Raw genomic sequence first — 133,127 nt, forward strand, 5'->3', positions numbered from 1 at the left:
AATGCTTCAAATCTTCCTGGAAAAAAAAATCTGGAGTCTAAACCCTAAACAAATAAAGCATGTGAATTAGAATTGGCACAGTTCACCTTGAAACCGTTTGAAAGGTTATGGACAGATGCCCACCTGACTCCTCAGTTGCCGGCCACTGCCCTCTGGGACTCCTTGTCCTCTGCTGCCATCGCCTGGAAGGAAGAGGGACTGCAGGGACACAGAGGGACAGAGACACATGGAGAGGGCCCTAACAGGGACCCTTCCTGCTGGGGAGGAGACTGGGCATACCCCACAGAGGCCAGCAGTGCATCTCACATGAAGAGGCTGGTGGTATAGCTGGTTCCTAGACCAATTTCAGCACCCAGAGAGGGCTCAGTGTCAAGGAATGGAGTCCTAACAATGACAGATGTAGTCCACCTGCTTCCTCAAAAGAGGAAACAAAGACCAGGTCAATTGTGTGTTTGTCCCAAGGCTGAACTGCACCTTAGTGCAGAGCCGGGATTCGAACCCAGAACGCTGAGCTCTAAATCGAGGGTTGTTTAGATCCTGGCTCCTCAGATTAAAGTCCTTGGACCAGCTGCCTCTATCACCTGGAGCTTGTTACAAAAATGCAGCATCTCAGGCACCACCAGAAACCTACTGAATCAGGCTCAGCATTTTAACAGATCCCACAGGCAATGGGTATGTGTGTCAGAGCATGTGAAACACTGACTTTGAACACACTGCCTTCCTACTCTCCCAGGATGGTACGTTAAGATGCTTTTATTTCCCCAAATGGAAATCACATTGTTTTTCCCTGCTTATAAAGGTTTTACATGCTCCTGTAATGAAATTCACACAATATAGGAAAATTTATTTAAAGTGGAAAGGAATAAACATTGTGATGTATAAATATCCTTCTAAACATCTACCACTTGCACATACACACACACTTTTACAAAAATCAGATCGTATTCTAAATACTAGCTTGTAGCCTTTGCTTTTTACTTGAGATTCTTAAGTATGGTTTCTCTTTTGAAAGAGTGCTTGTTCAATGAATATTTGCTAAATGAAAAAATTGAGTAAAGCAATAGTCGTGGTGTATTCGTTATCTATTCCTGCATTAAAAATTACCCCCAAGCTTAGCAGTTGAAAGCAACAAATATCGATTACGTCAGGGTGTTTCTGAGGGCCAGGATCTGGGAGTGGCTTGGAGGGGTGATGCTGGCTCTTGGGCTCATGTCATCACGTCCAGCTGTAGATGGGCACGGTCACCTGAAGGCTGTGTCACCTCCCATTCTAAGCCCTCACTGTCTCTCACCTGACCTCATATAATAGCCACATGTCTTGTCAGTTCTCCCCACATCTATCCTTACCCCCCTCTCAACGTTCCTTTCATTTACCAGCCAGAGTGAACTTGGAAAAGGCAAATTCAACATTGTGGCCCCTACTTAAAATCCATCCGTGGTTTCCCGTGGCTCTTAGAATAAAGTATTAAAAATTAAACAAGGGAAGGTCTATAAGGCCCAAGTGGTCTGGCCCTGCCGACATCCCCACCCTTGCCTCCTGGCCTTGTGCCCTTGCTGTCTGTGGTCCGGCCACACCATCCCTCTCGCAGCCCCTCCTGGGTGCCAAGCTCTGTCCTACCTGGCATTCTCCCCGGATGTGGTTCCCTCTGACCCGCCCTCCATCCAGGCCCATTCACCACCACACTCACAGGAGTGCGGTGCACACACAGGCCACTTATTAAGCTGCTACTCCAGCCTTCATTTCCACTCCTCAGTGCCCAGAAAATGGTCGGCCCTCAATAAATATTTGTGGAACATTTGTATCTCTGTTATCTTTTATGCCTTATACTAGTGGCAAATATTTTCTCCAGATTGTGATTGCATTTAACTTCGCTTATTGTTTCTTTAACCTTCAGAAGTTTTACATTTTGATGTAGTCAAATTAGTCAGTCTTTCTTTGGGGATTTCTCTGTTGTTTAACGCACAAAAGTTCCAGAGTTTTATAAGAAGAGCAGGTGCCTGAGCAAGGGCCCAAGTCTGAGGAATTCAGATTAGAAGTAACAGGAACTGATGACGTTGTTGGAAACTGACCAAGGGAGCTAAGCAGGTGGGCAGGGCCGGGTACAAGGCGGCTGGGATGGGGGTGTTCAGGCATGTCCTGGGTGTGGCATTTGTGCCCTACCATTTTCCTCCATGCTCACAGCCCCCCTAACAGGTCGGGACAGTATTAACACCCAGCCCAGGTCAAGGGAAATCATGTCCAGGCCTGCAGTTAGCCAGGTGCTGTGTTAAGTCCTGGGAAACTGACTTTTTAGGTAAGACTTGAGGGAGGGGGTAGTAGTTTATTAGGTGCAGGCTCAGTGTGTGTGTGTGTGTACATGTGTGTGCACATGCATAAATGTGCCTGGAAGAGGGTTCAGACTGAGGGAACAGTATCTGTGAAGACCCCAAGGTGGGATATGTTGAGGTGGCCTTCATTATATCCCCAAAGAGGCTGCAATCACTGCTCCCTCATCCACAACCCGCCGATGGAGCAGGGAGAGGGTGTTACTGCCCAGATGTGTGGCCACGCTCTTGAGGTCTCAGCCCAACTTCAGCTTCCACAGAAGACAAGACCAGGCAACTCTAGTCCTGCAGTGCTTCTCCACATCTGCCACGAGAATGAAGGGCAAAACCGTGCGCACGACACAGCAGCCGTCCCAGGTGAAACCCTTGTCCTCTGGGGTCCTTGGCTCCCCAGCTGGCTGTCCCATCCTTGGCTGTGAGAAAGGGCAGCCTTTAGAAAAACACCTGTAAACTACAGTGGTTCAGGGGCAGGTACAGCTCAGCCTTGCCCAGCCCTGAGCCCAGCAAGGTGACATGGGGAGGGGAGTCTCTCACTGTCTTCAGGGGACAAGTCAGAATATAACAATGATACTCTGACTCCCAGTTGTGGGCAGGAGCCAGGCCTTGCGCTCGTGCTTTCCTAAGTACAATCTTAGGTGGTAGGTGTGACTCATCCTCACCTTACAGATAAGAACTGGAGGCTCAGAGGGGTTCTGTGATTTGTCCAAGGTCATTCAGCTACACCTGAGGAGATCCAGGGTCAGAAGCCCACGAGGGGACCCGGGATGCCCTGTGGTCTCCCAGACCATGGTGGTGGAAGAGTGTCCGTGGGCCAGGGGTGGGCACGCATGAGGCAGCCCTGGGACCTCAGTGGCTGGTACCTGGGGGAGGAGCCTGATGTCAGGGACTTTGATTCCAAAAAGGAAGAGTTTCGTGGGGATGCAGGGATGCAGCTGCAAAGACCTTTCTCAGAAAAGTACATCCTCTTCCCTGTTGCAGTGCTGGAAGAGGGCTATTTTAGTAGCAGCAGAACCGTGCGGGCCCAAATGGCTTGCAGGGAGCCGGCAAGCCATAGATGGACAAGGCTGGAGAAACACTGAAACGGGGCTCTTAGAACAAAATGTTACACACGAGGAAGGTTGATGGGGTTTGAGCTGTGTGACAGCTGGCAGGAGACCATCTCCTAGGAGGACACAGGACAAGGTGCCAAGGCAGGCTGTGAGAGGCACAGGCATGCTGACAAAGACGGGAGAGGGGCTGCTTCCCCCTGCAGCAGGAGCCCGGCCGCCGGCCTGGAGGAGGGGACCCTGGAATGAGGACTGGAGACAAACAGGGAAAAGAGTGAGGTGAAGCAACTTTGGTAGAGACCTGGGAACTGCGACAAGAATCCTGGATTCGGGCTTCCCTGGTGGCGCAGTGGTTGGGAGTCCGCCTGCCGATGAAGGGGACGCGGGTTCGTGCCCCGGTCCGGGAAGATCCCACATGCTGCGGAGCGGCTGGGCCTGTGAGCCATGGCCGCTGAGCCTGCGCGTCCGGAGCCTGTGCTCCACAATGGGAGAGGTCACAACAGTGAGAGGCCTGCATACGACAAAAAAAAAAAAAAAAAAAGGTATTCTCAATAAAAAAAAATAAATAAAATAAAAAAAGAATCCTGGATTCATGAGTTGGTGAACTGAACGATTCCCGGAAGCGTTTGTGTGTGTTTACAAACGTCCCCCTTTCCAAGTTGGAATCAAGACTTTGGCAAAGAATGTTGCAAAGAATTTGGCAAAGAATGTTGTCTGCGGGAAGGAGACTGCCCAGAGACGGGAACATGTAGGTGAATTCGTTTCCCAGAGCTCTAGATATGGCTTATTTGTCCACGGCTCTGGTATTTTTCTAAGATAAGTAATTGAATTGTTGCAACTGTGAAAATGAGCACTTGCGTAAACTTTGGAAGAATCCTAGTGTGTAAGTCTGGGGGCTTATGTCAGTTAAAGCTTGTGTATATATAACTAATTTTAAACGTGATAAAATTGGGGCTCACATCATTTTTTCCTGTGTGTTGAATGGTTTTCTTTGCCGAAAACACAGATGTCGTCATGCAGTATGATTTTTAATTGGCGGAGAATAGAAATATGAATTCATATTAATAGATTTGTTTTCTTTTAATTAATGAATAGACTATTTTTTAAAGCAGTTTTAGATTTACAGTAACATTCAAGGAAAAGTACTGGAAGTTCTCACATGCTCTGGTTCAGCCCCTGCACCCACAGTTTCCCTGTTGTTAGTATCTCGCATTGTCCTGGTGTACTTGTTACAATCGATCCAACTTTGACGCGTTATTATTCACTGAAGGGTTCACATTACTTACATTAGGGTTCACTCTTCTTGTCGTACGTTCTATGGGTTTCGACAAAGGGATCCGACACTATGGTATTATACAGAATAATTTCACTGCCCTAAAAATCCCCTGTGTTCCACCTATTGTATACAGATTTTTAAAGGAAGATTTTAGATTTAAGTGATTTTCTCGTCCACGTTCTTCTAGAAAGTAGAAGTTATATTGTGTCCCTTCCCACGCCACGTCCATCCCCTCCCCATTCTAAGAAGCAGGTCAAATTGGTTTCTCACTGACAGCCTCAGAAGAGGTGGCCGGGATATGCTCAGCCCCTTAAGTCTGTATGGCCACGGGGTGGCCCCTGAGGAACTGAGAGGATATTCGCATGATCGTCCTCTGATGTTGTAATGGGAGATAGTCACCCACAGTCCCAGCCCAGGGGCTCCCGGTCGGACTCCACTCAGCTCATCTACATGCTGGTGTCGCTTTTGGTGGAAAGCAACAGAAACCCAACCCAAACTAACTTAAGCAGCAGAAGAAATTTAAGTACCACGTCATGGACAGGACTTAGAGCTGGTCCTGCACCGGGTAAACTCTCAGTGGTGTCGGGCACTTAGGCGTCCATCTCCCAGTGGCCCCTTGATCTTGCTGAGGTGATGCTGCCTTTTATCTTTCATGATTTGGGGGGTTTGTCTTAATCTAGGAGAGCTGCATGTCTCTCTAGCCGGGTTTGCCTTGAGGTAGCAAAGTCAGGTTCTCACGTCCCTCCTTCCTTCTGTACCTTTTCTAGTTGAAGGTGCAGTTCCTTTACCTAATCTCTGTTAAATGGCGGGTGCGTTGTCTCGCAGGGAAGGGCTGGCTCAGTATGCTATCTCCAAGAGCCCTGGTGGCTTTTGACCCAAGGGCCTCATACTTGCCACAGAGATATATTTAACTGTCCCTGTTAAGCTGAATAAGCAGGTCTCCCAAGGAACAGTCCTTCTAAAGCAGCTTTACTGTGGTTTCCCACCGCCTCTCAATCCTCCCAGGCTAGCTCTGCCCGCCTTGGCTGAAAACCAACTCCGACAACTCTGTCATCCTTTCTCCAGTCCCTTCAAGTCACAAAACTGGCACTTCAGTCACTAAAAGTCACAAAATAGTGGACACATCAGTCTTTCTTTTAATGAGACTTCTCTCCAAGCTGGGGTGAAATCTGTGTCAGGAGGGAAGCAGGGCCACTGGCTTCTGCTGCTTCAAGCAAGGACTCGCTGCCCCAGCTGCTTGGCGACCTGTCATCTCCCTCAGTGTTTACCTCGCTGCCCAGCGCTACCTCACCAGGAGCAGCCCCCGCGCCTGATGTCTGTAGACTTGGGGCTGGAAGGACTGGCCATGGGCCAGCTGAGAGGCACCGCGCCCACCCAGCCCCTCTGCCCACTCTGGCTCCCTCCCCTTCCCTTATTCAGGTGTAGGCCAAACTCCACCTCAGTAATAAATGCTGGAGAGGGTGTGGAGAAAAGGGAGCCCTCCTGCACTGTTGGTGGGAATGTAAATTGGTGCAGCCACGATGGAGAACAGTATGGAGGTTCCTTAAAAAACTAAAATTAGGGGACTTCCCTGGTGGTCCAGTGGTGAAGACTCCGTGCTCCCAACGCAGGGGGCCCGGGTTTGATCCCTGGTTGGGGAACTAAAATCCCACATACCACAACTGAGCCCACGCACTGCAACTAGAGAGCCTGCGCACTGGAACTAGAGAAGCCCGTGCACCACAACAAAGACCCAGCACAGCCAAAATAAATAGATTAATTAATTAATTAAAACAAAAACAAAAACTAGAAATAAAGTTACCATATGATCCAGTAATCCCACTCCTGGATATATACCTGGAAAAGACAAAAACTCTAATTCGAAGATACATGCACCCCAGTGTTCATAGTGGCACTATTTGCAATAACCAGGACATGGAAACGACCCAAGTGCCCATCAACAGATGATTCGTTTAAGATATATATATGTGATAGAATATTACTCAGCCATAAAAAAGAATGAAATATGACCATTTACAGCAACAGGGATGAACCTAGAGAATATCATACTAAGTGACGACAGAGGAAGACAAATATTATATGATATCACTTATACGTGGATTCTAAAAGAGAATACAAATGAACCTGTATACAAAATAGGAACAGACTCACAGATACAGAAAACAAACTTATGGTTACAAAAGGGGAAAGAGAGTGGGGAGGGATAAATTAGGAGTATGGGATTAACAGATACAAACTACTATAAACTAGATAAGCAACAAGGATTTGCTGTATAGCACAAAGAACTATATTCAATATCTTTTTTAAAATTAATTAATTTATTTTATTTTAGGCTGTGTTAGGTCTTAGTCGCGGCACGCAGGATCCTCTGCTGTGGCATGCAGGTTCCTCATTGCAGTGTGTGTGCTTCTCTCTAGTTGCGGCTCGCATGCTCAGTAGTTGTGGCGTGTGGGCTTAGTTGCCCCGTGGCATGTGGGATCTCAGTTCCCCGACCAGGGATTGAATCTGCGTCCCCTGAATTGGAAGGCAGATTCTTTTTTTTTTTTTTAATTTAATTTATTTATTTTTGGCTGTGTCGGGTCTTCGTTGCTGCGTGCGGGCTTTCCCTAGTTGCGGTGAGCAGGGGGTACTCTTTCGTTGAGGTGTGCAGGCTTCTCATTGCGGTGGCTTCTCTTGTTGCGGAGCACGGGCTCTAGGCGCGCGGGCTTCAGTAGTTGTGGCATGTGGGTTTAGTAGTTGTGGCTCGTGGACTCTAGGGCGCAGGCTCAGTAGTTGTTGCGCACGGGCTTAGTTGCTCCGTGGCATGTGGGATCTTTCCGGACCAGGGCTCAAACCCGTGTCCCCTGCGTTGGCAGGTGGATTCTTAACCACTGCGCCACCAGGGAAGTCCCTCGATATCTTGTAATAACCTATAATGGAAAATAATTTTAAATATATATATATATCTGAATCACTTTGCTGTATACTTGAAATTAACACAATATTGTCAATCAGCTATACCTCAAAAAAAAAAAATTCACTTACGAGACTATTTGCCTATGGCGGGAATGGGGTAGGGCAGGGTGGGCGGTAGCAAATTGCAAAGGGGGATGTGGATAAAAGGGAATAAACAGATGCTTAAAAACAGAAAAGGGGCCTGGCATTGACTAATGATGATAGAGTGCCATGAACGATAGCATATGATTAGCTCAAATTTCTGCGCCTGAAGTTTAAAACCGGGGGAAAACAAAAGCAAAGGAGGGAGGAAGGAGGCAAGGAAGGAAGGAAGTTGGTCCAGGAAGGGAACAAGGCGGTGTGTGAGCAGGAGCTGCCCAAGAGTGCGCAGTCTCTGGTCCAGAGGGGCCCAGCCCAGATCGGGAAGGAGTCGTCTCAGGGGGCTCCTCAGAACCCTCTTCACATTTTTATGAAAATGAGAGATATGTCAAAAGAATGTACAAGGTCCTCATTTCCCAAAAGGATTCCAGAATTTTAAGGCCACTAAACTTGACACCTTTGATTTTGGAATGAATTCAAGTCCAAGGACCCAAACCAAGCCCAGACTTTGCATCCAGCTGGGCGTGAATCATCCAACAGATGGCGAGTGCACATTTAGAAATGAGTCCGGTGAGCCCTCGGAGCTACAGAGGCTCTAAGATGCACCTTGCCCAGCGAAGCTGCCATATCCTCTTTGGGGAGTGGCTGAGGGACTGGGCAATGTGCAGGGTTTCTGGCTGCAGGGAGAAGATGTGACTCTGCAAATTCAAGTAGTATTGGGGAAAGGTGGGTTAATGGCAACTGTCAGAATATTAAAGCAGACACTGGGGTCTAACTCGGCTTTTCTTCCCCTTCCCGGGTCCCTCATCGTCTTCCCAAGCACCCTCTTTTTGTCTCTCTGCTTCTCACCTTCGACCTTCTCGAAGAGAGAGGCTGTCACAGGATGGCTCAGTTAACATCCACAGTATGGCAGCTCCTGATGGAATTCGCTTTTGGCTCAGCCATTGTTGGCCCATCCAGGCAAATCGCTGAAGCACATGGCTATTTTCTTTTCTTTTTTTAAAATTAATTTATTTATTTATTTATTTTTGGCTGCATTGGGTCTTTGTTGCTGCGCGTGGGCTTTCTCTAGTTGTGGTGAGCGGGGGCCGCTCTTCGTTGCAGTACGCGGGCTTCTCATTGTGGTGGCTTCTCTTGTTGCGGAGCACGGGCTCTAGGCGCATGGGCTTCAGTAGTTATGGCACACGGGCTCAATAGCTGTGGCTCGTGGGCTCTAGAGCGCAGGCTCAGTAATTGTGGCGCACGGGCTTAGTTGCTCCATGGCATGTGGGATCTTCCTGGACCTGGGCTCGAACCTGTGTCCCCTGCATTGGCAGGGGGATTCTTAACCACTGCGCCACCAGGGAAGCCCACACATGGCTACTTTCTTATGCATGGATGCCTGGCACTGGGGCTTTGTGGTCTGCTCAGGAGATACATGATAGATACGACGGGTCTTAATTTACTAAGCATCTCTCTGTACTAGTCTTGTGCCAGATGCTGGGACACCACATAACCGATGTCGCCCAAGCCAAATGCCTCTGGAGCTCCAGTTAGTACGAGATGAACATAAACACTTGCCCCATGGCTCTGCCCCAAGTGGCCATGTGTCATCGCCTCCTGCCTCTGGCCCGTCTCAGAGGGGAAGGCTCTCGAGTGCATCTCCCTCCGGGTCCCCACTTGCAGGCAGAACTTTAGTGGCCAGGCCCTTCTGCTTTAACCCCCTCTGGACTGAACCAGACTGTTCCATCTGATGTCTCATATTAGTAAGTGTTCAGGCTTTATTGATCTCCAATACCCTCCTCTGAGCCCCTAAGGGAAGGAGAAAAGGAGAATAATACACAGATGATGGAACCAGTGCTGGTGATAATTTTGCCCAACAAAGTCCAGAATAACTTGGCAACCAGTGACCTTCTGACCAGTCTCCCTCGTGGGTACAAGCATGGGGGGAAAAGGCAGACCTTCCCTAGAGGGGCATGGGGCTCGATGAGGTTTTCTAACCCTGCCAACTGTGTCCCCCTCCTAAGGACAAAGGATAGGACGTCCAGGACATGTTAAATCACAACAGGGAAAATGTCCCCTTTGAATAGGTTTTCAAAGGGATGAGATTTAGAACGTTGAGGAGGGGGCCTTCTGCTCTTTTTTTTTTTTTTTTTGGCCACACCACTTATGGGATTTTAGTTCCCCAGCCAGGGATTGAACCCGGGCCCTCGGCAGGGAGAGATGGAGTCCTAACCACTGGATAGGCCAGGGAATTCCCTTTATTTTGTGACTGTTAGAGGTTACTGCATCCACATCAGCTGTCCTATGCAATCTCTGTTGTTGCCCCCATGCCAATCTTGCATTCTCTTGCATTAGTGAGCAACGTGGATTTCCCTGAATACTTCACAGAGAAAACCAAGCAGGAGGTTTTCACATCACTCGCTCCATAGCAAAGTCTTCAGATTCTTCCTCTGCCATGTCTTCTTCCCAGGCTCTTGTCAGTGGGTCCCCAGGATTCTCTTCTGAGCCTCCTCAGGCAGCCCACAGCAGTGCTCAGCCCCCCGACCCTGATGCCTTGGTCCTGACTCTTGCTGCTTCTCTCTCCGTTGCTCGTCTTCCTTCTGTGGGATGGTCTGGCTTCTCTCTGGGCTTCTGACCACAATCCTCTGCTTTCCATGGCAATGCTCAGGAAACCCCACCTACCGAGACTGGCCCTTGGACCCACCCCTTAGGCCTTCAGAAAGAAGGCCTCTGATTGGCCAGTCTTTTTCACTTATCCACCTCTTGGAACAATCACTGGGTCCAGGAGGATATAACGCTAAGTTGGGCCCAGCCTGAGTTACGTGCCCACCCCGTTGCAGGAGCGGGATGGGCTCTGTGACTGACAGTACTCCTACCAGGACTACAGGGAACAGGGTACATTTGCTCCAAAAGAAAGGGGTACCGATTGGCACACAAAATCAATAGTTACCCCAGCCCTCAAGGGTCCCCTTGGAAGTGGGAATAGGCTATGGGGGAGGGGGGAAGAATTCCCTTTCTTACTTTGTACAAAAACAAACATTTTTTGTTATTTTAATCCTGCAGTGCCCTCTATGCTGGATTTCTATCGCATGCAATCAAAAGAATCCCGACTGTTATGGAAGCATTGCAGAAAAAGGCATTTATTTTTAATATCCATGTGCTTTGCTAAAACTGTTTTTAAACTATTTTAAGGTTGTTCAAGTTGACCCTTGAACAACACGGGTTTGAACTGCGTGGGTCCACTTATACACAGATTTTTTTTCAATAAGTATGCGCTACAGTACCACACGGTGTGGAACCACGGCTACAGGGCCCACTATGGGACCCGAGCATCCCTGGATTTTGGCATTTGGGGACAGGTCCTGGAACCAACCCGCCACAGATGCTGAGGGTTGATGGTACTTGTTCTGAAATTTTGCGGGTTAACTCTTAATTTGACATGCATTTAAAGAGATGCTTTCGGACTTCCCTGGTGGTCCAGTGGTTAAGACTCCACGCTCCCAATGCAGGGGGCACGGGTTCGATCCCTGGTTGGGGAAATAAGATCCTGCACGCCACCAAGTGCGGCCAAAAAAATAAATAGATGCTTTCAGTGGTTTATATTTTGCCTCTTCCACATAAATCTTTTGAATTACTTATTGGTAAATGTGACTTGTTTAATGAGCTAAGTTAGTGGTTTTTCAGGATGTAGATGGGGCATGACAGCCTGCCAACAGAGAGCCGGAGAATTTAGGTCCTTGTCACTCTGACAAACACGTCCTGGCCTGGTTCCCACAAGGAAACTTCTCATTTCATCTGATGACCTTGCTGCTATAGTTACTTTTTAGCTTCAAGTACTTGTCTGAGCAAGCCTGTTTTTTCACAGATGACTAAAAACACTCTATGAAGAGGTACCGTTCACAAGAGTTAATAACAGAAAGCACTGTGTCAAAATCCAAGACACGAATATAATTAAAATCACATTGTATTTCCTGTTGGTCGCTGAAGCAGACATTTAGAAAGTCTTATCTTCAGTAGGACATTTAGAATGCCTGTCATAGAAAATTATCTGTAAATGATAGCTCAGAAAAGAAATACAAAAAGCTCTCGTGCCATTTATTATTAATGTGATTTATGTTCAGCGTCTCAGTGGAAAGCGGAAAATGTGCCAATAAATTAGTTCAAGAAATGATGCAAAATTAAATATTAATGAAGTGCTCAAACAAGCACCAATTAAACTGCAGTATAAGCTTGTAAATATTTCCATAAGTAATTCCCAGTCCATATTCAGGTAGCGTTGAAGTTCAAAAAAAAGAATCATCATTAATTTATACAGAAACCTTTTTTTATTAATAAATGTTCCAATTCACAAATTGAAACCTAGCTTCTGGTTTTTTTTTTTTTTTTTTTTAGCTTCTGGTTTTTAAAAAGGCAATAAACCGTTAATATTTGTGCTTGGATTCACAGATCATGGATAGTCTTTATGTGGCAAGGGATAGAAAGCCCAACCCACCTGGCTTAAACAAAGAGGAGAATCTGCCTACATGCTTAACTGAAAAGTACAAAGGAATGTCGCTGCAGGCAAGGTTCCATCCAGCAGCTCAAAACATAGCACGAAAAACCTGGTATCTTTCTGCCTCTCCTCTCTGCCTTCTACTGCATCGACCTCTTCCTCGGGGTGATGGATACTGGAGGGCACTACCCTTCTCTGCCCTTCAGGACCAAAGCACTTCGTTCCCCCAGCTGTCGGGAGGATTGGTTGTTGATGGCTCGCAGCTGAGTCCTCCAGCTATCAGCTCATATTAGTAAATGCTCAGCCTCTATTTATTCCCCTCCAAATACTATCCTCTGTCTCTCCCAAGGGTACATGGCCTCCCAGTGACTGCTTAGTACAGGGGTACAAAGGCCAAGTCCTCTTGCCTAAGTTAGAGACAACTATGAAGGGTCACCTCAGCTTGGGCTCCCTGTGGGACAAGCTGCGGCCTCTGGTACAACTGCATCACAGTTCACCTGCCTCTGCTCCATCCTGCTTCATTTACCCGCTTACCGTTTTTCTGAGGCCACCATCTTTCTGAGACCACGCCCCACTAAATTTCTCATGTGTAAGTCCCCACCACAGAATCTATTTCCAGGGACCCAGACCTAAGACGGTTGGGGCTAGGAGTGATTTTAGGGAGCGGATTCTAAAAACAGGAGTCTGAAGCTTGAAGTGGAGCACGAGGAGACCCTGGCATGCTGAAGTGGTGCAACTGGTCAAACTTTCACTGGGGATGTGCTGGGATGGGAGACTGATGGAAGGGAAGGCGCTGGTGGAAGCAAATTCACTCGTATTTGAGAGGTTCAAGGGAAGTAGTAATAAAAGGACTGTGGGGCTTCCCTGGTGGCGCAGTGGTTGAGAGTCCGCCTGCCGATGCAGGGGACATGGGTTCGTGCCCCGGTCCGGGAAGATCCCACATGCCGCGGAGCGGCTGGGTCTGGAGCCTGTGCTCCGCAGCAGGAGAGGCCACAACAGGGAGAGGTCCGCGTACCGCAAAAAAAAAAAAAGGACTGTGGAATCACATGGCTGGGGCTATCAACGCTTGAAGAAAGACAATGAAGGTTTGAGGATGCTTAATCACCAATTTAAGGCAAAGCGTGAAAGTCTCCTTGGCAGCATGTAAAGAGAGACTCTCATCTTCTGCAGCTGGAGGGCAGAAAAAGCTGGGATGAGGACCATTCCTCTTATAGTTGATTTGCATATATTGAAGAATCCTTGCATCCCTGGGATTAATCCCACTTGATCATGGTGTATGATCCTTTGAATGTGTTGTTGGATTCTGTTTGCTAGTATTTTGTTGAGGATTTTTGTATCTATATTCGTCAGTGATATTAGTCTGTAATTTTCTTTTTTTGTAGTATCTTTGTCTGGTTTTGGTATCAGGGTGATGGTGGCCTCATAGAATGAGTTTGGGAGTGTTCCCTCCTCTGCAATTTTTTGGAAGAGTTTGAGAAGGATGGGTGTTAGCTCTTCTCTAAATGTGTGATAGAATTCACCTGTGAAGCCATCTGGTCCTGGACTTTTGTTTGTTGGAAGCTTTTTAATCACAGTTTCAATTGTATTACTTGTGATTGGTCTGTTCATATTTTCTATTTCTTCCTGGTTCAGTCTTGGAAGGTTATACCTTTCTAAGAATTTGTCCATTTCTTCTAAGTTGTACATTTTATGGGCACAGAGCTGCTTGTAGCAGCCTCTTAGGATGCTTTGTAGTTCTGTGGTGTCTGTTATAACTTCTCCTTTTTCATATCTAATTTTATTGATCTGAATCCTCTCCCTCTTTTTCTTGATGAGTCTGGTTAATGGTTTATCAATTTGGTTTATCTTCTCAAAGAACCAGCTTTTAGTTTTATTGATTTTTGATTTGATTTGATTGATTTGATTATTGATTTTAGATTTATTGATTTTTGCTATTGCTTTCTTTGTTTCTATTTCATTTATTTCTGCTCTGATCTTTATGATTTCTTTCCTTCTACTAACTTTGGGTTCTGTTTGTTCTTCTTCCTCTAGTTCCTTTAGGTGTAAGGTTAGATTGTTTGAGATTTTCCTTGTTTCTTGAGGTAGGCTTGTATTGCTATAAACTTCCCTCTTAGAACTGCTTTTGCTGCATCCAATAAGTTTTGGATCATTGTGTTTTCATTGTCATTTGTCTCTAGGTATTTTTTTTTTTAACATCCTTATTGGGGTATAACTGCTTTACAATGGTGTGTTAGTTTCTGCTTTATAACAAAGTGAATCAGTCATACATAAACATGTGTTCCCATATGTCTTCCCTCTTGCGTCTCCCTCCCTCCCACCCTCCCTATCCCACCCCTCCAGGCTGTCACAAAGCCCTGAGCCAATATCCCTGTGCCATGCAGCTGCTTCCCACTAGCTATCTACCTTACTACGTTTGTTAGTGTGTATATGCCCATGACTCTCTCTCGCCCCGTCACAGCTCACCCCTCCCCCTCCCCATCTAGGTATTGTTTGATTTCCCCTTTGATTTCTTCAGTGATCGCTTGGTTATTTAGTAATGTATTATTTAGCCTCCATGTGTTTGTGTTTTTTACATTTCTTTCCCTGTAATTGATTTCTAATCTCATAGTGTTGTGGTGAGAAAAGATGCTTGATATGATTTCAATTTTCTTAAATTTACTGAGGCTTGATTTGTGACCCAAGATGTGATCTATCCTGGAGAATGTTCCGTGTGTGCTTATGAAGAAAGTGTAATCTGCTGCTTTTGGATGGAATGTCCTATAAATATCAATTAAATCTATATGGTCTATTGTGTCATTGAAAGCTTGTTTTTCCTTATTAATTTTCTGTTTGGATGATCTGTCCATTGGTGTAAGTGAGGTGTTAAAGTCCCCCGCTATTATTGTGCTCCTGTCGATTTCCTCTTTTATAGCTGTTAGCAGTTGCCTTATGTATTGAGGTGCTCCTATGTTGGGTGCATATGTATTTATAATCGTTATATCTTCTTCTTGGATTGATCCCTTGATCATTACGTAGTGTCCTTCCTTGTCTCTTGTAGCATTCTTTATTTTCAGGTCTATTTTATCTGATATAAGTATTGCTACTCCAGCTTTCTTTTGATTTCCATTTACATAGAATATCTTTTTCCATCCCCTCACTTTCAGTCTGTATGTGTCCCTAGGTCTGAAGTGGGTCTCTTGTAGACAGCATATATATGGGTCTTGTTTTTGTATCCATTCAGTGAGCCTGTGTCTTTTGGTTGGAGCATTTAATCCGTTCATGTTTAAGGTAATTATCATATGTATGTTCCTATTACCATTTTCTTAATTGTTATGGGTTTGTTTTTGTAGGTCCTTTTCTTCTCTTGTGTTTCCCACTTAGAGAAGTTCCTTTAGCATTTGTTGTAGAGCTGGTTTGGTGGTGCTGAATTCTCTTAGCTTTTGCTTGTCTGTAAAGCTTTTGATTTCTCCATTGAATCTGTATGAGATCCTTGCTGGGTAGAGTAATCTTGGTTGTAGGTTCTTCCCTTTCATCACTTTAACTATATCATGCCACTCCCTTCTGGCTTATAGAGTTTCTGCTGAGAAACCAGCTGTTAACCTTATGGGTTCCCTTGTATGTTATTTGTTGTTTTTCCCTTGTTGCATTCAATAATTTTTCTTTGTCTTTAATTTTTGTCGGTTTGACTACTATGTGTCTCGGTGTGTTTCTCCTGGGTTTATCCTGCCTGGGACTCTCTGCACTTCCTGGACTTGGGTGGCTGTTTCCTTTCCCATGTTAGGGAAGTTTTCGACTATAATCTCTTCAAATATTTTCTTGGGTCCTTTCTCCCTCTCTTCTCCTTCTGGGACCCCTATAATGCGAATGTTGTTGCATTTAATGTTGTCCCAGAGGTCTCTTAGGCTGTCTTCATTTCTTTTCATTCTTTTTTCTTTTCTGTTCTGCGACAGTGAATTCCACCATTCTGTCTTCCAGATCACTTATCCATTCTTCTGCCTCAGTTATTCTGCTATTGATTCCTTCTAGTGTATTTTTCATTTCACTTATTGTATTGTTCATCTCTGTTTGTTTGTTCTTTAATTCTTCTAGGTCTTTGTTAAACATTTCTTGCATCTTCTGGATCTTTGCCTCCTTTCTTTTTCTGAGGTCCTGGATCATCTTCACTATCATTATTCTGAATTCTTTTTCTGAAAGTTTGCCTATCTCCACTTCATTTAGTTGTTTTTCTGGGGTTTTATCTTGTTCCTTCATCTGGTAAAAAGTCCTCTGCTTTTTCATTTTGTCTATCTTTCTGTGACTCTAAACAGTTTCTATGGAGTATTTCTGCAAACATGTAAATCACAAGATGCAGCCACAGGCATGACATCAACTCAAAACCAGCTGGCAACTCTGATATGCTTCCCTGAAGTCAGCAGCTGCAGTCAGCTGAAATTGTGAAGCCAAATCACAGCAGGGAAAGACTGCTTACCCAGAAGGAGAGATTTATTTTATTGTCTAATATTTAAACAGTTTAATATGCTTCCCAATAAATTGCTTGAATGCTTCAGAAAAGAGCATGTAACAAATACATGCAATAAATCCCTCATTTTAACATAAAGGAATATGTATAACAGAGCATCTGTTTCTCTCCATCTATAATTAGCAGGTGTTTAGAGGATCCTGGTTTGAAGGGGCATCCACATCTCTCAGTCCCCAGGCTCCTGGCCTCAATAGCCTGTGGGTACAAATGAGGCCACATTACCATTAATGCCCAAACCACAAAAGCTCTTTGCTCTGGCCAGCAGCACCTCAGAGGCTTGGCCACCCCTTCCCCAGGGTCTCTGAATGAGGGGCCTCTCTGTGCCCAAGGACAAGCCTCCCTCTCGGCCTCCTCCACAGCCAGCCACTGCCCACATGCCTCCTCATTGGGGGCCCAGAACTGTGCTGCTTCTGGGCTCTGTGGTAACTGAGGCCTTTCCTGATGCCCTCAGCCAGGTGGTCTTTGCTGGGGACCCCAGAGCCCTCAGGCAATGACCAGCTGGAAACCAGGGAATGGAGGAGTAGAGGGAGAATACCCTCCTCCAGCTCCACACCATGTCCTGTCACCTGGACTTCAGAGGGGCAGAGAGGTATCCAGAGTCTCCCCACATCCTTGAGCTTCTGGCCCTGCACCTGTCTCCACCAAGGTCCCAGACCAGTTCCTCCTGCTGGGCTGGGACACATGGCCACTCCATTCCTTCTCCTCTCCTCCTCTCTCACTTCCTCCCTCTCCTGAATTTTCATGTGTGTGTGTGTGTGTGTGTGTGTGTGTGTGTGTGTGTGTTCCACGAGGGCAGGGATTTTTTGCCTGTTTCATCCACCATTGTATCTTTATTGCCCAGAAGAGTACCCAGCAAATAATAGACGCTTAAGAAACTTTGTAGACTGAATGGGAAAAAAGTGAATCCAAGAAACCCTCCTGCCTCCTCCTTCAGCACCAAAGCCCATGCCCCCATGTGTATCCTTTCAGACAGAGCCCACAGGGATACCAGTCCACCAGTTTTACAGCTCAGCTAGGCTCAGCCAGGACATGCACTGCATGAGGATGTGGGATCATAGCTGTGTTATGAGCACGCACTGGCCTCAGCAGCCTGGGCCTACAAAATGGGCACAAGTCACAGGGGCTCCAGTTCCCGTCCCACTCAACAATAGGAGGTCCATCCTTCCCAAATACCCTGGGGATCCACAGGGGATGTTGAGTGTTTCCTTATGCCATCCTGTGCCCCTTGCCACCTCAGCTGGCCTTCTGCCCCTATTTCTGCTCTGCTCTCTCTATCCACCTACTGCCTGCTCTGTGACAGCCTGTCCCTAGCCTCCCTCAAGCTAACCCTCCTCATGCCTAGCACTGGCAGGGCAGCTGCGCTCAGGTGCATGGCCTGACCTTGGCCACCACTCCTGCCTCATTTCCTCTCTTTGCTCATCAACCTGTAGCCCCTTGAGCCTTCATTCTGTTCCAACCATGAAGCAGGCTCATTCCGCCGCAGAATTTTGCTCATCCTGGGACACTCACCTTCAGGATCTTTGCTGCCTGGCTGGCTTCTTCTGATCTTTACTGCCTTTCCTAATGTTGCTCCAGGAGACCTTCTCTAAGCACACCATCTACAGGAGGCCCCAGCTCCTCACTGGCACCTCAGCCTGTTTTATGGTGCTTATAAGACCTATCACTATCTGAATTGCTCTTGCTCATTTATTTTTGCTTGTGTATCATGTATCTCCTTCAGTAGACTGTAAGCCCCATGAGAACAAGGGCTTTGTTCCATTCACCACTGTATCCCAACTTTTAGAAATCTGGTGCTCAATTAAAATCCACTGGATGTTAAATGTTGAATATCCTCCCTACTTGGAGTCCAGGTACGACAACCACCAACCCCAGACAGGAGAGGTTTCCCTCCTCCCAGCTTTAGGCCTAACTCTGAGGCTCTGGTATTCTATGATGGGGTCTGGCTCTTCCCAGCCTGCCTGATGGTAGAACTGTTGACCTCCTCAGGGGAGACCCCCACAGGGGTATGGTCTGGCCCTTAACCCCAGCCAACCCAGACAGAATTCTCCAACTTTAGGACATTCCCTAGTGATGGTCATTAGGGTTGAAGACTGCTCTGTGAGGGCATTAGCAGTCTGGTTAAAGTCAAGCCCTTCCAAATCCAGGCCAGTTTCTTTTCAGTCAGTCAGAGTGAAGACAGGGCCAGGCCTGTGAGCTTCCTCAGAGTGCCGGTGCCCTGATCTGTGGGCGTATGAACCACACGCACGCGCACACACACACACACACACACACACACACACAAGACACAGACCATCAAAATCCATTCTGAGAAACTGAGGTTCAGCTCTACGCAAACGTGCACCTCATTAACATTTGGAAGCAGACCACCTACTTCACTCTGGGCATGGATTGGTCAGTGACTCACAGGGCCTCCCCTGGAAGGACAAGTGGAAATTTGCTGGTCATCCATGTAACTCAGATCTCCTCTTGGTGTTTTGCCCAGCATATCAATCAGCCTTGGCACAAAGGTGAATTCAAGTGTCCAACTCAACTGCTTCTACTTTTCAAAAGGCGATGTTTTCAGGTCTGGCCATCAAGGTTTCACAAGGCCTCCAGGCCTCCACGACACCCCGTTACAGCCCTGCCCTGGGCCTTCCTGTTGTGAAGTGCTGCACCATCTCCTCTGGTGCACACACCCCGGGGACACTTGATGACCTGGGAATAATGCCTTTAGCTCTTTTAGCCTCTCTATGATAATTATTAAAATGTTATCAATAAAAGCACAGAAGATGACTCTTTAAGTGTTTTCACAGTCAGAAATCAAAGGGGAGAAGGAAACCTTTTAAAATCAGAGCAGACCAAGAGTGGATCATGTGTCGACAAATGAGTGAGGAATGCAGGCTGGGTGCGGGGGGCCGGCAGGTGGAGGGAGGACATACAATCACTTCTGCCTGCAGAGGGGAGGGCCTGGATAGTGTTCACCAGTTACCCAGGCCTGTGTCTCTTCCATCTGACGCTATTTTCAGTGTCTTTAATCAACAGGAAATTGTATCACAGTCATTGGGGAAAAAGGGATCCAAAAAGCCTGGAATGTAGAATGAGTAGGAAAGAAATGAGTTTCCTTGTTTTCAAGTATTAAGGTAGACACAAGAACTTTGAATAAATGAGCAGAACTTAGCTGGAAATTCCTGCAGGAGGGTAGCATACACAGTGTTATCTGGATAACATTCTTGGCCTCCCCTCCCTCCTGTGAACAGAACACCCCTGAAATGGCCATCAGCAAAGGCAAAAACTCGCATCAGCCCCAGACGTTAGCCATCCACACCAAGGGAACCTGAGGACTTTCTGCCAGACCGCACTCTGAGGGGCCAAACAGAGGGCATCATTGAGAAAAGGCAGCCTGCTACCCCATCCATTAGGGACCATGGGTTTGGGACAAAGTAAGAGATGCGGGCTGCCCCGGGATTCCCCCCGCCCACCCCCGTTCAGCAGGCAAGGGCTGGAGGCCAGGGTGACCCAAGGGGATGATGGAGTGAGAGTGCTTCCCTGCAGCTTTCACACCACCCCAAGTTCACGCTGGGTACCTGGCTGGTCACACCTGGGCTCAGCCACCCAGAAGCCCTGAGAAGCAGCTGGTGGTTCCATGAAGCAGAAAAGTATGCCAGCACCCTGCCAGGAATTCCCTAAAGCCTTTTATTAACTTATTTGCAGTGGTTATGTCTTCTTGAGAATTTAAAAGCAGTAAGACTCCATTTTTCCCCTTTTCTAAAAATCCATCAATGGAGGAGGCACTGAGTCTCCAGGAGTGGTAGCTCAGCTCCCGCTTTCTCCCACTCCTCCAGAGCTTCTGACATCTGAAATGATCATTCCCACTGTGTGCCCTGTCAATTTTCCTTCATTCCTTTGATCTGAGCCTGAATGACCCTCTGGGAAAGATTCAGGCAGGAACTCTTCCACATAACATGATTCATTGTTGGATAGGCAAAAAACATGGTATCCATTTCTTCCCGTCCTGAGTACAAGGTCATTTGAGGAAAAGGTCACAGGAATTAAACCAGTGGATATGAAACGGTCATGTTTCTCAGTGACAAAGAAGACCGGAGAATGTGGCATTAGCTCCTTAGGCAAACGGGCTCCCCAGTCATTCACATCCAAGCTAGACTTTGCCATCAGGCCCTGACACACTGCTCCCTGCAGGGCCAAACCAATTATTGCCAAGCAAAGAGCAGCCCAGAAAACACGCTGAGAAGGAGCCGAGCCACATTCACCCATCAGATTCCTCTGAGAATGAGTGGCAGACACTGCCCCCGCCACCTCCTAATATCATCCCACATGGAAAAATGAAACAAAGGAAATCAAGATTCTACCTTCACAGCCACACTGGGCAGACAGACTTTCCTCTGTAAGGATGAGGCAAAGAAACCTCGTAGGATCTGGGAAGATTCTGCAGCTCAAAAGCTAAATATTCCCTGAAGGTTCTGAGGAAGCTGCCTCCCCTGGGGGAAAAAAAATAAGATTTACTGCAGAGCAAGCTTTTTTTTTTTTTTGCGGTACGTGGGTCTCACTGCTGTGGCCTCTCCCGTTGCGGAGCACAGGCTCCGGACCGGACTGGGGCATGAACCCGTGTCCCCTGCATCGGCAGGCGGACTCTCAACCACTGCACCACCAGGGAAGTCCCAGAGCAAGTTTTTTAAAAAAACATCTGAATATCTGTTTCAACTTCTCAATAAGATTCCAGAGAACTCTGGAAAAGATCTAGAAAGTAGAAAATAACAGAATAAGGAGGCAGAAATCTGAGAACAGGAAGTACAGCAGGGAGACAGAAACCACAATAGCTGTGTTAAAACCCACGATGAAGGCTGTAAGTAGCAGACAAGACACTGGAGAAAATAAAATTAACATGGCCAAGGGTAAAATGGTAAAGAGATGAAAAGGAAAGAGGCAGGCAGTCAGACACAGGAGATATAACCTGGGGGTAATAGGAATTCTGGAGAGAAAAGAATAGATATAGCAAAAGCAGTAATCAAAGACATGGGAAGAGGAAACTTTTCTGGTACACAGAAAGAACTCAGTTGAAAATGAGAGTATGTTCTGAGTCCTGAGGAAAGTTTATGAAAAGAGGACCACATTTAGACACACCATGGTGGAATTCTCAAAGTAAAAACAGTTAAGAAAATTTCTGGAACACACACACACACACACACACACACACACACACACACACACACACACACACATACAAACACACCCTTGGAACAGGAAATTTCTGAAGGGGGAGAGAGAGATTTTCCTTTTCTTTTCATATCCTTAGCTCTGTTGTTTGTTTGTTTGTTTTTTAAAACACTATGTCTATTTAAAAATATTTTTTAAAAGAAGTTTAAATTGGGGCGAGGGGTGGTAAATAAGGATCTTATAGACAAATGGGAAATAAAAACAAAGAGCCTAAATTAAAATGATCTCCGATTTCTCACAACATCCAGAGAAGTATTGATAAATGTCAATTTTTTAACCTCAACTTGTTAGAAAAACATTTTATTTTGTTAATATATATAAATATTATATATAATATTTTAACAGGATAAAGGATATAAAATATTTAAATTTTCTTAGATCTTCGGACATTCACGATGCATGATAATTACCTTTACTACATTCAATGCACTTTAATGTTTTCTATCCTTGTCTGTATCATTTTATATATTTTTTAAAATGCACTCACAATCTATTAAATGGAGTGGGTTGTGACCTATAGTTTGAAATACACTGATCTAGAAAAACCTAAAGGAAAAGCCATGTTGTCATTCATGACGAAGGCAACAAAAAGACCTTCTCAGGTGTGGAAGTTGTTAACAAAATAATCCCTCCGAGTACTCTTCTTGAATAAATCACATACTCTTCTTGAAAATGTATGCTAGGACACAGGAAAAAAAATCAGATGCAAAAACTTATAGATGAGAAAAAAAAAAATCCAACTTGAAGCACCTGCTTAGAGGTTCGGGGAAAAAACTTTCGTATATTCTCCAAAACAATGTGAAAATGTGATTCTACCATCTTTTTTGGCAATATCTTTAAAAAATTAAAATGTGCATACTCACCTCAATCTTGGAAATCCAAAAACAAAGACACCAGTATATAAAGATATATGAACCATGATGCTTCTTGCAGCAATATGTATAGTGGCAAAATAACTAACAATGACTGACATGTCCAACAACAAGTTAATGGTTTAATAAGTTATGGTAACAACTAACAAAAGTAGTTGTTAGTAACATGCTAAAGCAACAACCATCATGTTGCTATTTCTAATAAATTAGCTATCATCCCATTTCTGCAAAGCATAGAGGGGGAACTTATTAAAGGGTTTACATCTGCATGTATTTATGTGAGCAGAGAGAAAGATGTGGAAGGAAAAAAGCAAATTGTGAAGGCTGGTTAATTCTGAAGGGTGGGAGCAGTAAGGAAAGAAAGGGAGATCACTGGCTGCTCTGAAACACTTTTCAACTGACTTGTTGCAGTAAATATGCCTTACTTTGAAATTTTTAATCCAATTAAAAAAATTATCCTCTTGTTCAAGGGCATTAAACTTAAGACTTAACGTTATAAGTTTAGTTATATAACTTAAAGTTAATACATACGCGTTACTCTAAATAATGATATTTTTAATAGTTTCAAATTGAAGATTCAAAAAAGGTATTTTTCCTTCAAAGATATTAGCTATTATAAATTAAAATGATGAAGTTTACAATCTCAGAAAAAATTAAGAAAAAGTGGGACTGGGTGGGGGCAAATTTATTTTCCACAACAGGGAGCAAAAAATATAGTTCTATAAGGACTGTGATCGATGACTATCATATCAAAAACCTCTGAAAACCTTTATGGTAAATAAGAGTAGAATTAATAAAGAATTCTAATTCTTGCTTTCTAAATTATTAAGGATTACAGGCTAAAAAGAAAATTAAGAGCAAAATGTGTTAGGCCTAAAACTAAGGCCCAATATATTTTTTTAATTAATTAATTAATTAATTTTTTGGCTGTGTTGGGTCTTCGTTGCTGTGCGCGGGCTTCCTCTAGTTGCAGCAAGCAGGGGCTACTCTTTGCTGCAGTGTGCGAGCTTCTCATTGTGGTGGCTTCTCTTTATTGCAGAGCACAGGCTCTAGGCTCGTGGGCTCTAGAGCTCAGGCTCAGTAGTTGTGGTGCATGGGCTTTGCTGCTCCGCGGCATGTGGGATCTTCCCAGACCAGGGCTTGAACCTGTGTCCCCTGCATTGGCAGGCAGATTCTTAATGACTGCACCACCAGAGAAGTTGTAAGACCCAATATTAAGTGTTGCTTTGATACGTGGTGAAACTGGGAGGGCCTTGAATGGCCTAACTGTAAGTTCTCTTCCCTACTCTCCTCCCTCCAGTAAGGTCCCCTAGCCGAATAACCCTCCTTATCAAGGGGACCAGGAGAAGGTCCTTGGGTTTCAGTTCCCTCTAATCTGCACAATTATTCAAATAAGCCAATAACATCCTCCCATGAAAACCAGGGTTTATCTCACCCTTTTTGATACTATAACGCTTGCCTCCCACAGCCCCTGGTTGTTCACTCTGTTTCTAAGTGTAACCCCCATATGGCCCTGCATAGTGTGCTGTGCCCTCCTCCCCTGGACAGTAAGCATATGTGACTAATAAAACTGCCCAGAATTGGGTGTCATGTGTTCAGCCGTGAATGGTAATCCTTCCCTCACCAATGGGGTGAACAGGAGGTGATTAAAACACAAGAAGATATAAAAAAGCAGAAGGCATCAAGTAAGTTGACAAAAGCTGTGCCAACCCTGGTACTGCAGAAACAGAAAATGGAAGATTTTATCAATTCAACAGAAGGTAGAAAAGGAGAAAAAAAGTGGAGAAAAAGGATGATGAGCAGAAAATATAGCATAATAGTAAAAGAAAGTCCAAATAAATAATTAATAGCAATAAATGTTAACTCCTTAAACACACTTAGGAAGACACACATTATCATATTGGGTAAAAAATAAAAATTCTATTGTATGTAATTATTTTTTTCTATAATTCTGGAATAATCTCAGCTATCATACCTTCCATGTTACTTCCCTGACATTTTCTTTATTCTTTTCTTCTGCAAGTCCTATTGGACACATTTCGGGGTCTCTCAAGCTATTCTCCTGCCCTTTGAACTGCTTTCTCTTATTTTTAATCTCTTTATTTCTCCTTGCTGCATTCTGCATAGATTCTTTAGAACTATCTTCCAATTCACTACTTTTATCTTCAACTATATCCAGTATAAAATTCATCCCATCTTTTGAGATATTTTTTATTTCATGACTATACTTTTATTTCTGAGATTTATAATTGCTTATATTTTGTATCTATATGTTCATTTCATCTGCATGGACTCATATTTTCTTGTCAAATGTTGTCTTCATTTATCTCTTTGAGCATCCTTATTTTCAAATCTTTGCTAGGTTAGTCCAAAAAGTCAATTTCATCTGTGAGCTCATATTTCACTTGTTGAGTTGGTTGTCTTTTATGGTATTTGATTTCTTCATTTGCTCATATGCTTTGGGATTTTGGGTTACAGGCTCATTATGGCTGGGAGCTTTTGATTTTGCTTTGTGCTCTGTTTTTCTTTCTTCTTTCTTGTCTGGTGGATTTAATTTTATGGTCATATCCACAAGATTAGTCCAGAACTGGTCTTTTGATGGCCACTGTGAACTTGTGCTCTTCATTGATTTGGGGGTCTTGCAGACTCAGTCACAGGGTTGACTCACTTCTTGGTTGTGAGGCTGTCATTCCTCTGCTGCCTCCTTAGACTTACAGTTTTGTCCATAGGTCAGTTGTCCTTTTTTTCAGCCTCCTTTCACAAGTAAGGTGGCCTCACTCCAGTCCCTGGTTTCAGCCGAGAGTCTGGCTCTATCCTCTCTTCCATGTGCAACATTTTAGCTCCCACTACCCCACAGGCTTTTGGCTTTGGCCTTACTCAACACCAGTTAGTTTTCCTTCTTGTCTGCTGAGATGTTTATCCTGTTTTTTGGCCTGTTTATGTCTTATTAATGTCTTTTGAAACTTTTTCTCTCATTGTTATATGTTTGGAGCATACAGAGCATATGTCAAAACATGAACTTTCCAGCCTTCTTCTTGGAGATGGAGTTCTACTTACAATGGAAACATACCCGCAGATACATTTCGGGGGTGAAAGAGCAGAACACTGAGACTGCAACCCTGGGAGTCCAAGTAATGGGCATTTTGTCTGGGCTTAGGGGGCTGGGCAGGGATGTGGACCAGACCAGTAGAACCCCATCTGGACAACTTCTATTTACAGACCAGCTTCCTACAGAGACCCCATGTGGCAGTAAGATGATTTGCAGGAGCAGAATATTCTACCCAAAGTGCTTTCCTACTCCCTTGCTTGGAGCTGGGAGCCTAACTGACACCTCCTTTGTGAACTGCATGTGTCCACCACAGGCTTTTTAGACAACTCAGAGGACCAAAGAGAAAGATAGTACTGCATATGGGCTCTCAGCTGGCTAAATAGAAAAATGAAAGAGCTATGGCTTTTTCATTTTGGAATAATCCATACTGTTGACACGCAATATATACAAAATAATGGAGAAAGAAAAATAACAAAGATATAGTGGAGCATTTAAATTCTTCTCCAGAAAAAGATTCATAAATTTCAATATTGACCCAAAAAAGAAGCACAAAATTCTGAATAGATCAATAACCAAAAAGAAAAGAAAAAAAAAAAAAAAGAAGTTACTGAGGAAAGCTCCCGAAAAGACTCTTGGGTTCTGTGCTTTTGTTGACAAGACTTTTCTAATGGTTAAGGAACAGGAGTGTCTATTGTTGTTATGTACAACAATTCCTATTGTTGTATAAATTATTTCAAAACACAGAATAAAGAAATAATGCTCCGGGCTTCCCTGGTGGCGCAGTGGTTGAGAGTCCGCCTGCCGATGCAGGGGACACGGGTTCGTGCCCCGGTCCGGGAAGATCCCACATGCTGCGGAGTGGCTGGGCCCGTGAGCCATGGCCGCTGAGCCTGCGCGTCCGGAGCCTGTGCTCTGCAACGGGAGAGGCCACGACAGTGAGAGGCCTGCGTACCCCTCCCCCCCCCAAATAAATAATGCTCCTCAATTTGTGATGTAAACTCTGATTCTTAAGTCTACAAAAAAAAAAATTAAAGAAAGCCATAGACCAGGGATTGCAAACTCAAGTGTCTGTAAGCTCCAGAAACTATAAATGGGTGAAGTTGACTGGTGTGTGAAATGACTGGGGAAAATGGGAGCTACAGGAACTGAAGAGTGTGCACCTCTTATTCAAGAAATCAAAACCAAATGCTTCAAAATCCTGTGCTGGTCACATAAACAAGTCCCATGAGTCATCAGTTTGCAGCCTCTGGTACAGGTTGATCTCTGTTATAAAATAGATGTAAAAATCCTAAATAAAATGCTAGCAAGTTAAATTCAACCTACACTACAACTTTTTAAAAACCTACTAAGACCAAGTTATATTTACTCTAAGGGATGCAAAAACGTTTTAATATGTGGAAATTATTTAAAAAATAATCCAGGGCTTCCCTGGTGGTGCAGTGGTTGAGAGTCCACCTGCCGATGCAGGGGACGCGGGTTCGTGCCCTGGTCTGGGAGGATCCTGCATGCTGCGGAGCAGCTGGGTCCGTGAGCCATGGCTGCTGAGCCTGCGCGTCCGGAGCCTGTGCTCCGCAACGGAAGAGGCCACAACAGTGAGAGGCCCGCGTACAGAAAAAAAAAAATTATAAAAAATAATAATCCATTATCTCACATTGGAAAAACCTATATGATCATTTCAATAGATGTTGGAACTTAATACCTGACAAGGGGAGGCCCAGGAATCCAGAGCTGGGTTGGGTGTGAGCTGGCAAAGGATGTCCCAAATGTTGCATGTAGGGGTAAAGCCAGGACCAGGCCCAGCAGACAGATGGCCCAGTGAAGTGTCGATCCAAAGAACTGGACACAGAAGCAGAAATTAGATAAAGGCAAGAAGACAGGACCTGCGGAGATGCTTGGGAAGCACAGCCTGGAGACTTTACTGCAGGAGCCTCCCTGTCATCTGGTCCTGAGCCAAGTTTGGACTCTAGCTGCTGAAAACACTGGAAACATTTGAAAACATTCAGCACTCACATATCATAATATTTCTCCTAAAACTAAGGTTAGGATAATGTCGTCACATGAGAAAGGACACATCACAGAAGCAGCCCACTGAAAACTAAAAAATTCTTTCCCGCTCTGATTTTCTGAGGAGCCATTTTGTATTTTCAAGACTTCCTACAATAAAAGAAAAAGAAGCACAGTGGAAGTTATAGGGGAACCTGAGGGAAGAGGGACAGTGGGGAGCAATGAGCCTTGCATTTTATATGGTCAAATCTAAATCAGTCAAGGCATGTTATACCTCAATAACCAATTTATTCCATTTTTTAAATTTTTTTTTTAATTTTTTAAATTTTGGCTGCGTTGGGTCTTCATTGCTGCGCGTGGGCTTTCTCTAGTTGCGGCGAGCGGGATCTACTCTTCACTGCAGTGCATGGGCTTCTCATTGCAGTGGCCTCTCTTGTTGTGGAGCACAGGCTCTAGGCATGCGGGTTTTGGTAGTTGTAGCACATGGGCTTTAGTAGTTGTGGCTTGCGGGCTCTAGAGCACAGGCTCGGTAGTTGTGGCACACGGGCTTATTTGCTCCGCGGCACATGGGATCTTCCCAGACCGGGTCTCGAACCCGTGTCTCCTGCATTGACAGGCGGACTCTTAATCACTGTGCCACCAGGGAAGTCCTAATTTTTATGGCTGCACCGCATGGCTTGTGGAATCTTAGTTCCCTGGGCCGCCCACAGCGAAAGCATGGAGTCCTAACCAGTGGACCACCAGGGAATTCCCAAAAACCAATTCCTTTTAAAAAATAGTAAAATCTAAGTGGGTACTGATAGAGTGACAGGGAATAAGTACTAAGTCAGGACTCCACACCTCTACCTCGTACCATACACACAGAAAATTTCAGATGGATTACAGACTTAAATGTAAGATGTAAAATAAATATTGTAGGAGAAAATATATGAGACCATATACCTCATCAAGGATCAGGGAGATCTACCTAACCAGAAGAGAAAATGAGAAGACATAAAACAAGAGGAACATAATTGATTCCAAAAAAAGTTTAAAATTTTTAAAAGACCTTAAAAAGTCAAAATGCAGTGATAAATTGAAGAAAACTTTCAATTTCAAAAGGATGAAAAAAAGTCTTAAAATTGACAAGAAAAAGACAAATAATGCAATAGCAATAGATAAGCTTATGAAGAGGCAATTCTGGGAAAAGAAAACCCAGTCAGGAAACCAACGGAGACACTCTCCAGCAGAAAATCACAAATTAAAAACCAAGGCATTCACTTCTCACCTATCAGATAAGCAGAAATTCAACGGTGATAACAACTGCTGTTGGAAGGGATGCAGGAAAACCATACTCTCATACATTGCTGTCAGAAAATTTGAGTTGTCTGAAAACACAATCTGGCAATAGCTATTACCATGTAAAATTCCCCTTTCCCCAGTAATCCCATTCCTGGGAAACTCTACCACAGAAATGAACACATTGGTGCATAGGGATAAGTGTAGAACCATGTTATGATAGCCTTGTGGTAGTCACAAAAACTGGAAGCCAAGTGAATGCCCATTCAAGAAAGGAGTGGCATACTATGCAGCCATTAAAAAAGAATGGGTTAGACCTGTCCCATCCGTTCTGGGGGAATTTCTACTATGTATTTATGGTCAAGGGAGAAAAGCAAGATACAAAGTGTATGTAAATAAAATACCCGTGTGTGTGTGTGTGTGTGTGTGTGTGTGTGTGTGTGTGTGTGTGTGTGTGAATTGTTACAAAGGTGGAAGGAAGAAAGGAAAGAAGGAAGGTAGGAATGAAGCCAGACTGTTAACATGGAAGGGAAGGGGAGAGAAATACTTAAAAGTAAGTTTCTATATTTAAAAACCATGTGTGTAATGTGATGCCGTCCATGCAAAATCTATACACATAAAGAGATGGGGAAAGGATCATCACCAAAATATTAATGATGATTATCTCAGGGAGTGGGATTGCAGGTGACTTTTACTTTTTTCCTTATTTTTTCCCTATGTTTTAAATGTTATATAATGAGTATATATTATTTATACAATCAGTGGAAAATCAAGTTATTTTCGTTGTTGGGTGCAGGGGAGTATGGGCAGGTAGACAGCCCCTGGGGGACCTGATTTAATGAGCACACAAGATCAATATTTAATTAACATATCAATCGCTGGCATGCCAACTGATGTTTCCCAAAATCTTGAAGTGTAGTTTCTCTTAAGTAGCCAAACTGTCATCTGAAACATTGTTTACAATTCTCCCACTTAACTAACGCTGAAGAATAGAATGATTACAAATACCAAAGGGGCAGGAGATGATTAAAGGAGGTTTTATTTAAGTACCATCAAATAACTGCCTCTCCTGTACTCATCACAGCTTAGAATTTCCTCATCAAGCTTATCTCCAGGCACCTTCCAAACCCTTTTACCATCACTTTCAAGCTTTTTCTTTTCTTTTTTTTTTTAAACATTTTTTTCCAGACGTCTGTGTAGTGATTCTTAAAATCTTCATTATAAATTCTCAACCTTCGCTTTGCTCTTTTTATTGCTTCCTTCTCACGGAGCTCGGCTTCACTGCTGGGGATGCACCTGGCTATGCTGGGCACTGCTCTCCCTCTTCTCCCCTTCCCTCTCTCAGTAGACCTGCCAGGTTCAGGGGAGGGCTGCAGAGGTTCAGGCCTTGTCTATGGCGGTGCCTGAACACAGCAGCCTCTCCAAAAATGCTAGGATCAGCTCATGGAACAGGAAGTTGGGCTTCATTGGATCTTTCTTTCGCAACATTTACTGAGCATTGCTGGGTGTCCATTACCGGGCCAAGGATTCGAAGGCGAAGAAGGCATGATTCCAGAGAAATCACAACCAGATATGCAGACAGCGCTGGGTAAGCACTTAGGAGGATGCCACCGATGGGAAGGGGGAGAGGAGCAGGGGAGCAACTGCTAGGGCTGGGCACAGCCAACAGCACGCGCAAAAGTCTGGTGGTTCTCCAAGTGTGTTCCCAGACTAGTAGCATCAGCATTACCTGGGCACTTGCTGAAATTCTAATTCTCGGGCCCCACTCTTGACCTACCAAGCAGAAACTCTGGGAGTAGGGACCAGCAATCTGTTTTATTAAGTCCTGCGGGTGATTCTGACATACCGTAGAGTTCGGTAACCACGGCTCTAGTTGAGGTCTGAGGATGCCTAGGATACGAGGGAGAAGAGAGAGGAACCAAGGCTTTGTGAAGGGCCTCAGATGCCAGTCAAAGGAGTTAGACTTTGCCCCGTAGGTGCGGCCTCCATGGTTTTTAAGCTGTGCTTGTGGCACTTAGACAATCTCTCCCAACTCGGCGTTTCTGGGAGCTCTAGCATTCTCTGCTTGCACGAGGGCGGAGAGCCAGCTGATTTCTGCGGGGCTGAGTCCCCCACCCCCACCCCAGGCTGCGAGCCAGAGAGAGGTCGGCTGCAGACCTCTCTGCCCCCTGGTTCCATGGGCTTGCCGTCCAGGAGGAGGTGAGCACACGCAGAAGCTGGGGCACTGACCAAGACGGGGAAGGGACAACCCGGGAAGCGGACCCGGCACGAAAGGCCAGCAAACCGCCCGACGCGCTGCGCAGCGGGTGCCAACAGCTCTGTAGGCCCAGGCTCCGCCCCTGGCCCACCGGGCGCGGCGTTTCGGGCCTTTGGGCCCCGCCCCCCGCCCCGCCCCGGCGCGCGCCAGGCGCTCCTCCCTTGAGGGAAGCCGTCTCTGCCCGCGCCCGTGCGCGCGCCCGCGGCCGGGTTGCAGGGCTGGGCGCGCGCCCCTCGTCCCGGGCAGGAAGATGGTGGCGAGCGTGCGGGTGCAGAAGCTTGTGCGGCGCTACAAGCTGGCGATTGCCACGGCGCTGGCCATTCTGCTGCTGCAGGGCCTGGTGGTGTGGAGCTTCAGCGTCCTGGAGGACGACGAGCCGGGCGAGGTGCTCCGACGGCCGGGCGGGCAGGCGGGCAGGCCGGGCGCGGGGGCGCGCGGGGTCCTGGCGGTGATGCGGGCGGCCCCGGCCGGGGAAGTGGGGCAGTGGCCGTTTGCGTGTCGCGCGCGGGCGGCTGCCTGGCTCGGGGCCTCGGACCCCTGTGGCTCGGTTCACAGGCGGGCCCGGGGGCCTACGCGCGGGGGCTGTGCGTGACCCGGAGGACCGGGCCGCGGGCCGGCAGGGGCGCGGGGCGGGAGGAGGGGGTCGTGGTGGGGTGGTCTGCACCCCGGGGAGCAGTGAAGGTCAGGCGCGGGTGCGGGGGAAGCGGGGCCGGGAGGCGGGGCTGGGCCCGAGCCTGCTCGGAGGTGGGGAACCCCAGGCCAAACTTTCTGAAGTTGGGAGGGGGCGGGAGTGTGCGCGCCGTGGGCGGAGGACTGGGGCCAGGGGACCCCGAGCAACCGCGCCCAGCCGCCCCTCAGGGGCAGTAGCCAGTGAAGAAGTGGAGCCTGGGGGTGGAACTCAGTGTGGCAACTGAGGAGAGGGAGAGTGACCCCGAGGGAGAGAACTGGAGTGTCCCTGAGACGTGGCTTCCTCAGCCGAGGGTCTGAAGAACCTGCATGGGTCTTCAGGAGAGGATGGCGGGGGAATTGAGCTGCTGAGGGGGCCCCAGGACATTAGGGAATCGGGGACTCGCCCCCTCTGACTCTAAGGGAATGGGGACAGCAGCAGCTGGTTTAGCAGAACCCCAGGCCCTGGAGCAGGGGCACACCCTGCTTAATCCCCAGGTCCTTGCTCTGAGGGTCTCACTCACTCATGGCTGATGTGGTTTCAGCTGGAGGCCCAGACATGCCTTCCCCAGTGTGGTCAGGAGGGTCCAGTGGTGTCTGAGACCATCGTGGAAGGTTGGCGAGGATAGGCCAAACCCTGGCCCTAAGCTGTGGGCCAGATGACAGGGCTTCCCTGCCCCCACCCCTTGGTTCTCGAGCCTCTAGGGCTCTGAGTCAGACACTCTACTTGCCCCGTCCTCTTGGGCCTCTCCACCTGGCAGGGTGAAGGCCAAGGGAGCCCTGATGTCCTCTTCCCCTTCCTGCATGTGGGCATCTGGAAGGCCTGGTGTGGAGACTGGGAGAATTGCTGCTTTCGCCTGTTTTGGGGAGAACCAAGAGACTAGGTTGGTGAAGGGAGCTGGGACAGAGTCACATGAGACCATAACTCCAAAAGGAGCTGAGGTTGGGGTTGGGGGAGGCTGGCTCTGTGACATCCGAAGGGCGTGAGCTTGTTCTTTGTGGTCCAGTAAGTAGCAGGAAGGGGAAGAGAGTGTATGAAGATTTTTTGGGCAGATGAGACATTCTAAGATGGAAAGGGCTGCCAGGGAGTTAGGGACCCTCTGACCCTGGAATATGTGAGCAGAGGCCAGTGAGCACTCTGGCGAGGGGCATGGCAGAGCATCAGAGGCTTCCCAGAGACGAACCTCTGGATGGGATGAGAGATTGTCCAGGCCTCAAGGCCCTTGCTGCCCTACCTCCAGCCTGGGGTGGAGAACTGGTGAAGTAGAGTGCTTGCGATCCTGCCTCCCCACCCCTCCTCCAGCTTCCTAGCAGAACCTGATAGGGGAATCCCTGGACTAGAATGGGGGAAAGATCCTTGATGACCTAAAGGCTGTGTAGTCCAAGCAGCCCTTGGGGCTTGGGCCCCTTCAGCAGCCACCTCAGTTGGACCATGCCACTTCACCATCCTGTGTCCTATTCCAGCACTGCTACTGGTAAGTGGTGTGACCCCTGGCAAATCGCCTAACCTCTTTTGCATCCTCATCAGTATCCGCGCCCCAAGGTTGGGGGCAATAATAGCATCTCTCTCGGTGGGTGATACCTGTGAAGTATTTGCAGGAGTTGCTGGCCCATGCTAAATCATCAGTAAATAACTCTTATTATTATTTCAGTACTGCACAGTGGTAACAGGGATTCATTCATTCAGTCAGTCATTCAACAAATATTTATTAAGTCCTCCTTCATACCAGGCACTGTGCTAATACTGGGGATACAGAAATAAATACAACAGACGAGGTCTCAGCCCTCCGTGGGCAGACAGGGAGAGACTGACAGTGAAAAGGAAACAATAACAAGAGGGCTGGTTTAGATAGGTGGTTGGGGAAGGCTTCTGCAGGAATTGGCCTGTGAGTTGAAAGACCCAGTCAGCCTGGGGAAGAGGTAGGCAGAGTTCAGGAAGAAGGCCCTGAGGAGAATGGGCTTAGCTGGATGGCTTCAAGGAATGGAAAGGAGGGTGTGGTGCGATCCCGGGAAGAAGGTTCAAGAGTTAGTCCAGGGCACATCCTAGAGACCGCAGTGAGGGGCTGGGGTTTTATTCTAAGTGGCTCTAAACTAAAGGGGTCTAAGCAGCGATGGGTGAGATGTGCATTTAAGAGGCACACTCTGCCCATCTGTGAGGGCTAGACTGGAGACCAGAGATGGCCATTAACATCCTAAGAGCCATTTTATGGTTTTCAAAGCTTTTACAAACATTGTCTCACCGCTTACTTTATGTACACATTTAGTTTTATTGTAACAAAGCAACTTGTACACTTTTTTTTTTTTTAATTTATTTTTGGCTGTGTTGGGTCTTCGTTTCTGTGCGAGGGCTTTCTCTAGTTGCGGCAAGTGGGGGCCACTCTTCATGGTGGTGTGCGGGCCTCTCACTATCGCGGCCTCTCTTGTTGCGGAGCACAGGCTCCAGACGCGCAGGCTCAGTAGTTGTGGCTCACGGGCCCGGTTGTTCCGTGGCATGTGGGATCTTCCCAGACCAGGGCTCAAACCCGTGTCCCCTGCATTGGCAGGCGGATTCTCAACCACTGCGCCACCAGGGAAGCCCACAACCTGTACACTTTTAACGTTTAAAACCGAGCATCATCTTTCCTTTCCAGTGAAACAAAAAGAAAAATTTAAAAATAAACAGGAACAGGGCTTCCCTGGTGGCGCAGTGGTTGGGGGTCCGCCTGCCGATGCGGGGGACGCGGGTTGGTGCCCCGGTCCGGGAGGATCCCGCATGCCGCGGAGCGGCTGGGCCCATGAGCCATGGCCGCTGAGCCTGCGCGTCCGGAGCCTGTGCTCCGCGACGGGAGAGGCCGCGGCGGTGGAGAGGCCCGCGTACCAAAAATAAATAAATAAATAAACAGGAACAAAATTACAATAGAGAATGTCAATTGCAAATAAGATCCTACAGGTTCTGCTGATTCTCCCATCCAGTGGCAGGGCTCAAGTCATCATTAGGAGAGAATTTTATTTTAAAAGTGTCATCTTAAACTGCGAGGATGTCCGTTAAACATCACAATTAAACATGCCAAAGGAGAAGCCATGTTGTCAAAATGCCCACTTAACCCACCCAAACATCTCAAACCCACCCTTTGCTGACCTTCTATAACCCCATTTTTTAAAGTTTTTGTTTCCTTTTTCTAAACAAGAGAAAGTAGACAGATACACGTTGGTAAATGCTATCTGTCCATATTCACATAGAGACACAGTGTAATCTCTGAGCCCAGTATACAGAGAAAGGAGGAAAAAAGCTAGAATTCTATGCACTACGACACAGGGGCCTAGCCCCCTCCAGCTTCCAGCAGAGCTAAGGGAGCAGAAGGTTTTTCTTTTTTCCCACAGAGCATGGTGGTGTTGATTCCATAAAGTTTTTGTTGAGACAGGAAGGGATAAAAATGAATTTGGAACAGAAAGGGGTAGAGATTCTTTTCCCACTGAATTCTGCTCAAGGTATTTCCCCCCAAAATAAGTTGTGAGCCATGGTATAAAAGAGAAAAGAGACCTCAAAAACAGGGCAACTGAACACAAGAGGAGAAGGAGGGAAAAAAAAAAAAAAGACTGCAACTTGCTCCCAGGGACTGGAGAAAATTAAAAAAGGAAGGTTGGAATCCACCAGTGTTCCATTAGTCATCTTCTCCTTCATCTTCCTCTCCTTCCTCCCCCTCATCATCATCTGCATCTTCTTCTCCTTCATCCTCATCCCCTTCTTCATCAATATCTTCCAATCCTTCTTCCTCTTCATCATCATCATCTTCTCCTTCCCCTTCCTCGTCATCCGTGTCCGGAACCAAGTAGTACTGTAATGGATTTGGCCAAGTATCATCTTTGACGACCTCTCCTAACTCATCTGCACCTTTCCGGATTTCCATTTGATTTCAGTGGACTTTGAAGATGGATCACCACTCTCATTCAGATGAAATTCTTTGGAGAGAACTTTATTTTCAAAGTAAGGGTTTTCATCAAAATAAAAATCTATTCTGTAACCTGATTTAATATCTTCAAATTCTGTCACTTCGACTCTTGTCAAATAATGCAGCGCCTCTTCATCCTCCTCCCCGAGCAGTGCAGACACTTGTGGGTGGTTGACAAATGTTGTTACCCCCAAATTTGGGATTTTGGCGATCAATTCCGACCTCTTCTGAAAAAATGGTTGGCGGAGTTTGTTATATTTCTGTTCTACGTTCAAAATCTCCTCACTGGCTTGTTCGTTAAGTCTGTCTATTTCATTTTGTACTTCATCAATATGTTCAGTTGCTTCTTGCTGTTCTTTTTGGAGGGGAGGCGGCGGCGGGCGGGCAGGCCGCTCTGCTCCCTCACTCATGCTCCGCGCTCCAGCTCGCTGCTCCGTCCCTCACCGCTTACTTTAAGCGCTCTGAGAAGTCCAAGGTGGTGGGGTGTGGGATAAGCATTGCTGTATTCTCTGTCTCCATGGCCCAGAGAAGGATTCCAAGGAGAAGCTGCAGAGTCAGGAAATGTCAGAGGACTTTGAATTCCTCCTCAGTGGGGAGAGGGGGCCTCGGAGGCCAGACTGCCTCCAGGCAGGTGTCTCAGGGCCAGTCCCCATCCTCAGTAATTAGAGGGGACTCTGACCTCAGTGGCGACCGGGGGCAGCTCCTCTAGGGGCACAAATATGGGCCCTGCTGCTGCACATATAGACATTCTTGGGGTGTTTATATGTGGTGGGGGCTGGCTGCCCACCAGGAGCCCCCCTCCCAGTTCTCACTGCGGCCTTCTGGTCTCCCAGCCCCCTCTGGGATTGTTCTTCTCAGGGTCAGCCAGCTCCCTGCTGCAGTGCAGGGCGCCAACATGCCCGTCTCCTCCCACATCCTATCCCCCACCACAGCGAGCCTGGCCCTGTGCCCTGCCGCCCTGACCAGCGTCCTCACTCGCTGATACTGACTTCCGTCTTGAGAGCCCATAGCTCCTCTGCCATGTCCACCCACCTAAGCTTGAGAATGTCTTCCTCTGACCACTGTGTGGCCAGGTCCGACATCACCAGGTTGATGTACGCTCAGTTCAGTGGGGCTGCAGCCACCTTTCCTGAGGGCTTTCCAGCCCAGGGTGCCCTCCCCAATGTGGGTAACAGATTGGGATCTGCTGCCTCCCCCCCACCTGCCCTCCCCTTTGCAGATATCTCTTCTCAGATGGAGATAGACACGCCTGGCTCTCACTGGGCACCTCCCAAGAGGGCTGGTTGCGGTGCCAGGGTAGGGGTGGGGCCCTAGCCCTAAGGCAGTTGCCGTGCTCTGACAGAGGAGGAGAGGGAGGTCCTAGGGAGGGGAGGGACAGGGAAAACTCAAACCGATGGTCCAAAGTATCTGAAGGCCTTTGCTTCTCTCCTAACTACACTTTTGTCTCCTATTCTCTTTCCATTAATAATAATAGTAAGGATGACAGCATTTACTGAATGCTGAGCCAGTGCCCAGAGCTTTTCATTCATTCACTCATTCGTAAATTCATTCATTCAACAAATATTTATTGAGGGAATTCCCTGGTGGTCCAGTGGTTAGGACTCTGCACTTCCACTGCTGAGGGCACGGGTTTGATCCCTGGTAGGGGAGCTAGGATCCCACAAGCTGCACGGCACGGCCAAAAACTTTTTAAAAAGAAAATATACATATATATATATATCGTGTCTCCCATTGCCAGACATTCTTCTGGGCTCTAGGAATACATCACTGAACAAAGCAACAAACAGCTTTGTCCTCATGGACATTACATTCTTGTAAGGGGAGAGACACAGAATAACACGATATACATTTATACATGTAAATACATTATAGGATGAGAGAAGGTAATAAGTGCTATGGGAGAAGCAAAGTGGAGGCTGAGGGAGAGCTGGAGTTTTAAATACAGTGGACAGGGTGGCCTTCCTGAGAAGATGCCACCTGAGCAAGGAATTGGAGGCAGGGGCTGTGGGGACATCTAGGGGAGAGCATTCCAGGCACAGGGGACAGTGAATCCAGGTGGGCTGGAGGGACGCTGAGAAGGCCATCAAGGCCGGAGAGTGAGCATGAGAGGGTGGTGGGTGAGGTCAGGAAGGGTGGAGCAGAGGTGAGGGAGCCAGACACAGCTCGCGTAGCCTTTGTCGGTTCACGGGCTTTGTCCTCAGAGGGGGAACCATGGGTGGTTTCAGGCAGAGGAGTGGGGACCTGGGACCTGTTTTAAAGGAAACACTGGCTGCTGTGATGAGAGTGGACTATAGGAGGCCAGAGTAAGAGCAGGGGGCTTCTGGGCAGGGGTGGTAACGATGGAGGCCGTGAGAAGCGGTCCAATTCTGGATGTACTTTGAAGGGAGCCCCAACAGGAGGTACTGATGATGGAGTGTGAGGGAAACAAGAGTCGAAGTGACGCCCCTAAGTTTTGGGCCTGAGAGACTTGAAGGATGGAGAGGTCATTAACTGATATGGGGAAGACTGAAGAAGGAGCCTACTGGGGGAAGATCAGAAGTTCGCTTTGGGGTTTGTGGGTTGACAGGTCTATCGAGCTCCCAAGGGAGGCATCAAGGAGGCCGACAGTTAGACATTTGAAGGTTCAAGGGAGCGCTCCGGACCAGAGAGAGAAATGTGGGAGTGGATGGAGTTAGGAGACTGAATGAGGTCACCTGGGGACCTAGGACAAGGCAAGGCCCCAGGGTGGCCTTGGGAGATAAGGAAGGGTCGGCCAAGAAGACTGATAAGGAGTGCCCACGGAGGCCACACCAGGGAAACACCAGGAGGGCATCCTGGCAGCGGAGGGAGGGGGGTGCTTCAGAGGCTGTGGTCCAGTGAGTCATGCTGCTGGAAGGCCAGGCCAGAAGAGGACTTGCACAGAGAGTGTTGAGGGAGGAAGGGGACAGCTGGTGGCGCCACCTCTCCAGCTGCACTATTTCATGCTCTGGCTCATTGGACACTCACACTTCCCTCCTGTATGTTAAAGCTGAGGGAACCTGCTCAGAGAAGGTAGGTAACTGTGGGGGAGTGGCAGAGCCGGCCAGGGAGCTCTGGTGACTTCAGAGTAGTCACACAGTGCCCTTCACTCCTCCATCCTTTCCGAGTTTCATCCACCTGACACCCGCCAGACATCCTATGTGCCAGCTACTCCGCCGGGCACTGGGGTAATGGGGCTGAAATGACAGCCTCTCCCCAAGGGGTTGGTTGGGTAGAAGAACGTCCCACCCTGGGGCAAACGGGATGGCTTCACACAAGGAGACTCAGGGCTGGATCTTGAAGGATGGATGGGGTTTGGTCAGGCAGGGAAGTGGGGGGGGGGTGCGTCACAAAAGGGAGAGCTGGGAAGAGGGTGGGTATACACAATTTCGAGTGTGCCTGGGTTTGAGAAGAGGCTGTAGGAGCCGGGAAGCAGGGCTGGAGATATTGAGGCGCAGCATTCCGCTTTCTCTTCGAGAGCCCCTGCCACAAGGAGCAGTGAGCTGCCAGCCTGCAGCTGCAGGTGCCTCAGGCTCTGCCCCAGCCATCCAGCCGTGGCCAGGCACCTCCTGGGCCACCCCCAGCAGTGGCACCGTGGCTCCCATCTCTAGGCTGCCTTTGCCCTGGAGCTTCCCACTAGGTGGTCGAGGCCCTCTCCAAGCCGAGCTGTCGTCTGAAGCTCTTCCTTCCCCCTCTTTGCACAGGTGTCAGGCCGGCTTGGCTATCTGAAGGCTTTCCCTGCTGCTTCCTGCTCCTGCTTCCTCATCTTCCAGAGTGTGACCCCCCCCACCCCCCAGTGAATCCCTTGCACTCTGACTCTCTCTTGGTCTCTGCTTTCCAGAGAACCTGACCAGTAACGGGGTCTCAGATTTCACCTCTGTCCTCCCCACCAGGCAAGACCCCTTTGCTCTGTTGTGGCCTCAGCACTCCCACGCGGAGATACTGTCGTCAGTAGAATGCTTTCCTTCTGAAGAGCACCGTCTCTTCCCAGCCTGGCCCGGGTGGGAGTGCTAGGTGGACACTCTTGTCTGCACGGTCTTTGCATGTTTCTCTTATGATATATGTGGATATTCGTTTTCATAGTTGCTGAAAAAGAAAGTGGTATCTGAATCCAAAGCACAAAAGAGATTCAGTGCCCTGTGATCTGTGTGATCGTGGGGATGTGGGTGCGACGGTGCCTTCGGGAGGATGACATTTCCTCCGCTGGCTGGTCAGGGAGGCCTCCCAGCAGAAGTGCTCTTTGTGCAGAGCCCTCAGGCAAGCAGTACTTTCCTAGATCAAGGGTGGCAGGGGCTTCCAGGCCTGAGGCCCAGCAGGAAGCTGAAGGAGCTGGAGGAGAGTGACTGTCCCAGTGACTTGTGTCCGCCTATCTTTTACAGAAAGGAAGGCAGAAGAAGCCACGGCCGCTAGACCCCGGTGAGGGCTCCAAGGACACAGACAGTTCAGCTGGGCGGCGGGGCGGCGTGGGCAGAAAGCATGGACGCTGGCGGGGCCGTGCTGAGAGCCCCGGCGTGCCCGTGGCCAAGGTGGTACGGGCAGTAACCAGCCGGCACAGAACCAGCCGGCGGATCCCCCCCACCCCGCCCCCAGAGGCCCCAGGCCGCCAGAACCTGAGTGGGGCAGCGGCCGGGGAGGCGCTGGCTGGGGCGGCTGGCTTCCCACATGGAGACACAGGGAGTGTGGAGGGCGCCCCCCAGCCCACAGACAACAGCTTCACGCCCAAGTGCGAGATCGTGGGCAAGGATGCTCTGTCTGCACTGGCCCGGGCCAGCTCCAAGCAGTGCCAGCAGGAGATCGCCAACGTGGTGTGCCTGCACCAGGCCGGGAACCTCATGCCCAAGGCTGTGCCCCGGCACTGCCAGCGGGCTGGTAAGAGACAGGCATGGGCAGAGAGGTGGCAGCCCGGGAGGGGGCATGGCAGGGATCCTCACCTCCATTTCTCAGGGAGGAAAGCTCAGAGGGGCTCACCTTGCTGCCCAGGTTGGGTGACGAGTGTACTAAGTGGCAAAGGTGGAGCTGGGGCCTAGGAGCAGTGGGCTCTAAGTGCAGGGCTCCTCCTTTGGAAGGCAGGCAGCCCCCTCTTCCCATCTTGTCTCCACCCTGTGACCTGTGCCCTGGGGCCAGACCTTACCGATGCCCCTGTTCTCTACTCTCAGGGAAGATGAGCCCCGGCATCCAGTGGGACGATGTTCGGGCCCAGCAGCCTGTGGATGGCCCCCCAGTACGAATCGCCTACATGCTGGTGGTCCACGGCCGCGCCATCCGCCAGCTGAAGCGTCTCCTCAAGGCTGTCTACCACGAGCAGCACTTCTTCTACATCCACGTGGACAAGGTATGTACTGTGGCCGGGGAGACCAAGGGCATCTGCGTAAGTAGAGCAGAGACTCAGCAGGTCATAGACAGACAGTGTCTCTGACCTGCTCGGGTGGCCCAGAGATAGGGGAACAGGGAATGGGGGAGCAGCCAGCACCAGGTGACATGGCGGCTTCAGAGCTGGAGCCCTGGCCTGTGCTCTCTCCATTCTGTGACTCTGGGGTGGGGCGGAGTGGGAAGGTTGTAATGCTGGGGATCCATCTTCCACTGCTGAGTTTCCACCGCCACCTCCCCACTTCCCACAGCGCTCCAACTACCTGCACCGAGAGGTGGTAGAGCTGGCCCGGCAGTATGATAACGTGCGGGTGACGCCCTGGCGCATGGTCACCATCTGGGGCGGAGCCAGCCTGCTGAGGATGTATCTGCGGAGCATGCAGGACCTGCTGGAGGTGCCCGACTGGGCCTGGGACTTCTTCATCAACCTCAGTGCCACTGACTACCCGACCAGGTGTGGGGTGGTGCTATGAGCCCTGCAGATGGGAGGGGGGCACGTCGAGGCATTCGGGGTTCAAGGGTCCTGATGGACTCCTTCCCGCCCCCAAGCCTCATTCTGGGATCTGCATAGCTCAGACGTGGCCCCTTGGCCCTAGCAATGTTTTAGAGGAGGAGCTGGTGAAAGATGATGTGAGGATTGAGAGTGACAAGAGGTGGGGAGGAGGAGGACCCAGAGGTCTGTACTGGGGGTCATGGGTCAGACAGCAAGGGGTAGAAGAAGGATGGGGTGGTCTTCCTCAGGGGCCTCAGATGCCTACCACCCCAGAGCACCAACCTGGAGTAGGTCACTTGGTCAGGACGACTCTCAGTGAGAAAGGAAGGGGCCAAGGAGTAAAGTCACTCTCACACACGCTCCCCACATCCCATTTCCTCTCCAGGACCAACGAGGAGCTGGTAGCTTTCCTGTCCAAGAACCGGGACAAGAATTTCCTCAAGTCGCATGGCCGGGACAACTCCAGGTGAGGGGCCGGGGGAGGAGGCCCTGGTCCTGGGGTCTTGCCACAAGCCCTCCCACACAGGGGGGCTCTGTGGCCCCAGCCTTGGGTTGCAAAACCTCCAAACCAATCACAGATTAAGGAGGATGAGAGCCTGGATCCCACCCTGCAAAACCCTCAGCCACGGGCCCATCTGCCTCCCACAGGTTCATCAAGAAACAGGGCCTGGACCGGCTCTTCCATGAGTGCGATTCGCACATGTGGCGTCTGGGCGAGCGGCAGATCCCAGCGGGCATCGTGGTGGATGGCGGCTCTGACTGGTTCGTGCTAACGCGCAGCTTCGTGGAGTATGTGGTGTACACAGACGACCCGCTTGTGGCCCAGCTACGTCAGTTCTACACGTACACGCTGCTCCCAGCCGAGGTGGGTGACCGGGCCCGCACCCAGGCCAAGAGGGTGCGCGGTGCGTGCCCCAGCTCACCCTCCACCCTGCCTTGTCGCCCGCAGTCCTTCTTCCACACGGTGCTGGAGAACAGCCCAGCCTGCGAGAGCCTCGTGGACAACAACCTGCGGGTCACCAACTGGAACCGCAAGCTGGGCTGCAAGTGTCAGTACAAGCACATCGTGGACTGGTGCGGCTGCTCCCCTAACGACTTCCAGCCGCAGGACTTCCTACGGCTGCAGGTGCTGCCCTGTGACCCCCAAGCCCTGCCCCTTGATAGGGCCTCACCCCAGCTTTCGCCAGGTGCTTTCCAGTCAGAAATGATCCACGGTGGTCCAACCAGAGAATCTGGGGGCCCCTCGCTGGGAGCAGCCCTCAGGGGTCGGGGGCTACACTGGCAGCAGGAAAGGCCCTGGGAGGCTGATCTCCAGGCAGTGCCGGGAAGGGCGGCTCCCCTGCTGTGCTCTCTGGGACCTCCAGACCCCTTCACCCTCCTTGCCTCTCTCGCTCCAGCAAGTCTCCAGACCCACCTTCTTCGCCCGGAAGTTTGAGTCGACTGTGAACCAGGAGGTATTGGAAATCCTGGACTTCCACCTATATGGCAGCTACCCCCCTGGCACTCCAGCCCTCAAGGCCTACTGGGAGAGCACCTATGACGTGGCCGATGGCCCCAGTGGGCTCAGTGATGTCATGCTCACTGCTTACACCGCTTTCGCCCGCCTCAGCCTGCGCCACGCCGCCACCGCTGCATCCCCGCTGGCCAACCCACTCTGCAGGTGAGACCTCCTTCTGACATTTTGCAGACCCCCAGTGTGTAGTGCCCTACGAGGAGGCCAATCAGAAAGAGACAGCCCCTGCCGCCAGGGAGCCCCCAGTCTGAGGCAGGGAAAAACGCAAACAAAACAAAGGGGGCAAAAGCCAGGCATATAGGATCTGTGGGTATGAGATCTGGGGCAAAGAAAGCACCTGGGGATGGGACACCCCAGAGCCCCCTCCCTGGGACTCCAGGCCAAGCCAGGTGTGCTGATGGCATCTCCCTTTCTCCCTGCTGGAACCTTCTTAGGTTTGAGCCCAGGGGCTTGCCGTCCAGCGTGCACCTGTATTTCTATGACGACCATTTCCAGGGCTACTTGGTGACGCAGGCGGTGCAGCCCTCAGCCCAGGGGCCGGCAGAGACGCTTGAGATGTGGCTGATGCCCCAGGGGTCGCTGAAGCTGTTGGGGCGCAGTGACCAGGCCAGCCGGCTCCAGAGTTTGGAGGTGGGACAGGTCCTCCCCTTGCCTTCTCCTGTCCCCCAGCAAGACTCGGGGTAGTGGGGAGAGAGGGACAGACACTAAGGGAGGGCTAAGGACTGGGTTAGGCCTTTCAGAAATGGATTCACGGGTCTTCTTTCCCAGTGATGGCAGCCTTGGGATGCACAGAGGACATGCAGTCAGCAGGGAGGGGCTTTGGTTCCACTACAATGCAAGCCCAGTCTTCTAAACTCCAGGGATTTTCTGCTAAAGGGACTTGGACATTCCAGTCGGGCCAGAAGATTAGGCTTTTGAGGGTCTCCTTAGCGTGGGGGTGGTCTCTGGGCAGGGCTTCGAACCTCATCTCTGTCTTACTGCCCCCAAAACTTCAGAGCAGGTCAGAACAGGAGCCTAGAATGAATCTCAGAGCTTAGTAAAGAAATCCTAGTCTGAGCCCATCGTTTTGCAGATAGGGAAACAGGACCAGAAAGAGACAGTGACTGGCCTGAGGTCACACAGGAATTAGAGGTAGCAGCAGGTAGAGAGGACTTTACCCCGGCTCCTGCCCAGCTGCCTCCTTTCCTACAGGTTGGCACCGAGTGGGACCCCAAAGAGCGTCTTTTCCGGAATTTTGGGGGGTTGCTGGGGCCGCTGGACGAGCCTGTGGCCATGCAGCGCTGGGCCCGAGGCCCCAACCTCACAGCCACTGTGGTGTGGATCGATCCCACCTACGTGGTGGCTACATCTTACGACATCGTGGTAGACGCGGAAACCGAGGTCACGCAGTACAAGCCCCCACTGAGCCGGCCCCTGCGGCCAGGGGCCTGGACTGTTCGACTGCTTCAGTTCTGGGAACCCCTGGGTGAGACCCGCTTCCTCGTGCTGCCCTTGACCTTCAACCGCAAACTACCTCTCAGGAAAGGTAAGGATCTAGTTCCCAAATGATGCCCAGGAGCCAGGCTGAATAGGATTTGCCAGAAGGCGACCCCAAGAAGCTGACCATCGAGTAGGGGAAGGGGACATGTCGTGGCCTTGATCATTCATCCGTAAGCATCCCAGGGCCTTGCACTATGGTATGGTGCTTCGGAGGCCGACTTGGCTCTAGAACACAGCTCTGACACTTTAATTGGGCTTTTATCCTTGGCAAATTACTTGGCCTTCCTGAGCCTCAGTCTTATTACATGTAAAGTGAGAGTAATACAACTGTTAGACACCTCCTGGGTGCATGGAACACAGATCCACTCAAACTAGCTCCAGTGAAAAAGGGGAAATTATTGGAAAAATGCAGAGCTCTCCCCCACGGAACCCAGGAAATGACTCAGGTCCCACTGGGACCTAGAGGTGCTTTCTGTCTCTCTGGGGCCACCTTGTCCCTCATCCTGTGCTCTGTGTATCAGCCTCAGGCTCTGGTTTCTCAGTATATTGATACATGGCCTCTCAGTGCAACAGAGACTGACCAGGGCCTCTTGGTCTACAAGTTCCACATTCGTAGGACAGCAAATCTGATTGGCCATCCTCCCAGTCCATTGGTAGCCAGGTGGGCAGGGTCACATGGCCCTCCACCCACTTGGCTAAGGATAAGAGAGCAGACTCTGAACACAGGCATAGGCTGCAGCTTCCTGCAAGGGGGCCCTAATACAAGTAACTACCCCCTGGGAGATATTAGGAATGAGTATGTGGGTAAAAGTGGCTGGTATATAGTAGGCGCTCAATAAGTAGGTAGATGTTTCCTTCTTCCAGCCACATCCTATCACAGAGAAGGTGGGTCAGAGCAGAGGTAACCCAGAGGAGGATGGGGTGCTGGGGTGGGGCAGCGGCTGAGGCGGGTCAGAACAGGCAAGCTGCGGCCTGCTCTCCTAGGACTCATAGCCTGATGGAGGAGACGGGGCGGGGGAGGCAAGCTTGACAGCAGGAGGGCACTGGAGCTGAGCCTTGAAGGAGCTGGATTTTTATAGACGGAGAAGGGTATTCTAAACTGAGGGGACAAAGTTAGCAGGTGTCTGGTGCGTGAGGGGAACAGAGGGTGGAGGGGAGTAGGATGCCAGGGGGTGGTGGGAAGGAAGGCTGGCAAAGTAAGCAGGGCGCCACAGCTGGAGGGCCTGAGTACTAGGCTTCTGAGGGCTCTGGGAACCACTAGAGGTGGTTGAGAAGGGGCATGGGTGACACAAACCAGACGATTACCAGAAAGTAACCTTACTTTCTAAGGTGCCTTGAACCCACTGTTTTATTTAACCCTCAAGTCAGGAATTCAGGGATCACTGTCTTGATTTTATAAAACTAAGTTTTACAGGCACAGAAAATTATGTGGATTAGCCCAAAGTCACTCAGCAAGATGCAACTCTACCACTGAGTTGCAGCAGGAACTGGGGTGCCCAGACCTGACTCCCAGGGTCTGGCCTTCATGGAATCATTTGGGCGGGGCATGCTTACTCCTGCTCTGTACCCCCAGATGATGCCAGCTGGCTGCACGCTGGGCCACCCCACAACGAGTATATGGAGCAGAGTTTCCAGGGACTCAGTGGCATCCTGAACCTGCCTCAGCCAGAGCCCGCAGAGGAGGCCGCCCGGCTGCACGCGGAGCTCACGGGCCCTGCGCTGGAGGCCTGGACAGATGGGGAACTAGGTGGCTTCTGGTCTGTGGCCGGACTGTGTGCCATGGGCCCCTCTACCTGTTCCTCCCTGGAGCTCTGCAGACTGACCAGCTGGAGCTCTCTGTTCCCCGACCCCAAATCAGAGCTGGGGCCTGTCAAACCAGATGGACGACTCAGGTAGCAGGGTCCCAGCCAGCGCCTCCGGAGGACCCGGGGAATTGCACCTTACAGACGATGGAGGGATGTCCCCTTCATATGCAAGAACCAGAGGCCCAGGCAGTAGACCCGTGTCAGCCATCAAGAACTGTAGACGGCAGGGAAGGTGGGCTTAGTATTTACCACCACAAATGGCTCTGCTGGGGACCAGGATGTTGGCAGGAACATGGGGTGAAGGGCTTCAGCTTCCACAGCCCACTCTTCCTCACCTTCCCCTCTAATTTTTTTTTTTTTTTTTTTTTAAAGAAAAATGGGTAGTGGGGGGATGAACTGGAAACAAAAGATGTGCAATAGGGCTCAGAGCAGCCCCAGGAAGTGGGCCATGGCTCTGGGGAGCAGGGGCCTGACGAGCCCATCTGCTGCTGCTCTGGAGGGGGCTGGGCCTGCCTCGCTCTCCAGGGCTTCATCCCCCAGCCTTGGCCTGTGCTGCTAACTGCTGAGGCTCTGCAGGGGTCCAAGTGCTATGCCAGGCTCTGAGGCCTGGAGAACAGGTGATTTAGGGGAGCACTGCAGAGCTGGAATCTAATGGGTCAGCCTCTCCTCTTATAGCCAGGGGACCATAGAAGAGGGGGTGGGGTTGGCTCTAGGGCTTTCCAGCATCCCCTGCCCCTTGATGGGAAAGCAGGGCACCAGGGCCTACTGAGACCATTGCGGAGTCTCCCAGGTACCCAGAACTGCAAGCAGGGCCTGGGGCGAGCCCTCATGAGCAGCATGGGAAGAAGACTCTGCCAGGGCTCTCAGAAGAACCTGGAGTAGCATTGTGCCTGAAGCTCAGTGTGAAGTCTGAAATATGCAACAGAAGAAATATATCTCTATCTCTCTCAACTGAGCCTCTGTGTTTTTCCTGCTGGGTGTCAGACAGCCATCACTGTTGGGCCCTCTTCTCCTAAAAGTCTTGGCTGGTACTTTGGCAGAAGGCGGAGGTCTCATTCCCCCAGAGTGGGAACAGTTTAGAATCCATCAAAGAGCTAGAAGGGACACAAGAACCCATCTAATCCAGATCCCTCTTTTTCTGAGGGGTAAACAGGCCCAGAGAGGCTCAGAGACTTCCTCATTGTCACCCAGTGAGCCAGCAGGAGACAGTTCTTCAGAGTCCTGACACGGCGCTTCCTCCCTTGCTGCCAGGCCAAGGCAGAGGCTTGCGTCTCCGTCTTTGGAGTCACCAGGGCCCATCCCAGAAGCCCTCGCTGTTTCCTGCCCAGTTCTGAGTTACGGGGCAGCCCCAAGAACGGAGGCAGTCCCAGCCAGGGCCTGGTAGTTACCATTGCCCCATTTACGAACAGGAGCAGTGGCGGCATGGGTTCCTAGCCGCTGCCTTAGGACCTGGGAGGGCCATGTTGGAAAGGTTTGTCCAGCCTCCCTCCATTTCTCAAGCCCTTTCTCCGCTCCCACTTTTCCGCCATTGTCAGCCATGGCTCAGTATCAGTCCTTCACACCTTACTTAGTGTGGGAGCAAAGGTGAAGGCTTCTTAGACCTTTAAAATCACCCTATCAGCCAGTCACGCTGACCCGGTCAGCTCAGCTTGGGAAACAAAGGGCTCAGATCCAGCCCAGGCTGCCACGTGTCAAGTTTTTCAAGTTGCCAGGAGAGGGCACCCCTGACCACCAGTGGCAGCGTTGGCGTTTCGGTTTGTCCAGCCCCTGTGCTGACCTTGCGTGGAGTATCTCATTTCATCCTCACAGCCCTTTGAGGCAGGCAATTTTATTATTTTCCTTTAGCACACCAGGAAACTGAAATGATGAACCCAAAGTCAAAGCTGTTGGTTGGTGGCTGCCGGCTTCAGGTGGAGGCAGGAGGACCCCAACGCCACTCTGTCACTGCATTCTCCTGCTGTCCTAAGGCAGGTAACGAGGAAGGCGCTAACGGCAAGCACTCCAAGGAAATACTGTTTGGGTTCAAGGGCTGAGATGATTGCTTTTTTCTGGCTCCTATTTTATAGAACACCTGAAGTTCTAATCTGGTTCTCTAAAAGTTTTTTGTTTTGTTTTACATCAGCCTTTAGATCGATTAAAAAAAATTAATAACTGTGTTTAGCGTATCAGGCACAGGCAGTAAATATCAGAGCATTTAGACTCTGCTGACTAAGGATTCACAGACCAGCCAGCAGGTTTAACCCAGGCTGTGGCTAAGCAGTTGCTGGGCTAGCACAACTGTTTCCAAAGTCTTATTTTTGGAACTTAGGTGGGACATGCCCTCTGTTTCAGCCCCTGCCACTCCCATCCTACTATACCAGGTCCCAGTCACCTGCTGTGACCATTTTGAGCTTAGCCCAGTGGATGGGGATCCAGACTGAGGGCTATGAGTTAATTGCTCTGAGGTGGCAACCCAACACTGGTGTGGGTTCAGAGGTCCCTCAGGCAATTCTAGTTTGCAGGCTGGCAGGAAAACTAAAGTCCAGCCCCAGCCCCACTGCTCTGGCCGGTTTGTCTTGGCCCCGTGAGTCAGAAGCAATGTGGGACAAGGAGTAGGCTTCATGACTCCATCCTCTCCCCCGTCCAGGTCACTGAGGCAAGTGTGAGTGCAGCTCCTTGGACTGAATTCCTGGCCGGCAGTGTCCCCCACCCTCATCTTTCTGTAGGGTTAGCTCAACCCAGAGGCTTGAGCGTTTTGAGGCTTTGAAATCGTCCCCTGGCTGGGCCCCTGGGGTCAAAATCAGAATAACAGCCAGGCGGAAGTGGGGTGGGGGCGTGCGGCCTGGGCCCCCAGAGCTGCCCAAGAATTCCTTTGAAGGGAGGGGAAGAGCCTGGGGAGAGAGGCTTTTGTATTTTGTGCCTGGTTTCCAGGACAACCAGGGACCCCTCAGTTCCCTTAGAGATGGGAGCAAAGACCAGAGGACAGCTGGCATTTGGAGCCCTGTCACCTGAGCTGATGGGAAGTGGCGGGGGAGGTGGGGTGCAGAGCAGGGCTGGGAGGGGATCGGGACTGAGAGGTGCAGAGATCTGGGCGAGGTGGAGCTCTCCTGGCTGTCTTCTGGGTTTAGCAGAAGCCTAGCCTGTTCCCGCCAACCCCTTCTCCTGCAGGTTGTTGAGGGACCCTCGTGGCTGCCAGGCCTGCAGAGTGGAGCGCCATCTGTGGGACACCAGGTCCTGGCATGGTACTGACCAGGACAAGCAGGGGCAGAAGCTGAGAATCTGGAGAGCTGCTCACAGATACCATGGCTCTGAATGAAGCTGCTCCTCTGGGCCAGGGATCCTGGGTTGAGGGTTGGCCCTGTGGGGATGGTGGGTGGGGCCGGCAGAGGGGCGGAGCCCATCCTGTGGCTGTCTTCAAGGTCATTTAAGGCCAGTGCCCTTTCTTGGCACCGCTCTGCCACTGCTGTTCCCTGTGCAGAGCTCACCGCGGAGAACAGCCTCCTAGGCATAGCTGTGGCCACTGGTGCGTACCCATTGCTGTCCCAAGTTCAGAGTTGGGGCAGATGCACACCTGGCCTCTCAGCAGAGGCCAGAAGTCCAGCTTCTTCATCTATAGGGTCACCTAAAGCAAGCCCCTGGGGAGAATGCTGTGTTTGGCTAGTATATGAACCCTGAGGTCCCTTCCCTGCTGTGTTCTATGATGCTACAGTCTACGACAGCGGAAGAGTCGGCACCAGGAGTTTGACTTCCGACTCAAGCCCTCCCTCTCCTGCCTCCTCAGATCCAGTTTCGAAGGGTGTCTGCCCCGCCACAAGCTCCTTCTCCTCCCCGAGTGTGTCCCTCTGTAAACTCCCTTACACACATCATTCATTCCCTGGGCTGAAGGAAGATAGGATATAGCTGCTCTGTCCTCCCTCACAAATCTCTGCCACAGGGAATTGATGCAGCAGCAAAAAGGGAGCTGCCTGCCCCTGTTCCCCCTGCATGTCAGGCTGATACTAGTCCCAGCCAGGTCACTCCTGCTCAACTTCCGGAGTGGAATTTCAATCTGGGGAGGTGAGACGGGTCCGTGCCTGCCAGGCCCAGGCTGAACCTCTGATGCCTGGTGCCTCTGGTGGGGAGGAGAGTTTCATGCCGGTTTTTATCACGGCCATCCTGTTGTGCTGCTGTACCAGCGAAGCCCCAGGGCTGCCATGTCCTCTGCTCTCTGCTCAGTATGGAAGGGGCCTTTGGATCTACTCTATGGACCCGCATCTTCCAGTGTGGGTTCCCTCTGGACCAAGGAAGTAGTGTGGAAAGGGTTAGCAACATCCTGGCCAGCCTCCTCTCTGGCCATTGTGAAACAGGACCCAGTACTGGGAGCTGCTGGTGATGACAGTGGTCTTTCCAGCTCTCCAAGCAAGGCCCACAGGCTCCTAGCTCCCAGGGGAAAGCCCAGAGCCAACTTCTGTGGGTGGTGACTACCGTACTGTCAGTCCTCTTCCCAGGGATGGGGCACCACATGGGATGCTGGGTACAAAAATCAAAAGAAATCTTCAGACCTGCAGCCTCCCTAGGCTCCAACCCCAACTCTGTGCACTAGACAGGATGGAGAGGTGGGGACAGAAGGTGTTCTTTGACTCTCCCACAAGGGTCATCAGAGCTGGCTGCCAGATTGTGAAAGAATGAGCTAGTGGCCAGAAAGGGGTGGAATTTCTTTATACCCGAGTGCATTTCAGAACTGCTAAGGGTCTGGGCTTTGTGCCTTGGACTGGCGGCGGGAGAGAACAAGATGGGGAGAGGACATGGGGACAAGAAAGGGTTTGGGCTCTGCTCTCTTGCTCGCTGACCCTAAACCCTGAGCTTCACTCTGAGTCATCCTTCATGATCCCCAGGACTGCCCCTCTCCCTGCTTCAGCACCATGGGATGCCCCACCGAGGTCCAGGCAGTGGAAAGGTGCTGAGAGTCGCAGGGGATGCAGGTGAGGGAGGACAGTGGGGGGAGAGGTGTGTACCAGGGCCTAGTGTGGCTAGGGGAAGAAGGCGAGGAAGCCTAGAGAGACTCCTTGGAGAGAAGCGTGTGTTACCCTGATCTTAGGCTCATCCTGGTGGAAAGGGTCCAGATGGCAGCTGGAGAACGGCTGCGCAAGCCTGCCAGGCTCCCTTAGTCACAGGGCCATCCGCAGGGGGGTGAGGTATTGTGTGGGGCTATGCAGCAGCTACCAGCTATCCCTATGGGAGCCAGCTTGCCTGCCCAGCTATGAAAGTGTTCAAAAGGACGGGCGGCCGCAGATGCACCAGCTGATTGCAAAGTGCTTCTGGCTCTGGGCCTGCAGAGAGGTAGGTGAATGTTCAGCCCTCCGAGCCTTGAGTGGGAGAACTGAGTTTTTTTCCTTATTACTTTTTTTACTGTATGTAAATGCCTAATCAGAGCCTCTGGGACAAGGAAAGGACCACAGATGGCGAGCCCCAGGATTCGGCTAGAGGCCTCACTTCACCTCTTTGGGTAGAAGAAAGGATGGCAGACCCCAGTCCAGGGAAGCGATTTAGGCTGGGCAGAAGAGCTTCCATGGGGGTGAATGGGTAATGTCTTTGCTCTACCTCCCCCAGCTGCCATCCAGCTATGAGGAGGCCCTAAGGTCACTGCCTGCACTACCACCCAACCATGGCTCTGCTCACCCACCCCAGGAAGCAGCCACCTGCCTTCAGGGAAACACTATAGGAGGGAACACTCTCTTCCATCTTGCCCCTTCCCACTTCTCCAGGGGACTGGCGGGGACTGGCAGGGACAGCGCTGAGCCTATGGAGACGCTTCCAGCAATCTCCCCGAGCTGGGCCTTGGTACAAGACCCTACGGGAAGGAAGCTAAAGTGAACCTCAACAAACCCTGGGCCACTTTGCAGGAGGTGGGAAATCAGGGGTCACGCCCTGAGAATCAAGGTGACAAATTCAAGGCAGACCTCCAGAATTAGACTTCTCTGCCCTCAACCCCTGGAGCTCCTGCCTTCAGGACAAAGAAGAGTGCTTGGGAGGAAGGCACTAACTCTGCAAGCCCTCTCTGGGGCTGCAGCCAGCATCGCCTGCCTCCAACAGCCAGGACGTCTGTCCACCCCTGCTGAGACTTCCTTCCTCGCCCTTGCACTCGAAGCCAAGCTTCTAAAGGTCTTGGGTTGACAACGAAGGCCTGCCCCCAGCCCACTCTAGGCCCAGACTGAGTACTCCTAAAGCCAGATTCTTTGCTGCAGTTTACAGTTTGAGATAAACTAAGAATCAGGAAAGAATGAGAGCTAGGTGTCTCGCTGGCTAACAGGAAGAAGCCCATCTGTCACCCATTCTGCCTCATCACTGGAAGGACCCTGGTATTCCAGGCCAGACGGGGCCTCTCCGCTCTGGACCCACAGAGGCAGGAAGGGGTCTGCCATGTGGCCATTTCTGGGGCTACCGCCCCAGCTCCCTCTGAATGTGGCTCCAGGAGAGGAACATGACCACACTGGCTTCCTCTGTTGGCCCCCTGGTCGCCCCCCGCCCACTCTTCCCCAGCGACCTCTGTGGGATCCAGGAGGGGAAGGCGCAGGAACACCCTCAAGCACAAGCACTCCTCTTCCTTACCCTTCGGGGGACGGTGCTAAAGGGATCCCCTCCTCAAAATGAAGCCCCCTCTTCTCATTTCCGCACCGACAGGCATCTTTCCTGCTCTGAGGCCCCCCCTTGTGTGCACTTGAGAACACGGATAACAGATCAGGAAGCCACTCCATCCAGGTTTGTCCCCAAACAGCAGAGACTCACGACTCCGGCTAACTTTATTTTTGGCCCCAGGTCAGGTCTCCCAAAGGGCTTCCCAGCCAGTCACTTCACAGTCTCCTGCAGTCACCACCAAGCAGACTTCTTCCTTGAGAGACCTGTCGTCACTCCAACCCTTGATGACGTCTGGTACCACCCTCTCCTGTCACCTGGGCTCCAGTCTCTATCCAAAGGCCTCAACCAGGAGGTCAAAGCATAGCTACCAGTTTGAAGGTGCCCTCAGGCTTGGCAGGAACCACGTGGACAAAAGTCTTGTAGAGCACAGCCCCCTCGGGCAGCCTGGTGACCAGATCCACAGCCTCCGAGTTGCTGGGACTGGGCACGTAGACCTCCTTAGTGTAGCGGACTATCCCCTCCTCCAGAGCATACAGGTACTTCTTCTTCCCCAGCCCCACCTGCAACACACAGACCTGGTCAGCTGGACAGTCAGGGGGTCCATCCCAGGATTCTAGGATAGACTCTTCACAAAGATTCAGGCCCTGGGGCCAAAGGGGAGGATTCAGAAAGCTCCACCTCAGGTTCCCTTTCCCACTGCTTGGTAATTACTCCATCACAAAGGCGGGAAAAGAAAACTCCAACAGCCAATCGTGGTGGTTACTCAGGGCTGATACCTGGACCCATATCTGTGCAGCTGGCCAGAAGCCACGCTGGATAGATGCCCAAACCAGGCCCGGGAAAATGTCTCTAATCACTGCTCCTGGGAGTTTGCTTCACTGAGGCTTAACACAACACTAGTCTGATATACATTTTCATCTATATGGTGATCTATAAAGTTTAGGCTCAACGCTATATGGATAATGCATACACTAATTAAACAAAATGATATCAGCTGATACTTATGTCACACTTACTGTGTGTAAGCACTGTTCCAAGCCCTATTATATACATTAACTCACTTGATTCTCACCTTGTGAAGTAGGTACTATCGCTAACCCTGATGTTCAGGAGAGAAATATGAGCAAAGAGATGAAATAAACTGTGTATTACATATTTCTTTTCTTTTTTTTTTAACTCTACATGTCATAGCTTTTTTCTTTTAGAACTTGAGATTGCATGTGTGGCAATTTTTACCCAGTGTTATTCAATATCTCTCTGACTAAACGAACAGACTGGTCCAAATCCCAGCACTACTACTTACTATTGTGTGATCTGGGCAAGTTAATTTACTTCACTGTATCTCACTTTTTTCATCTGCAAAATGGAGATAAATATTAACTATTTCATAGGGTCATCTTGAGGATTGCATGAGTTAATAATCAGAAAGAGCTCAGAATACTGCCCAGGTCACAACATATTAGTTTTTATTATCGTTGTCATTATTTTATTAAGTCTGAAGAATTACCACAGCCACATACTGCATGTCTCAAGTTCTAAAAAAAATAAAGCTACTACACATACAATCAATTCACATACAAATTAGCATTTTTGAAATAATTATAGGTTACTATCAGTCTTTCTGTGCCTACTAAAATTGCCAAAAAAGAGGTAAGAAGGCAGAAGGAAATTGATTACAGAGGAAACTAAACTAATATTTTAAATAATGTAAAGAATATAGTACAGATCTGTGTTAAAGAACTTTCCTACCTCAGCAAGTAATACCAACTTGCTGAAACTGAAATCCCTGCCTGGTATGGACCTAATTTCTGGCCCACAAACTGAATTCTATTTTATTAAATTCAAGTTATCTTTCAGCCATCTAATAATAACTTTAATCAAAGGAGGAATTCTTAAAAATAAAAAATGAATAAATTGAAATTAGTTTCCCAAGATTAAAAAAATATCTTAAATCACTAGAAATATCCTCTTCCAAGAACTGGGGGTTAGAAAGGAGACCCCAGAGAACCAAGCTAATGCTATTACCAAAGCGAAAAAGTGATTTGGGAGTCAAGCAGACCTGGTTCAAATCCTAGCTCTGTCACTACACACCCCCCTCTTCTAAGTTCCTGGCATCCTACCTGTAAAACAGAGATGACACCTACCTACCCTAGCGATGGGGTAAGGATGAAACGATAATGCAGGCCCAGGAATCAGCATGACACTTGGCATTTGGTAAGCACCCAATAACTGCAACTGTTACAATTACTATGCTCAGGAGCATGGAGAGGTGAAGAAGAAACGGGGGTGGGGGGGGGACAGAGCAACTCACATGGGCACCTGGGTGCCAGCGGAAGTGGCGCTGAGTCGCAAGGATGTTGCCAGCATGAACATAGTGACCTAGAAGAGAAGTCCACATGTGTGCTACCTTTGGGCCCCCACGATGAGGTAACACAGCGAACTGCTAAGAAACCATGGCAGCCCTCGCCTTCCTGGCCCAAATGCTACATACCAACTTCTAAGTCTGCCCCTAGATAAGACCAACTCCCAGTCTGACACAAGAAGCCCCTGTCTCCCACCCGGCAGCCTCCTCTGCAGTCGCATGGCCAAGGTTCCCACCTAACTGCTCTTCCTCAGCCCCTCCACCCCGCCTCAGGTCTTATCTGTTTCTTCAATTTGGAACTAAATGTTCTGGTGAGCAAAATGGAGAGTACAGGACAGGGCACTTGTGTGCTTTGCCCGCTCTTCAAAGGAACGCCAGGACAGCAGGGTAGGGTGCTAAGTGGAAAGTGGAAGCCAGGTCACACCCTTACCCTCCATTTTCTTGATGCCAAAGCGTTTGCCTGGTGACTTTCCACCGAGGTTCTTAGAGCTGCCGCCTGTCTTTTTGGATGCATATCTGACGGCAAGAGCTGTAGCCTGAGGGGGGCTCAGCAGGGCGGTAACTGCAGAGAGAACAGAAATGTTGTTCAAACAGAGCGGCTCCCTATCAGACTCTTTCTCTGCCTCAATGGGTCATTTGCTAAGCTGAGAGGTGGCAGGGGGCAGTGTCAGGGGAGGTGAGGAAGATGTGTGAGCAGAACTTGACTTTGTGGGTTTCGGGGAGTGTCTGAGGTCCTTGGCCTTCCCCCACGACAGGGGATAAGTCATTCTTGTATTGTCCATGGTGTAAGCAAGCACTAAATAAGCTGTCTGTGTGTGGCCTAGGGTTGAGGGGAGGGAGTAAAATATTATTGGAAAAAAAATAAACACCATGTGCCCTTGGTCCTGACACATCCAGTCCTATTGAAGAGAAACAAAACCACAGAAACAGAAGCCAGCAAGAGGACACCACAGAGCTGCCTGTTTCAGCCTCACTCACCATTATGCCCTCAAGGCTCAACGCACTGTGGAGGGGCCAGACCACAGAGCCCAGCAACAGGACTCCCAGAGACAGGCTCCTGCTTTGACCTCACCCACCACTTTCTTAGCCATCACCCATCCACTGCACATCAGATACTTGTAAACAAAAAGGGCAGCCTCTGTGAGGGTGACTCCCGCAGGCTCCTGTCCATTTCAGAAGGCTGGGCCCTTTCTCTGTTCGGCAAGTCCATCAAGCACAGGTCCAACCAAGAAGACTGACACCCTGCCCTTGTTAATCTGACCTCTCCAGACTCATTCCAAAGTGCTCAATGGTATTTATTTTAAAAGGGAAAGTGAACTAAAATTCATAATGACCAGGATGGAAGCCCTGTGCTATATGACAAGACCAGGAATGGCAGTCCCAGCATTCAGGTCTCCAGATACAGCTATGGTTAATCAGGGTCATGCCAGAGTCTTTACAGAAGGCTTGTGGGTCCTGGAGTCTACAGGTTCAGAGTTCCTAAAACCTAGGTTTCTGAAGTTTTAATGAGAACAGAGACTAGCTGGGGCAAAGGACCAGAGATGAGGACTTACAGAGACAACACGTGAAATGACCAGCACCAGGATCTACCTACCTTTAAACACCTATTCATTTATTCACTCAATTTCAGGAACTGGACTTTGCTTTACCTAACTTACCTCACTCACGAATCTTTGCCCTTCACCCTATTCCCCATCCTCCTCAAAGTAAATGATGCTACCACTTACACAGCTGCTCAGGCAGAAATCAGAGTCACTGCAGATTCCTTCCCTTTGCTGATCTCACATATCCAGTTCACCAGCAAGCTCTGTGGATCCTATTTCCAAAACGGATTTCAAATCCACCCATCTCCCTCCAAGTTCACTGACACTCACACCCTGACTAAATCATCTCTCCTCAGGGCTACCATTACTGCTTCCCATATGGTTTCCTCATTTCCACTCCTACTCCCTTTAAATTCACATAAGAGCAATAGTTTGCTTCTCAAAATGCAAAACTGGGTCGAGTCATCCTCTTGCCCCTCACTCTCTTACAAAGCCAGGCCTCCGGTCATCCTTTAGGTCTTAACTTACATGTTACCTCCTCAGAGGGCTTCCCTGACCACCCAACCTAAAAAAAAGACACAGACACATTTTTCCCTTTCTATCACAGTAGTTGCAACAATTCACAACTATTTTATTTACGTGCTTATCTATTGGAAGTAACCGTCCTGCGGGTAGAGGCTATGTCTTCATCTTCTCTGCTGAGATCCTCATCACCTACCACAGTGTCTGGCACAAAGACCTCAATCTGCTGAATGAACAGATTAACTTTTGGCGCGCCTATGTGCCAAAAGCAGTAACCCATTTTTGTAGATAATGGGACCCAAACAAACCGAGACAGGGGAGGCGGAGAACCGTCACCCACCCCTAGGGAAGCTGTATTTGCACGCCTGGCAGGGAAAGGTCACGTGCTCCGCGCCCTAGCTGTCACACGACCGGTGACTACCGCCCCCCAAACCTCGTGGGCCCCGCACACTCCCCCCAGTCACCTCCCGCCCCCAGGGTCATCCGTGGGGAACGACCTCCAAGCCCCCAGATCCCTGCAAGGTTTCCATTCCGCCTCCACCCCTCGCCCGGCGACCGCCACGGCGGCCGTTTACCAGCTGTCCGCGTCCTCTGCGACAGCACGGCTAACGCCATGTTGGCCTTACACTCGCTTCCGGTCTGAGAAATCTGCTTCCGCTACCGGAGATCTATTTCCGGGTCATGCGTGGCGGATGAAAGAGTGACGCGAGAGGTTGCTGGTGAGCGCTGCTGGGCGGGCGAACCGGGTAGGGCTTGCTTCCTGAGCTCAGCTCTGCAGAGGCTCGGTGGCCGGGGCGTCCGGCGCTTCTGCCGCGGTGCGTGGGCGAGTCGCCCGCCCTGCTGTCGGCGGGAGAGGCTTGGAGCCCGCGCAGCAGGGGCCCGCTTGTCCGACCCCCGCATTTTGCCAGAATCTACCGAGGCCCGTGCGGGGACAGGGCTGAGGTCTCCCTAGTCGTTCAGCTTACTTTACTGAGCGCTTCCTGCGTGCCAGATACTGCACTAAGCTCTGTAGATGCATGCTTTTTCTTTTTTTTAAACTACTTACAATCTTGTAAAGTAGGTAATGTTATTATCCCTATTTTACTAAAAAAGAGAGGCCCAGAGAGGTTACCTGGCTCATCTCGGGTCACACCTACAGTGTTAGTGAATATCTGTTCAAAGAATGACTCTTGTGCACGACCCAGCAATTGGCAATCCTCGATCTGTCTGCAAGAGAATTGAAAACATCCCCACAAAAACTAGGACATGAATGTTCATGGCAGCATTATTCATTCAAAATGGCCAAAAATGGAGTCAAACAGAATGTCCACCCGATGATGAATGGACAAACAAAATGTGGCATATCTATACGGTGAGGTGTTACTCAATCATAAAAAGCAATGAAGTACTGACACATGCTACAACATAAATGAACCTTGAAAATATTTTGCTAAGAAGGCAGTCACAAAAGTTCACATACTCAGCTAAAAAAGCGTGACTCTTGGTATCTCCATTTTACATGCAGAGGTCAGCAAAGAGGTTGTGTTGAGTCTTGTTCGTACCTCATTAACATTTTTTAATAGTAACCTCCCCTTTGTTTAAACCTCACCTTGACCTAGAAAGGATTTGAGAAGGTTTCCTGTTAGACTACAGACATAGCTGTTGAGTTCCAGATTGACCGTGTTGGGACCATATCCTCTTTCTCTGTGTATCATTTATTTCCTTAAAGCTTGGCCATAGAACACATCAAGTGGACTGAATTCAGTGCTACAGTCTATGTCTCATCTCTCTTTTCTTTTTAGGGAATTAATCTGATAGCACATATTGATGGCTGTAGAGAAGTCATCACTCTCACTGGATTCCAGTGAGAGTGAGTCCGAGGAGTTGCCAACATTTGCCTTTCTGAAGAAGGAACCGTCTTCAACAAAGAGGAGGCAGCCTCAGAAGGAGGAGAAGATTGTAGTGGTTGACATCTCAGATTCTGAGGCCTCCTGTCCTCCATCACCAAAATTGAGAGATCCACCACCTGTTCCAGAGACAGCTGAAACTGTCACACGAACAGAGCCAGTCAGGGTGCTCAGCAGTGGAAGTGAGGATGAGGAAGAATTTGCTCCCCTGGCTGAGAGACTTACTTGTAAGTTTTTGACCCACAAGCAGCTGAGCCCTGAGGACTCCAGCTCCCCAGTTAAAAGGGTTTTAGATCATCAGAATAATGAAGGAGCATCACGTGACTGGCAAAACCAGCCCTTCACAAAGATCCGTGATATTCCTCTCTGTGACACCTCAGAGAGGTGTGCGTCGAGTAGCAAGGACCCTGTGGTAGACAGTCCGTGCCATCAGCCGCCAGCCTACCCAACTACCTGCTCTGTCCAGAGCAACGGCGTGACAGAAACTAAAACAAATGCTGAGGTACCCCCACCTCAGAAGAGAACCAAGCATCATCAGAAGGTCCAGAGGAGAGGCTCACAGGGACGCCAGCAGCGGGGACAAGCAGGCCAAAAGGAAAGCACCCAGAGGCAACAGGAAAGGAAGAAGAAGGCAGCCCTGGTTAACAGGCTGAAAGCTCAGAGGCCAGAGGAGTGCTTGAAGCATATCGTTGTGCTGCTGGATCCAGGTCCTGCAGGCGTCTTTCTTTACCTCATGCTGGTGAACTGCTTTCTGGGCCCCACTGACAGCCCCTTTCCCATCCTTTGCAGTGCTCTTACAGATGGAAGGTGGGGGCCAGCTTCTCGGAGCACTCCAGTCCATGGAGTGCTGCTGTGTGATTGAGGCGCCGGCCGTGCCTTGCAGCATCACGTGGAGGAGAAGGGCTGGGTCCACTGAGGTAGGGGTTTTCTGGCTGCTGTCTCTCCTCCGTAGAGTTACAGGATAAATACGCTTTTACTCTGAAGGATGTATTATCAGTCAGGGCTCCAGCAGGAAAGCAGGTGGCACGCTCAGCTGAGTATAACTTGAGGAGGATTTAGTAAAGGGGCTGTTTCCCACGGTGTGGGCAGGGTGCAAGGAAACTACAAGGGACAGCGCCGTACCTCAGGACGATAACGGCTTTAACTTGGTTTCTCCACCTCGGGTACGGCTGCCATTTTGGATTGGTTAATTCCCTGTTGTGCTGGGCTGTCCTGTGCCTTGTAGGATGTTTAGCATCTACCTGGTAGCTGCCAACAGTACCTGTCCCACTTGTGACAATTGAAAATGTCTCCAGATATTGCCAAACGCCCCTTGGGGGGTGGGGGGGAATCGCCCGTTTCTGTCGCAGTCATCCTATAAGGAAGAAATTCTTATCCCCACATCACAGGTGGGGAAACTGAGGCCCTGAGAAGTTGAAAGCCTTGTTAAGGATCACAGCTGAGTAGTGGCTGGGGGGGTGGGAGGGACTAGAACCCAGAGCTCCTCCTACCTGTGCTTTGCAATATTATGGGTCTTGGCTTTTGCTTATAGGGACCTAATCAGAAAACTCCGCACAAGCCCTGCTCACGGCTACTCTGTAATACTGTACTGCTGTAGGATTGTGGACCGTGACGCGGCTTTGGCTGTGTTTGATTATGCCCTAGTATGGCGACGAAGAGGTGCTCTCACAGACTGAAGTTTCCTTGGTGATTCTTATCTTTGTCACACAAAACCTATGTGTAAGGGCCACTCAGCTTAGCATCTACCCTCAAAGCCCAAGTTACTTATTTGTTCCAAATCCTTTGGAAGAGTTTCCTTCACTCCATTCCCCTATTCAGAATGCAGAGAAATATTGGCAGTTACTTCTCAGTCCGTTTCAACTCACTAATGCTCCTTTCTTACTCACTGCGTCAGAGGTGCAGTGCACTGAGGCTGAACAGTTGAGGACTGGGAAGGACAGGATTATGGGTTACTATTTCTTGCCACCATGACTTCATTCCAGAAGAAAAATGATAATGCAAAGTGGACTAGGCTGGGCTTCCCTGGTGGCGCAGTGGTTGAGGGTCCACCTGCCGATGCAGGGGACACGGGTTCGTGCCCCGGTCCGGGAAGATCCCACATGCCGCGGAGCGGCTGGGCCCGTGAGGCATGGCCGCTGAGCCTGCGCGTCCGGAGCCTGTGCTCCGCAATGGGAGAGGCCACAACAGTGAGAGGCCCGCGTACCGCAATTAAAAAAAAAAAAGTGGACTAGGCTGATGGGGATGAAGTCATTTACCCAGAAGGCCTGGGTCTCTCTCGCAGGTGCTAAGCACCTGCTGACCTGCCTCCCTCTGCCGGGTTCCACGCCCTTTGACAGGATGGAGAGGAGGACTGGGTGGAGGAGCCGATGGTTCTGGTGCTGCTCCTGGCAGAGGCGTTTGTGTCCATGATCTACAACTTCAAGCAGGTGGGCACAGCCAGAGGGGTAGGCGCTGAGGCTGGGGCGGAGGGCTGACTGCAGGGAGCAGGCATGCATGCATTTCTGCCCCTTCACGCAGGGGAGTCTGGGCAGCACCAAGGAAGGGAAGGAAACGCTTCGGAGCTTTGTAACTGACGTCACAGCAAGGACAGCTGGGAAAGCTCTGTCACTGGTGATTGTGGATCCGGAGAAATGCTTCAGGTTTGGATTTGTCCTCGAGACTTAGCATTAAAAGGGGCAGCTCTTAGGCCAACGGGGGTGAATTTATTCATCCCAGATCTGGGTCCCTCTGCAAAATAGCACCCCTCCTAGCCCTGTGGGACTCTCTGGTCCGGTCTTCTCACACCTCTTCTGCCCGAGCTTGGCCTGGAGCTGCCGCTCTTTGATTTCCTTCCCTGCTCCAGGGCTCCGAATCCTCCAAGGAGAAGGAAACAGGGGGTGGCAAATGGAGAACAGGCCAAGGAGAAGGAGAAGCAGAGACAACCGGAGGCCAGCACAGCGGCTGTGGTGACCAGGGTAGACATGGAAGAGGTAAGAACTTCTGTTGCCTGAGGCATCGTGGCTGCCCACTCTCATCTAACCCGATTCACCATGATAAAGAGTAAAATGCCTGCTGGACACGACTTTCTACCTCGGCACTAAGTAGGAGAGAAGGGGCCAAACGGGGAGCCAAGAGGCTGGGGTGCAGCTTCAGTGAACAGTGAGAGGAGAACCGTTTCAAACTACCCTCTGCATACCCTTCCAGTCCATGTGCTTTGGGGTTTCTAGGCATTGGTAGATCTGCAGCTACACACAGAAGCCCAGGCTCGAATCGTGCAGAGCTGGAAGGAGCTGGCCGACTTGGCGTGTGCATTCACAAAGGCTGTGGCCGAGGCGCCCTTCAAGTGAGTGCCCCCAGGTCCTGGCTCGGTTGCTTGGCCTTGTCTTTTACAGTCGTTCTGGTACCCAAAGATGTTGTCCCTTTCCCCTGAACTCTGCTGCTAGCCCGTTGTCACTCAAGTTTGAGGCAGAAGGAGTTGACCTAACCCTGGGAATTCTTGGAAAGAGCCCCCAAGCTCAGTCCCTTTAAAATGTTCTCCTGTAGCTTATGTGTAAGTTTGTGTTCTGCAGGTTGGTACTGGGTTATCAGTGGGCCAACTTACCAGAATTCATTGCAGGTCAGGTCACAATGAAACAAGCCCTTGTAAAACAATTTTTTAGCCTACTTAGCTCAAGGGCTGTTCATAGTCAGAATTTAAAATCAGTGATTCCTCAGAGACAATCCAATCCAAGTCCCTCATTTTATACCTGAGGGAACTGAGGCCTAAAGAGACCGACTTGTCAAAGTTCCTAGCAAATCAGAAGAACCAAAACTAGACTCCAAATTGCCTGATACCCAGTGCTCTGCGCTAACCTCCATGCACACTGCCTCCCCGATCAAGATACCCCAATCTCAATGCAAGCAAGAGCCTCGTACTTTCCCGGTAACTTCTTTTTTGATGAATAGATGTCATTTTTACGGGAATCGGCAACTAGCACTGCTAGGGGACAGAATGAGCATTCAAATTGGCCAGGTAGAACATCATTCCCACCTCTTCCCATGTCAGTGGAGGGTTTTTAAGTTCCTAGGTAAGGGGACAGGTGCAGCACAGTAACATGCGACTTGCAGCTCAACTGTGCTGTTTGCAGGAAGCTCCGAGATCAAGCTAGTTTCTCCTTCTGCCCGGAGAGTGACTGGGCTGGAGGGGCAAAGGTGGACCGCTCTGGCAGGGGACTTGCAGTGGTCTGGAGGAGACAGATTCAGCAGCTGAACCGAGTCAGCCTGGAAATGGCCAGTGCCGTTGTGGACGCCTACCCCTCCCCACAGCTCCTGATCCAGGTATGCCGTTCCAGGGGTCACTGCCCAGTGCACTGTGGCCTTAGTGGACTCCCAGTTTCCATGGACAGCACTGGTGAGGGCCCAGGAATGCCTTGTAAGTCAACAGTGCGGGTCTGAGATCAGAGTCAACACTGACCAGGGAGGGAGGACGGTTCTCATCCCCCAACCCAAGCTTCCCGTCCCTTATTCACAGATGAGGAATGACCGTGGGTGGTATGGTATTAACAGGTCATTTACCACTTTCAGGCTTATAAGCGGTGTTTTTCTGAGCAAGAACGCCAGAATTTGCTTGCAGACATACAGGTGCGCCGTGGGGAAGGTGTGACAGCCACCTCCCGCCGTCTTGGACCAGAGCTCTCCAGGCGTATCTACCTTCAGATGACCGCTTTGCAGCCAGATCTCTCTTTAGACAGTGCAGACTGATGCCAGCCCTCAGGGACAGGGATGAAAAGCTGATTTCCACCCCAGCCCCCCGACCTCAGAGCATGACTACAGTGCAGGGATCAGAAGCATCTCCTGCAGCACAGCCTGGGTCCTGCCCACAACAGGCTTTCCTGGGCGTCGCTGTTTGCGATAGTGTCCCTACCTGTCAGCTTGGGGCAGAGGCTGAGATGCTCACATTTGCCTTCCTCTCCCAGCAAGTCAACTGCCACGTACAAACCACCCCGACCCCTGCCCCAGCCAGCCCTCAAAATACAAAGGAACAAAGACAGACCACTCAGACACGTATTTAATAACTGTAAAAATCCAAAAGAACCTCAGCGTCAAATCTTGAGGTCACAAGTGAACTGCCCTCGGCGGGCTGCTTGACAAGGCTGGACGTGCTCCCGCCTTCCTCCCGTCCACGGAAGCTGCCTCAGGCAGCCAAGGAACGGGGGAGGTCTGATCACTATGCTGACTTCTGTATTCTCTTAATCTCATTTTATGTACTATGTGTTTAGTTTCAATAAAGCATTTGTACCAATAGCTCTGGAGCTTGAAGGAAGACTAAAGGAATGTGTAGTGATTCTGGGTAAGGTGTGGGCCTACGCAGCAGAGCTCTCCCTGAGGGAGAAAAGAACAAGTCTTTTCTTCCACTGTCAGGACGGTCACAAGTGTCAGTCTTATCCATGGGCCACTAGTGCCGAAAAGACGGACCCCACTCTGTCTCTGGACATGACAGGTTCTTGCTCTCCCTGGGGAATCGGGAGTCTTCTGTGAATGAGCACCGTGACGGCCATTTCTGATCCCTTCATCCAACTGTTGTGAAAGGAGGCAAAGGAGGCCACAGAGCAAGAAATGCTGAGTCTGGCAGACAAGAGAATGGACAGTTCTGCCCTTATTCATGCAAGTCGTTAGTGTACCACTTTTAAACTCCATGATGCTACTTACTTCCCTTCATTGGGTAGTTATATCTAGAATCAATTCTAAACCTCAGTCTCTTATGAAGCTTTAGTTTTCAGGTTGCCTATGAGGTATTTAGTCACACCGATTATGTAAGAGAGCTGTCACAGACAATGTGGCTTTGCAAGGGTCCACCTTCTTGTTTATTGGCAATCAGGGAATTAATGCTCTCAAACTGACGCCAGGAGCCTGGACCATCCCCCTTTTATAGAAGCCACATAAAATGCCGCAGGACTCTACAAGAGCTGCCCAGGACCCTCATGGCTATGAGATTTCTATCTGTGGGTCATGAATCTGTTTCCCGTGAAAGATTCTATACTCCAGCCAAGAGACAATTCTGGTGTAAGTTTTGTTCTCTCAGTACACGATAAAGGAGGCAAAATGATGGGAAGAAAGGATACCAGGGTGGGAATCCAGTTCTGCCTCAAACCAGCTAGGAGACCATAGGCAAGTCATGGAAGGCCTCAGTTTCCCTGTCTACAAGTGTTACATTGGACTGGATGGTCTGGAAGTCCTGTCACAGCCTGAGATTTTGTATGACTGTTAAAATATCTGAATGTCTGAGGTCCTTAAAAAATAGGTATGCCCCTCCCCCCCAATTTAGACTAGATTTGCTGAGTATGGTGTTCCCCTAGTCCCCAATAACACACTGCCTCCTGATCTGCCCTGGCTCCCCAGGGAGGAATGAAAGAAAGGGTTTGTGACACACAAAAGTATAAATGTAGTGACAGCTGACCTTTAGTAGAAATGAGTCTTGCCTTTATACAGCTTTGTATAACAACTAGAAAAGGCTATGTTTTGTCCTCTCCCCACCCCAAGCCTATTCTTTTAAGCATGCAGGTAACTGGCCCCACCTCCTATTTCTCCTTATTCCACCAGGGAAGCCTGACTAAGGAACAAAGAAGTCTTACAAAGAGGAGGTCTCAAGTACCAAACGGCAGCCATGTGATGATGGCAGGTAGGTCTGACACTAAAAAGAGGTTGTGTCCAACAGAACCCAATTCCATAGGAATCCAAGCTCCAAGGCTGGGAGGCAGCAGGTGTGGAGGACAAGCTCACTGCTGAGAATCGGTCTGCAGGACCCACCGGAGGATGTCGTGGCTGCGCAGGCCCCGGAGCGCGCTGTCGTAGATGGTGTTCACGCTGGTGCAGAGGGGCTGCTGCTGCAGCTCCGTCACCCGACAGGCGACCAGCCCGCCAGCCACACACAGCAGCAGCAGCAGCAGCAGCAGCCTCAGCACCGCCCAGGAGCGAGTGTGTTTCCGGGGTGCTGGCTTCCGGGGCCGAGAGCCGGACTTAGATTCTGGAGGGACAAAGTCACAGTAGGCAAAAAGTCCAGTCAGTTTAAGGACGCACACTCTGCAGTCGATGCTAGTCTCCGTGCACGTCCACTTACACCCCTCTGCTCTGATGAAAACTCCCCCAGCCCTGAGGAGAACACGTTTTCTAGACCATCTGAGCTCTTAAAAACTTTGCTATGCAGAGATTGAAACATGAACTCTTTCTCCCTTGGATCTCAGGGAGTAGATTCAAAACCGGATCTCATTCTGGATGTTTCACTTAGCACACAGTCCCCAGGGTCCTAAGTTCTCCATAAGATGCTGATGACCCGGGCCCCTTAGGACCAAGGGGAGGGGCCCATCAGGAGGCATCAAGCGTGGGTAGAGTGCTGCCCATTCGGGGAAACAGGTTCAAAAGTTATGAATATTGTTAATGTTTTTATTATAAAAAGAAAGCCTGCAAGAAAGTATACCATATTGGTAACAGTGATTAATGCTGGGAACAGGGGATTACAGGTGATTGCCATTTTCTGATATATATAAAGAAATTGTCTGCAGTGAATATAATTATTGAAGAAAAAATGGTTTTGATATTTTTAGGCAAATTTTTTAAAAACCTGACTGAACACCCACATTCCAAGAACTACATGATCCTGTCATAGGTTTTTCTCACTTAATCCTATCACTAATCTGTAAGGAGGTATGATCCTCATTTACACAAGGCAACAGAAAGGTGGTGAGGTTGGGCGACTTGCTCAAGGCTAGTGGGGGCAAGCAGGGACAGGCCCTGCAGGCCTCCCTCCCCACAGAGCTTCCCTGCTCGGGTTCCTCTCCCTCAGGTGTCCCTTCTGGCCCAGAGGATATACGGTCCTCCCTTATACATCGAGTCACATTGCTACACAAATCCAACGGGACATATTCAGGCAAAACACTAACGTGTTTTATATACGACATGGCTCCACGAATGCAGGCCAAGTGATTCCCCTGGTGTTCACCACACAGAGTGATCGGGTCCAACTGGGAAAGAAAATCACAGGCAGTGCTGGCACCACTGAGACGGCAGCACACACTCAAAAGCTCAGTCCACTTCCTGGATGATGTCAGGGACTTTTAAGAGTAATGTGACCATATGCAATCTTCACCTTTCTGGGTGATTTTAGAATCTAACCCTTACAAAAAGTGCAACTCCCTGTTCTGGAAACGTTCTAAGCTACATCTGACCCAAATACCTGCACATAAGCATGTGACACTGGGGAAACAAACCATTCGGGGCAGTAGGAGGGTCCCCATTCCCTGTAAGTGGACCCTCTGAGTTACTCCCAGGCCTTAGAGTACGCTGTACCTGACGAGGTCTGCAAGCTTGTTCGCTCGCTCGCTCACTCACTCAGCCATGCCTGGAAACCAAAGCCATGTCCCCACCACACCCCTCCTGGAACCCTGCAACTGAGAGAAAAACCTACTCGGGGCCTGATTTGCTTCCTTCTTAGGCTTCTTCTCCTGCTCCCGCTTGGCTGCTTTGAGGGCGTCATACTCTTTCCTCCGGCGCTCCTTCTCTTCCGCCTTCTCCCGCTTCCGCAGTTCCCGCTCCTGAGCCTCCTTAGCTCGCTGCTTGGCCTCCCACTTCTTCTCGGCCTCTATGAGAAAGTATACCCAAAAGTGGCTTCTCTCCCACAAACCTCCAGTGTGCTTTCTCAAGTGATTATGGATTCAGGCTCCCTTCCCTTATGCTGTGGATCACATAAGATACATTAAAAAGCAACAGCTGTCTTTCTGCTCTCTGGGAAGTAAGCCCTCCCTAAAATACAATAAGCTGCTCTCAGGGTTTGCTCAGTGGATTCTTATTCAGGGATTCCTAGCCACAAGCAGCAGAGATTAGGGTGATGTAACAAGGGTGGGGGGCATAAGAAAGGCATGGGTGACGAGTGTGATGCTCCTTTAGAATTAGGTACTAATTCAGAAAACACAGCCGCTGACAGCCTTGCACAACTCAACTATGAGGAGAGGAAACAAGGGAGGTGTTGATTCTATGGGAGTCCCATCTTCCCAAGCTTCGGAAAGGAATGTGGCATGGGGAGGGCAGGAAGAAAAAGGGAGCGCTCAGGTTCAAGGTTAGAGAAGATGGAAATGTTTTCCTGAAAAAACAAGACTACTAGTTTGTCAGAGGGTACCCTAGACTTCAACTCAGGAGTCTATGTGACATTCCGATTTATTCCACAGCTCAAGTGTTTACATACAGCACCCACCTTACAAATTACTGGTTTCTAAAAATGCATTCCCAAATTATTTGGAAGACTGAAGCACATTTTTCCAAAGCCAGAATGCCACAAATGGTGGTTAAATGTCCTTTTAGGGCTCAAAAGCCTATTTGAACTATCATGGAGCTCAATAGTACTATTCTTATCACTGTAGCTTTCCACTGCTTTTCTACATACAAACAAGCTCCAAGTTCCAGCTGAGCACCAAGAATGCCAAGAACACACTCTGCCCAGCCTCGAAAGAACATGTGCCATCCAGAGGCGAAAGCAGCAGTGGTCACAGTAAACATGGGCAGCACAGCAGCCATGCGTGTACAAGGAATGGTCACAACTCAGGGGTTCCAATCTCAGGGGCCGCCTGTAATCAGTACTACACATGTCCCTCTAACCACGGGAGTCCTCCAGCAAGCGGGCTCAGAAGTCAGGTGGCTCGTCAACAGAGCACCTACTGTGTGCCGGGCCTTGTTCCAAGTGCTCGGATACAGCAGTGAAGAAAAGTCAAGCTCTAGTGCCTAAGTCATCTGCTTTCTACAGAAGGAGACAAACAATAAACAAGTGAACAAATAGGGAAAAAGACAGTGATATGTGCCATAAAGGAAATAACTGAGGATGTGACAGAGAGTGGCAGGTGGGTTGGCTCTTCTCGTCTGAGTGGTTCTGAAACGGTTAAGGTTAACCTAGGGCAACAGATGAGGACCACATGAAGCCAGTAGGCAGCCAGTAGGCAGCCACGTAAAGACCTGAGGGAAAAGGAAACCAACAAAGCCCTTAAGATGAGACTGTTCTTGGTGTGTTCAAGCAACAGCAGAGGATCGTGTGGCTGACGGTAACTGCACTCTCTCCCTGGTGTGTGGAACGAGGCCGGAGAAGCAAGCAGGCCTGGGTCATGGCGGGCCTTGTTGGCCATGTTACTGAGTTTGAATTTCATTCTAAGTTCAGTTGGAAGCCATGAGAGGGTTTTAAGCAAATAGCGGCAGAAGTGATTTGTGTTTTGAAAAGATCTCCCTGGCTGCTGTGTGGAGAAGGCACAAGTATGGAGCCAGGACATGGTGCTAGGAGGTACTGTGGCAGTCCACCGGCTGGAGGCTTGACTGCGGTGGTGGCACTGGAGTTGCCACTGCGGATAGACTAGACATGGGAGTAACAGAAGAAAGCAATCACGGACATCTTCCCAATTTCAGGCTTGAATAACTAAAGGGATGGTGATTTCCCATTATGGGGGGACACCGGAAGGTGCTGAAGGGGATCTGGTTAGGCACGTTTAATTTGAGATACTTATTAACCCTCCAAGCATACAGAAAGATAAGCAGTTGACTATGACTGTGGGGCTCAGTGGAGAAGCCAGGACTGGAGAGATGCTGCCATCTACCACCACGCTGTTCCCCACTGCTCTGCACGGCTCCTATCCTGGATCCTAGCTCCTCAAGCATGAGGCGGGTAGCCACCTACCTCGGTCTATTTCCAGCCGCCGCTGCCTCTCTCGCTCCTGATCCACCTGCACAGCCTTCATGTGCTGTAACACCTGCAAAGGGAGAGGAGGGTGCTGAACTACTCAACGCAGTTGTCGTCACTGCGGGGAGTCTCAAAAAAGAGACTGTTCTTTTCAGGAGCCCTGATCACCAGAGGCCCTGGAAGCTGTGCAGAGCTAATGAAGTTAACCTCATCCTGTGTCCTCACTGCACCAACCTTAGCCAGAGAAGAGCCATATAAGCCCAGTTCAGTAAAGCGGTCAGGAAAGAAGTCTGTGAAACACAGTGCCAACTGGAATCTAGAGAGTCCTGCCATCTACAATCGCTTCATGTAATTCTCCCAGCAACTTTTGTGTTAAACAGGGACAGCACTTCCTCTAAGACACTTTCCTGACCTCTTTTGGCTGCCTCAGGCTCCCCTCCTCCCACTCATGGGAGTTTTCTTATCCATCTCAATCCTAGACTGTAAGCTCCCTAAGGGTTAGGGACTACTGTCCTTAGCTCTGCAGGTGAGCACAGCATTTAGCTAGTTATAGCACTCAATACAGGTGTGATGAGCAACTGACCGGATGCCCATTGTAAAAATAAGGAAGAAAACCCAGGCTCTGATGTCACATGGCTAGAAAGTAGCACAGCTGAGAGTGTACGTCTGCTGAGTTCCTAGGCCAGAGCTTGTCCCTCTTACGTATAGTGCACAGAGGCAGGAGAGCTGTAAGAGAAAGGCATTTTATGAGCTCAATGAACACTGTTGCTTGACTCCATTAATAAGAGAAGAAAAGCTCAAGTATTCTAAATGAACACAGCAAATTGTCTTAATTTTCTGTTTCGCTACTGCACTAGACAACCTGCAGGACTGACATGTATTCAAATGTAATTATTTTACTTCATGGAAACTTCAGACATGCCCACATCTATCATAAGAGGGACACAGGAGCAGGTCTGCAAAAGCCACTCCCTCCAAGAGCCTGGCTTAAAGCCACAAGGAACCCTGTCCCGAGTAAGCCAGGACCTGCGCCAGCTGGCACCTCTCCAGAGTCAAGCTTACTAAAAAATGGCCGCTCAACAAGGGGCTGCAGATCTGGAGGAAGGTCAAGCATGATGTGGAGAGGGGGCCCAAGTTCAGAGTCCCTGTCTCACCCTGAACTCTGAATTTTATATAAGCACCAACCATTCAGTTGGCTTTAGAGGGTAAAAACTGGCTAAATAAAGAACCTGGACGTTTAAGAGCCGCCCCTTTTAGCTTGGCTACAATACATCAGGAGTTAGTTACCTGACAACACAGCCCAGTCCGAAATGGGAGAGGCTCTTCTAGAGCCTCTGGAGGGTCGCTTTTGTCTACCTATCCCCGTCCACAGCAGGTAGTAGGCACCTGATGATTACTGCTGAACTAACAAATTATTTTTAAAAGGTACTTTACTATGTGCCAAGCTGATTAGTTACTATGCACCCACGAGGTCAGAACTGACGAGACCTAAACTAACTCCTGGAGACAAGTGACCTCCTTCTGACTGGCCCACGCCACTCCTGTACGTGCCTAAAGGTGTCCGCAGGAGGGCAGCAGAGCCGGAGCATGGCTTCTCACCACGTCCCCAACGCACCGTGCTCCCCGGAGCTTTGTCTGGAAAATATCTGTGAATACTAAAGACCTTTACACTCAACAGAAGTTATTTTTGTAGGTCAAAAACTGGAGTATCAGCAACTTTGGTTTAATATAGTATTAGTTGAATGAATAAATGGATAAATGAAAGGTGTTGCATACTGAGGGTTTCTCGGGTCAGAGATACAGAAGTAACACCTGCTTCCGAGGTTCATGAGGGTTATGAGATGAAACATGCAAAGCATGCACAACAGAGGAAGAGCAGGCAATGGTAGCTATTGTTAGTCTTCAGAACAGACAACATTCTTAAAGCCCCAAGTTTTCAGAACAGGATTCACTGATCACTTGTACTGTTCCCAGCTGAGGGCAAACTGTGGCCTTGGCTTCTTGGATGCACTGATGCTGTGCTTGGTTTCTTGTAACAATGGGTGACACAGATGATGAGACTATCTAAGAAGCCCTGAGCTAACGATAAGAAAAGAAAGGCCATTACTCCCGAGATTCACACATTTTGCTTACATTAATCTAGCATTTAAAGTTAACTCTTTTGTGTTCACAATGCCCCCTAAACATAGCCAAGTCAGTCATCTGGTGCTCAGCTGAAGCAGCAGCAATCTGTTCTAAAGCTGGAGGGAAGAAATGACTGTAGCTAGAGTTTTTGAGAGATGCGTACAGTGCTGTTCTTAAGAAACAATGCAAAGCACCTTCAAGGTTATTGGCAGTATTTGCCTTCCAGGCTGCCACTTAGTTCCTTCCTCCTGTCAGATGACTCAACTGAAGTCAAATGCCAGATGTGCCCAGGATGTGTCTGTTTACAGGTATAAACCTACAAATACTAACAACACCTTTATTATCAAAATTCAATAACTGTGACTCAGAAAGGCTACAGTGCCTAACCCTCTTGCTCCATATAAACAACTGTCAACAGTGCAGTGTTGGATCATGCAAGGTCCTGATTTCTAGGAACAGAAGTACTGCAGTAGAGCAGAAGACAGTATTGTTCTACTGCTTGTAAAGAGAGAAACAAAGGTGCCTTTGCCTGACAGGTTCAGAGTAGACATTTTCAGAGACCTTCGTGCTTTAAAAGACACAGCTATGTGGGGCTTCCCTGGTGGCACAGTGGTTGAGAATCTGCCTGCTAATGCAGGGGACACGGGTTCAAGCCGTGGTCTGGGAGGATCCCACATGCCGCGGAGCAACTAGGCCCGTGAGCCACAACTACTGAGCCTGCGCGTCTGGAGCCTGTGCTCCGCAACAAGAGAGGCCACGATAGTGAGAGGCCTGCGCACTGCGATGAAGAGTGGCTCTCGCTTGCCACAACTAGAGAAAGCCCACGCACAGAAACGAAGACCCAACACAGCAAAACTAAATTAATTAATTAATAAACTCGTACCCCCAACATCTTCTTTTAAAAAAAAAAAAAAAGACACAGCTATGGGTGCCCTGGGAGGGGAAAACAAGAGGCGACAGAGGCAAGTCCCAGGGGAACGTATGAAGGAGCCGCTGGGGAGCCTCGTGCTTACCTTGTTGGCACACTGCTTACACTGCTTCTCATCCAAGCAATCCCCTGCCACCTTGGCCAGGACAGGATCCAGGGGGTTATCCTTCAGGTCCAGCCACTTCAGACTCTAAACAGATGGGGCAGAGAGCCTGGTAAGCCCGAGTTCACATAAAGAGCCCCTCAAAGTGGAACAAAACGAGCAGAAAGAAAGCCCTTCTCTGTTCCGGCCGCAGGGAAAGCCATCTGAGGCTGTGACAACAAGGTGGTATTCCTCTCGGCCTCTCTCACAGCCACACTCCCTCAGTCCCCGAGGCCTCTGCCACACCTGGCCATGAAACATTGGGTCATGAATTGTTACCTTGAGCTGAGCAAAGCTGACAGGCAGGGTGACCAGCCTGTTGTTGAGGAGGTCCAGGTGCTGGAGGTTGACCAGGCGGCCAAAGTCTGCTGGCAGCTGCCGCAGTTTGTTCTTACTCAGGTCCAGCTTCACCAGGTGTGTGAGGCCACAGAAATCCGACTAGGACCCAAAGAGAGAACACCTTGGCCTTGGGCTCACACACTGTGATGTAACAGTCCAGGAGGCCCCAAGTCAGAGGCACCTATGCGCAAATCCTGACTCTACCTTTTACTAGCTGCTCCAGCTCGAATGAAAATGGAGATAGCAGGCATAGCTCCTGGTGGTGAGCCGTGAGCCGTGTGTGCAGAAGGGCTTAGCCCTTTTTAGTGGTAGCCTGCCTGCAGGCCTATCCTGAAATTATGCCTTATGACACAACTCCCCCAGACAGGAAGGAGAAGCAGCAGGGCTCTAGAAGGAATCATGCTTGCTTGCCAGTCTTACCGGTAGAGCAGTCAGTTTATTGCAGGACAGATCCAGTATGGTGGCCTTTGGGAGGGCAGCCTAGGAAAGGGAATGAGAACAAAATGTCAGATCAACACATGGAACAATTCAGTGACATCTGCTAATGAAGCATTTTCCACAGAAAGTTCCCATGATTAGAAAAGGCCTTTAACATGGACATATATACACTACCAAATGTAAAATAGCTAGCTAGTGGGAAGCAGCTGCATAGCAGAGGGAGATCAACTCGGTGCTTTGTGACCACCTAGAGGGGTGGGATAGGGAGGATGGCAGGGAGACGCAAGAGGGAGGAGATTTGGGGATCTATGTATACGTATAGCTGATTCACTTTGTTATAAAGCAGAAACTAACACACCATTGTAAAGCAATTATACTCCAATAAAGATGTTAAAAAATGTTTTTTCAACAAATGAAAAAAAAAAGGCCTTTAAAAACAAAAAATAGCACTGAAGTATAATGTTCCTGGAGACACGAAAGGAAAAATGAGCCAGTCACCCACGACCTAGAGAAGAATGCACAGTAGGGATGTGGCTGGGGAACACCCAAGGAAAAAAGACCAGATTCTCAGAAATTCTCCATAGCACTTTTAAGGTTCTCTCTAGCACTGCTCCTTATTAGGTTTCAGGGCAGGGACTGTGTCTAATATAGCTCTGTGATTTCCATATTCTCCAGTTCAGGGTCTTCCAGGCACTCAATATACCCGTTGGCTGATTCGTACCTGAATGAATGAGTAAATGAGTGAATGCAGAGTGAAATCAAGGCCCTCACAACCCAGCTCCGTTTTCCCATGGGGTTTGGGATGGAGAGGCTCAGCAAAACTGACCCTTCCGTTCTCCCAGGGGAAATGCTGCCCCGACCGGAGGCCTGGAGTGAAAGGTTTCAGACAGCAGTTCTAGGGCCAGGCTGAAACATGGGGCGGGGAAGAAGGCAAATATCAGTTAAGGACACTGGGCCAACGTGGACTTTCCAAATGTCAAAGTCCCAAGCATGAAGTTTGACCACCTAAAGAAGTTTGAGATATCACAGTGGGAAGCACACCGTGGTAATAGTTACATGCATCAACATTTGCTACCTGCCAAGTATTTTACATTACAGTCTTATTTAATCCTCCCAACAACCCTATGCGACGGGAATCATTATCACCATTTTATACATGAGGAAATCTAGGCTTAAAGGATAACTAAGCTTGCCAAGGGCACTCAGCTATTAAGCAATGAAGCTGATATATGAACTGGGAATCCCATTCTAACCTCCATACTACACAGCCAAGGCAGAGAGAAGACTGGGCCAAGTGCCAAACGCAAATATAATTCGTTAAAGGCAGTGAGGAAAGTGCAGGTCATCCAAAGGGAGGCTACTGTGGGGGATGTGGGTGGGGAACCAGGTGGGCAAAGCAGGGATGTACCATCTAACTCCACTTTGGCAACAAACTAGTCTTGTAACGTCCCTGGGGCCTCAGGCTTGTTTCCCCGGTTGGGGGTACGGGAGTAGGCGGGTGGAGGGGTGGGCCACGATGGTGCGGATTCCCACCAGTTTCAGAGCTGGGAAGAGACTTTGCCAACCAAGCAGTGAGATGTCACATTCTTCGAGGAAGCATGCCTCAGGGCTGGGGCAGCCAGCTGGGATTTCTGGCTTCCAAGAAAAGCCAGGTCTGGGCCACACCCAGGTCTAACCGGAGGCCTACTTGCACCAAGTCATTCATTCATCTGTTCATTCATTCTCCGAAAACATCCAGCAATGGCGCTCTGAGGGCTCCTACTTTGGGTCGGGCAAGGAGCTGAGCGCTGCGAAAGCCCCTGAAATGGGGAGGGGGGGAGATTCACTCCTGACCCGTAAAAAGCCCATAGCCAGACAAGCAGCTCCTTCCCATCTTCTGGAACTGTGCCAAAGTGACACGTGTACATCCCAGGAAGAAAACTGGGGCCTGACGCGGCCTCCCCCGGGGAGTTAGTCCCACTCCCCCCACCTCATTTTAAGCCATGGAGACTGAGGCATGCGAAAGAAGGCGACCAACGCAGGGGCCAGCGCCAGTCGCGGGTGGGCGCCTGGGCCTCGCGGGACTGTACTGACCAACTCCTTGACCGGGACCTCATTCAGGTCGCTGAGGCTCAGATCCAGCTCGTGGCCGTCCAGCTTGTCGCGGAGGTTCCCGCCCTTGCTACCGGCCTTGGTCATGGTGACGCCGGCTGAACGAGTCCCGGCTCCGACGGGCAAGAGAAGGGCTGAGAAGCCGCTCGTCGCACCCAACCTACAAAGCCTGCGTCCCCGGCCGCCGCAGGTGCGAGACCGCCGCCGCCCGTCCGCCCGCCAGCCGCCCTCTGAGCCCTGCGCCCCGTTCCCACCGGTGCAGCCACGACGACGACCACTTCCGTGTCCACGTCACCTTCCGCGGCCACTGAGACGGGCTGGGCCAGAGCGGCCTGAGCGTGTGCGGGAGCGCCCTCTGTCGCCCGCCACCGCCGGGAGCGTGAGGTTCCGGCTCCGAGTTCAGTCGCCAGCCGAGCAGCTGTGTTCCCTGGTGCTGGGAGAGCACGCCCGCGGGCAGTCGTCGCTGGCAGCGCCAGGAGGCGAAAAGACTGGGGGCCAGAAGACCTGGGCTCCATCCAAAACTGACCTCATCAGATCTCCCCCATCCCCCTGGATTAGCAGCCGAAACTGGGTGTCCTTCAAAATTGCTCTCTGTCCTCTAACAATCCCCAAACCATCATGATCCGGAAAACTTTGCCTCTCTCTCTCATCTCCTCCTCACTGCCCCAAGCCCTGGTCCGGGCGACCATCAGCTTGAGCTTGGATTACTATTCTGAGTCTCTCTCCCTTCCATCCACCTCCACCCAGCTGCCCAGATGATCTTTCTAAAAATCTAGCCAAGTCTCTCCTCTGCTTAAAACCCTTCAAATAACTACCTGTAGGATATGGACCACTCTCTTTTCTACACTGAGCCCTGCGTGCTCCTGCAGCCTCCTGACCAGCCCCTGCCTGGGATGCTGTGGAGGCTTCCAGTAGGTGGCCTCCAAACCTTTCCCTCTCCTGAAATGGCCCTGCCTTCTCCACTCACCTTCTCTGCCTAGCTAATTACTAGTCCTTCAGGAAAACTTCCCTGAGGTTTATGAATCCTTAAGCAATCACCATGCTTCATCTATGGACACAGGAGAAACACGCATAACAATGGTACCTGGCTGATAGAGTCTGGGGAGGATGGAAGGAGTAAAACACATGAAGAGCTTACAGCAGTGTCTGGCACTTAGTAAGTACCCAATAAATACTACCTATCACTTATAATCCACCTTGTGCTATACTTACCTTTATGTCTCTTTCCTCCATTCTACGTTGTGATGGCAGAGATTTCGTTTTTGTATCCCCAGAATCTGATGCAGGGTAGTTGCTCATTCAGGGGTCTGTTGAATGAATGAATGAGGCACTTTACCCACTCCAAGCTTCAGTTTGCTTATCTTTGAAATGGGGATATTAAAACTTCTCTCCGAGGGGAATTATGAACACCAAAAGAAGTCAGTGCCATGGCCTACTCATTTAACAAATCATTGTGTGCACCCCTCCCCATCCCCAGCAAGGCACTGCGCTCTAGGCTTCTGGGAAATAGACAAGAGCAATTGGGTAACAATACATTAGCACTTGGCAATCTCTAAAGCCCTTGAGCATCCTTTTTTTTTTTAACATCTTTATTGGAGTATAATTGCTTTACAATGGTGTGTTAGTTTCTGCTTTATAACAAAGTGAATCAGCTATACATATACACCAGTCTTATTCTGATAATGTATTGATACATGAAGAAACTATGAAGCACATTTTTTTGTTATCTCTCTTTTATGAAGGAAGAAACTCAGGGAGAAGTAAACATGACCTTAGTCACACAGCTGGTTGAGGGGAAGACCCAAATTTTTTATTCCAAATCCTGTTTCTTTTCACTACACCCTATTTCCCTACCCCCACCCCAGGAACCTACACACATAATTATTATAGAAGGTAGAAAGAATAAGGGTCCTAACACATACAGAGAAAATCTGCGTGTGAATGTGCAGGGCTGTGCGGGTGTACATTTGAGTGTGATAACACCAGACTAACATATGTAAGAGCGTCCTGTGTGCCTAGGACTGTGACTTACGTATATTATTTCTTTTAACTCATAACAGCCAGATATAAAAGGCAGATATTATTTCAGTTTTAGAAGGGAAGTAATTAAGGCTCAGAGAAGTCAACTATTTATCTCTTTAAGGACAGTCACAGCAAGTGAGTGTATTTGGAAGAAGGTGGGTCATACCCAGCATGGCAGGGAGGAGGAGCCTGGGAAGAAGGAAGAAATCAGAAAAGGCTCCATGGAGGAAGTGGCATTTAAGTTGGGCTTTGAAGAATGGGTCAGATGGAGCTTCCCTGGTGGCGCAGTGGTTGGGAGTCTGCCTGCCGGTGCAGGGGACACGGGTTCGTGCCCTGATCTGGGAGGATCCCACATGCCACGCAGCGACTGGGCCTGTGAGCCATGGCCGCTGAGCCTGCGCGTCCGGAGCCTGTGCTCCGCAGTGAGAGGCCCGTGCACCGCGGTGAAGAGTGGCCCCCGCTGGCTGCAACTGGAGAAAGCCCTCGCACAGAAACGAAGACCCGACACGTCAAAAATTAATAAATAAATAAATTAAAAAAAAAAAAAAGAATGGGTCAGATTCAGACAGGCAGAGATGCAGCCCAGGGAAGCAGGGCAGCAGAGTGAGGAATTGACAGCAGCTCTTCACTTTGAGAAAGATTTTTTCACTCCCTGAGGCTGGAAAACCACAGCTTCATGAGAAAGTGAAGGCTGTTATCTGTTGACAGCTTTTTGCTCAGGAACGATAGACTAGCCCTGTGCTGCGGCTCCTCAAACGAAGTGCCACCTCGTGTCAGGATAGTGAGGTTGTCTGAGCAGCTGCCGAAGAGGACACAGGTAGCACAGCCCTTGAGAAGACAAAGCTCAGGACCAGGACAGGAGGCAGCAGCTTCCTGGGAAAACCTTGGGCATCAGGCCAGCGCTGCCACTGCTAGGTCCAGTGCGATCCTGGCAAGTTGATCCAGCACTCCAAGCTTCTGTTTCGCCTTCTGTCGAACGGGGATAATAAAATGGGAAAGTGTGTCAAGGACCCACGGAGAGATGCATGCAGGAAAGAGCTGAATGGTACCATGCAGTGACGTCAACCTTTCTGAGGGCAGCTGGCCCCTTTCATGATTCAACCCACAGCCAGAGGTGGACTGAAAAAAAGTCAGATTCAGAGAGCCCTTGAAAAAGGCCCCAAAGAGCTTTTTAAGGCACATGATCTCTGTATATATAGCTTACTTATTTACATAGATTTGCTTTAAATACTTCCACACGTAGAGAGATAAACCATGTTCCTATAAATGAGTCCGTCCCAAAGTGAACTTCAAATTTAAAGTAATTGCAATTAGAAATCCCAAAAAGATTTTTTATTTATTTCTTTTTTGCGGTACACGGGCCTCTCACTGTTGTGGCCTCTCCCGTTGCGGAGCACAGGCTCCGGACGCGCAGGCTCAGCGGCCATGGCTCACGGGCCCAGCCGCTCCGCAGTATGTGGGATCTTCCCGGACTGGGGCACAAATCCGTGTCCCCTGCATCGGCAGGCGGACTCTCAACCACTGCGCCACCAGGGAAGCCCCCAAAAAGATTTTTGTTTTGTTTTTAGAACTAGGTAAAAGTGATCTTAAAATGCATGTAAGATGGAAAAAATCTAATTCATATGGGAGGGTAAGTGTATGAGAATTGCCAAGAACACTTAATGAAATTAAAAAAATAGCCATGAGGGGGGCTATTGTCACCATGAGTATAGCATTGTCATGGGCACTCATCAATGGAAAAACATAGAGAGTGTGGAAACAGATACAAACTTACAGGAGTCCTTAATATATAATTAACATTGTATTTAAAGTCAAATCCATCAAAAGGGGAGTAGTTGAACAAATTAGAATGTATTTACACAATGGAACCTCACTGTGGAACATTATGCAGCCATTAAAGAGAATTCATAGAGCTACATGTATTGACCTGGAAAAAAAATGTTTGTTGTATATGCTCAAGCAAAAAATGCAAGTCACTGAGTAAGATGCATGGCATGATCTCAGTTTTAAAAAATTTAAAACTTTGACCTTATTTCAGACTTAAAAGTTGCAAGGATAGAAGGAAGAATTCCTGGATACCCTTCACCCAAATTTCCCAACTGTTAACACTTTACTACAGAAATATACACATATTTCTGAACTATTTAAGAGTATGTTGCAGACATGATATCCCTTCATCCATAAATACAACAGTGTGTCTCTCCCAAGTACAAATAAAACTCTTATATAACCGCAGGACAGTTATAAAAATCAACAAGTTAATACTGATCAATACTATTATCAATCTATGGACCTTATTCAGATTTCATAAATTTTCCAGGATGATTTCATTTTTTGGAAAAAATACATAAAGGGAGAGGTGAAGAAACATTTACATATGTCTACACGTGTAAAAGAGCTTGGGAAAGGTATGGAATACACACACTTTTAATCCTGCTTACCTTGAACATCGGTTACAAGGCACATGTATTATAATTTTGTAATAAATTATAATGTAGAAAAGTTTAATATAAATAAATAAACAATGAATGAATGAATGAATAAAATCACCGTAGGTTGGAGATAACTTGAGATCAAGTCCTGGTTCTGCCAACTTTGGACACATCACAGAATCTCTCCAATCCTGGATTTCCTCAATCATAAATTTCCACCTATAGAGGAAGCTATATTTTGAATAAGGATTAAATGGGAAAAAATACACAAAGTTCTCAGTCCCTAGAAGGCACTTTAAAAAATAATTCCTGTAAAACCAATCAACCCTTGTATGTTTCCACCTCCTCCTCTTTGTTCATGCCATTCAGCTTAGAATGCCCTTTCCTCCCTCTCCACTGTCACCATCCTTTTCATCCTTCAAGGCACAGTCTAGATGCCACCTCCTCCAGAAATACTTGCCTGATCACCCTGACCAAAAGTGAGCTCTTTCCACTGATGCCCTATGGCTACCCCACGCCCTGGTTGCATTCGAATTGTTGGCAGGGATAACAATGATCGAACCCCAGGGAGTTTGCTGGGGAGCTCAAGAGAAAGGCTTTCCTTGCTAATCAAAGGCTGCTATGCTTCTCTGCTGATTCTATCTGTGTGTGATGCCTGGAACTGCCATGGTGAGACCATCAGGGAAGAAGACATTGTCTGTACGTTGAAAGTGGCAGAGTGGCAAGACGGATTAGCTTAGGTCATGGTACGAGCATCTGGAAGCATCCTGACATACTGCCTAGGCCTTGAAAGGCCTCACTTATTGGTCATAGGGTTTGAATACCACCAAATGGAGATTCTTTTTCTATTTATACCTCCAACAAATATGTAGTAGGCATCCTAAGAATATGACTTGTTTGAGTCATTCATTTGACTCAAATCTCCCAAAATATATTGAGTACCTACCACATACCACCTGCCAGCTAAGGACATGCTGGAAATAAAATCCGTAATCATTATACACTTTGCCTGCCTCTCTCATAAGGCCCCGCCTTGCCTCCCACTACTCCCAAAAAAGCACTCCCATAACAATACTAGTAACTTCCAGAATGTATGTGCTCCCCGCCTTCACGTATACTTTCTCCACACTCCCATTTATATACTCTCCCCCTATAAACATCCCATTGGCCGTCCACAGTTTCGCCTCCCAATCCTATCTGGGGTGGGCTGCATAATGGCTCCCAAAGTTAGCCACGTCCTAATCCCTGGAACCAGTGAACATGTTACCTTATATGGCAAAAGGGACTTTTCAGATGTAACCAAATTAAAGATCTTGCTATGGAGAGATTTCTTAGGATTAACCATGTGGGCCCTAAATGTAATCACAAGTGTCCTTATAAGAAAGGCAGAGGGAGACTGGACATAGAAGAGGAGGAGGCAATGTGACCAAGGAGGCAGAGATGCGTGTGATGCCTGGAGCCACCAGAAGCTGGAAGCAACAAGAAACAGTTCTCTCCAGAGCCTCTGGAAAGCACTAGCCCTGCAAACACCTTGATTTTAGTCCCACAAGACTCAGTTCAGACTTCTGGCCTCCAGAGCTGTAAGAGAATAAATTTCTGTTGTTTTAAACCATTAAACTTGTGTAATTTATTCCAGCAGTGTTAGGAAACTAATACACTACTCACTCAGCTCAGACCTCTAAGAGACCTTCGGTGATACACCTGGGGTAGGTGCCTGTCCCCTGTCTCCCTTCTCCCATGGCACTGGCCACACCACATGCCACCATCAGTCTCAGGGTTGGTGTTCTCTACTAGACAGTGAGCTCCCTGAGAGCAGACACCTGTCTTCTTTTTTTTAAATTTATTTATTCATTTATTTAATTTTTGGCTGCATTGGGTCTTCGCTGCTGCACGCGGGCTTTCTAGGTGCAGTGAACGGTGTCTACTCTTTTTTTTTTTTTTTTTGCGGTACGCGGGCCTCTCACTGCTGCGGCCTCTCCCGTTGCGGAGCACAGGCTCCGGACGCACAGGCTCGGCGGCCATGGCTCACGGGCCCAGCCGCTCCGCGGCATGTGGGATCCTCCCGGACCGGGGCACGAACCCGTGTCCCCTGCATCGGCAGGCGGACTCCCAACCACTGAGCCGCCAGGGAAGCCCCGGGGGCTACTCTTTGTTGCAGGGCGCAGGCTTCTCATTGTGGTGGCTTCTCTTGTTGCAGAGCACAGGCTCTAGGCACGCGGGCTTCAGTAGTTGTGGCATATGGGCTTCAGTAGTTGTGGCTCGCGGCTCTAGAGCACAGGCTCAGTAGTTGTGGCGCACGGGCTTTGTTGCTCCGCGGCATGTGGAATCTTCCCGGACCAGGGCTCGAACCCGTGTCCCCTGCAATGGCAGGCAGATTCTTAACCACTGCGCCACCAGGGAAGCCCCACCTGTCTTATTCATATCTGCAGCCTGAGAGCCCAGCCTTGTGCCTGGTACCTAGTGGGCACTCAGGGAATGTCTGTTGAACCGATGATTGAGTAAAGGAAGATAAATTAGATTTGGTCTGATAACACTGGGTCTAATTCAAGTCTTGACAGATGACTTTAGCTCTTGACTTTGACCCAAGAAAAGTTTAAAATTACATCGTCTAAAGAAAGATTTTCGTACCACACTCTTTATGAAAGCAAGGCTTTCGCAACTTTTGGCAGCCGCTGGGATTGCAGTTTCTTTAGTTTTTTCAATTTTGAGTTGTCAGCAAGAAAATACTGATTGTTTAAGATCATGACTGTCTGTGTCTGCCATCATCAGTTGTGGTCAAATAATTTTACTTTACACAGCAGTCAGAACGAGTTCCTTATTTTCACTTTCAGCTAGAAAATCAGAAACATCGTTTTTAGAACAATTTTTATCAGCCCTGTTTTTTTGATTGTTTTGTTTTGTTTTTGATACTGGCTACTGGATCTGATTGGTAGAGTATAGGCATCATGTATCAAGTCACTGTCATCTCTTCTTTCAAAATTAAAAGTCCCTCCCTCATCCTCCTTTTTCTTCTTTATGTGGCTGCCTGCAGTGTCTTTTTTCCCACCTTTCCTTCATGACTACTGCATCTCTTATTAGACAGCTCCCTCTCAGACTTACAGAGAAGAAATTTCTTTGAGAGAGACATTTTTCATATACTACTTGGAAACAGTCATTTACAACAGAGAGCTTTGAAAAATTACACCAGAGAAAAGAACTTTGCTCAGGGTCATTGAGAGGAAAGGCAGCAGAGCTGGATTCTTCCCAGACCTGATTCCGAGGCCGATTGCAGGCCTATGTAACCCCTTGGCACTCACTGAAAACCTCATGAAACATGCTAGTCTCTGTAAATGATCAATGCCACTAGTCAGGAGGCCTCCCTTGGGCTGTTAATAAAAAAATTTATTAAGAGAAAACATGTACACCATCTTAGGAAAATAAAACAAGAAAAAGGCTTTTTAACAAAAAGTAGTAGTACGTTCACATTGTTTGTAACCATCACCACCACCCATCTCCAGAACTTTTCCATTTTCCCAAACTAAAATCCTGGACCCTACAACAAGTCCCTATTCCCCTTCCCTGCAGCCCCTGGCAACCATCATTCTACTTCCTGTATCTATGAATTTGACTACTGTAGACTCCTCATATAAGTGAAATCATATAGTATTTGTCCTTCTCATACTTAGCATACCTTAAATATTGCTACAAGGTTGACCCTTGTAGCGTAAGTCAGAATTTCCTTCCTTTATAAGGCTGAATAATATTCTGTTGTATACACCACATCTTGTTCATCCGTCCATCCAGCCACGGACATTTGGGTTGTTTCTGCCTTTGGCTATTGTGAATAATGCTTCAATGAACATTGATGTACAAATGTCTACTCAAGTCCCTACTTTCAATTCTTTTGGGTGCATACCCAGAAGTGGAATTGTTGGATCATGTGGTAATTGTTCTTAATTTTTTTAAGAACTGCCATACTGTTTTCCACAGCCGCTGCACCATTTTACATTCCCCCCAGCAATGCACAAGTGTTCCAATTTCCCCACATCTTCGCCAACACTTACTGTTCTCTGTTTTTTTGATAGTAGCCATACTAAAGCATGTGAGGTAGTAACTTATTGTGGTTTTGATTTGTATTTCCCTAATGACCAGTGATGTTGAGCACCTTTTCATGTGTCTGTGGGCCATTCATACATCTTCTTTGGAGAAATGTCTCTTCAAGTCCAAAGGGAATCCTTTCCAACCCCAGCCCGGCAAGTCATGCTAGTCATGTGCAGCACAAGCAGATATGCTCGGATCAGGCAGGAAGCCCCTTGGGGAGCTATGAGGAACTGAGTTGGTTGACGGATGAGGGAGGAAAGTTGGAGGGCATGGACGGCCAATGTGCCCAGCTACCTACTCCCTCAAAGTGACCCAAGAATTCTGGTCACCATGATCTGCTACCTGGACTCAGGAACTCTCACATCAGGCATTTCCATTTTTCTTTCCCCCCAGCCCTCCCCACCTTCCTTGAAACCAGTGCCTACCACAGCTCTCAAGGCTTTGCAGAGATGAAAAGTAATTCTTCCTCCTAAAAAAAAAAAAAAAAGGTTTGCAATACCTAACGCAGAGGAAGGTCTCAGAGTGTAGACACAGGAGGAAGAAGAGGATGGAAAAAGAAACTACCCATCACTGAAAACTGGTCGAGTACCAGTTCTGTGCTACTGTACTCAGTGATTACCCCAGCCCTCTGTGTGAGGCTAGTATTAGTCCCATTTTAAAGATGACTGAGGCTGGAAAGGCCCCATGGCTTGCCCAAAGCCACAAACTGAGTATAGACAGAGCCTTGGCTTGTGTTTACTGAGCCCACCTTGACCTTGGACAAGTAGCTGAACCGCTTTGGGTCTCAATTTCTTTATCCATAAAAACAAAGACACATTCCAAGGCATGCCTGTTCCTTGCAGGTTGATTGTGAGCGCAGAGATAACATCCTCGAAGAGCCTGGCATGAAAAGCCTGGCATGGGGGAGATATCTTGAAACTGGTGGCTGTGATTCCACGACATCTATGTCTGGGAAGTCAGGAAAGCCCAGTGTGTGGAAAGCTGAGTCTGGAGCAAAGTTCAGGGAGGGACTCATCCCACCCTTCCCCCTCCAGGATCCTCAAACTAGCAAAGAAAGTGCAAGGGCCTGCAAGCTCAGTATCCACTCCTCACTTCACAGGCCCAGAGAGGAGAAATGACTTACCCAGGGTCACCCAGCAAGCTAGTAGCAGAGTCTGCCAAGCAGGGCTTGGTACCCAGACCTGGGATACTCCCTAGCGCCCCACATTCCCTGGGCTGGGCTATCAGAGTCTGTGAGCTAGTCTATGAGGAAGACAGGCCCTTGCAAGCCCATCCCCACACAACTGAAGTGTGGGGACCCTCCCCAGGAGCCAGGGTTTCAGAGGGATCGAGGTCACTCTCAGGCTCATGAAGAGGAGCGGCGTTGTCTCCTTCTCACAACCTCGGTTGAGCCAAAATTCCCAGATAAAGGCGGAGATCGTCTCAGGCCAAGCCCCGCCCTCAGCCACCCCTTCTTCCTGGCCCAGTGTGTATCACTGCCTCTGGGTCAGGAGAGGGGAGGCCACCCTGCCAGGGTCCTTCCCGTATTGCTCTCCCCCTTCTCCTCTGGAAGAAGGGCCACGGCTACAGCGAGACACTACGGACCTGGCACACGTGCCACACTGCTGTCCAGTGCGTCTTTTCCTAGCTAGGTCCAGAGATGGGCAGTCACCTTCTCTCCATCCTGCAACCACACTTGGGCCTCAGAGGACCACAGGGAGGGTCTGGAGAGAGAGAGGTTTACTTTTCATTCACTCCTCAGCCTCAGGAATTGTGCCTGGGGCGCGGAGGTGGGGGTGGTGGACAGGTTCCAACGCCTGAGGCCACCTTAGGGTGCACTGCAGGTCAAGGCAGAAGTCTGGGGAGGGATGGGAGGCTGACGCTTGGGACGTGGGGGTCCCCTCCATTTGTTAATGGAGTCCCTTCTGAAGCTGACGTCTGTCCTCAGCCAGCACTCGGGCCGCAGCGGTCTCAGCCGCGCCACGCTTTGTCCCAGCTGCCTCCCCTCCCCCGCGGGCTCTCTGCTCCAGCCGGCATGGCTGGGGGGCGCTTCGCGCGGGCTTCCCTGGCCTCTGGCCGGCAACCCGCGGGGGGACGGGGGCAGCACGTGACCCGCGCGCCAACACGGCTCGGGGGACGGCCGCGTCTGGCGTCGCCGCGCCGCGCCGCTGGCTCCCCCTCTAGGAAATCAATACGCTCTTGCGCCCCCAAACCCAAGCCCCTGGTGGTTGGGAAGGGAGACCTGCCTTGGGCTGCGGGCCGGGGACGTCGGATCCAGAAGGAAACCAGGGCCGTTTTAACAGGGTGGGAGGCGGAGGGCGGCGGGTCAAGGGGAAGGTGCCCCGCACGTTCCAAGCCTCGCAGGCCTCGCCTCGCCCCGCCCCGCCCGGTCGGCACCTAGTCCTCCGCAACCCATAGGCAGAGGCGACCCTCCCGCCTCCCCGCGCGCTCCGCGCTCGCCCCGCCTCAGCGCACTTAAAAGTTTACTCGGGCCCGGACGCGGGAGTGGCGAGCAGTGGCTGTCTACGTCGGGATGCTGCGCGTCGGGAGGCTGTGCGCCCGGAGCCCGGGGGTGCTGGGGGCCCGGGTCGGCCTCTCCCGGGTTTGGCAGGAAGTGGGGTTGTGGGGCGTCCGTCCCCTCAGGTACGCGGCCTGGGAGGAGAGGGACGGGCTCCGTCTCCCGGAGGGGATCTTGGGGGTCCTGCGGAACCTCGCTGGGGGCCGATCGCGCTCGGGCTGGGAGGCCCGCGGCTGCCCCACCTCCGGGCGGCACACGCGGGAGAGTAGGTACCCCGCACCTGGCCCCTAGGCAACAGGAAATGCTGGCCTGGCCCACGCAGACTGGGGCTGCGGCTGGTGGCTGGCAGGGACCGTGCACTGACTCTGGGCTCTGGTCTGGGACTTTAGGTTCGTCCATTCGCGGGCACACTGATGGCCAGAAGTGGGAGCCGTTAGCGGTCTGTCCCGAGGGGGAGGGGCAGGGGCAAGGCCTGTACTCTGTCCCCAGGACACTGCCTCTGAGCTGGACCCCTTGCAGGGATAAACTTGGGGATCTTCCACCCGGTGTTGTCCACCCTAGGCCACTAAGCTCAGCAGTCTCCCCTCTCCTCAAACACCGCTTGGCTCCTTGCTACCTACCGGGCCTGTTTTCTTCTGTCCTCAATGCAGAGGGTGGGATGGGGGCTGGCAGGTGGAGGATGTGTTTCCAAGTAGTTTTGCTGCCTCTACAGCAACACAGTAAGTAATGTTACCTCCCTGTAAGATAACAGATGTGAAAGTGTGTTGATTAAGCAGAGCTGGGCTCCCGCTGATGTTATCAGTGGTGGCTTTTATCTTCAGCGCCCAGCAAGGGGAGGCCTGGGCACCACTGAGCCTGCCCTGCCAGCCAGCTAGGTCAGGACACAGTTTTGGATGCCAGGTGGAGTGTAGGTCTGGGCATGGAAAAGTGACGAGAAGCCGAAAGTTCTCTGAGAGAACTGCTTGGTTAAAAAAAAAAGGAATGAAGTTGGAGGGAGATGCAATTTCCTCCTCTTTGGCTAGAACTCCAAGATCACAACATTTTGAACTTGCTGGTTTCTGAAGATAGAAAGCATGCAGTGCTTTCAGATCACTAGGCTTAATTTTCTGGGAAAACCCAGTGGCTCAGGGCAGGTCAGCAGATGGGATTCTGTTGAAGAAAACGGTTCTCACCATTTCCCCACCAGGGAAGTCCCCTGACCTTTGACTTTTTATGTGTTAACAAAGCAGGTCTCTTACATGCTGCAGGCCTACAATTGCAGAGTAGGGGCACCAGGCCTCATTGAAATTCTGACTCTGTCAGGAGGAGATCCATGTGTCCAGAGAAAGATTTCCTGAGCATTTGGCCTAATTCCCTCCCATTCCTGCCACTCCCTTGTGCTTGAGGCCTTACCTACTGACTATGATGGTTTGACCTGATTTTGCACCTACTTTGTCCTTAAGAAGCCCTCAAGAGTCTCGAGCATTCAGCAGATGTTCCGGAGAGCGTACGTCACGTCAAGCACAGGGCGGGTATTGTGGTTATGAAAGCCAGAGAACGCAGTCCTCGGGGAACTTGTAGTCTAGTGAGGGAGAAGATAAGTCAAGATGATCACTAGTCAGTGTTCTAGGTGCCATGGTGTGGAAAGCTCCAGGTCTTCTGTCCTCTGCTCTTTCTGACCTGGTCGCATACAGCCTGCTTTCTTGCTGACAAACACCCCATGCCTGTTGCCTATCAGATCCCCAGTTCTGTCTGTTAAGAAAAAGCAAGAACCTTGAAGCCAGACTGCTTTGGGTTATAGCTGCGTGACCTTGAGTATGTTACCTAACCGTGGAGTTTGTCACTAATGCTACCTACATGCTGGATTGACAAAGGCTTGCTCTTCTCAGCCTTTGCTTTGGGGCAGAGTTGGTACCTGAGAACCTCCAAATGGGGTCTGGGTAGGAATTTCAAGTGATTTGAAGGTAGGAGAGGATTCCCTCCTCAGTGGCCTCTTCATTGCACCTGGTTCTCTTCTGGCCAGTTACCAAGATGTCAGCCTCTGCCCAGCCCTAAATGGAGCCCCTGGATCTTCTGGACATTCCCCTATCCATCAAAGTCAGGGTTGTCCACAGCCTTTTTCCCCAGAAGGAAAGCAGAAGCTGCCCATTGCTCTACAGACCCCCTTCCCCTTGTCCACACAACCCCATCCCCAGGGAAGGCAGATGGTCTAGTCTGGAGCTTCAGGGAGCCTAGGAGGGCAGAATCCAATGCGATTCCTGATGAAGCTCCAATAAGCGCGCTTCCTTCAGACCTCTAACGCTGGCCTGGGGCTGCCAGTGAGGCAGCTGCGCCCAGGGTGTCGGGAACATTCAGAGCTGGGAAAGACAGAGAGAGCCGTGGCTCAAGCTTCTCAGAATCAGGTGTCACCCTCAGAGCGGGGGCTCCAGTGACTCAGTGCTGATGGTTGGTGCAAGGGCATGGGTGGGCTTCATGGACCACCCTCCAGGGGGATGGCTATAATCAGGTGGGACCAGTACTGGAAACTATAAAATGTTGTCCCTATATGAGGGGATTATATTAAGCTAGGAAGTGTTTTAGGTAGAAATCACAATAGAAAAATAGACCCTTCCCATAATCTACCAAAGATGATTAACAAGGGATTTGGTAATGATATCCTTACTCACTACTCCGGTCTAAATGTAATAATAGAAAATAAACTATAAATTTGGACGTTGTAATCAGTGACTGGTACACATCGGTTTTAGTTACCTCTCCTGCCTTGCACACAGTAGGTATGCAATCTACTGTAGAGGGTGCAGTGGAGGATACAAGGATGAATGAACTTGTTTCCAGTGGCTTCTTTGCCAGAAAGGGATCTGCAGGGAAGGATCATAGACCCACTGATTCAAGGCAGTAAGGATGCTATACCAGGAGAGTGTCAATCAAAGCAGGGAAGAATCTGATAGGTGGGAATGGGATTAGGTAAGACTTCCTAAAGAAGCTGGAATTTGAGCCTGATCCCTCCAATGATAGGTCTGTGGTTTGAAGGATGAAGGCTGTATACTTGTATTGATATAAACTCTTGCTTGTGCTTGAACTCTTTTGAACCCTGCGTAGGAAGCCCTCCTAACATCTCCCACATTATTTATTTATTCCATCTACAGACAAAGACTTTGGAGCCAGACAGATCTAAGTTCAAAAGAACCACTTTCTAGCTGGTAGCTTTGGGACTAAGTTGAACTTGAGACTTTTGTTATGTGTAAATAGTGTTGTCGTGAGAGTGAGAGTTAAATGAGGTCGCGTAAGAAAATTCTTACCCGCAGCCTGGTGCTAATGAGTTATGAGACAGAAAGTACTTATGTAACAATGGCTTTGCGCATTCCTGCAATGACCCCCAAGACCCACCGTTTAGAGCCTTGTCTGGAGAGCAGGAGGAAGACGTTCTGGCAGAGGTAACTGCTTAAACCAAGCTGGGGCTGCTCTGGTTGTGTTGACAGACCCATCCGTGATTACGCTGAGTGTTGGGATAAAGGACTGCTTTTTTTCCCCCCTGATCAAACCAAAGTACAGGATGTAATTGCATCTCTTAAAGGGGCCTTGCTAGAGGAGTGTCCTGATAAATGACAGGAACCAATAATTCTGCCAGGGGCCTCTCCCTTCAGAAATAAACAAGCTGTTTTTCTACCTTAGGAACCATGTTCTGTGAATCTCATTGGCATGCATGTATTTCTCGGTTTGGGAGCTGAATGACAGGAAAGCAAGCCCAGCCCGACCAGTATGGCTTTAGGCAAGTCCCTCAACCTCTCCGGACCTTGGTTTCTTTGTAAAATAGGCCACTTGGATAAGAAGCACTCTGTAGTATTTCTGTGGACATTCTGTGATTCCTAAGGAGGCTGGGCTTTGAGACTTGGATCCCTGAATCCAAGAGGGCTGTGGTCGAAGTAGGAAGCCTTCATACTTGTATGAAACCTTACTTATGCTTAAACCCTTATTAACTCTTCCTAACCTCTGGACTCTCTGGTTTTCTCTAGTCCTCTATGAGTGAACAGAAAACATTGAGGGTTTTGACCCTAGACAGCTAAGAGCTAAACCTTGTATGCACCTTAGTGATGCCATCAAGGGCAGGTGTTCTGAATCAGCCTCCACCCCTGGCTCCTGTGTACTTTCCCCATGAGCCCCGAACAGTGGCCCAAGGGAAAATCTGCAGCATGGATGCCTCCTAACCCCAAGTATTTCAGGCCCTCTCTCTTCTTGAGTTTACTGGACTCAAGTAATAATTTCCTGTTTACTTTCTCTGCAAAAACACATATACACCATCAGTTTTATTCGAGCTAAAAATGGAAGCTTCGGGCTTCCCTGGTGGCGCAGTGGTTGAGAGTCCGCCTGCCGATGCAGGGGACATGGGTTTGTGCCCCGGTCCGGGAGGATCCCACATGCCGCGGAGCAGCTGGGCCCGTGAGCCATGGCCGCTGAGCCTGCGCATCTGGAGCCTGTGCTCCGCAACGGGAAAGGCCACAACGGTGAGAGGCCCACGTACCGCAAAAAAAAAAAAAAAGGAAGCTTCCACCAATACAGAGTGCCTTGCTCAAAATCTTCATTGTAGCTCTTACCTTGGGGGTTCTTTGTAGTCTGCGTTCTTTGTAAGCTGTGGACTCCTTCAGGAAGGTTATGTTGGGTGGTGGAAAGATCATGGGACTTTATGGTATAATTACAGACAGTAAAATGCACAAATCTTGGTTGTGCAGTTTGATGAATATTAACAAATGTATTCACCCATTACTCAACACCCCAAGATACAGAACTTGTCTATCGCTCTAAAACAGTGCTGTTCAGTAGAAATATACTGTGAGCCACATGTGGAATTTTATGTTTTCTAGTAGCCATATTAAAGTAATAAGAAATAGGCAATAAGTTTAATGATATATTTTCTTTAACTTAGTATAGCTAAAATATCATTTCAGCAGGTAATCAATCTTTTAAAAATTGCTAAGGAGGTATTTTATATTCTTTATTTCATAAAGTCTTCCAAATCTGGTGTGTATTTAACACTTACAGAACACTTCAGTTCAGACTAGCCATGCTTCAAGTGTTCCAGAGCCACATGTGACTAGGCTACCATATAGACAGCACAGTTCTAGAAATTTCTCTAGTGCCCCTTTCCAGTCAGTTCCCTTCCCCAACCAGAGACTATCACTGTTCTGATTTCTAATCTCCATAGATTAATTTTGTCTATTCTTGACTCTCAGAGTATATACTCTTTTTTTTTTTTTTTTTTTAAAGAAGATGTTGGGGGTAGGAGTTTATTAATTAATTAATTTATTTTTGCTGTGTTGGGTCTTCGTTTCTGTGCTAGGGCTTTCTCTAGTTGTGGCAAGTGGGGGCCACTCTTCATCGCGGTGCGCGGGCCTCTCACTGTTGTGGCCTCTCTCGTTGCGGAGCACAGGCTCCAGACGCGCAGGCTCAGTAGTTGTGGCTCACAGGCCTAGCTGCTCCACGGCATGTGGGATCCTCCCAGACCAGGGCTCGAACCCGTGTCCCCTGCATTGGCAGGCGGATTCTCCACCACTGTGCCACCAGGGAAGCCCGAGTATATACTCTTGTGTCTATCTTCTTTTGCTCAAAAATCAATGGTTGCTTTTGGGAGGAGTGACCCATTAATCTTGACAAAAAATTCATGAAAGTGTGTGTTATACATTAAACAGTTTAGCTTTCCTTGATAACCACGGGGAAAAGGACATGATCTCCTATGCTCAATATTTCACCTCTTGGGTGTGGCAGCATAAAGGCAAGCTGAGAAGTGGGGGCCTCAGAATAGGTCTAACAAATGTGTCAAGCGGCTATCCCAGCAGAGAGTGATGGAGACGGTGTGGCCTCTAGGCCCACTGAACTGGGCAGCCCAGTTACACCTTGTGGTCCCCAATATTATATCATCAAAGAGCTGTTGTTTTTTTTTTTTTAATAGATTTATTTTATTTATTTTTGGCTGCGTTGGGTCTTCGTTGCTGCATGCGGGCTTTCTCTAGTTGTGGCGAGCGGGGACTACTCTTTGTTGCGGTGTGCGGGCTTCTCATTGCGGTGGCTTCTCTTGCTGCAGAACATGGGCTGTAGGCGCGTGGGCTTCAGTAGTTGTGGCTCGCGGGCTTCAGTAGTTGTGGCTCACAGGCTCTAGAGCACAGGCTAAGCAGTTGTGGCGCACGGGCTTAGTTGCTCCGTGGCATGTGGGATCTTCCCGGACCAGGGCTCGAACCCGTGTCCCCTGCATTGGCAGGCAGATTCCTAATCACTGCGCCACCAGGGAAGTCCCTTGAATAACTTTTCATGTGCTTATCTGCCACCTGTATATCCTTTTTGGTGACGTATCTCTTTATGTCTTTTGCTCATTTTCCAGTTGAATTTTTTTTTTTTAACTGTTGAGTTTTCAGAGTTCTTTATGCAATCTGGATACTAGTCCTTTGTCAGATATGTGGTTTGCAAATATTTTCTCCCACTCTGTATCTCATCTTTTTGTCCTCTTAATCGGGTCTTTCGCAGAGCCAAAAGTTTTAATTTTGATGAGGTCAGTTTATTAATTTTATAGATCGTGCTTGTAGTGTCAAGTTTAAAAACTTTGCCTAGCCTTAGATCCTAAAGGTTTTCTCCCATGTTGTTTTCTAAATGTTTCTAATGTTTCACATGCAGTCTGTGATCTATTTTGAGGTGGTGTTTTTTTTTCCCCTAAGAGACTTAGGTCGAAATTCTTTTTTCATAAATTTATTTATTTTTGCCTGTGTTGGGTGTTCGTTGCTGTGCGCGGGCTTTCTCTAGCTGTGGAGAGTGGGGGCTACTCGTCATTGCAGTGCGCGGGCTTCTCATTGCAGTGGCTTCTCTCATTGTGGAGCACGGGCTGTAGGCGTGTGGGCTTCCGTAGTTGCGGCACATGGGCTCAGTAGTTGTGGCTCACGGGCTCTAGAGCACAGGCTCAGTAGTTGTGGCACACGGGCTTAGTTGCTCCGTGGCATGTGGGATCTTCCCGGACCGGGGCACGAACCCATGTCCCCTGCATTGGCAGGTGGATTCTTAACCACTAAGCCACCAGGGAAGCCCCCGAAATTCTTATTTTTTGCTGAGGACCTTTCAACATCATAGTCATTCTCGTGCTCTTGGTGGCCACTGCACATTAAAATGGCCATCAGTTAAGAAAATGACCATTCACTAGTGCTCTTTGGGTTTTATTTGTCACAACAGCTCCTTCATTTTCTTGAACACTAGTTGTATGTTGTAGCTGGTATAAATGTGTCACTCATCTTTGTGGGTACATAAAAATAACTTTATTTCAGGATAAAACAGTTATTACAGGTTAAAAGTTGTCCCCTCCAGCCCAACCATCTGCCATCTCTACTCCCAGATTGACCACTAGCCTAGTGTCTTTCTGAAAATTAGGGAAAGGAGCCCCCCCCGCCCTGCAAGAATGCAGCCCCATGGTGCGTGGATCAGTGAGCAGTACTTGGGCTGCTGGGTTGAATAATGAATCTTGGGGTGATGTGCAAGGGAGATGGAAGAGGAGAGCCTGCCTCTCATCTGCCATGAGCTAGAAGATGCATTGGCACATTTAGCTGGAGCTGTGTCTCACACAAGGGTGAGTATGTTGACTGAGGACTGAGGCTTGCCCAAGAGGACAGCACATGAACTTCATGGGCAGCCTGCAGCCCTGCCTTATTGCATAAAAGTTAGTCTTGGGCTTCCCTGGTGGCGCAGTGGTTGAGAGTCCGCCTGCCGATGCAGGGGACACGGGTTGGTGCCCCGGGTCCGGGAAGATCCCACATGCCGCAGAGCGGCTGGGCCCGTGAGCCATGGCCGCTGAGCCTGCGCGTCCGGAGCCTGTGCTCTGCAACGGAAAAAAAGTTTCGGTTCCTCCACATGCTTACCAACACTTGATATTTTGGTTTTTTGTTTACAGCCTTCCTAGTGGGCGTGAAGTGGTATTTCAGGGGCTACTGGGGGTCTCTCTCATACCATCTATCAGAGCCACCATGAAGATAAAGGAGATAATACACAGGGCAATTGAACTGCATTTGGCGGGGGGGCACATTAATCAACCTGTTGATTTGCCAACTAGACACTCCAAGAAGCCACTGAAAACCATGGTGAATGTGTAGAAAACCAGATTCCAAACAAAATAGGACTCCGGGTCATTTTGAGAAGAAGAGGGTCCGTGTTGTCAGGCAGATCCCCCCGCTCCCCACCTTTAATGATCTGTTGACAATGTGACCATTAAACTGGCTGAGATCTGTATTTCTCTGCCTTCTAATCCAGATGCTGGGCTGTTGGGAAGCGGCCTGCCAGGCTTTCAAGGGCAGTGGTAAGCCACTGAACGCAAAAAATGTATATAGTTAGGATTCACCAGTTGTAAGCAATGGAAACCGAACTCGGACTGGCTTAAATTTGTTTGTTTGTTCATATTTTAGATTACATATATAAGTGAGATCATGCAGTATTAATCTTTCTGTGTCTGGCTTATTCCCCTTAAGCATAATGTCCTTTAGGTTCATCCATGTTGTTGCAAATGGAGTTCAGCTTTCCCCTCCCCGACCCCCAGACTGGCTTAAATTGAAAGAGGGAATTTATTGACTGTTGACAGTGAAAAGTCCAGAGGTAGGTAGGCTTAACACGTGACTGGGTCTAGGTATTCGACAATCGCAAGATTAAGTCTGTCACTGGGTCTTCCTGTCTCTGTTTCTGTCTCTCTTTGTCTCTCTGTCTCTTTCCATCTCTCCTACTTTCCTCTGTGCTGACTTTCTTCTTAAGCAGGTTTTCTCCACATGCTTGCTCTTGCCCCTATCACCTTGGCAAACCCGAAGAAAAGAGCGTATGTGTTTCCCAGGGGGCAAAAATGGACGCCCTCCACAGTATGCCTGTGAGTGAAGGATTTGGGTACACAGTCTCTCTTGAGGGGTGTCATGGTGACCACAGGGAACTACCTTAGTAGTTCTTTAGGTTTGTCAACCTGAGTGTGGGCTGCTGGCAGGGCTTCAGAGGCCCGTGACACCTGGCTGTTTTCTGCTCCAGCATACCTGAGGGCAACACCTGGCTTAGGTGGCTCCCTACAGCCCTTTGAGAAGATTGCCCAGGTAGGTCAATAGCATCCCCTTGAGGATAACCACTGATCCAAGTCCTCAGACTTTATAGGTGGGGAAGCTGAGGCCTAGAGAGATGAAGACACAGGTATCTTAACTTGGATTCTCTTGAGAGCAAGGACTTGGGTGCTGGTGATTTATTTGTGATCCTAGGAAGTAGGAGTGAGGGAGTGCAGAGGAGACAAGAAGAGAAGTCAGTATGGCGTGTGTGCAGGCAACCAGGGTCTTCCCCCCGGGACTCGATGCCTCCCAGAACTGTCCAGCTAAGAAGGGGAGACTTGAGGGAGTCCCCGAGCAGACAGAACCGCAAGGAACTGTCCCAGCAGCTGAAACCAGAGATGCACTGAGGAGACATGTCAAGGGACACCAAAGGTGTCTGTGACAGCCACCCACCCAGCGGGTGGTACACCTGGGATGAGACCTCAAGCCCCCAACTCCAGCCCAGTGCTCGCTCGCTTCCCAATGTGTGGCTCAGCTCGCTGAAGTCAGGACAGCCTCCCCATCAGCCCATACTGGGACCCGCCCTCCTGTGACATGAGGTCTCCTCACCCATTTACAGGGAAAACCAGTTTTGCTCTGCTCTGCCCTGCGTACCTTGTTCTTCCCAGAAATTCTCCCCCATAAGTGGTCAGTCAGTGAAAGCCAGGCTCGGTCTTTTCAGCTCAGCAGCTGCAGGACTGAATCATCAGGAAGGGTCCCTGGGGCCCACACCACCCAGTGGTGGCCCAGAGGAGGCCTGGAAGGATCCTGGAAGGGTCCTGGAGCATGCCCTCTCTGATGAGAACAGGGTCTGAGAGCTACCACACTCCCAGCTGGGCCTGGGTGGGAGCCCAGCAGCCGTCACCCAGGGCAGCGAAGTGGGCACGAGCAGCCCTAGGCCTGTGACACTTGGACTGCTGGGGACCTTTTTTTGTTTTTGCTTTTAATTAATGAATAGACTTTAGATAGTTTTAGTAATTAATAGTTTTATTTTTAATTTTTTTTAAATGTACATTTATTTAACTTATTTATTTGGTTGCACCAGGTCTCAGTTGCAGCAGGCGTGCTCCTTAGTTGCGGCTCACGGGCTCCTTAGCTACAGGTCGCCAGCTCTTTAGTTGTGGCGTGTGTGCTCCTTAGTTGCGGCTGGCATGCTCCTTAGTTGTGGCATGTGAACTCTTAGTTGCGACATGCATGTGGGATCTAGTTCCCTGACCAGGGATCAGACCTGGGCCCCCTGCATTGGGAGCGTGGAGTCTTAAACACTGCGCCACCAGAGAAGTCCCCCTAAACAGTTTTAGAGTTACAGAATAACTGAGCAGATTGAACATAGAGTTCCTTATACCCACCCCCCACCCCACCCCGGCACAGTTTCCCTGCTATTAACATCTGCATTAGTGTGGTACATTTGTTACAATTAGGGAACTAGTATGGTACGTTATTATTGACTATAGTCCGTAGTCCATTAAGGTTTAGTCCTTGTGTTAGACTATTCTGTGGGTTTTGACACATACCCAGGGGCCTTTTCACTAGGAGGAAGCAGTGTCTAGGATGAGGCCATTCCTAGCCCACACAGGCCACCTCCCTGCTTCGTCAAATCAGCGTGATTGACTTTAGTTTCCCTTTCCAGGGTTTTGGCACCAAGGCTCCAGGCCCCTGGCACTGAGTGGAAACTGGGGAGTAGGTTGGGGAAAAGAACCTTCTCTCTGATTAGCGACAGGAAGTCAGCCTCCAGGTTTGATCTCCCAAGGGCGAAGCAGGTCCTAAGTTAAATGATGATGGTCCCTGGGGATGGGGCGGATCAGACAGCTTCTGGAGTATCCCGCACACATTGTAAGCAGCCTACCTCCCAGCGGGGTGTGCCAGCCTCTGTTGCCAGGACGCTTGGGTTGGTGCAGTTGAGCCCACAGCCCCTCTCCCCACAGTTCTGGAGAGATGGATCGCACCGCCACCCTGCCCATTGGAGGCCTCAGCCATGTCCAGGGCCACAGCACGTTGCACCTCATTAACAAGACTGTGGGGCAATGCCTGAATGCCACAGCGCAGAGGGTCCCGGACCGAGAGGCCTTGGTTGTCCACCACGAAAACATCAGGTTGACCTTTGCCCAGCTCAAGGAGGAGGTGGGTCCTGACTTTGAACCCTCAAAGTGGGCAGGTGCTGGCCCCCAGGCTGCCCTGGCTGGGTGGAGCAGCAAGGGTGGTGCCTAGCTGTGGGGCAGGGTGCTGGGGCTGCCTGAGAGCCCCAAGGGATGTCAGGAGAGGAGGGCAGGACTGAGGCAGAGGTGGCCCAGGTGCCTCCTGCATCAGTCGTTCTTGGGACACTGGTTAACTACGCATGTTCCCAAGCCGCCTCCAGATCTGCTGAGGCCTAGGTATCTGCCTATCCCTTGTTCCCAGGTGGTTCTGATGTGAACCCCTGGGCCAAAGGTTAAGGGGCGAGTCATGGGCCCCTTTCTGCTCACCTGCATCTCACCCTTTTGCGCCCTGTTTATACCAGGTGGACAAAGCTGCTTCTGGGCTCCTGAGTACTGGCCTCCGCAAGGGTGACCGTCTGGGCATGTGGGGACCCAACTCTTACGCATGGGTACTCATGCAGCTGGCCACGGCCCAGGCAGGCATCATTCTGGTGAGGAGGGGCTTACCTGGCACAGCTGGCTGTGGGGGGGGGGGCATCATTCAGGGGAACCCCCTTGACCCTTGGCCCCAGAATCATACTGGTGCCTGGCTGGTTTCAGAAGGTACAGGGTGCTGCCTCTGAGGGTGGAGGGGCAGTGAGAGGGACAGAGTCTGCCCAGGACACATGATGTACCCTCTCTGTCTCCACCAGGTGTCTGTGAACCCAGCCTACCAGGCTATGGAGGTGGAGTATGCCCTCAAGAAGGTAGGCCCATTCCTAGCCTTGGTGGGGGCGGGGGAGCCAGCTGGTGGCACAGGGGGCTTCCAGTTGTCATAGAGGGCTGACTGGGCTGGGGGGCCATGCTCAAGTGAGTGACCCCCAGAGTCTGTCCTTCCTTAGACGGTGGGTGGGAAGAGTGGGCTGTTGGTCAGACAGGCTAGTGTGTGTGTTGGGGGTGGTGTGTGTGTGTTGGGGGTGGTGCATGTGTGTGTCGTGGTGGTGGTGGTGGGTGTGGGCAAGAGAGCAACTGTTAGGACGCCACCACATCCCCAGGCTGAGGCTTCCTGCTGACCGCGGTGGGGCGCTCCCCTCCTACAGGTGGGCTGCAAAGCCCTCGTGTTCCCCAGGCAATTCAAGACCCAGCATTACTACAACATCCTGAAGCAGATCTGTCCAGAGGTGGAGAAGGCCCAGCCGGGGCACTTGAAGAGTCAGAGGTGGGGGTGTCCCAGATTGGGAGGCGTGCCTCGTGCAGCCTCCTGGCCCCCTCATCCCGTCCCCATCTCTGTGGGCCCTTCCTCAGCCCCCGACTCTCACCATGCTCCCTTACCCCCAGGCTCCCAGAGCTGACCACAGTCATCTCGGCGGACGCCCCTCTGCCAGGGACGCTGCTTCTGGATGAGGTGGTGGCAGCTGGCAGTCAAGAGCAGAATCTGGCCCGGCTCCGGCACACCCAGCAGCTCCTGTCCTGCCATGACCCCATCAACATCCAGTTCACCTCGGTAGGGCAGAGGTCTCCTGTCCCGAGCCCAGGCTGGCACACTAACGCTTGCCCGTCATGTGGCCCTCCCCCGAGAGGGAGGAGGCAGCAGAAGAGATCAGGGGAGAGCAAACACTCTTCTAGTGGGGCCGGCCCTAGCTGTCTGCTCTGCCCGGGAAAACTTCAGCACCTGGTGTCCATGTCACATGCCCACCTCCCCTGGCCCTCTTGTCCCCAGCACAGGGGCAGATGCACTGAGCCACCACAGGTCAGAGCCCCTCATTTAGCAGATCGGGAGACTGAGGTCCAGAGAGGGCATGTGCTGGTGAGCCCCAGAGTTCTCTGAGCGGCATAAGGACAGACCTTATTTGCCACCTCTGTGGATCCTAACACCTGGCACCGTGTAGGCATGTGGCAAATCTTTGTGAATATGTACTGAGTGAATGAATGGATCTGGGGCAGCCGTCTCGGTCTCCTGACTCCCAGTCCAGTGCTCTTTCATGCACTGGCCCAGGGTGGGAAGGAGATGGGATGAAAGAGGCCAAGCCATCACCTGCTTGTCTTGTCAGGGGACAACCGGCAGCCCCAAGGGGGCCACGCTCTCCCACTACAACATTGTCAACAACTCCAACATGATAGGAGAGCGCCTGAGACTGCACCAGAAGGTGAGGGGGTGCTGGCCCAGCAAGGGCTTCCCTGGCACCGTGCCGGCGGTGGGGGGCTTGCTGGGCTCCCCCGCTGGCTACAGGAACTGGCTTCCGGGGGCCCCGCAATAGACCCAGCCTCCTGCTTCCATCTCCAGCCACCAGACAAGTCACGGGTGGTCCTGCCCAGCCCCCTGTACCACTGCCTGGGTTCCGTGGGAGGCACAATGGTGAGCTTGATGCACGGGGTCACCCTCATCCTGTCCTCTCCGGTCTTTGATGGCAAGAAGGCGCTGGAGGCCATCAGCAGAGAGAGGTGGGCATCAGTGGACAGCTATCTGTGGGCTGATAAGACCCTCCTATTCCTCACTTCTGGGCCCTGATCCCTTTCCAAGATGTCTCTTCCCTCCAACCAGGAGAAATGGAGACGAGGTAGTGGGAGACCCCCAGGCGAGGACCAGTTCCTCCCTCCAAGGAGCTTCTCCTGCCTGTTCCCCATAGTTGCAGCCTTGGCCCTTACTGTAGGGTCAGGTGGGGTGGTGAGAAGAGGAAGTTCCCTTCTACTTCCAAGCCTGATTCTGAGATGTACCTCCCTCATACAGAGGCTCCTTGCTGTACGGAACTCCCACAATGTTCGTGGACATTCTGAACCAGCCAGACTTCTCAAGTTATGACATCTCAGCCATGTGTGGAGGTGGGATGGGGCCAAGGGTGGCAGGCCAGGATTGGCCCAGTGAGCTACATACGTGCCCAATCTTTCATTTAGGGGCAAGAAGGCCACTGTAGAAACATGGGTGGGAGGGAGGAAAATCCCCAGTGTCCCTAGACTCCAGCCCAAGGCCAGCTGCCTGGTCTAGGAATAGGTCCGGGGTTGGGGAGAGAAGGGAATGTTATTTCCTAAAAAGGGCCGTAGGTGAAGGGAGGGTCCACTGGGCCTGGAGAAGGCGGGAGCTGTGTCAGCCCTCTCTCTGATTCAGGTGTGATCGGTGGGTCCCCTGCATCCTCAGAGCTGATCCGAGCCATCATCAACAAGCTGAACATGAAGGAACTGGTGGTGAGTGGAGGACGGGGCTGGGCAAGAAGAGATTGCTGGGAGTGGGGAGGAGCCCAGCCTGGGTCTCCAAGGAAGACCCTCCGGCTGGCCGTCATTCCAGAAAGCAGATGTGAGACGAAACAGTCTTACCTAATCGGCAGCTCTCAAGTCACAGAGAGAGGTGACAGGGGAGTAAATATTACACATACATAAATTTATATTTATAGAAATCTGGGGAAGAAATGCAGCACGGGAGGATGTGTGGCAAAGCACCAGTGTCCGGCTAGAGTGTCCTGGCAGGCGGGGGCTGGCAAAGTTGGGGGTAGGGGCCTGAGACCCTTCCTAGAAGCAAGGGGTGGGGCAAGGATCTGATGTTTGTTTCCAAATGGCAGGGAGAGGGGAGCAGAGACGAGGATTCTGGAAGAGTGGTCATCCTGATGGCCACCGTGTTCCGGTTCTAAAGGACTTGGGGGGTCTCAGCAACGGCTTCTCTGAGAGGAGCCGTAGCCGTGGGGCCAGGCGTGATGAAGCTCTCACCGTCCGGTGGAGCTGGGTTTGTGCTGCAGTGCCCGAGTCCCCTGCCAGGACATGTCTAGGTGTGGACAGCTCTGTGCATCAGCAAAGGCTGTGGGGAGAAGGTGGGGGTCAGAGGTGGGAGGATCAGTAGTTTCTCCGGCAGAAGGCAGAGACCAGTCACCAGGACCGGCTGGGTCAGGACCTGCGGTGAGGCGAGGATTGGTGTCAGGACTCCAACAACCTAGACGGTGTTTGGAGAGAATGGTGGTGGTCCTGGGCGGCATCATTTTCCCCCTTAGAGGGGGAGCCCCAGTCCTCCCCTCCTCTCCCTGCAAACATGGAGGGTCTGCATGCCCTTTCATGGTGGGGAAGTATCCTGAGACACCCTCCTCACTTCCAGAATCTCTAGAGAGGGAATGGGGGACCTGCCCACCGGGCCATACCTGTTTAATGGCGGCCGGCTTTCTTGGACCTCTTAGTGGGGAACTTGCAGCCGCGGAAGGCGTCCGTGTCACGAATGTGCTGGCCCCTGAACTTGGCGGGCGACACGCAAGTGGCATCAGGGCGGGAGGTCTTGGCTTCCAGCCACCTGGAGAGACAGAGAGTTGCTGGGGTAGGGGAAGAGAGTAAGAGTACTGGAGGAAGGGCCAGTGAGCCATGGGGCCAGGTTGACTTGGCTTTAAGGTAGTCTGGAACTGTCATCTTCATGCAAATCGGGAAATGCCCAGGGTTCCACACCTATTAGGTAGCAGATCTAGGACATATGTCCAGGATGTCTTAGTGCAGGGCCAGTGTGTCTCTACTCCATCACACGAGCGTGTTCTGGGGGTACCACGGGGGTCTTCTTACCTCCGCAGTCCCTGGAGCTGGCAGGTACATTTCCAGGGGTTGTTGGTGAGGGTGAGGGTCTCCAGGCTGTGAAAGGGGAAGCTGGAAGGCAGCTGGTTCAGGCGATTGTTCTCCAGATGGACATGTTTCAGCGTGGTCACACCCAGGAAGGCACCATCAGAGAACTAGGGAGGGAGGTGGGCACGAGTGAGCACCCCAGCCCGTGTCCGGCCTCTCCCATCTCTATGGCCCCAGAGGAGCAGGGTCGTTCCCTGGACGTAAGCAGTGGCACCTTGAGGAGTTTCACAGTATGACTAAGTTGTCTCAGATGACCTAATCCATACAACCACCTTTTGAGATAGGTAGTGTTATTTCCAATATGTAAATTGGTGGGGGGTGGGGGAGGGGTTAAGTCCCTTGCCCAGGGAGTCAACAGTAGCTGCAGGACCACATCCAGCTCCTCCTCCCCTGGCACCATGCTTCCTGCACAAACACTGGGGCTGGGGAGGCAGCCAGAGTTTGGCCCCAGTGGCCCAAGCTGGCACACAGTGAAGCTGGTCAGTGTTCGGTGCGATGGGCAGTGGGCCCAGGTTCCCCACAGCCCCCAGGGTCCTGGGATGTCCCCCAGCTCTATCCTCACTGCTCCCTCACTGCCTGCCAGACTCTATTTGTGGAGCCACCTCGGTGGAGTCTTGGGCCAGGCTGTCTGGCTCCAGAGGAAACATTCTATTGGTGCCCATATCTTGGCCCAGACGTCACAGTTTCTGCCTGGCCTCCCCTGCCCCAAATGAGCCCCTGCTGCCCTGCTCTACTTCCCACTGAAAGGCCACGCTGGCAATGGTGGGCCACGGGCGACTCTGACTTCTGCTGGGGAGTGGCTGGGGCTGAAGAAGGGCAAGCTCGGGCAGACTCTGTCCACCCAGATGAAGGCTGGTTGCCGTCCAGGTATGATTCTGCCCTCATCTCTGTGCCTGTGGCCCAGAGAAGGGTGTGAAGTTCCCTGGTGATCAGACTGCTCTGATGACCATCTCCCCCACCTTGCCCTGGTCCCTGCCCAAACCTCCTGGCCGGAGCCCCTACACCAGAGCGATTTTCTAGTCCCAGGGAAGGATTCCACTCCGACCCAAGGCAGCCCCACCTGGCCAGGTGCTGGGCATCACAGAGGAGGAAGGACTGAGCAGCCAGGAGATGGATCTGGTGACCGGAGTGGGCAAAGGGCAGTGAGTTGTCTGGGACACGGTGAGCCATGGCCAGTCTTTCCTATGGGGAGATACCTAGGGTCCTTGAGCCAAAGGTTAACAGGGGTGAGTGGTTCTGCCTTTGCCCCCTCACGGAACCCATGGGTGCATGTCTGCAACCTGGGGCAGGCCCCCTGTCCCCACTCAGCTGAAATGGACCTGAGAATGCAGTGGAATGTATGTGTGTGGACTGGGGGTGGGTATGGGGGGATCCATCAGGGCCTCTGGGAGGCATGGAGGAGGTCTTCCTCAGGTATGTGTTCCTCCTCACTCCCCAGCCCCCCCACCCCATCTGAGCACACTCCCCACCAGGAACAGGGTGTCTTTGTGGGCCTGATTTGCCCAGCTCCTCTGGAAGGCTCCTCAGTAAACAAACCTCCCTTTATGGGGTGGTAGTTTTACTGGAGACGGGGGGGGGGGGGGGGGGGGGGGGGGACAGCGGAGGAGGGGTGGAAGGCCCAACAGGAAGAGCAGGCTGCTGCCCACAGCAGGGGGTTTGGGAGCCCTGGACATGCCTCCTGGGGGCCATTGGTGGGGCCAGGGCAGCCCCAGCTCTGTTCCTAAGTAGGAATCCTAGGAGGGCAGTGGCCGAGACCAGGGACAGGGGCAGCAGGGCGGGATTTGGGGTGAGAATATGACAAGATGAGGACAGAGGTAGCAGAGCTCCTCACCTTGGAGATAGCCACAGGAAGAGGCAAATTTAGGGGAGAGGGGATGGTGCCCAGCTGTGGCCCTCGATCCCTGGGCCTCCTGGCAGTGAAGAAGGAGCCGGGGCAGAGCCCTGCAGCCAGGAGCTCACCTTCTCCAGGTTGGTGTCGTCCAGCCAGAGGGTCTCCAGATATCTGCCGAAAGACTGGAAGGCATTGTCGGGAATGCTTTTCAGGGGATTGTGGGACAGCTTCAGATCCTCCACCACCCGCAGCTTGCTCAGAGCAGCCAAGGGGTAGCTGGACAGCTGGTTCCTGTCCAGGTAGAACTTGGCGAGGTTCTCCACGTCCTCCAGAGTGCCGGGCTGCAGGGAACTGAGTGCGTTTTCCGACAGGTAGAGCCAGCGCAGGTCCTTGGCGCCGTGGAAGGCGCCCGGGCGCAGCTCGCGAATCTTGTTGTTGTTGAGCTGCAGGATGAAGAGGTTGACCAGCGGAGAGAGCAGCCCCCGGGGCAGCTCGGTCACCTTGTTGTGGTCCAGGTAGAGGTAGGTGAGCTCGGTCAGGTCGTCGAAGGCGCCGGTGCGCAGCACGCGGATGTCATTGTGGGACAGGTACAGGTAGATGAGCTGCTTGAGGCCGCGGAAGGCACCCGCGGCCACCTCGCGGATGCGGCAGTGCTGCAGGTGCAGCGACACGAGGTTCGGCATGGCCCGAAACGAGTTGGCAGCCAGCACGGGGAAGTTGTTGCGCTGGAGGTTGAGCAGCTTGGTCTTCTCGGACACCTTGGGGATCTTCTGCAGCCCCACCTTGTCGCAGATGACGTGCTGCAGGTCACCGTGGCAGTGGCAGTTCTGGGGGCAGGCGGCCAGCGCCGGCAGCAGGCCGGCCAGGAGGCAGAGGCTGAGCAAGACGATCGGGCGGGCCATGGCCGGGACGCCTGGGGCCGGGGCTGGGGGCAGCGGCAGGTCCTCAGTGCTCCGTCTTCCGCCCTATTTATACGATGGCCCTGACCACAGCCGGCAGCCGGAGCCAGCTCCTACGTGGAGCCGCGAGGCCGCCGGGAGCTGCGCCCCCGCCCTCGAAGGGGAGGGGCCCCCCCACCATGGGGACCGTGTGGTCCCCTATCTCCCTGCCCTCGGATTCTGCTCCCTCCCCACCCCCACCCCCTTCCCCACCCCCACCCCTCCCCACCCCCACCCCCCGCCGGGGTGGGTATGGGTGTGTCCCGGGCCGGAGTTTACACCAAAGAGAGGGAGGCTTCCCTGAACTTATTTGTTTGCTCAAGTCTGAGCCTCCACGCCTCCCCCCTTCTGCGCTCGGCCGTGTGCCCTGGACCCAGCGAGGGAGGAAGCGGGGCCGGACAGCGAGTCTCGCCGCAGTCGCCGGCCGGCGGCGCTTTAATGGGGCTCTCTGGCGTCGGGCTCCCCTTCCAGCTGCACCCGCAGCCAGCCCTCAGGAGGTGGGAGCTCTTCCCTGCCCTGGACTGGCCTCTGGCCCCTCTCTCCCAGCCCCGGGCTTGAGTTTCTGTCCCCTGCACCGCCTATGCCCCTTTGCCACGACTGAAGGTGACCAGAAAAGTGGGAACTGGGGGCAAGGGGAATGCACAGGGCTCGGCAAACACCTGAAGACCACAGGCACAGTCGCACCATCTCCCCCGTCCTTAATCTCCCTGAAATGTCCCCACCTCCTCATCCCCACCCCCAGCGGTCAGGACCCCTTGGTGGGGGGGTTCTCCCAGAGTGGCAGCCAGAGAGGCATCAAGGTGTACTTGACAGAAGCCACACCTGGGCAGCGGCCCCAGGACTGTGAGGGTGGGTGAGGGGGCTGAGTCCCGGCTACAAGGGACCAGCCCTGGACAGCTTGGGCTTCTCGACCCTAGATCCTGTGGACAGCCCTGCCCCAGCCGACCAGGTCTCAGTGTGTCCACGTGACTGCCACGGTGTCCACATTTTTGTGGAAAGGGGAGAGTGGGCAGGCAGAGTCTCAGCTCTGGCCCCAAAGCGAGCTCTGGGCTGATGGTAGGGGTTCTTGTCTGTGTTGGGGGTGAGGGGAGGAGCCAGACCCCAGGTCTCTCCAAACCCCAGCTATGCCTGAGTCATTTCCACTAACACAGAGGAAATGGGGGGTAGGGTGGGGTTGAAGGATGAAAAAATGTCTGGTGTCTTTGCTGGCTGGAAGGAACCTGGAACAGAGGGCAGCCAGCCCCTCTCCCTTCACCCAGCACTCAGGTGTGGAGGCCTGCCCTCTCCTAAGCCCCTGTCACCTGTCGCCTCTAGATGGGGGTCATAGTTGGCCGAGAGCACTGCCTGGTGATGTTTCTCCAAGGCTGGCTGCTGGTTTTCTGTTGCTTAGGATGTTCTGACCACTGGAAGGGGGGGTGGGGGGGTGTGCCACTGGCTTTTTAAATCCTTGCTTTGGCTGTATTTTTATTTTGAGGAAAATAAATTTACAGGAAACTCTCCAGAACTTGGGGGGCACCTACCCCAAGGCTAGGCACTTGTCCCGGTTTTCGGGTGGGCTGTGTCTGCGTAGCTCCCAGCTGGTCAAGGCAGGCTGGCTTTCTCATCAAGTTTATGGGTCCTTCAGCTTGGAAGGGTGGGGCAGGGGATGTTGTGGCCCCAAATCAGGAAGGGGGTGCTAAGACAGCGGGGGGAGGAGGTGGAGAAGGCTGGGACATTGGTAACGCTGCTCCAGGAAAGAACAAAGACTGAGAGCCCGGCCCCCTGCTAGTTGAGCTAGTCTGCAATACATCCAGTGCCTCTGCCTCCCGACTTCTGCCGAAGATGCCTCTTTTCCCACCATTCAACTGCCTTTCCACTCTCCCCATTCCCCGCCCCACCCCCCACCCGGTTCCTTCCCTCAGGGTAACTTCCCCACCCTGCTGCAGTCCTGGGCTCTGTTCCAAACACCCTTTCTGGACCCTCTAGGTGGTTTATGGAGCCACAGAGAACAGTCCCGTGACCTTCATGAACTTCACCGAGGACACTGTGGAGCAGAAGACGGAAAGTGTGGGCAGAATCATGCCTCACACAGAGGTGGGCCCCAGACCCCACCTCCCACCACTCGCCTGGCGTTCACCCCCTGGGATGTTTATTGCGTTCAGTTAGAGATCCAAACAGCTCACTCAAGACGCTGAGAGCCCGCAGCAGCAAGGTCTTGCAGCAGCAAGGTCTTCCCGGGCCTGGGGCTTTCTCTGTGGGCTGAGGCCTGAGTGGGGAAGAGCTGGAACGGTGGTCAGCCGCAGCTGAACTTCTCCGCAGCCTCCCTTCCTGTCTGAGGTGTGCTTTTGCCAAGCCCACTGTCTGTTTTGGGGCAGCCAGAACAGCCTCAAAGAGGATCCAGGGCACAGAGATTTTTCCTACACAGCTCTTTCTCTCCCATAGCCCTGCCTCCCACCCGCCCCCACTCACTTTGGCAGAGGTCCTCTTTTCTCTTGGCATAAACAGTTTCCCAAGCAGCTTCTTCCTCTGGGGGTCCCTTGCACCTTGAAGGCTGACCCGGAGCACCTTTCGCTCTCAAATTCCCAGCCTCTAACAGTGGTGCTTTATGCCAGCCCGTACCTGGTTTCCCCTCCCCCCCTTGTGCCCTTGCCCCTCTGGGGTCACTGCCAGAGTGCTTCCCCAGGGACCAACTGCCCTTCTCCCTGAAGTGAGTGTGCAGTGACATCAGCCCCCTCCCATGTGTCTGACAGCCTCACTGCCACTCCCTGGGATGCCCACCTGTGAGGTAGACAGGGCAAGTGTAGTTCTCCCCATTTCACAGATGCAGACACGAGGCACACAGGCTAAGCTTTCCTTGCACATTGGCTGTGGCTCATTTCTCAACTAGGCTTTCAGATTCTGCCTGTTTGCCACCTCTTCTGTTCACATGGCCCTGCTGTGCCACCCTCTTTGGCTTCTTTATTTACTGCTTAATGGGAAGTAAGAGGAGACTCCCCTTTCTTGTGCCTTGTTTATAATTCTTCAGCTGGCCTGGCTCCCCTGTAGGCTTCCTCCTCTGAGCAGCTCCTTTCCACTCTGTTTCCTCAGCACCTCCTGGCCTGGGCCTCAACTATTCTTTCATGCCCAGCTCCAGGGTCGGACTGGTGATGGACCTACTCCAGCCTTTGTCTCCCTTCCCTGGGGATGGGCAGAGCCAGGGGGATTCATTACTAGGGGGAAGGAAGGCAAAGCTCCCCCCATCCTGAGGGCCCCCCATCCTGAAGTGAGAGGGTGGGAGGCCCCAGCCTGAAGCTGCCTGGTCCCAGGCCCAGATCGTGAACGTGGAGACGGGGACACTGGCAGAGCTGAACACACCTGGAGAGCTGTGCATCCGAGGGTACTGCGTCATGCTGGGCTACTGGGGTGAGCCCTGGAAGACCGAGGAAGCAACTGGACAGGACAAGTGGTACCGGACAGGGTGAGAAGGCAGGGCAGTGCGGAGAGTTGGGCTGCCGAGGGGAGGCTGGGGGTCCTGAGGCTGAGCTGGCAACATTGGACTAGAACAGGGAGAACATGTGTGTCAAGATGGTCCCTTCACATCTCCGAGACTTAGTTTCCAAAATGTATAAAATGAGGATGACCATAGTCTCCAAATAGGGCTCCCAGAAGGACCAGATGCAGCACAGATGAGAGCACCTGGGACAGTGCCTGCAAAATCTGAGCCAAGATTCAGTCACTCATTTAATTCAACAAATTCTAATTATGCACCTGCCATGTGCCAGCATGATTCTAAACACCGGTGGCCCAGTGGAAGGCACACTGGGAAGGGTCCTGCTCTCACTTCCCACACATCTGGTGGAGGGAGACAGATACAAACATGATCATTTCAGACATTTATAAACATCACGAAGAAAATAAAATAGGGTCATAAGAGAGAGAGTGGCTGTGGTGGGGAGGGGAGCTTCCCTTTACTGGGTGATCAGAGAAGGCTTCTCTAAGGTGGAAACGTTTGAGCTGAAACCTGAATGATAAGAAGAAGCCAGCCATGAAAATCATATGTATAGGTATGTTTAGAGAGAGAGAAAAAATATGCCATAGGTATGGGTTTCCTTGGTTTTATCTGCCTCCTACATGAGACTATACGATCCAAGTAATGTCTTGTTCATGCCATATGCCCCAGAGGCTAGAGTAGTGCAAGACATATAGTAGGTGCTTGATAAATTTTTGCTGAATGAGTGAGCGAGCCAGCCAGATGAGGCAGAGGTGAGAGGCGGCTCCTGGGCTTTCCTTGCAGAGACATTGCCATGATGGACGAGCAGGGCTTCTGCAAGATTCTGGGCCGCTCCAAGGATATGATCATCCGCGGTGGTGAGAACATCTATCCCGCTGAGCTTGAGAACTTCCTTCACACACACCCACAGGTGCAGGAAGTGCAGGTGAGGCGCCCAGCCCGGGTGAGCCCAGGTGAGACCCCAAGAGCAGGGGACGAGGATGGGGATGGGGATGTCTGATCTCTATCTCTGACTCTGGAAGGTGGTAGGAGTGAAGGATGAGCGGATGGGGGAGGAAATCTGTGCCTGCATTCAGCTCAAGAAAGGGGAGAAGACCACAGCGGAGGAGATCAAGGCTTTCTGCAAAGGGAAGGTGGGACCCTCAACCCACCCCAAGCCTCACGACGTTGCTCACTTCTCCAACACCCTCTGCCTGCCAACCTGTCAGCCCACTGTCCCCTACACCCAACTGTGGGACCCCGCCCAGCCTCATGCTTTATCTCCCTCTGGTCTGCAGATCTCCCACTTCAAGATTCCCCGATACATCGTGTTTGTCACAAACTACCCCCTCACCGTCTCAGGAAAGGTGTGTAAGGAGACCAGGGAGGGGTAGGGGAGCCTGGGGCCCAGGTGCAGAAGGTCAGGCGGCCTGCCTATACCTCCCCGAGTGGTGGGCCAGATTCTGTTGAGAGGCTGGCAGTAGGGTAACCAACTAGTCAGCTCATCCTGGTTTGCCCCAAACTCTCCTGGCTTTAACCTGAGAAACTCCTCAGTCTTAGGCAAACCAGCTGGGCTTGGTCACCCCAGCTGGCAGAGGCCCACGCCTGGTTCTCACTCCTTTCCCTTTCCTCTAGGTCCAGAAATTCAAACTAAGAGAGCAGATGGAACACCATCTAAACCTGTGAATAAAGGAGTGGGGAGGATCCTTCCTCCCTGCCCTTCCCCCACATTCCCCTCGTGGGCTCTGCGATTTGGCATAAAGAGCTTCTCTGTTTACTTTGGCTGTTCTCTTGCTGGCGTGCTCTCTTGGCAGTTGCTACAGGATGGAGAAGGGAAGAGACCAAAGCACTTTCAGACCTCCTATTCCTTGTCAACGATGGTACTAAGCACTTTGGCGTGCATTATCTACTTCATTTAATCCTCACTCGATTCCTTTGAGATACCAACACAATATTTTCTCACATTGTTGCCAGATTAGTACAGCAAGAAGTATTCTTTTTTTTTAAAAAAAAACAGCTTTATTGAGTTATAATTCACATACCACCCGATTCACCCATTTAAAGTGTTACATCAATGGTTTTTAGTATATTCACAGATATGTGCACCCGTCACCAGAGTCAATTTAAAAAATGTTCATCACCTTTTAAAAAGAAACTCCATACCCTTTAGCTATCATCCTACATCCCCCTACTCCCCCATCCCTCCCAACCAACCCAATTTTCAGTGAACCTGGGGCTTCCTCCTTGATGGGCAGATAAAGCAGGCTGTAGCTTGACCCAAGAAATAAAAACAGCTGAGCACAGCGATTTCCAGTTCACAGAGACAGAAAGAAAAGTTCCTTCTGCGTGCAAGCCTTACCTCCCAGTGTGTCTGGCCCCAGCAGCAGCAGCGTCCTCTTTACTTCTTAGAAAATGAACATAAGTTTAGGGTATTCTGAGTGCCAGGCATTATACACATACAGGTGCATCCGTATACATTTCCTGTTGAAATCTTCCCAATGACACCGTCAAGTAGGCATTAGCCCCATTTCACAAACTATGAAACTGAAACTCAAGAAGTTCAGTGACTTGCCCAAGGTCACACAACTGGAATTAGGGAACCCAGGTGACTGACTCCAAGGCCCATGATCCTTCCACTTTCTGGGACAGTTCTTCAGGTGCCTGCTTGTCCAGCCCTTCACCTAAACCCTGTCTGTCCCACATACAGCATCTCTGACACTCCTCACAGCAGGTGCCTGGGGTTGGCCTGACCCAGGAGATGACAACCTACTCTCCTGGCCAAGCCCATTCCCCCTGGGATTTTCTGCTCTTGCAACATTCAGTCCAAGTGCCCTGTCCTACCCCACTGATTCCACATCCCTTGTAACAGACCCGCCTCGCGGCACGGAGCACACCGGCCTGGTATCCAGCAAGTGCTGAATTAAAATCGGTTGCCTGTCGTCTCTTGTTGGTTTACGTCCTGTCTCACGCACCTGTTCTCTGCCCTGGCCTTATGCATCTGGATAGCCCCAGCGCCCAGCTCTGAACCAGGCACATAAAATGTGAAGGAACCCATCGAACGAACTAAGAGTTCCTGGATTGATCCAGGAACTCGCCTTCGACGGGGTGCCAAAAGCTGCGGAGCTCCCCGCACCCCTGCCGCCGCCAAAGGACGGCCGGGCGGCTGCGGTGAGCGCACCGGTGCCCAGCAGGTGGCGCTGCGGCCCCGGAGCCCTCCCGGTGGCGCTGCGGCCCGGAGCCCTCTCGGCGGCGCTCCGACACAGGGCGCGGCCACGCAGCCCCTTTCCTTCCGCCCGGGCGGCCCACCCGGCCCGGCTCTGCGCACACCGGACGCTTTGCGCTGGGTTTGTCTCGATCTCGGGTCCTGGCCCGCGCACCGGGCCGCCCCGCCACAGCGGGCGGCACGGCGCTCCCCGGTGTTCGGGCCCGCGGCTGGGTGAAGGCCGCCAAGATGGCCCAGAGGCGCCGCTTCGCGGAGGACGCGGGAGGACCCCGGGGTCCTACGCCCGGGAGCCAGCGCGCAGCGCTTTACGTCCACGTGAGTGGGGAGGGGAGGCGGAGGCTCGGGCGCGGAGGGCCAGAGGCGAGGAGGCGCTTGTCGCGCTGCGAGCCCACCTGCCGTCTTTCCCCGCTACCAGACGAGGTCTGGGGCCCTTTCCCTGGCAGGGAAATGTCTTGGTCCGGAGACCTGAAGTCTCTGGTGCTCACCATCTCGTTGACCTTGACCAAGTGATTTCCCTTCTGAACCTCAATTTCCTCCTATTGAAGTGGGCTTACTAACCCCCTTGGGGAGTTGCGTGGCTTAGATGCGGTAGCCACTGTTGACTGACCTAGGAATGGGGATGGGGATGTGTGCGACTGAACCCTGGAAGTGGCCAGGGCAGCACAGGGCCATCTCTCGTCCTTTTCACACGCCCCCTGCCCCCAGTGGCCCTACTGCGAGAAGCGCTGCAGTTACTGCAACTTCAACAAGTACATCCCCCGCGGTGTGGACGAGGCTGCCATGAGACGCTGTCTGGTGACCGAGGCTCAGACGCTGCTGCAACTCAGTGGGGTGCAGCGGTGGGTACTGGGGGCTGTAGGCGGGGTCTCGGGAATTATGTGGCCGGTGCATAGGACAGGTGCAGGCATCCCGTAGGGCTCCCCCACGTCTCATCTTCTCCATCCTCTTTCCCTAGAGTGGAGTCTGTGTTCTTTGGTGGGGGTACCCCCAGTCTGGCCAGCCCCCACACTGTGGCAGCTGTCCTGGAGGCAGTGGCCCAGGCAACTCACCTGCCTGCAGACTCTGAAGTCACATTGGAGGCCAACCCCACTTCGGCCCCAGGCTCCAGGCTGGCAGCATTCCGGGCAGCAGGAGTCAACAGGTTGTCCATTGGCCTCCAGGTAACCCATCTGACCCACCTCATCCTAGGGCACCCAGGATGTCTCTCCTGGGTGATCACGTTCATTCATCGGGCAAACATTTATTGAGCTCTTTCTGGGTGCCAGGAACCTGTAGGCACTAAAAAGTGTATGGTGACACTTTTGTAAGTACTTAATTGTCTGTTTCTGTGGTAGGGCACAAGCCCTGTGAGGCAGGGATCTACTATGCTTGGCACATAGTAGATGCTTGAAAAAGATTTGTTACATGACTGGAGACCCAGGAGGAGGCCAGCAGGTGGTCAGATCACTGCAGCATGATAAAGTCTGCTTATAAAGGGGGTCTCTACAAAATGCTCTCAGAGTACAGCCTGAAGGCCGTCTCAGTCTGACAAGATCATAGAAACCTTCCTGAAGGACATGATGTTTGAATGAGGAAGAGGAGTCCACCAGAGATGAGGGTGTGGGAGGAAAAGACACAGGATTTGGAAGAACTTGCATGTTTGGGGGGACCTGTGAGCCATTCCTTGTGACTGGAGAGGCTGGGGACAAGGCTGCAAGCTGGGGCCCAGAGTCTTCAGCACCATACTAGGAAGTTTGGGGTTTCGCTTAGTGGTGACAAGGGAGTCACTGAAGGTTTTTAAGTGGGGGAGAAACATGTTCCTCACAGGTTGGCCCGTGATATTTCCATAGCCAGTATTGTCTCCCTCCTTCAAATACATGTACCATTTACCATAGAGTTTGGGGTCAGGGCTTTGTCCTGATGAGACATATTGAGAGGGACACGCCATTTCTGAGATACTCTGGCCCCAAATGCTTACATATCTTGAATCTAATTGTGAGGAAACACCTAAATTAAGAGACTTTGTGTGTGTATCGTAAGAACAGGTAACATGAGATCGAAGTACCATCTGAACAGTTTTTTAGTGTACAGTACAGTATTGCTAACTATAAACACAGTGATGTACAGGAGAGCTCTAGGACTTATTAAGAGACATTTTAATTAATTTATTTATTTAGGCCACGCCATGCAGCTTCCTTCCCTAAGAGACATTTTTAAAAACAACTAGCCCGGGGACTTCCCTGGTAGTCCAGTGGGTAAGACTCCACACTCCCAGTGCAGCAGTCCCGGGTTCAGTCTCTGGTTGGGGAACTAGATCGCGCATGCATGCTGCAACTAAGAGTTCGTATGCCACAACTAAAGATCCCATGTGCCGCAACTAAGAACCGGCACAGCCAAAATAAATAAATAATTTTTAAAATAATAATAAAATAGAAAATTAAAACAACTAGCCTGTACTCTTCAAAAATGTCAGTGTCAAAAAAGACAAAGGCAGGATGAGGATCTCAACTAAAGGAAACTAAAGAGACAATGATAGCTGAATGCAATGTGTGACCCCCGATTGGATCCTGGATTGGGGTGGGAAGAGGAAATTACTACAGCAGACATTTAGGGACAGTTGGCCAACTTTGAATAAGACTGTGTCTTAGACAACAGGATTGTATCAGTGTTACATTTCCTGAACTCTATAAATAGATTGTGGTTGTGTAAGAGAATGTCCTTGTTTTTAGGAAATACACATTTAATTATTTAGGGGTACAGGAGTACAGTATTTAAGTTTTTTACATTTAAATAACCACATTGCGGGGGCTTTCCTGGTGGCGCAGTGGTTAAGAATCCGCCTGCCAATGCAGGGGACACGGGTTCGAGCCCTGGTCCGGGAAGATCCCACATGCCGCAGAGCAACTAAGCGCGTGAGCCACAACTACTGAGCCTGTGCTCTAGAGCAACAAGAGAAGCCACCACAGTGAGAAGCCTACACAAGGCAGCGAAGAGTAGCCCCCTCTCTCCGCAACTAGAGAAAGCCCGTGCACAGCAACAAAGACCCAATGCAGCCAAAAATAAATAAATAAAATAAAATTTAAAAATAAATAAATAAATAACCACATTGCAAGTGCTCACTAGCCTGTGGCCAGTGGCTACCATATTATACTAAAATGTTCTATATCTGCGCTGACCAATATAGTAGCCACTGACCACATGCTAGGAAGCACTTAGAATGTGGTTATTTAAATTTAATTAACTTAAAATTTAAATAGCCACATGAGATTAGTGTCTACTGTATTGGACAATGCAGATACAGAACGTTTCCATCCTCGCAGATGGTTCTTTTAGACAGCCCTGGTCTATAACTTACCCTCAGATGATTCAACATAATAATAATATATGTGTATATTTAGAGAGAGAGACAAAGCAAATGTGGCAAAATGTTAATTGGTGAATCTGGATGAAGGTGTTTGTTGAGCTTTTCTTGCAACTTTTCTATAGGTTCAAAATATTTCAAAATAAAAAGTAAAATCAAAAAAAGATGGTTGGCTTTGGAGTCAGTCCTAAATTCCAGGTCTGACTTCGCCATTGTGTGACTTTGGGCAAGCTGCTTAACATCTCTGAACTTGTTTTGTCGTCTGTAAAATGGAGCTAATGTTGGAGGGTTGTAAGGATAAATTAGACACTGCGTAGAAATGCTTTGCATATAGTGACTCTTCAGTGAATGGTACCCCTGCTACTGGCTTGACCTTCCACCTTCCAGCCCCCTGCCATGTCCTGTGTCTTCCCCTGTATCTGTGTCTGCAGTAAGTGTCTGCAGGTGTTTCCGTCTCCCTCTGAGCTAGCCTGCGTGCTTACACCTGACCCTCTCTCTCCAGTCCCTAGATGACACTGAGCTCCAGCTGCTGGGGAGGACACACTCAGCCAGTGATGCTCTGCAGATGCTGGCGGAGGCCCGGCGCCACTTCCCGGGGCGTGTTTCTGTGGACCTGATGCTGGGGCTGCCAGCACAGCACGTGGGGCCGTGGCTTGGGCAGCTGCGGAAACTGCTGCGGCACTGTGATGACCATGTGTCGCTCTACCAGCTGTCCCTGGAGCGGGGCACCGCCCTCTTCACCCAGGTGCAGCAGGGCTCCCTTCCTGCCCCTGACCCCGAACTTGCCGCTGAGATGTACCAGGAGGGACGGGCAGTCCTTCGGGAGGCTGGCTTCCGCCAGTATGAGGTCTCCAACTTCGCCCGGAATGTAAGTCCTGTGGCTGAAGGTGGGGCCTGGGCAGGCTGAGGCCCTCTTTGGGGAGAAGGGTGCTTCCGAAGCCTGAGATGGTGGGACATTCTAACCAGGTGCCCTTCCCTGAGCAGAGACAGGCCCACCTGCTTCTCTCTGCACTGACTATTCCCTCCCTTCCCACAGGGGGCGCTTAGTACCCACAACTGGACTTACTGGCAGTGCGGTCAGTACCTTGGCGTTGGGCCTGGTGAGTCCCCTGTGAACCTTAGGTGGGATGACTCAGGAGAGCAGTGTCACGGCTGTGTGCTCTTGGGCCACTTATTAAGCTCTCCAGGCCTCTGTTTCCTCATATGTAAAGTGTGGCAAAAAACACTGTTGACTTTGTAGAGCTGTTGAGTATGTATGTTGAGGCACTTGGCGTAGTGCCTGGCACTGTGGTTCGTGGTCTCTAGTGTGCATCAGAATTAGCTGGACTGCTTGTTAAAACCCAGCCGGGCCCCAACCAAATTCTAGAACTTCTGGAATTGGACAGGGCCTGAGAATGGACATTTCTGGCATCTGAGATGCTGTTGGTCCAGGGGCCACACTGTGAGAACCACTGATTTAACATCTGGCAAGCACACAGTGTTCGCTGCTATTAAAGTGGGGGTGCTTGTTGATGTTGTCAGGAGCCCATGGGCGATTTATACCCCAGGGGGCTGGGGGCCACACCCGAGAGGCTCGGATCCAGACCCTGGAGCCTGACAACTGGATGAAGGAGGTGATGCTGTTTGGTCACGGCACCCGGAGGCGCATCCCCCTGGGCGAGCTGGCGCTGTGAGCACCTGAGGGCTCTTCCCTCAGGCTTCCCCTCTACCCCAAGAAACTCCTGCCTGCACATCTTTGTTTCCCACCTTGCCCTGCCCCCTCCCCGCCCCATATTGCGTGATTCCCCATAAACCCCCCATACGCACATCCCAGCATAGGGTGTGAAGAATGGGAGAAGCGCAGGTCTCCTCTCCAAGACCCCTTATTGGTTTTTCTTTCAGTCTGGAGGAAGTTTTGGCCATGGGACTACGCACAGATGTGGGGATCACTCACCAGGTAAGAGGTCCAGGGGTCTGGCACGCTGCTTTCTCCTCCTAGGCCTCGCAGAATCACTCTGTCTCACTCTCTCTTCTACACACACACACACACACACACACACACACACACACAAACACACACACAAACACACACACACCCCTCCCATTCCTCTGGGACTGGCAGCTAGAGGTAGGGCCTTGGTCCAGCAGAGGCCTGATGGGCAGGAGTGATGAGCAGCGTAAGGCAATGGTGAGAACCCTAGACTAGGGCTGCAGAGAGAGCCGGGCTCTAGTCCCCGTCTACCGCAACCTTAGGCACACATTCCTTCACCTCTGAATTTCAACTTTCTCAGTCATCTAAGGGAATAGACTAGATTAAGAGTTTTCAAATATTCTTAAAGCAGTGCTGAAAGCTCAGATAGGAAGTGCAGTAGATACAGATCAGTCAGGCTCAGAACCGCTGTGGATGAAGTCAGAGCCATCGAACTCTGGCTGGGGCTGACCGTACTCTGGCCAGAACAGGGGGAGGGGAGGAGCAAAGGGAGACTGGGTTTGACCTGAACGTGGAATGGACTGAAGGTGCCCACCTCCCTGCTGGTCCAGTGGCCTGGTCCTGGTGTGCATGACAGTCAGTTTCTGAGATCGCTGTGTTGGATTGGACCCACCCCTCATCCCTCACTGCACCCCCAGACAGTTGGCCTGGAATAGCCCCGCCAGCTCCCCACCTTGTGGTCCCTGCATCTCTGCCCCTTCTGGTCTCCCCAGCACTGGCAGCAGTTTGAGCCCCAGCTGACCTTGTGGGACCTGTTTGTAGCCAACAAGGAGGTGCAGGAGCTGCTGGAGCAGGGCCACTTGCTGCTGGATCGCAGGTGTGTTGGGTGGGGGGAGGTGAGAAAGACGGACAAGGAGGGGCCTGTGGGTGCCAGGGCCTTGGCATTGGTGGAGGGTGATGATTGAAACTGGTAAGAGGGCACAGTCCCAGCCAGGCCTCTTTGTTTTTCCAGGGGTCTTCGGTGTTCCTGGGAAGGGCTGGCTGTGCTGGACTCCATGTTGCCGACCCTTCTATCTCGGCTCCAAGAGGCCTGGCAGCAGAGAACTCCCTCCCCTGTGCCAGGAGGATAGTCACATGTTGCTGTGTCCCAGTGACACTGCCGTCTCCACTGGCAGGGGCTGTCCCGGCTCTGGTCACTGCCCAGCCCTGGCCTCCCCAGGGGAATGGCTACAGTGAGGCAGATGGGAGGACATTTCTGGTCTGGGAACTGGCATCAAGTGTACCCACCACTGCCAGAGAGGGAGGAATGGTTTCTGTGGGTGCCTCTCATCAGTTGACTCTAAACAAATCCTGGCTGGCAAGAGATGCTGAGAAATAGAGCTCTCAGGCTTCCTGCTCCTACAGTCCAGGACAGGACACGGATGTCCAGCACAGCAGCCTGCCGGACTCTGAGAACAGTGGGAAAGATCAGAGCAAGCCTCGCCTCTTCCCTTTCGGTAGCCAGGATACGTGTGGGCGTCAGGAGCGTCACAGTACTTCCAGAGTGCCCCCCAGTCCCCTCCCCACTGCAGCCTTTTCCCCTGAGAGAGTGAAGGTGGGGGGAGCTAAGAGGGAAAGGAGAGGGGAGAATTCAGGAAAGATCAGAGCCTGGTAATTCTCCCCTGGCCTTAATAAACCCATCTGGAGGCTGCCTTGGCTATGGTCTTATCCTTTGCCTGGGCTTTTTCTTGGAGTGTGGGATCCTGACTTGGGGGCTCGAGCCATAGTCTAGGGCTGAGATTCCTTCCCGACAGTCATTTGCCCAGCGATCTCAGCATTCATCAATGATCCTTGCCTAAATCAGTGATTAGATTGGGGGTTGCAGAATGTTAATTTCTGATTCTGTCATTGGATCTATGTTCATTAACTGGCGTGCATCCATTAAAAAAAGAGCTTTCGGGGCTTCCCTCGTGGCGCAGTGGTTAAGAGTCCGCCTGCCGATGCAGGGGACGCGGGTTCGTGCCCCGGTCCGGGAGGATCCCACATGCCGCGGAGCGGCTGGGCCCGTGAGCCGTGGCCGCTGAGCCTGCGTCCGGAGCCTGTGCTCCACAACGGGAGAGGCCACAACAGTGAGAGGCCTGCCTACTGCAAAAAAAAAGAAAAAAGAAAAGAGCTTTCCCCCTTTTTTTAAGGGCTGATACCCTTAACCTATAAATTCTATGCAGGGTTTGGGGGGCGGTGGGGAGGGAGGCATTTTCCTGTGAAGAGGCTCCATAACTCATCATATCAAAGGGTGCCCTGATGTCAAAGGTAATTTAGTACCCTTGCAAATCAGGGCATGCTAAGCTCAGTCTCTAGCTGGGTGACTAAGGATAGGGTTCCCCCCACCCCTCAGAGGTGAGCACGTGCATTTCCCACGTGCCTGGTGGGTGTGAATATCAGTCCTTCTTTGACCTGTGGTAACATGGTAAGTGTTAACTCCCTCTCCTTTATTTATGAAATATTCAGCAAGCACTAATAGTGTGCCAGGCTCTGAGCGGCATGCAGAGAGGAATAAGACCTGTCCCAGCCCTCGAGGAACTCGCCACCATGTTGATAGATGTGTGAAGAGATAAACTCCAGGGTTATCAGTAAAGGTGTGTAGATGGGCTGTGGAAGCCTGCAGTGCATTTGGTTCTGAGGGGCTGGGAGGAGGAAAGGGGAAATGCCTTTTTCTTACTACCTCCTTTGGCCCCTGCGCAGCTTGCGGGGTGACCTGTGCTGCCTGGGGAGCCTCTTCTCGAGCCTTCCCCTGATCTTGATATTCAAGATGTGAGCACGGGGCCAGAGCAGGTGCGCCATCAGATAACCTGGGCCCACTCAGGTTTCTCCCAGCTGTCAGGGCTCGTGCCACCTGAGATGCCTGGGCCCTCCCTGCTGGGGCACCACACGAGGCCTGTGCAGAGGGGCTGGACGGGAGCCAGGTGGGGATGGCACAGGTCACCTTCTGTGACTCAGCCTCCCACCCTCACCAGGTGAATCAGAGTCTCTGGAAGGTGGAGCCCAGGAATCTAGTTTTTAAATGTTTCCTAAGTGGCTCTAGTGATCAGGCCGGTTTGAGAAGCCCTGTCATCTTCCATCCTGAGAGGCTGGGATCAGGAGAAAAAAGGGGAACAAGGCTAATTCCAGACCTGACCAAGGGGAGTGAGGTCCTTCCCTCTGCGTCCAGACCTTCCTGGGCTCATCCGTCAAAGGGGTTCTCTTCCTCCATCTGGAGACTTCTTTTGTCATCTTTTCACCTGTCCTGTTGAAAAGCATACGGACACAAATAAGAGAGGTGAACAAGCTACTCTGATGATGAGGTGATGAGAGGATTTGGGGAAATGTAATGTATGTGAGTGTGTGGTTACAGCTTGAAGGCCCAAACCTTCCCCACCTAGAGTGCTGACAATTTTAGGGCTGACGACTGAGCGCCCCCCGCCCATGCCCAATCAAATAGAGTAAAGTAAGCAGGACAGCTATTTTAATTTGCCTTTTATGTATGCGGACATTCAAAGAGGCCCTCTAACTTGACTCAAGTCATATGAGTAAGTAAGAGAACTGGCGTAATACTTCTGGACATCTAGAACTTTCTGTCACATTGTTGTTTTATTCTTACTGTGGGTCAGGTTGATTGACCTGTCTCTTAAATTAAGCAAACTCCTGGGCTTCCCTGGTGGCGCAGTGGTTGAGAGTCCGCCTGCCGATGCAGGGGACACGGGTTCGTGCCCTGGTTCGGGAAGATCCCACATGCCGCGGAGCGGCTAGCCCCGTGAGCCACGGCCACTGAGCCCGCGCGTCCAGAGCCTGTGCTCCACAACGGGAGAGGCCACAACAGTGAGAGGCCATCATACCGCAAAAAAAAAAAATTAAGCAAAATCCTGACCTCTCTCTGGCCCCTCTACCTCAGGCTTGAAGCTGCCATCTCTGCCTGGTGCTTGGTCTCGGTGTCTGTATTTTCTCTCCTGGAGAACCCACATGTCCCATCTCCATGAGACCATCCACTTCCTGGGAAAGAACTGCATTCTGCAAAGAAAGGACTTTAAGTAATAGGATTGCTATAAACTGAATGTTTGTGTTCCCCCCAGAATTCATATGTGGAAACTTCATCCCTAGGGGGATGGTATTCAGATGTGGGGCCTTTGGGAGGTGATTAGGTCATGAAGGTGGAGCCCTCATGAATGGGATTAGTGCACTTATGAAAGAGACCTCAGAGAGCTCCCTGGCCCCATCTCCTGTGTGAGGACACAGAGGGAAGACAGACAGCTACGAACCAGGAATCAGGCCCTCACCAGACACCAAATTTCCTGGCACCTTGATCTTGGACTTCCCAGCCTTCAGAACTGTGAGAAATAAATGTTTGTTGTTTAAGCTACGCAGGCTATCGTATTTTTGTTATAGCAGCCTGAATGGAGTAAGACAAGGATGAAATAACTTTGTGGTAGCTTGTTTTATTGTTCAAAATGTTTACCATTATATATCCCTGCCCCGTTGAACCTGGGAAGGGCCATAAGACTTGCCCAGCACAGATTGTAAGAGCCAGTGGGTGGTCCGCCATCTCCTTCCTCCACCACAGAGACCTGCAGGGTTCAAATAGAGGCTGTTCCGTCCACTGGGTCCTAGAGTGAAGAAGTCGTTGGGCAGAGGAGCGGCCGACCACTAGAGACAGGAGCGGGAGTGGGACGGCAACACTCACTGCTGTAAACCAGTAGATTTGGGGTTGTCTGTTACTGCAACAATATAATTGAGACTAAACTGCTTGATCCAGTTTGTAATCCCACCATTCAAAGATTAACTTCTTTTAGACCTTGGTCTGTATCTTAGCAGGAATTCTTACATGCAAGCGAACATCTTTAGATAGACACTCTTACGAAAAGGGGAAAATACACATCTTGCTTTGGAGCCTTCTTTTTCTACCTCAGATGTGGTGGGCACTTTTTCATGTCAAATTTGTATCTACATCCTATTTTTTTAGTGTAGCTTCCTAGTGTACCACTGCATGGTGATCCCGAAATTTAGTTTACCAATTCCTTTTTGGTGAAACAGAGGGTTTAATTTTTTATTTTTATAAACGCTGTAACGAACATCTCATGTAAATATTTTTATGCACTGGCTTGATCATTTCCTTAGGCTTAGGCTAAATCCCAAGGCGTGGGGTTGCTGACTCTGAGGAGACGCGCCTCCTTCGTTTGGATACAGGAGGCCTGGCGGTTCATGCCCTTGCCAGCCCGCTGGTCGTCAATAGCAAGCTTGATCAGTTTTTCCAAATGATTCCAATCTGGAGAAAACTTTTTTTTTAATAGATTTATTTATTTTTGGCTGCGTTGGGTCTTCGTTGCTGCCCACGGGCTTTCTCTAGTTGCAGCGAGCAGGGTCTGCTCTTCATTGCGATGCACGGGCTTCTCATTGCGGTGGCCTTTCTTGTTACAGAGCATGGGCTCTAGACACGCGGGCTTCAATAGTTGTGGTGCGTGGGCTCAGTAGTTGTGGCTCGTGGGCTCTAGAGCGCAGGCTAAGTAGTTGTGGCACACGGGCTTAGTTGCTCCGCGGCATGTGGGATCTTCCTGGACCAGGGCTCGAACCCATGTCCCCTGCATTGGCAGGCAGATTCTTAACCACTGCGCCACCAGGGAAGCCCTGGAGAACACTTTTAACCCTCACTTTATTATCAGCTAACATACTGTCTCCCTAACTTAGGCAACGATTTTGGTCCACCTGATTACTCTTGAGTCAGAGAACAGAGGGGATGCAGCCTCTGGGGCCACCCAGGTAGAAGATCAAGGTGGGACTGTGCCCATGTGTTCAGATTGCCTCTGAACTCTTCTCATTCAGACCCTGCTTCTGGGAGAATCCACATCTTCTCCCTCCTCTTTTCCTCTTCCTGCTTTCTCTTCTTTTCCCTGAGGAGATTTTTAAAGCCAATTTTTAAAATTATACGAAGAACATTATAGAAACATTAGGCAGAATTCTAAGTGAAAAAGGAAAAAAAAAAATCTACAATTAGTGACCCCAACAAATTCAACTGTTTGTGCTCCCTTCCAGTCCTCATCCAAATGCATGCAAGACTTTTGCCCAGTTGTGCTCCTGACACATCTAATTTTGCATTCTGCTCTTTTTTCTTCTCAGTCTGTCATAAGCATTTTTCCATGTTGTTACATGGTCATCATCTTTCTCATTTTAATTGTTGCACAATGTTCCAATGGGTGAATAATAAGCATTACCCTAATGTAAGGCACTTAAGTGGTTCACTGTTTTTCTCTATTATAATTCATGCCGTAGTGCATGTTTTTATGGGTATAGCTTCCTCCTTCATTTGAATTATTTCCTCAGGTCAATTCCCAAGAGTGAGATGGTTGGGTCAAAGGGTATGGATGCTTTAGTGATTCGTGGTGAGACTTGTTATATTGTTTTCCAAGGGGCTTTTCCTTTTTTTTTTTTTTTTAATTTTCCTGCTCAAAAAATAATAATGCTCTTTTTCAACCATATAGAAGAAAGCAAAGCTTCTAGTATCCAGGAATTACCACTATGACATTTGGTCAGCCATCCCTCCAGACATCTCTTGATGCATAGATGTACATATCTATGTAGAGATAAAATAATTTTTCACAAAAGGGATCATACCCATGTGCCAGTTTTGCAACCTGTTTTGTTTTTTTTTTTTAACTCAAAAACATGTCCTGGGTTTTTCTGATTGGTTCTGCCACCACCAGTGCCTACGTGATAGCATAATGTAGTACGGTAATAGCTGTCAGTCAGGCATGGTGCCAAGCATTTTATCTGCATTAATTCATTAAAGCACCACAACAACTCGATAAGTTCTGTTATTATCATGCCCACTTTACAGAGAAATTGACTGCCCCAGGTCACGTAGATGGGAGGTGATGGGGCTCATACTCAAGCTGAATTCACTGAGGCTCCAAAACAGATGCTTCTATAAATAATACATCAATATATTCTTAATGTAAAAAGTAATAATAATAAATGTAAGCAATACCATAGCATAGTCCCTTTTACACTTCCACATAGGTTTGATGTGTGTATCAGTTAAGTTTAGGTTCAACTGCACATGACAGAAAATCAGAGTAACATAAGCTTAAGCGAATAAATGTATTTGTCTTCTGCATAAAGGAAGTCTAGACAAAGCGTTTCAGGGCTAGCATAGTGGACCCATGGTCATTGGTCATGAAGAACACAGGCTTTGTGCTCTATATCCTCATTTCATAGCATCCATCCCTAAGATCTCCACATGGTCTAATATAGTCCCTGGAGCTCCAGCCATCATGTCTGCATTCCAGGTAATAAGCATTTTGCTGCTTCCTTACCATTCCTAATAATAGAAGGGCTTGGTTAATTAAAAAAGGGTGAGACTAGATATTGAGGCAATCAGAAAACAACTTCCCAATCCTTTTCTTTTTTTTTTTTTCTTTTGTTTTTTGGCCACGCCGTGCAGCATTCGGGATCTTAGTTCCCCGACCAGGGATCAAACCCAAGCCCCCTTCATTGGGAGTGTGGAGTTGTAACCACTGGACCGCCAGGGAAGTCCCCCCGATCCATTCCTATGAATTTACACATATAGGTACATATATAAAAATATAGTTTAAAAAATAATCTAATGTGTTAACAGTACCTTGTTTCAATTTACATTTTAAAGTTTACCAACCAAATCAAATGTTCTCCATTAAATATTTGTTTACTATTATGTTCTGTGCACATGTAAGCTCTTTGCTTATTTTCACTTAGCCAATTGCTTATTTAGTCTTAATGATTTCCTGATCGAGTTGAATGAATTGTTTACATAGATAAATAATTACAAGTATATTAACTCTTTGTCTTATTCACTGCAAGTATTGCTTCCAGTATGCTGTCCTTTTTATCTTTCATAGATTTTTATTTTTTTGGAAGTGAGTTTTCTAGAAATTTCAGATATTTATATTTTGAGTCTATCTTTTGCCCTGTGGCTTTTTCTGTCAGTTCCGGGCTCCAGAAATATGGTCAACTTTCAAGTTGGCTTTCTCCTCCCAGGAGAGGCAGTCTAATGTTGACTGCTGTGTCCACCTGGGACCAAATCTCTACGCTGCTGCTTCGCACCTGTAGGACTTCCCTGAACTGAGATGGGGTTTTCTCGACTGTTTAGTGAAGGGGTTGGACCAGCCCCAGGTTCTCAAACCTGGCTCTGCATCAGAAGTACCAGAGGTTCCATGAAATGTGCATTCCTGGGCCCCCCTAACATCTATAGAATCCAAATCTCTGTATCCAGGGATCTGTATTTTTAAATGCTCTCCAGTGAGCCTGATGCTCAGACATATTTCAGAAACTCTGGACCAGCCAGTGTCAGAGTTGCTTCCTGTGCTGGGCTCTCTGAGTAGTGAATGAGAGAAGGCAGCAGCCCTTGGCCACTGTGTCTGTCGAAACCCGTTGGCCCTGCCTCTTCCTCTTGGGTCACAGCCCCCATTTCACATCCAGCCTGAGCAGTAGCCCCTTCTTCCTACTTCCTCGGGGGTCGAGGGTGAGGTTAGGTGGCGGTCAGGCTCCTGGGGTGTGGCCTGAGGGGCTGCTACAGCAATGCCTCCATGAGGGGCCAGTATCATTACTAGCTGGTAGCCTTATTTAAGTCACTCACCCTGTGTGTCTCCATTTCCTCACCTCTGAAAGCAGGCACCATGCCTTCCTCAGGGTTTTTGTAGGGCTGGAGATGATGGATGGAAGGATGGATGGATGGAAAGAGACTAGTGCAGTTCCTGGCACAAAGTGCACATTTGACAAAGTGGTAGTTATTACTATTAGTGTTTTCATCGTGATTTACAGTTTCCTGGGCATGCTAGCCCTAAGGAAGGAGGTTCCAAGCAAGAATTCCTGGTTCCTGACAAGACAAAAAGAGACCTGTCATTTCTTTGTGATGCTGAAACTTGTCAGTAGGTAGCCCTGGGCTTCTGGAAAATTCCCCCCCTGGCCCAGTGTAGAACTTGCTACCTTGCAGGTGGGTGTGGGCCACAGGACAGCCTCCAGGCAGTGGCGCCCATAGTAGGAGGAATGTCCCTCACTAGGTGACTCCTCAGACCAGTGCTCCTTGCCCTCCCCCAGCAGGTCAGACTGGAATGGCCCCATTCCTCAGGTGGCTGACCTATGCAGGTGGGGCTGCCCCTACCTGCCTCCAAGACCCTGACACCCGGGAGACACTCCCACCAGAGTGCGCCTTTCCTTTGCCCCTGCCTCTGGATTAGGTCTCTCCTGGTGCCCATTGCACCTCATCCTCTCCAAGACCTTGGGCCTCCTTACCTCCATTCCTGCTATCCCTGACACAGCTTGGGGCTTGCCCTTGCCCTTGAACCTTACCAGCTTACACAGGCCTCACTTTCTTGGCTGACCTTTCTTATTTGATTAGGACCGAAGTGAGAGGCCAGATCCCCCGTCTGAGGCCTTGGCAGCCATGATGGGAGACAAGGTGGGCAGGGCCTTGGCTCACAGAGGCTGCTTTACATCACTGGGGAAGCTGCCATTGTTCCCCACTGCCCTCAGTGTCCCACCCCCGACAACCCTGTATTGACCCTTCAGATGAATTCATGAACAATAAAAGGTGAGCTATGAAAACTGTCAGGCAGGCTGTCCTAATCTTTATTTAATTAATTTATTAATTTATTTATTTTTAAATTTTTTTAATTTTTTGCGGTACGCGGGCCTCTCACTGTAGTGGCCTCTCCCATTGCGGAGCACAGGCTCCAGACGCGCAGGCTCAGCAGCCGTGGCCCACGGGCCCAGCCGCTCTGCGGCATGTGGGATCTTCCCGGACCGGGGCACGAACCCGTGTCCCCTGCATAGGCAGGCAGACTCTCAACCACTGCGCCACCAGGGAAGCCCAGGCTCTCCTAATCTTGAATAAGGTCTGAAGGTCCAGGGACAATTTAAGGATCCTACTCCCTAAATTGAGTTTGAGCGCAGGAGCGGTGAGTGATTCCCGCCCGGGTCCCGGAGTGTGAGCGCTTGTGTTCAGCCCTGCCGCTTAATCTTGAACAAGGTGCTTCACCTCTCTACACCCCAATTTCCTCAACTGTAAAATGGGAGTGCTCTACCTCACATGGTGGTTGTAAACTTTCAAGAACTTAGGACACATAGCTAAAACAACCAGAGAAAATATATAAATTAGATTTCATCAAAATTAAAAAATCTTGTGTGTCAAAGGACACTATCAAGAAAGTGAAAAGAAAACCGCAGAATGGGAGAAAATATTTGCAAATTGTGTATCTGAAAAGGGTCTAATATCCAGAATATATAAAGACCTCCTACAACTCAACAACCAAAAGACAAACAACCCAATTAAAAAATGGGCAAAGGATTTGAATAGACATTTCTCCAAAGGAGATATACAAATGGACAAAAAGCACATGAAAAGCTGCTCGACATTATTAGCCATTAAGGAACTGCAAATCAAAACCGCAGTGAGATACCACTTCACACCCACTGAGGTAGTTATATGTTTAAAAAAGGAAAAGAAGTGTTGGCAAGTACGTGGAAAAATTGGAACCCTCACACGCTGCTGGTGGGAATACAAAATGATACAGCTGCTGTGGAAAACACTCTGGCAGTTCCTCAAAGAGTTAAATATAGAATTACTATGTGACCCGACAATCCTACTCCTAGATATGTACCCAAGAGAGTTAAAAAACATATGTCCACACAAAAGCTTATATCCAAATAAATGTTCATAGCAGCATTATTCACAATAGTCACAATGTGGAAACAACTCAGATGTCCATCAACTGATAAATGGATAAATAAAGCATGGTATATTAATACAGTGAAATATTACAATACAGCAATAAAAAGAGATGAAGTACCGATATGTGCTATGTGGATTTAACCTTGAAAACATTATGCTACGTGAAAGAAAGCAGCCACGGAAGGCCACATATTGTATGATTTCCTGTTTGTGAAGTGTCCAGGACAGGCAAATCCATAGAGACAAGAAAATTGGGTAGTATTTGCCAGGGGCTGAAGGCAGAAGGGAGTGGGGAGTGACTCTTGATGGATACAGGTTTCTTTTTGGGGTGATGGAAATGTTCTGGAACTAGACAGTGGTGGTGGTGGCATAACCTTGTGAATATAGGAAAAACCACTGAATTGTACACTTTAAAGGGTAAATTTTATGTTATATAAAATTTTATGTGAATTATATCTCAATTTTTAAAAACAGAGGTCAGTACGCATAAAGTGCTTAAAAGGCTGCCCAGTCCATGATAAACCCCCAGTAAGGTTAGTTGCCATTTAAACTCCACAGGTCTTATGGGTTGGTCCACATAGACAAAAGGAGAAAAGTCCTGAAAGGCACGTTAGAGATATATTCACATTCTTAATATACGTTAAAGCATTTTGGCATGCAGTTTTTTCTTTCATTTTTCATACTCAGTGTGGATTTTACACACTTTATACATATGTACATATATAATAAATATAAGCATTTATTGTTTTAAATTTTTATTTCATAGTCACTTTATATATTTTTAAGATATGAAATGAATTTTCAAAGCTCAAACTTCTTTTGTTTTTGAAGCCTCAGTTGGGTTGAAAATCCAGGCTACTATGTGGCTAAGCTAATCTGCTCAAAGCCAGGCCTGTGATGGAGCAGGGCGCTTACTGACCTTGGGCTTGAAAGGTCTGAGACGGAGGCTTAGCTCTGTTGCTTACAAGCTATGTGACCTGGAACAAGACTAAGGTTGACAGATTTAGCAAATAAAAATACACCCAGTTATATTTGAATTTCAGATAAAACAATGAATAAGTTCATAACAACGAAATATTGCATGGAACATAGTTATACTAAAAAACTATTTGTTTTATCTGAAATTCAAATTTAATCGGGCATTTTGTATTTTATCTGGCAACCCTAGATACAACCCTTAACTTCTGTGAAAGGAAAGAGTTTTTGAGTGGAATCATCTTTAATTCTCACAACTCCAGAAGTTAGGTGACCTGGACTAAGGTCACCCAGCTGGAAAATTATTGAGCAGGGGTTCTAACTTGGGTGTGTCAAGTTTGGCATGCTCTGCTAAAATGGAACTCAGGGTAAGCAGTGCTCTACTTAATGAAAACATGGGAGTCCTGAGCTAACTTGGTAACCACAGAAGCTTTCATTGACTGAGAAGGAGTATTGAAAAAGAGTTGGAGTATCAGATTTGAAAGTGTTTATATGACTCTGTCTATATTAATTTCCTATTGTTGCCATAACAAATTACCACAAACCTAGTGGCTTAAAACAACACAAATTTATTATAGTTCTGGAGGTCAGAAGTCTGAAATGGCTAAAATCAGGTGTGAGCAGAGCTGTGTTCCTCTGGGGTCTCTAGGACAGAATCTGTTCCTTGTCTTTTCCAGCTCCTAAAGGCTGCAGCCTTTCCTGGCTCATGGCCGTGTCACTTCAACCTCTGCTTCCATCATCACATCTCCTTCTCTGACTCTGACCCTCCTGCCTCCCTCTTAGAAGGACCCTTGTGATTCCATTGGGACTATCTGGATAATTCACGATAATCTCCCCATCTCAAAATCTTTAATCACATCTGCAAAGTCCTTTTTGCCTTGTAAGGTGACAAATCCACAGCTTCTGGCAATAAGGGTGTGGACATCTTTGGGGAGCCATTATCCTGCTTACTGCACCGTCGAAGAGAGAAATTATCTAGTGGGTTTGAGGGTTCTGGGCCTTAACTAGAATCCCTTTCATCTGTACAGTTTTCAGAGTACTTACACACTTTTTTTTTTTTTCTCGCGTTGATCCTGGGAAGTCAATGAAGACATTGTTGAGCCCCTTCTGCAAGGGAGTAGATGAGACTCAGAGGGGGAGGCATAGGGCCTGGGTTGCACAGCTTGAAAGAAACTCGGGCCCAGGGCTTTTAATTCAGCTTCCTCCTACCTCATCCTCCAGCAGCCCCAGTTCTAGGCCATGGGCCACTAGGACAGTGTCCTCACTGTGGAATGGGGCAATTCTGCAGGTACCCCCCCAATCTAGAGGATGAAGGCCCCAAGGTGAGCCATTCCCTGGGCCCGGATCCTGTCCCTAGCAAGCAGCCTTCTCCTGATCAAGACAAGGAGAAAGGATGGGGGCTTGGGCAGAGAACCTTCCTTTTGGCGGAGAGCCTCAGCCCAGAGCCCCAGAACTCGATGTCCATCCATCTCAGACACATCCTTAACAGCAGCCCAAGCAGATGGTCCCAGGGCCTGCGATGAGACTCCCGCACGAGGAGGGAGCTCTGATTCTTAGGCAAGTCGTGCTGCAAACCTCCTAGGGATGTGTCACTGTGGTTTACGGTTTTGCCTTTGAGCGCTGCTGCTCTGGAGGAGCTAGGCTCTCTTCCTGTCCCTCAGGTATTGGAAGGCAGCTACCATGAACCCACTGACGTTTCTCTAGGTTTCCCCCATCCCTATCCTCTACTGATGGCCTGCATGTACCAGACACCACTCCAGGAACTGGGATACATCCCTGAATCTGCCAGGCAAGGCTGCTGCTCCCTTGGACCTTACGCTTTAGTGGGGGCAGACAGACAGACCATACAGAAATTGGGATAAGGATTCTAAGGATAGCAAAACAGGATGAGACATTAGAGGGTGACAGCAACCCTGTGAGACCAGCACTGTCCCACCCGGAAGAGGAGACGGATGGCCTAGGACGGGGCAATGTTGAGATGCAAACCCATGTTTTACTCAAAAGACTCCTTGCTCCTAACCCCTATTCTATGTGGCCTCCAAAACGTTTCCCCTGTGTCCTTCTCCAGAAGGGAGGAAGAGCAATTTGAGCCTGGAGGTGGTGCCCGGAGTCTGAGCATCATTCCTGAAGCTGAAGTCGGTTCATCCTGGGAAGTGTCCAGCTGTGGCCTGGCTTCAGGGCCAAGAAGTATGTGAGATTCCTGCTGCATGTTAGCTGAGCAAGTTTCTAGTAAGAAGGGGAGTGGTGTGATGAGTCGTTCAAGGGGGCAGCCAGATTTTAAGGGGAATGAGACGGATGTGGAGAGTGAACCAGCTGTGTGTGGGGAAGGCCAGATGTAAGGAGGGGGGTGATGCAGATGATAGGGGACAGGGACAGGCGTGTATGTGGAGGTAAGACAGAAGCTTTAGGATGGACTAGGAGGCACTAGGGGGTGAGCTAGATGCAAGGGTCTTCAGACAGACTGCTGCAGCCTCAGGCTTTGGGAGGGCGGCTGTCCCTGGAAAGGGATGATGCAGCCTGTGGAAGAAACACACTTTCCATTTAGGGAGGCCGTTTAGCCTCTGCAAAGAGTAGCTGCCCACAGGCCTGGCACCTGGCTGCGTGGAAATAAACAGAGACAGGAAGCAATAATTGACGTCATGTCCTCTATCAAACCAGCCACCTCCTCCTCTCCGGGCTTGAGGAGGTTGCTCAGAGCTGCCGTGCTAGGAGGAGACTGCAGTGGCTAAATGACACTGTCCCCTGAACTTGTGCTTTATCCCCTCTGGGATTGGCTCCTGCTGTGTCCTCATGTGGAGTGCCTGCCACCCGACCTGCCTGTTGAACTCTTGTCTTCAGCGGCCCACCTCAAATGCTACTCCCCTAAGAAGGCTCGCCTAGCACTTACATCCTGCCTTTCCCAAATTGTGATTAATCCCTAGCCCATGAGCACATACATTAGAGTTGGAAACCCACCTTCAGATGCCCCAACTCTTTTTCTAAGGCACCCTGAACTCAGCCCACCCCACGCCAGGGCCACGCGAGTGAACTTCAGGAATCCCTGGAACTGAGTGCAAAATCATATGCAAAACCAAATGTGCAGATGAGTGAATGAACAAAGTACGGTATACCTGTGCAATGAAATGTTGTCCAACCATAAAAGGGAATGAAGTACTGACATGTGCCACAACACTGATGAACCTTTACATTATATCTAGTAAAAGTAGTCAGACACAAAAGGCCAAATATTGTACCATTCCATTTATAGGAAATATATCCAGAACAGGCAAATCAAAAAAGACAGAAAAGTAAATAAGTGGTTGCCAGGGGCTAAGGGGTGGGGAGGAATGGGGAGTGACTGGATACAGGGTTTCTTTTGGGATGAGGAAAAAGTTCTGGAATTAGAAAATGGTGATGGTTACATGACATCGTGAAAGTACTAAGTGACACTGAATTGCGTTCATTAAAATGGTGAATTTTATGTAACATGTATTTTACCACAATTAAAAAAAATCAAATGTGCATTTCTGGGGAGAAGTTTCCTAGCTTTCATCAGATTCTCAAAAGGTTAACCAGCTCAGATCTGGTCCGATAACTTCATGATGAGGATGGAGATATGGAGACACAGAAAGGGGAGGCACCTGCCCAAGGTCACTCAGGGGCTGGTGGCAGAGCCCTGCCAGGTTGTGTACCTGCCTGACCACGCCCCTCTCCCGCTCCCTTCTTCCCTTGTCCTTTAACCTACACTGTACCCTCCCTGAACAGCCCCCAGGCCTCTCTCCCACTC

The 133,127-nt window shown here is 50.3% G+C and overlaps 7 protein-coding genes and 1 pseudogene across 19 annotated transcripts; 4 read left to right on the forward strand and 4 right to left on the reverse strand.

Moving 5' to 3' along the window:
- Positions 1–31,490: 31,490 nt before the first annotated feature.
- On the forward strand, positions 31,491–47,522 carry XYLT2 (xylosyltransferase 2). Of its 3 annotated transcripts, none has more exons than XM_033410881.2 (12): positions 31,568–31,707; positions 39,998–40,171; positions 40,294–40,783; positions 41,071–41,246; positions 41,533–41,735; positions 42,160–42,240; positions 42,423–42,639; positions 42,724–42,900; positions 43,172–43,434; positions 43,722–43,917; positions 44,479–44,812; positions 46,340–47,522. In XM_033410881.2, the coding sequence occupies exons 2-12, from the start codon at positions 40,103–40,105 to the stop codon at positions 46,660–46,662; spliced, it is 2,529 nt and encodes an 842-aa protein (XP_033266772.1). In that variant the 5' UTR covers positions 31,568–31,707; positions 39,998–40,102; the 3' UTR covers positions 46,663–47,522. The 3 variants fall into 3 exon arrangements, with proteins under 3 accessions (XP_004282668.1, XP_033266772.1, XP_033266771.1); XM_033410880.2 differs by lacking the exon at positions 31,568–31,707 and adding an exon at positions 32,029–33,463; XM_004282620.3 differs by lacking the exon at positions 39,998–40,171 and having other exon boundaries at positions 31,491–31,707.
- On the reverse strand, positions 35,549–36,541 carry LOC117197742 (protein SET-like; annotated as a pseudogene).
- Positions 47,523–53,289: 5,767 nt separating the features above from the next.
- MRPL27 (mitochondrial ribosomal protein L27) lies at positions 53,290–58,298 on the reverse strand. 2 transcript variants are annotated; one of them, XM_004282619.3, is made up of 4 exons: positions 58,169–58,298; positions 55,958–56,089; positions 55,477–55,544; positions 53,290–53,725 (listed from the first exon to the last, which is right to left on the reverse strand). In XM_004282619.3, exons 1-4 carry the CDS (start codon positions 58,206–58,208, stop codon positions 53,519–53,521), a joined length of 447 nt encoding a protein of 148 aa, XP_004282667.1. In that variant the 5' UTR covers positions 58,209–58,298; the 3' UTR covers positions 53,290–53,518. The 2 variants fall into 2 exon arrangements, with proteins under 2 accessions (XP_004282667.1, XP_033266777.1); XM_033410886.2 differs by having other exon boundaries at positions 58,091–58,223.
- On the forward strand, positions 58,236–64,743 carry EME1 (essential meiotic structure-specific endonuclease 1). Of its 6 annotated transcripts, none has more exons than XM_033410882.2 (9): positions 58,236–58,312; positions 59,375–60,186; positions 60,269–60,396; positions 61,816–61,905; positions 61,997–62,118; positions 62,322–62,448; positions 62,686–62,801; positions 63,586–63,775; positions 64,022–64,743. In XM_033410882.2, exons 2-9 carry the CDS (start codon positions 59,400–59,402, stop codon positions 64,196–64,198), a joined length of 1,737 nt encoding a protein of 578 aa, XP_033266773.1. In that variant the 5' UTR covers positions 58,236–58,312; positions 59,375–59,399; the 3' UTR covers positions 64,199–64,743. The 6 variants fall into 6 exon arrangements, with proteins under 6 accessions (XP_033266773.1, XP_033266774.1, XP_004282666.1 ...); XM_033410883.2 differs by having other exon boundaries at positions 58,276–58,339; XM_004282618.4 differs by lacking the exon at positions 58,236–58,312 and adding an exon at positions 58,346–58,944.
- On the reverse strand, positions 64,488–76,762 carry LRRC59 (leucine rich repeat containing 59). Of its 2 annotated transcripts, none has more exons than XM_049702671.1 (7): positions 76,462–76,762; positions 74,099–74,158; positions 73,619–73,777; positions 73,283–73,387; positions 70,143–70,215; positions 67,899–68,072; positions 64,488–66,461 (listed from the first exon to the last, which is right to left on the reverse strand). In XM_049702671.1, the coding sequence occupies exons 1-7, from the start codon at positions 76,720–76,722 to the stop codon at positions 66,214–66,216; spliced, it is 1,080 nt and encodes a 359-aa protein (XP_049558628.1). In that variant the 5' UTR covers positions 76,723–76,762; the 3' UTR covers positions 64,488–66,213. The 2 variants fall into 2 exon arrangements, with proteins under 2 accessions (XP_049558628.1, XP_004282664.1); XM_004282616.3 differs by having other exon boundaries at positions 76,190–76,519.
- A 10,224-nt stretch (positions 76,763–86,986) lies between these two features.
- On the forward strand, positions 86,987–110,980 carry ACSF2 (acyl-CoA synthetase family member 2). Of its 3 annotated transcripts, none has more exons than XM_033410826.2 (17): positions 86,987–87,363; positions 97,922–98,026; positions 98,217–98,412; positions 98,789–98,917; positions 99,119–99,172; positions 99,506–99,624; positions 99,744–99,909; positions 100,457–100,552; positions 100,690–100,847; positions 101,134–101,225; positions 101,509–101,585; positions 107,721–107,828; positions 109,040–109,191; positions 110,008–110,149; positions 110,247–110,357; positions 110,502–110,570; positions 110,839–110,980. In XM_033410826.2, exons 1-17 carry the CDS (start codon positions 87,254–87,256, stop codon positions 110,887–110,889), a joined length of 1,935 nt encoding a protein of 644 aa, XP_033266717.1. In that variant the 5' UTR covers positions 86,987–87,253; the 3' UTR covers positions 110,890–110,980. The 3 variants fall into 3 exon arrangements, with proteins under 3 accessions (XP_033266717.1, XP_004282663.1, XP_033266718.1); XM_033410827.2 differs by lacking the exon at positions 86,987–87,363 and adding an exon at positions 95,168–95,830; XM_004282615.2 differs by lacking the exon at positions 97,922–98,026.
- CHAD (chondroadherin) lies at positions 101,762–105,909 on the reverse strand. 2 transcript variants are annotated; one of them, XM_049702672.1, is made up of 4 exons: positions 104,946–105,909; positions 102,930–103,093; positions 102,524–102,669; positions 101,762–102,282 (listed from the first exon to the last, which is right to left on the reverse strand). In XM_049702672.1, exons 1-3 carry the CDS (start codon positions 105,717–105,719, stop codon positions 102,528–102,530), a joined length of 1,080 nt encoding a protein of 359 aa, XP_049558629.1. In that variant the 5' UTR covers positions 105,720–105,909; the 3' UTR covers positions 101,762–102,282; positions 102,524–102,527. The 2 variants fall into 2 exon arrangements, with proteins under 2 accessions (XP_049558629.1, XP_033266720.1); XM_033410829.2 differs by having other exon boundaries at positions 101,762–102,321.
- Positions 110,981–112,375: 1,395 nt separating the features above from the next.
- Positions 112,376–119,370, forward strand: RSAD1 (radical S-adenosyl methionine domain containing 1; the record flags this gene model as incomplete). The annotated part of the gene is made up of 9 exons (XM_004282612.3): positions 112,376–112,741; positions 113,132–113,265; positions 113,382–113,586; positions 116,269–116,634; positions 116,803–116,866; positions 117,288–117,435; positions 117,648–117,702; positions 118,449–118,552; positions 118,688–119,370. Coding segments are annotated over 9 exons (1,560 nt in total), but the record flags the coding sequence as incomplete, so codon positions are not given.
- Between the last annotated feature and the right edge of the window lie 13,757 nt (positions 119,371–133,127).

This window comes from Orcinus orca, chromosome 19, assembly GCF_937001465.1.
Source record: "Orcinus orca chromosome 19, mOrcOrc1.1, whole genome shotgun sequence".
Taxonomy (NCBI): domain Eukaryota; kingdom Metazoa; phylum Chordata; class Mammalia; order Artiodactyla; family Delphinidae; genus Orcinus; species Orcinus orca.

Coding starts and splice junctions, on each gene's coding strand:
- XYLT2 (XM_004282620.3), top strand. CDS start 31,573: ATGGTGGCGAGCGTGCGGGTGCAGAAGCTTGTGCGGCGCTACAAGCTG. Junction 42,640..42,723: donor ACACGCTGCTCCCAGCCGAG/GTGGGTGACCGG, acceptor TGTCGCCCGCAG/TCCTTCTTCCACACGGTGCT. Junction 43,435..43,721: donor CTGGCCAACCCACTCTGCAG/GTGAGACCTCCT, acceptor GAACCTTCTTAG/GTTTGAGCCCAGGGGCTTGC.
- MRPL27 (XM_033410886.2), bottom strand. CDS start 58,208: ATGGCGTTAGCCGTGCTGTCGCAGAGGACGCGGACAGCTGGTAAACGG. Junction 56,090..58,090: donor AGGGATCTGGGGGCTTGGAG/GTCGTTCCCCAC, acceptor TTCTCTCTGCAG/TTACCGCCCTGCTGAGCCCC. Junction 53,726..55,476: donor GCTGGCACCCAGGTGCCCAT/GTGAGTTGCTCT, acceptor TGTGTGTTGCAG/GTGGGGCTGGGGAAGAAGAA.
- EME1 (XM_033410882.2), top strand. CDS start 59,400: ATGGCTGTAGAGAAGTCATCACTCTCACTGGATTCCAGTGAGAGTGAG. Junction 62,802..63,585: donor GTGGCCGAGGCGCCCTTCAA/GTGAGTGCCCCC, acceptor TGCTGTTTGCAG/GAAGCTCCGAGATCAAGCTA. Junction 63,776..64,021: donor CCCCACAGCTCCTGATCCAG/GTATGCCGTTCC, acceptor TACCACTTTCAG/GCTTATAAGCGGTGTTTTTC.
- LRRC59 (XM_049702671.1), bottom strand. CDS start 76,722: ATGGAGCCCAGGTCTTCTGGCCCCCAGTCTTTTCGCCTCCTGGCGCTG. Junction 73,778..74,098: donor ATAAACTGACTGCTCTACCG/GTAAGACTGGCA, acceptor TTTGGGTCCTAG/TCGGATTTCTGTGGCCTCAC. Junction 70,216..73,282: donor GTAAGCAGTGTGCCAACAAG/GTAAGCACGAGG, acceptor CTCCCTTTGCAG/GTGTTACAGCACATGAAGGC.
- ACSF2 (XM_033410826.2), top strand. CDS start 87,254: ATGCTGCGCGTCGGGAGGCTGTGCGCCCGGAGCCCGGGGGTGCTGGGG. Junction 87,364..97,921: donor TGGGGCGTCCGTCCCCTCAG/GTACGCGGCCTG, acceptor TTCCCTTTCCAG/GGTTTTGGCACCAAGGCTCC. Junction 107,829..109,039: donor GAATCATGCCTCACACAGAG/GTGGGCCCCAGA, acceptor GCCTGGTCCCAG/GCCCAGATCGTGAACGTGGA.
- CHAD (XM_049702672.1), bottom strand. CDS start 105,719: ATGGCCCGCCCGATCGTCTTGCTCAGCCTCTGCCTCCTGGCCGGCCTG. Junction 103,094..104,945: donor ACGACACCAACCTGGAGAAG/GTGAGCTCCTGG, acceptor CTCCCTCCCTAG/TTCTCTGATGGTGCCTTCCT. Junction 102,670..102,929: donor CAGCTCCAGGGACTGCGGAG/GTAAGAAGACCC, acceptor CTGTCTCTCCAG/GTGGCTGGAAGCCAAGACCT.